This window comes from Lycorma delicatula, chromosome 11, assembly GCF_047948215.1.
Source record: "Lycorma delicatula isolate Av1 chromosome 11, ASM4794821v1, whole genome shotgun sequence".
Lineage (NCBI taxonomy): Eukaryota > Metazoa > Arthropoda > Insecta > Hemiptera > Fulgoridae > Lycorma > Lycorma delicatula.
Genome location: NC_134465.1, coordinates 81,577,802 through 81,721,980, shown reverse-complemented (window position 1 = coordinate 81,721,980; position 144,179 = coordinate 81,577,802). Strand labels below are relative to the sequence as shown.

At 31.7% G+C, this 144,179-nt stretch overlaps 1 long non-coding RNA gene across 1 annotated transcript; it reads left to right on the top strand.

Annotated features, from left to right (window-relative positions):
- Positions 1-47,903: 47,903 nt before the first annotated feature.
- On the top strand, positions 47,904-135,146 carry LOC142332218 (uncharacterized). The gene is made up of 3 exons (XR_012758223.1): positions 47,904-48,027; positions 57,954-58,172; positions 134,952-135,146. It is a non-coding gene; the product is annotated as an uncharacterized LOC142332218 (long non-coding RNA).
- Positions 135,147-144,179: the final 9,033 nt, after the last annotated feature.

The window sequence follows — 144,179 nt, the reverse complement described above, 5'->3', positions numbered from 1 at the left end:
TCATTCATAAATACAGTTGTAGTGTATAATTATTTAAGAATCAGGTAATGCACCACTTGTGTCCTGATGTGTATAAATGTACAAATTTTTTTTCTCTAGAGCAAACTTCAAAAATTAAAAAAATTTTTAAGTTTCAATACAGTCATCTTACAATTTTGTACATTTAGATAGACTATCAATGTTTTAATACTCTCAGTATAATATGATTTACTCTTGAAAAATCATTATTTCAAATTATCAGGCAAAAAATTTTTTTCTTTATACTTATGAAGAGCCAAGAAAATTAACCATTATTTTTAGTGATGGCATTCTTTTAAAATTAAAAATATTTTACAGCAAACTACAGTTCAGTTTTTTTTATTATTATAAATTACAATCTACCACAAATTTAAAATTGTTTTTAATTTAACTATTTTTCTAAAAATGACAGAGGAACTATTACATGTAAATAAAATAAATCCTCAAATTCCTAATACAAATCTAATAGTATGAGTTGTAGCTGGTGCCTGATGATTCCAGTTGAAATCACAAAAATGTTTTTTGTTTGTAATAAGTATATATCGTTAAACTTATTCAAGTAATGGCCAAAATAAATTATTGTAACAAGAAAAAATTGTTTCATGCTATATATGATATTTCAATACTGGCAAAACATACCTACAACAGACAGAAATTAACCTTTAGACACAGATGTTCTAGGCTAGAAAAATTTTAAAGCTAGTGAATGTTATTTCACTAGTGGAGGGAATGACAGAGTATCCAACAAATTATCATTACTAACAGAGATATTAATTCAAAAAGCAATAATTCCAATTTGAATCATTGGGCTGAATAAGTATGTTCAATTTTAAGTAACTTTTTATTTTAAATAATTATGTATTCATTTTTAATTTGAAAATCGTTGGGATGGTAAACACACAATGGGCCAAACAGTGTATTAATTTCATCTAGAAATGAAATTAAAATTAGTTTAAAATAAACTGGTATTATTTAATATTGAGTAATTTATATGCAAATTATGAAAGTTAATTTATTAAAAAGTATTTGTTGTATAAATGAATACTATATCATTTAGTAACTTAGTAAAATTTGTAAATTATTTAAAATATTGTGCATATTCTTATAATATAATTTATTAATGTTGCCTGCACATAGAAAACATTTTTGTATTTTAGTAATTCCTGATAAATATGCCATTTCAATTTTTGTTTACCTTTCTTATCTGTTCAGATTTGACAAATAATTTCAAAAATCGATTATATAAAACTTACAAGATGTCTTTAACCTTGAATTAGGTTATAGGTTATAGTTTATTTTAAAATTTTCTACTGGACTTTATTGCTATTGTAGAAAAGTTACAATCCTTCTTAACAGATCCATGAAATAAACTGCACTTTTAATCTTACTGTGATTATTTACGAATTGGCCATGTGTTAAGAATTTAGTTGATAGAATTGTAGATAAAGTGTAGTGTGTTTCTCACAAACGTTGGTAATATATTGTAACAATTGTACCACTGCTTAGTGGTTGTTAACATTTGATTCATGAATTTCCTGCCATAAGTAGTGGTTTTTATATGAAAAAAGGTTTTTTTTTAACATTTTAGGAGGTCCTGAGATCTTTATAAGAAATAAAATAACACAATATACTGAATAAAACATGAGGGGCTCTTTCTTCAGTAGTCACTTTTAAGTTTTTTCCCAATTTACTCTTGGGATCAAGATAATGAATTTGTTTATATCAGTTGTCAGGTAATGGGCATACTAATTACAGTTAGGTGCTCTTTATGATCAACTTATAATAAATACTTGCCAATTGTAAAATCTAAAGCTCTTAATTTGGCTTTTGATGACAAAATAGTAACATAAGTTTATTTAACATGACATTGGTTTTCAGAATGCTACTACCTGAGATGTTCATTCAACTAGTTACAAAGGCCATTTGGAAAGTTCTCGACCCGACAAAGAAAACACAAGATTTTTCAGAATTGTTTAAAATTTCAATATAGTCATCTTGCAATTCTATACATTTAGATTGACTATCTATGTTTTAATACTCTCAGTATAATATGATTTCTTCAACACTGCAAACTAAGACAAAAATAACTGAGAAGAGAAAATAATCACTGGGAAAGCACTTGCAGCAACAACCCAACACCTGTGTGTGCATTATTACAGTGAAAGAGCATTTTCTTTTTGCCCAGATCTGGACTTAGCCTGAATAGGACAATTTAATTGGTCCAGAACTGAAGTGAAATACTCCCTGGTGATGGACCTGCCTTTTCCAGCACCATGAGATCCAAAAAGAAAACATGTAGTCATGATTTTTCCTGCAGATGGAACAGTTTTGCTTTCTTTGGTGCACTAACACCTGCTCCCATCCAGTGTTTGGTCTCTGGCATTTGATGGTGAGTCCATCTTTCATCTACTGTTATAAAAAAATTTTTGATTTCATTGGTTATAGCAGTTTTTGGGCACCCCAAGCATTAATTATGTTGAACGGATTTATGACCATGTTTAAATTCAGCAGCCCACTTTTTACTGTAAAAAAAGCAGAAGAATCCTTTAAAGTACTATCACAATTTTTGTATGTCTGTTGGGATTCAACTTTTCAAAAGAAAGTACTTTATAACAGCTCAAACTTCAATTTATCCATTTTTCAGAAAATTCAATACTTTGAATTACTCAATTGCCACAAACAAGTAACTAAATGTACAAGTCTGAAACTTCACAAGAAGCCTTAATCATTCAATACTGATATATGATACATATTGTATGAATGCATGCAAAGTATGTTTTTTAAGTAAGTACCATTTCGATATAAAACTGCTGCAGCACAGCTGTTGCTGTTTCAAGCATGTGCCTTGAGTAACTACATCTGTTGGCTTGCTATACATGCCATTATGTGATTGTTAGTATTTATTTACTGTTTACTGTTTGTTTAAAATGTGTATACTATACACAATGCCACTGATTGTAAAATGCTTGTTGATTTTTTGCCTTCGGGTAAAATGATAAATAATGATAATACATATTGCGAGACCTGGATAAACCGAAATATATGGGAATCGTGGTGCTTCATGACAATACTCAGCCACATGTGGCTTATGTCATCCAAGATCTCACTGCATCATTTGACTGGCAACAAACTAATCACCCATATATAGTCCTGACCTGGTGCCCAGTGACTATCACTAGTTCCTGCATTTAAAGCAGCACCTCAGCAGTCAATGACACGACGATGATTAGTGTCAAAACAGCCGTTCAGCAGTAGTTATCTTCTCAGGTGGTAGATTACTATAAAGCTGGAAAGCAGAAATTGATCACTCAACACAAGTGCCTTAATGTAGGCAGAAATTATGTAGAATTGTAGATACTTCAGGTGAATATGAATATTTTCAAAAAAAATTTGCTTGTTATTTTTTTTATCAAAACTGTACTTACTGAAAATACATGCCTCATGTGTATACAGGTGATATTTAAGTATGGAAACAGCTTTATACTGCATGTCTGAGAGGTATTTGAAGGCAGAAAGAAATTGAAATTGGGTTCTACCTAGTTAAAAAAACCATTATGGTGGGTTTTTAATTTTTATCAGCCTAATTGAATCGAACTTAATTTTTTTTTAAAATATGACATAAGACATGATTTTCATTAAACATTTTAAAAGAAAAACTGGTAAAACCCATTTTTCTTTTAATGCCTTTATTATTGAGTTATAAGCATTCAAAGTTGCATTGATGGAAAAATCATGTAATCAAAAAAACCAAGTAAAATGCATTGCATGAACAATTTTATTGCATTTTACATTCATAATGCATACAGTAACGAACTTTAAACATTGCTGCAACATTGATAATAATAAACAATAACTAATAATTAAAAACAGTTAAATATTTAAAGTAAATAATATCAGTTGATATAACCATTATATATATATATATAAAACAATATATGTTGTACATAAATAAATAATAATGTATGTATATAAAATTCAAATTATTTGCCAATATAGTAGACTTGATGGAAGATATTCTTATCTTATTGAATCATTCTTGTTTATGCATTTCAGAGGTACTTCCACTGTTAGCAGTTCGTTCAATATAATAAAGATATTAATTTAAAAAAATCCTGTGTAATGTAAAATAAGAACTTATCTACAACTTTTGGTCTAATGTGTCATGACAGGATTAATGTAACACACCTGTGATGTTTAGTTGATCACACCACTTTCATAATTATTATCAGAAATCAATAAAATAAAATCCATACCATAAGTAAAGAATTTTCCTCCTATTCTTAATATTTTGGAATATCTTTATTATCTTTTTAATAATAAAAATGTACAAAAATGAATTTCAAAAATATAAATGGAGAGAAATAATAAAAAAAATGAATTTTAAATTGTTTCACTTCCTGAAATCTCACTAGCACTTATTTTATAAGGGCATGAAGTTTGTGGTAATTCGGGTGAAAAAATGACATGTAAAGCTCTGTTGTCAGTTTCACCTTGAATTACTAAATTGAACCATGCAAGTCCTAATGCTGGTACTAATATTGATCTACAATTGTTGTCTTGTTGGATGAGAGAACTAACCTGTGAAATAAACAATTTTTATTATCAATTTATTTTAAAAAGGAGATCCACTGAAGAGCATGATGAAATGAAATAAGACTAAAATTATAAAATATTCTATAACTTGCTTCCAAAATACTGGAAATTATCTTTTAAAGCCTTTTCAAATCTAATTAGAAACATCTTCACTGAAATTACTACTGGTATAGTAAATAGTATCTAGTTTAAAGGGATTAGAAAGCACATCTGAATGTAACTGAATAATGTATTTGATCTATCTTAAGTTCACTTTATTTCAGTTTATTTCAGATCTTGTGGCTTTGTAAATTTCATATTGCTATAGTATAAGGGCCATTCAATTATTAGAAATAAATGGCAACAGCAGAAAAACTGTAACAGAATTAATTGCAATTTGATATAAACAGATATTTTCTATGTCAGTGGGGCCAACTTTGATGTAAAAGTTGGCCACGCTGATGTAGAAAATACTGGCTGTTAGAAAAGGATATTTATTATTATAACCTCTTTTGCTTTCTTGAAAATGTCTGCTTCATTTGAAGCTGAAACAAACAGAAATTCACTTATAGATAATAAAAAGAGTATTAACTGTTAAACATTTTTAATAAGAGGATTGAACAGTTTAAATCTTGTAGACAGATATAACCGATTTCATCATAGTGGAAGTTTTACTGATGTTTTACAAAAATTCTAATAATGATCTTATTCGCAAGGACAAACTCATAAAAATTTGGGAAATTGTTGAAATTTTTAATGTAATTATCACCACTATCCACTTCATTATCCATAATAAGCTGAATTTACCCCAAACTATGTTCAAGGTGGATTTTAGGACAGTTGACTCAAAATCATAGCGATATCTGAATTCACATTTATGTCTTAAATGTCTTTAGAGCAAGGTAATTCTTTCTTAAATCCCACAATAATTTATCTTGAAACTTAGATTCATCATTTTGCATCAGAGTTTGTCTGCCAGGAAAAAATTCAAAACCAACATATCACCCAGTTAAATTATGCTAATGGTGCTTTGGGAGTATGAAGAGGTCCAATTTATTGTGATTATTTGGCAGAAAAGTGAGAACTACTGTGACACTATAAAGTAAAGTGAATCTGCAACATGGAGAAAATGTCTTGGTTCTCTCTCAAAAGGCATAATTACGCCCATTCCCAAACCACTGAACAGACATGGGAAGCTCAAAAGTTGGATGGGGAGGTGTTGCCACATCTTTACAGTTCCATGATATAAGAACAGTTTATACACCAAGGTGAACAATTCTTTACAACTGGAATAAGAAAGTTCACATAAAGATGGGACAAGTGTCTAAGTGTAGTCAGATATGCTGAAAAGAAATATTAGTTTCATTGTCATTGACAAATAATAGCTTTTCTAGTCATTTGTCTCTTTAATTATTGAATGATCCATATATATTGAGATCTATCTTAGTTTCTATGTGTTATTTGTAAAATTTGCATGTTGTTTATTGCCTGTACTTGTGATTACACAGACTATTGTGTACAGGCATCTAGAGTAAAAACTTGTATAAAATTACCTTTGCGATCCAGGTGATTTTCATAAAATAAAACTACATGCCTGGTCGAAGGAAAATACATTATTTATGATGATTGAATTCCTACAGCGTCATAAAAATATTTCCTTTTAATCAAAATGCATTTATTTATTTCTTTAGAAGCTTACTGAACTTTATAATCAATCTTGACTCTTTCTTGTTGGGGATATAAATCAAACTCGTTGGGTTGAAGGGAGTAAAATACGATTTGATTGCAATATTATCAAAATTTTTCATTGTTCAATATTGCTAATCAATTTCTTAAATTCAGTGGTAAGTAGCCCTGTAAAGGCGTAGAATTATTTGACAGCTTTACTGCACTTGCAGGTGGTTGTACTACTTTTAAGCTCATTTAGATTTTTCTTCCGTCATTATTTTTTACTTATTTAACCAAGTAGTGATAAACATATATTTTTCCTGTGTAAATAATTAAGATGTTGGTGATGTATAATTATAATTCTATTATGTAATCTATTTTCAATTTTAAATCTGATACAACAGAGTATTTTTCAAGTCTTTATTTTATTTGTTAACTAGTCTTATAATTCAGGTTTAAATATGACCTAATATACACAAGAAACCAAGCAGGTTTTCTTACTTAATAAAACTGAAAATATTACGATTATTATACTTGAAGTATAGCCATTTAGCATAAAAGTCACCTGATCTGACTAATATTCACAATAGCAACAATCAACATTATTGGCTTTTACAACTGCTTGTATATTCATCACTGTTATAACTTACAGTGATAAATATTTCCTTCACTTTATTTGTAAAAAAAAGTGAAGGAAAAGGAAATTTTAGTAATTTATGTCCTCAGTATAAACATTGTACTTTTAATCATGCCTCATTCTACATGTGTGAAATCTCCTGCTGTCTTCTTAATCTATGCTATTGGTCATGAAAAATCCACACTAAAAACTAAATGTGAAAAGCTGTTTAAGCAATTTAATTTATACCTTTAATCAAATTAAAAGATGAGTTACTATTATTAAGTTAAGTAGCAGAAAATCTGTTTCCTTTTAGTATTTTAGAAAAAGTAAAAGGAATCTTTTCATAAATATCCAGCTAAAACTTTAGAGAAAATTAAATTTCTATCAATATCATTCATTTAACTGCAAATGCCAACTGTCAGGAAGCTAAGATCTACAGAACCATGGATTTCTTGAAATTCTATGACTGGTCAGGTAGCAAAGTATTTATCTTGGAGATGATTAAAATTATGAATTATACATCATAATCTATCCAGGTTTAGCCTACAGATCGGACATGTTACTGAAGTATTCCCATTAACTAAATCATTTCTTTTTATTCTCAAATGATTTAGATTTCTACATTCTTATTCCAAATCGGTCAAAAAAATTGATAAACTGACAAGCTTGAGAACTATTAGTAAAAAATCTAATATTTATCTGACAAGTTAAACACATTGCAGCCCAATTGTACAGTTTATTCTTAATGATTTAAGGAGCAGAATATGCAATGTGGTTTCATGAAAATTGATTAGAAGTAAAAGAGGAATGAGTAAATTGTTTGATATTTATAACAGAATAATTAAAATAACGTTTGAAAAAAGTATGTAGAAATGCATATAAATTCACGTGAAGCACTGACATATTATATATTGAGCTCAGTTATGGTGACTGAGAAGAATGCTAATAGTGAATTATAAACAGATTAAGAAATTACAATATTCTAAGGAAATTATTTTATAATGTTACTACAGAAATTTTATATGTTTTGATCATCTGGTCATTAAAAGCTGTTAGTAGCTTTAAATATACATATTTTTAGCAATCTTACCTGGTTAACACATAATACAGATACATGGAATTGATTTGCCAATGAATGGAGCTGCAGACCGACAGTACGAAGATCTTTTGCCCTTGTAGCATATCATGTTGATCATAATCAGCACGAAATACAGCTGTAATTGAATCAATTACTACAAGACCAATAGATTGCCGAGTAAGTAAATGTGGCAACTGAGTCATTACACACTGTTTTAAACCATCCTGGTAACAATATTGAAAAAATTGATCTAATAACATTCATTATAAAATGAAAATTCTAGTCTAATTATAGATTTATACTATATATATATATGTATCTATTTATAAAATTGTAATACAGCTAAATTGTGTTTTAAAGAATTTATAATACTTTAAGCAGATATATATATTTTATGGGTAGCATACTCTCTGAGAATACATTTCTCAGAAGATTAAGAGATATAAAAGTTAAATACATAAAAATTTTATGTAATGTTTGGACAACATCTTACAATGAAGACAAGGAGTTCTACTCCTCTTTTGACTACTATATTTTTATATTACTTAATCATTCCACAAGCAATTAAATAAAACTTTCAGTTTTTTTTTTACTTCTAACAAGAGTTCAGTAACTTTGACTGCAACTATTGGGATGTAAAGTTAAATCTTTTGTGATACTGTGATTTACTGTTAGGGAATACAGTTTAGGAAACATTTTAGTGTAAGAACTTATTACAGAATATAAAAATAATGTTATCTATGTATTACTAATGGATTTGAAACATAAATATACTAACAACGTCTGCAATGTGTTCTATGAAAACATTATCACCCAATTTTGTTTTATCTTCATGTGTACTTAATGGAAATGTAGTAAACAACTGTTGTAGTCTTGGAGAAGGAAATTTGTCTTCGGTACATATATAAACAGCACCTATAATAATCAAAACAATTACATTTTTTTGACACCATCATAAACAACAGCCAAATAAAAATATGTTCTATTAATGAGAACTGGTCAGTTATATATATATAGTATTTAAAAACTACATATAAAGCATGACTGATCTTACCTTCAATCTAATAAGGCCTTTTCAAATCCTTTAGATTCATCATCAGTTATTAAAAATACCAACATTAGTATTGAAATACTTTGTCAACCATGTCAAGATTGATTAAAATTATTAGTCTGATGTTAAAATTCTAATTTTTATATTTATAAATATATTTCTTCAAATGTTCCAATTTGTTTTTAACATTACGAATTTCTAATATTTTAAGATTATTTACTAACTCTAATTTTATGTCAATTTGAAATCAAGTGATCTGCCATATTTGAAAAATTTTGTTTTTATTTTTAAATGGTCTTACATGTTCTGAAAATCTTGCTTTAAATGATCTATCAGTTTTACCTATATAATTTTTGAGCAGATAATTTGTTAAATTGGTAGGCCTGTATAATAGAATTTTAACTTCTGACTAATAATTTTAATTAATCATGACATATTGACAAAGTATCTCAATGCTAATGTTAATTATAGTATTTCTAATAACTGATGATGAATCTAAAGGATTAGTAAAGGCTTTATATGTGTATATCTGGTGATTTGTAAATGCTAATTCAACTCACAGGATAACATGTTTAAAAAATTAATATATATATATATATATTTATTACTATTTTACTGAAATTAATCTTTTTAAGATACATATTGTTAAATAACATTTAAATTTGATTAAATACACCACCTAGTAATGAGCATACTTTCATGAAGAATTAAGGTAAGATGCATCTCATCTTAATATTCTGTACTAGGTGGTTTTTTAATAGAATTTCAGTATATATAGTGTAGTTAAATTTTTATATAAAAATATTTCATATGAATATATTAATGGAATATTTATAATTTTAAAAGTTAATAATTTATAGTGAAGTAAAGCTGAGTATGAAACAGCAAACGGAGGGAGTTAGTCTAGAATATACATCGACAATCGACAAAGTAACGACTCAATACAATGCTAAACTCATACCGTTCAAAATGTGTTATACGTAACACCAAATTCAGACCTACATCCCATCACCTACAATAAACATCATACCTGAAGACCGCCCTTGGCAAGACAATGCCACACCTCACAGCTGCTTGCTGTGAGGTGTGGCATACCATACCCTCGGTAGCGCAGTCACCCCCGCCCACCAACGACAGTGGCACTACCACCCAACTTTAACAACTATTGCTCTAAATTAACTGTGTGACATTTGAAGAGTGCTATTGGCAAGAGAGTACCACATCTCAGGACTGCAACCATACCCTCAGTAGTGTAGTCACCCCCCCCCCCTCATACTGACAGTGGCTTCACCACTCAACTTCAATAATCACTGCTTTTGAATTAACCAAGGCTCGTTGCCAAAATGCCTACCTCCGGCCAATCAAATGTCTCAGCCGTAACCCTAGCCACTCAGGATCCTACTCCCTTCAAACAACTTCAGCTGATTTATGTAATAGAAGGAAACCAACCTCTATTGACCATTCTCCACGAACCTTCCAATTAACTCGGAGATCCAGAAAGAAATTCACTCTCAAGTTCTCTAACTACTATGGTAAGCTCAGCCTCATAACGAGGACAGATATAGAGGACATGGTTCTTCGTATCATCAACCCTGCAATCCGGGCATAGACCTTCGAGTTGTCCCACCTGGCCTGCCAAGATGTAACCCTGGTCTTCAATTTCCTGCATATGTTCCAAAGTAAGGAGACCATCCTGTTTGGAAATATAACATTCCTTACATTCTACGGCAAGAATATCTATCAGCTTAATGCCAACAATAACACAGACTGCCTCCCATGACACAGTCATGTAACCACTGACAACAGCCAACAGAAGGAGATGCAGGTCTCTCAAAAGAATGTTCCTATAACACCTAAAGTGTATAACATAATAGTCTCACTTACACCCTTGAAGAGGATACGCATGGTACAGAAATTCAACCCCCAATCGGGATAGATAACTCTGTGAATTCCAAAATGGCAGCAACGCCCTTCTTGGCAATATATTGAAGGTGTTCCTTGAATTGAAGTTCTCATCAAGGATTACACTCAAGTGTTTCTGAGCGGAACATACCTAATGGGAAGGCTGGCTACTGAAACCCATGTTCAGCGTGAATTGGCCAGCCGACCCTTCAACATCATCGTGGTCTTTTCTGGACCAAAACTCTTCTTATGCTAGAGACTCCACAACCTCAGAATCTCACATGTACGAGCAGCTTGGAGTTTTATCGTGTTCCACGAGTCCCCCCTCAACCAGCAATAGCCCATCATCTGCATAAGCAATAATGTGGCAACCTCAACTGTAACATAGAATCAAACTCAATTATCCAAAGAAGGGGACTCAATACACTGCCCTGCAGGCACCCTTTAGATAGGGTCTTCCCTACTTCCGAGCTGCTATCATGGAGGGAGACAGTTCGATGACTAATATAACTTGAGATAATCTTTTATTTCATTCTACATACAACTACGTTTCTGCATTTGAAACGGCAGAGGGACACCATAAGTTATTAAATGCCCTGGATATAACCAGTAAAACACCTAACACATACCTACATACACTGGAAGAAGCAATATTCATTACCTTCAATATGGTGTCTTCTGTGCTCTTGCTGGGCCGGAAGCTATATTGGCTGTCCATCAATAAGTGCTCAGTAGTTAACCTACTAATAATAAGGAGATACAAAACTTTCCCAAAAACCTTTCCAATTACACGCAAGAGCATCAAAGGCTGATAAGAACTAAAAGAAGGGTCCTTGTTACCTTTAAAAAACAATATCAATTCTCCATGCTTACAACATGCTGGGAAATATCCAGTAGAAAGCATCCTATTAAAAACCCTAGTCACGGAACTGAGAATCATGGGCAATGAGTGAACAAGGAGTTCTACTGTGATACAATCATATCTAGGAGGTTTATGTTGTGCCATACTACAGACCACCTGATGAACCTCCGCCTTGGTAATCTCAAGAGACTGTACCTCAGTATGGAACTCAGCGATTCCTTGCTGAACATGTTGGTGATATAAAATTTGACCAGCCTCAGTGTCATCAGGAAGTAATTCATTTAACAAAGTGGAGAACATGATCTTTGTCCATCACAACACCATCCTAAGCTGAAAGGACTTCCTTCCTATGATTATGTCCAAGGACTCTGTACACAACATCACAGGGGTCCTTATTTGCTTGCTTCTGAACAAATGAGCCCCAGGAATTAAGCTTAGAGAACCTAATATAATGATAGTACCTGGCTCTCTCTCTGCGATAATTTGCTAGTAGAGCCATGCACCAACCAGGATCGCCTTCATATTGTACAGCTCTCCTGAGTTGACACACAGACCACTTCATCACAGTCAAACCGAGTCCACCAGCCTGCTACATGTTCCCGGCCACAGCCCTGGGGAATGGAACTATCAGCAGCTGCTACCACCACAGAAGTAAAATTTTCTGCCAGGTCATCCAATGGGAGCTTGTCCAGGCTTTGAGAAAAGACTTCAAGCCCGGACTCAATAAAATTAGAAAATCTAAGCCAATCTGCCCTAAGCCAAATTTAGTTATTCTTACAAAGACCAGTAAGAGGATGTCCACAGCAATTATATTTTGATAAAGAGCAAATATGAATTATTTTTTATTCTTTACCTAAACAAATCTCATTTTTATCTGCAAACACACCATCATCACTTTTAATACAAAATACTAATCTTTAGCTTAATATCATTAAGCTAAATCTTACTAACTGAATGATTTTTAGTACAATTACTTCCAGTTATTTTTGTAATTTCTTTCATTTAACTCATTTTATTATACTTTCATTTTATTAAAGTCATTTGTTTATTCATCTTTTCATGTTATTCACAAGTTTCTTTGTGATTTACTTCCACTACAACAGGTTCATTAAGAGCCAATATACATCAGGTTACTATAGTTTATTATATAATTTCACTTCTTATTTCAATTTTATTTATTAATCTAATCAAGATTATTTTTTCTTTATTATGAAGAGAATTAAATAATTTATACCTACCCCGCTTTTATAACATAATGAGTACAACAAAATCTGTCAGGTGAAGAAGAATGAGAATAATTCAGAAACCTGATAAAAAAGTTATGGGGTTTTTCTTACAGTTAATGTATCAGTTATGGTTAAAAAAAAAAACTTGACAGGGATTCTAAGAATAAAATGAAAACTAATTTTTTTCCAAATGCAAGACTAGTTCTTTAATGTTGTGTTTCAAAAACAATTATTCTTGTTAATTACAAAGTATAATAGAACAGAATCATTATATCTTAAATGCATGATTTGCCCATTGAAAAAGAATCATCAAATTATATTTTACATAATATGACGCTGTGATATGATAGTACTATCATGGCAAAATTTGCTGAAAATATGCATGGAAAAAGTTGTCACTTTAATATTAAATCTCTGTTTTGCTGAAAAGAGAGTAAAAGAATGCAGAAGGATTGTATCCTTTTCAGCAATTTTTTCTTTAAAGTTTAGTAGATTAAATGAGAATATAACAAAAACGGGTCAGTTGGTTTGAGGAGTGGCTACCTACACCTTTCAAAAAACATGATTTTTATTTGAAGAATGGTTTAAGATATAAAGAACACTGGTAAGCCCGACTAAATGCTTTACTGGAGAGTGAGTGAAAGAAATGACACTGGATTGTGCATGTTAGTTTGTCCAATCGTTATAGACCTTTTTTATAATATTATATTAAATTAGGGTTGGGCAACATGTTTGCATAAATAATGTGATTGGGACATTATTTATTTTCTGCAGGCGTGAAAGAGAATACAGAGAAATAAGACTTAGGTGGTTTGGCCAAAGCAGATAACATTTTTTGAAGTATTTTTTTAATCGACTAAATTGGTAGTCCTAATTTGGTTTTGATACAAGCTTTGAGGAAAAGCATTATTGGTTATTGAATTTAATTATTAACAAATTACTTAAGGATCATGCATGGATATATATCATTACTTAAGAGTATATATATACACTACATATTTGTGATGCATGATCCATACTTATGTATGTGTACTTCATATTTTGTATCTACATGTGTGTAGATATGGTATTATAAAGAAGAATAATGCTATAGCTTGGTACAGTATTATATTCAATGTAGTTGCTATATAAGAATTAAAACAATATGACCACGAAATGTAGAATCAGTAAGACACTTAGAATACTTTCTAAATGTACATCCAGTAGATTCACAGACCTAGCCTGTGATTAAGTACAAACATTTACAAAGTATAAACTAAATCTACAAAGTAATATCATAAACAGATATAAATAAATTAAAAAAACACACACAACATTAATGAAGCTGTTTTAATAAGAACTAAATATTAAAATATAAAAGGCCACTTTTTCTTAAAAAGTAAAGTATACCGATTGGATCTTATTTATATTCATTTTATGATGATTTTAATAAGGTAACAAATTAGAAACTTGGATTTTAATAAGCAGATAATGTTTCTTATAAATATAGTTGTTAAATAAGCAACAAAAAACATGCAAATTTGGCATAGAAATAAATATAGTAAAATTATTAAATCATCATAAAATATTCAATTAAGGAGAAAATTATCATAGTAATGACAACCTGATGAAAACCATTATTTCCCAGGGCATTACACTCTAACAAAGATACATATACTAATTATTCAATTTAATATGACTATTTTTGAACAGGGAGACACCATAATAGTTAAACTTATATGACAAATTAAATAATGTATGCCAATAGAGTATGAGTGAATGAATGGATATTTATTTGTGTAGAGAATTTATTCTCATCGCCAACCTAAGGTAAATAAATACTGCACTTTTAATAGCAATAAATAAAACTTAAAATAAAGCTTACAATAACCTACTATTAAATTTACTATGGCTTGTAAATTTATTTACAAGGAATACGGCAATACGGTCAATTGCTTCACACTGCATTCAAGTCGATCATACAACAAAGCAGTTCAAGAGCAAGTAGATCTTGTAACATCACTAGATATCAGTTAGATTGACTGTCACCACTTGTAGTTCCTAGTTCCTATTTAAAGAAATAATTCTCTATGATTCCAAAAGCTTGCCAGAGATCACCAGATGGTTACACATGGGTTGTTCAGAGGATGTATACGAAGCTGTTAGGATTTTTATCAGACCGATAATGAAAAATTTGTTTGTTCACTCTGCCCGATAAATGAAAATGCACTTCATCACCCATCAGCAGCGCCATTTCACTGGTAAGCAAGTTAATCAATTTTGCACAATATGTCACCCAATTTTCTCATTTTTATCATACTCAATTAGATTTTGCACCATTATCATTTTATAAGGATGAAATTTCAAATCCTAATGTAAAACAGTTTTATCAATGCAGTGGGATAAACGAAGGGATACAGCATGCATTGATCCCTGAGGGCTCCACTTCATTAGCTGGCTGATTCTGACATCGTTTGGAGGAGTTCTAATGGAACGAACAGGAGCTGGTGGTTTGTTTTTCATAGCAGAAACAGTAATTGAGAGTTTTTTTTACCCATGACTTTATCATATTGCAGCTAGGAACAGCACCATAACATGGAATATTGAAATGCTAATGGAATAATCATTTAGTAATCACTATAGTCACTAATTTTAAAATATGTTTCCACTATAAACAAACAGTATTCAGCAATCTACTGCTCTATTGTTACTGAAATGACATGGTATGCAAGGTCACAGCCATTCTGATTACCGATTACTGATTCAGTTCGTTAACCATTATCAGGCTCCCATGATTCACCCATCTATATGTCATGCTTTAAAAATGAAATTCGTGAAAAATGTTCAATGATTTATGATCTTGAGATCAATTTACAATTTGGAGATTCACAATGGCAACACTCAGATTTAAAGGGGGAAAAATCAACCTAAGCAAAACAAATAATCCACGGGATGCTTCATGGTTTAAATTAAAAGTATGAAAATTTTACCAACAGTGGACCAGTTTTTAGAATGTAAAATATAAAATTTGCCAATAATGTAAGATAAAAAAGTTTTATTTAAAACAACACTTAGCTATACGATAGTTTACTAAGCAATTTAACTGAATGATTGTTTTATAAATATATTTACTTTAATGTATTTTAGCTTGCAAGTAAGAATGTAGTTTTTTTTTGTCTTCAGTTATTTGACTGGTTTGATGCAGCTCTCCAAGATTCCCTATCTAGTGCTAGTCGTTTCATTTCAGTACATCTACATCCTACATCCCTAACAATTTGTTTTACATATTCCAAACGTGGCCTGCCTACACAATTTTTCCCTTCTACCTGTCCTTCCAATATTAAAGCGACTATTCCAGGTTGCCTTAGTATGTGGCCTATAAGTCTGTCTCTTCTTTTAACTATATTTTTCCAAATGCTTCTTTCTTCATCTATTTGCCGCAATACCTCTTCATTTGTCACTCTATCCACCCATCTGATTTTTAACATTCTCCTATAGCACCGCATTTCAAAAGCTTCTAATCTTTTCTTCTCAGATACTCCGATTGTCCAAGTTTCACTTCCATATAAACCGACACTCCAAACATACACTTTCAAAAATCTTTTCCTGACATTTAGTAGTATTACATATAAAATATTTTTTTTTTAACCACCAGAAGTGATATATAAGCTATGCTATAAAATTCATTTGAATAATATGTTAGGTAATTTTAAAACCTTTTTACACATGTAACTAGGCTTTCTTTAAGATTTTTTTACTTTAGCCTCCATGAACACCACCATTAGGTATTTCTTCAGAGAATGAGGTGAAATGGCAATTTTGTAGCGTGTAGCATGTGAAAGTGCCATGCCTGACCGGGATGAAAGGCTGAGATCCTACCACTCACGCCACACAGGCTGGCTTACTTTAAGAAATAGTAAGCATCTAACTGTACAGAGAAAAATGATCAATCACTTGGGATATTATGATAAACTAATTTTGCTATAATTTTTCATCATTGGCCTACAGCCCAAATTTGATTGTATCAGAGATGCATTGTATAAACATAGAGAGAATGGCTTTTTCAGATACGCCAAAGATAATCTTAGTAACTAGAACAGATAATTGTAGTTATTGTTGAAAAGTAAATTAACTAATTTTGAAAAAGATTTACATAAATTCCTCCTTCGATTATTAAATACCAAATATTTTGAATACTTTTATTTAGAAAATTACTAATGAACATATACTAAATTTGTTAAATTGCATTTTTATACATAGAAAAATATCTATTTCATAAAAATAATCTATAATTACTTTTAAAAAATTAAAAAGTAATTTTAATATTGTTCCACCACTTTCCTAAAAAGCTGGAACCAGTCTATCAGTCTTCAAATAACGACTTGTATATATTAACCCAATCTCTGACAAATGTCCCATAGTGTGTTACAAAACCGGCAGCATCCCAAGGCGAGATGGTTTGTTTTCTCATTTATTTAATACCTTGAATGCCTAGTAGAGTACAGCAGTTACTTTATATCGATAGGTTACATTTCATTTTAGATATTTTTCACACATACGATAGATTTATCTAAGAAATTTCCCTTTTATAACCCTATTCTTTGTAACCTTGTAAGTTTGGTTATGTCCGCCATATGTCATTGTTATTGTCTACTTCGTGCATGTTTGTGTTTGGTTATTCTACTTTTCAGTGACATTTATTGTATGTTTTACTGAATTATAATTTATTTTATAAGTTTTAAGAATGGGATTTTTAAATGATGATGAGATATTGACAATAAAACATATGATAAAAGAACAGATGCATTGAAACAGACCGTGATAAATAGGGAACGAAGGATAAATTAGGCCAAACATAAATATAGTTATGTAAATATGCTAATTATGTTTTTTTTCCTTCAAGTTTCTATATTAACGCATGTGGATATAAGGTGTTTTGTATAGCCTGGAAATTATAATATAATTATAAGTTATTTAAACTTTTTTATGGATTATAAAAATGAATTTTTTCTGTAGTTATAAAAAAAAGGAAATTTGAGTGTGACTTTACTACTGATTTTGTTGCAAAAGCTAAGTAAATTGGTTTTTATGTTTAATTACAGCCTATATTTTTGTAATTGAAATGACATAAAATGAGTTAAAACTGACGGTTCATTAAAAATAATTTTATTACTGTTTCAATAGGTTATTTTTTGCTTAAAAACTGCTTGCCAGTCAAAAGTAGTACATTACCAGTGATAGGGTTAAGCTAATCTATAAATCTATAAAAAAAAACATATATATTTAAAATGAATAAACATATATAAATAAACATATATATCAAATAAATGCTAATAATGAATAAACTGTTGATTTGTTTCCATTACCTTTTTTGTGCTAAATATGCAGCGCGTGATAAATTATTATTTACATATAATAAATATGATAGAGCAGTCCATGCCTGGAGACCATGTTCCTCATGAGTCCAAGAAACAGGTATCAGTCTTACCATTTCTGAAATTTGCTAATAAAGCAGCTAATATATCGATACCTCTTTGATTACTAGGATCAACTGCATGAACCTGTCAATAAATAATTACATAGAATCACACAAATTATTGAATTTATATCATTACACATTGAATGAAATTAACATTTAAGTTACTCGGTTTAATTTTCATTTAAGTTACTTGGATTAATATCTTTCTTCTCCATTAATTCTACCCTACTGAAGGGCATTTGTATGTGTGTCTGTCCCCCTCAGCTGAGAACATGCTTACTTGATCGAACATACTGCCCGTAAAGAAATCGTCCATTTTTTTCTTAAATGTTTATAAACAATATATAAGAACAGTAACAATAATTATAAAATAAATTTTACTACTATAATTCATTCATTCAATTTCGTAGCAGATCTTAAAACACAACTATTTTTGATAAAAATAAATCGATACTGAAAATACTTAAAAATAATTTTAAAATACTAAATTTTAAAATATTTAAAATACTAAATATAGTATTTTAAAATACTAAAATAATTTTAACAATAATTATAAAATAAATTTTACTACTATAATTCATTCATTCAATTTCGTAGCAGATCTTAAAACACAACTATTTTTGATAAAAATAAATCGATACTGAAAATACTGTTTATCCACTTAGGATCATATATACGCTTTTTTTTTGGCCTTGTAGTTATAATTAAACAAACATATAGGCAAAACACATGGGTCAAATCAAGTGGTAAACAATAATAAAAATTAGAAGAATTTTGAATTCTATAAATCCTCCTTAGCAATTCATTGATTCTGAAGCTAACTTCTCTTTTGTTATTGTGTCAAGGAAGTTAGTTTTGTATTACAATAATTTATTTCATAAACTGAATATAATATATAAATAATACATTGATTAATTTATATTTAAGCTTCCAGCTTAAAAGGAGTAATATAATATAGTGAGGAGTAAGTATAATAGCTATAAAAAGGAGTAATTAATTAGTTTCTTTATATTATCTATCCCAGTTTTTCTTTTAAGCGAGACATATATAAACGACCTGATGTAAAAGATGCACCATTAGCAATATTTTGTACTCTGAGAGTACAATATTCACTGTAGTCAGTTCCGTAATGAACAGAATGAAAGTGTCATTTGTATGGCTTAATACTTACTGCCTGCATTTTAATAGACCTGGCATGCTTTTAAGCAATCACACATTTGGTTCAGAAAAATCATTGGGAAACAACTACACTCCTCACTTTCCCTAGTTATACTTGAAGATGGCTACATCAATTTCAAGAATAACTTAAAATTCAAGTCAAGTCACCTACAACCATTATGGATATATCACTTAACGTAACAGACATACAAATAACTTACATGATAAATCCCCTGCAACAATGTGATATATCCAACAATATCAATGTGATATCCAACAGATCACACATAACATATAATGTAAGTAGCACAATTCACCTGGCAACAAGTCTCAAAACTCTTGCTGCAATACGATGTAATTGACTCTAAAGTAACAAAAAATTAGTAGTTTTTAATTATCACTTACTTTTCCCCACAGAAACCATAAATCTTGGTAAGTAGAACGTAAGTTCACTACGTTATTTTTATCTGTAATATTACAGATAAGTAGAATAACCAAACACAAACATGCACGAAGTAGACAATAACAATGACATATGGCGGACATAACCAAACTTACAAGGTTACAAAGAATAGGGTTATAAAAGGGAAATTTGTTAGATAAATCTATCGTATGTGTGAAAAATATCTAAAATGAAATGTAACCTATCGATATAACGTAACTGCTGTACTCTACTAGGCATTCAAGGTATTAAATAAATGAGAAAACAAACCATCTTGCCTTGGGATGCTGCCGGTTTTGTAACACACTATGGGACATTTGTCAGAGATTGGGTTAATATATACAAGTCGTTAATTGAAGACTGATAGACTGGTTCCAGCTTTTTAGGAAAGTGGTGGAACAATATTAAAATTACTTTTTAATTTTTTTAAAGTAATTATAGATTATTTTTATGAAATAGATATTTTTCAATGTATAAAAATGCAATTTAACAAATTTAGTATATGTTCATTAGTAATTTTCTAAATAAAAGTATTCAAAATATTTGGTATTTAATAATGGAAGGAGGAATTTATGTAAATCTTTTTCAAAATTAGTTAATTTACTTTTCAACAATAACTACAATTATCTGTTCTAGTTACTAAGATTCTCTTTGGCATATCTGAAAAAGCCATTCTCTCTATGTTTATACAATGCATCTCTGATACAATCAAATTTGGGCTGTAGGCCAATGATGAAAAATTATAGCAAAATTAGTTTATCATAATATCCCAAGTGATTGATCATTTTTCTCTGTACAGTTAGATGCTTGCTATTTCTTAAAGTAAGCCAGCCTGTGTGGCGTGAGTGGTAGGATCTCAGCCTTTCATCCCGGTTAGGCATGGCACTTTCACATGCTACACGCTACAAAATTGCCATTTCACCTCATTCTCTGAAGAAATACCTAATGGTGGTGTTCATGGAGGCTAAATCTTAAAGAAAGCCTAGTTACATCTGTAAAAAGGTTTTAAAATTACCTAACATATTATTCAAATGAATTTTATAGCATAGCTTATATATCACTTCTGGTGGTTAAAAAAAAAATATTTTATATGTAATAGTACTAAATGTCAGTAAAAGATTTTTGAAAGTGTATGTTTGGAGTGTCGGTTTATATGGAAGTGAAACTTGGACAATCGGAGTATCTGAGAAGAAAAGATTAGAAGCTTTCGAAATGCGGTGCTATAGGAGAATGTTAAAAATCAGATGGGTGGATAGAGTGACAAATGAAGAGGTATTGCGGCAAATAACTGAAGAAAGAAGCATTTGGAAAAATATAGTTAAAAGAAGAGACAGACTTATAGGCCACATACCAAGGCAACCTGGAATAGTCGCTTTAATATTGGAAGGACAGGTAGAAGGGAAAAATTGTGTAGGCAGGCCACGTTTGGAATATGTAAAACAAATTGTTAGGGATGTAGGATGTAGATGTACTGAAATGAAACGACTAGCACTAGATAGGGAATCTTGGAGAGCTGCATCAAACCAGTCAAATAACTGAAGAAAAAAAAAACTACATTCTTACTTGCAAGCTAAAATACATTAAAGTAAATATATTTATAAAACAATCATTCAATTAAATTGCTTAGTAAACTATCGTATAGCTAAGTGTTGTTTTAAATAAAACTTTTTTATCTTACATTATTGGCAAATTTTATATTTTGCATTCTAAAAACTGGTCCACTGTTGGTAAAATTTTCATACTTTTAATTTAAACCATGAAGCATCTCGTGGATTATTTGTTTTGCTTAGGTTGATTTTTTCCCCTTTAAATCTGAGTGTTGCCATTGTGAATCTCCAAATTGTAAATTGATCTCAAGATCATAAATCATTGAACATTTTTCACGAATTTCATTTTTAATGCATGACATATAGATGGGTGAATCATGGGAGCCTGATAATGGTTAACGAACTGAATCAGTAACCCTGGTGTGTAAGTGGTAATCAGAATGGCTGTGACCTTGCATACCATGTCATTTCAGTAACAATAGAGCAGTAGATTGCTGAATACTGTTTGTTTATAGTGGAAACATATTTTAAAATTAGTGACTAAAGTGATTACTAAAGTGATTATTCCATTAGCATTTCAATATTCCATGTTATGGTGCTGTTCCTAGCTGCAATATGATAAAGTCATGGGTAAAAAAAACTCTGAATTACTGTTTCTGCTATGAAAAACAAACCACCAGCTCCTGTTCGTTCCATTAGAACTCCTCCAAATGATGTCAGAATCAGCCAGCTAATGAAGTGGAGCCCTCAGGGATCAATGCATGCTGTATCCCTTCGTTTATCCCACTGCATTGATAAAACTGTTTTACACTAGGATTTGAAATTTCATCCTTATAAAATGATAATGGTGCAAAATCTAATTGAGTATGATAAAAATGAGAAAATTGGGTGACATATTGTGCAAAATTTATTAACTTGCTTACCAGTGAAATGGCGCTGCTGATGGGTGATGAAGTGCATTTTCATTTATCGGGCAGAGTGAACAAACAAATTTTTCATTATCGGTCTGATAAAAATCCTAACAGCTTCGTATACATCCTCTGAACAGCCCATGTGTAACCATCTGGTGATCTCTGGCAAGCTTTTGGAATCATAGAGAATTATTTCTTTAAAGAGGAACTAGGAACTACAAGTGGTGACAGTCAATCTAACTGATATCTAGTGATGTTGAAAGATCTACTTGCTCTTGAACTGCCTTGTTGTATGATCGACTTGAATGCAGTGTGAAGCAATTGACTGTATTGCCAGAGCATCCACGATGATGATTTGTGAGATGTTGGTCATGTGATTTCCAGAAGAGGAGATGTATTGCTAACATTTTCTAAAGGCCTGCCATCAGTATGCGACTATTTTCTCTGGGATACCTGAAGTCTAAAGTGTTTCATTAGCAGATCTAATAGGATTAATGAACTCAATACCTCCATACAAGAATAAATAGGAGCGATCTCAGAAAAAAGGATGAAAGCAGCAATGCAAAATCTGTGGGACAAACTAAAACAGTATGTAGAACATGGTGGAGGACATCTGTGTGGTATTTAAAAAATTAAGTTATGCAAATAATCAATAAATGACACGAATGGTACGAATATTTCTCTTGACTCGCTCTGTATAAAATTATGAAATGACCTAAGTAAAATAAACGCATTTACAACAGTTTAAAAAAGCCAGCAGTGAATTCCATAACTTTCCTAGTCGGTCAAGTTATGTAATCCATTTTTCAATTCAATCATTTTAAGCTCAGTTTGCATCTTTATGATAAATGATTTGATGAATGATAAATAATTACTTTTTATTGAAAAACAATAACCAAAATTGTGAATTCATTTTTTTCACATCTTTACATAGAAATATTTATTTATAATTCTATAATACATAGGTAATAAGAAAATACAAAAAGCGTGATTATTTCTATATTTGTGGAGGAATTAATGAAAAACAACTACATCAACCGCTTAAAACAAGTGAATTTAATTGTAAAGCGCAAATCTTTTTTATTTGAATAGTCAAAAATGTCTATAACATAACAAAATAACCATTTCTTTTTTTTTTAAATGGTATAAACATTTTTTTTCTTTTCCTTGATTTCACTACAAAGCTTGAAGCTTGTGCATGAGAATTGGAAATGTAATTTTTGTAGTATAAGAAACATGCCATGGATGAGATTGAAACCCAGGACCTTCGGGTAAAAAGCAGAGATATGCCACCACTCTGCCACGGGGATAGACATTTACTTAGTTAAACCCCTTAAAAAGCCTTGGCGTCCTGTACTACATTGTTATCTACAAAAATGATCAATGTTATGGAGTGAAGTGTAATAAGCATTATTTACATCTTCAGTTATCTCTAGGCAACAAGTTCACTGAACATGGTTTAATGTTTCGCTTTCCATCTTAATGAATTTGATTTCAAGAGACGTTCAAGGCATTGCAGAACTACAGGATTGTAAGAGTGCAGTTTACCATCTTATTTACTATATATTAAGTTATATGGTTTGACTGGCAGAAGCTATTAAATTTGAAAATTAGAAATTAAAGGATCAGAACCCTATTTACCGTTGTTAAAAAAAAATAAATAAATAAAATAACATACATTGTAAAAAAATGTCTTTTAACACATAATCATAAAAAATTTTAAAAAGTGATAATAAGTAAGGATTTCAGCTTCTCTACTCTTTATTAAATCAGAAATACAAATATAATTGAACACTGTTCCTTTTATTTTTTATTTTTTTTTTGTCTTCAGTCATTTGACTGGTCTGATGCAGCTCTCCAAGATTCCCTATCTAGTGCTAGTCTTTTCATTTCAGTATACCCTCTACATCCTACATCCCTAACAATTTGTTTTACATATTCCAAACGTGGCCTGCCTACACAATTTTCCCCTTCTACCTGTCCTTCCAATATTAAAGCGACTATTCCAGGATGCCTTAGTATGTGGCCTATAAGTCTGTCTCTTCTTTTAACTATATTTTTCCAAATGCTTCTTTCTTCATCTATTTGCCGCAATACCTCTTCATTTGTCACTTTATCCACCCGTCTGATTTTTAACATTCTCCTATAGCACCGCATTTGAAAAGCTTCTAATCTTTTCTTCTCAGGTGCTTCAATCGTAAAAGTTTCACTTCCATATAAAGCGACCCTCCAAACATACACTTTCAAAAATCTTTTCCTTACATTTAATATAATTTTTGATGTAAACCAATTATATTTCTTACTGAAGGTTCGTTTAGCTTGTGCTATCCAGCAATTTATATCGCTCCTGCTTCGTCCATCTTTAGTAATTCTACTTCTCAAATAACAAAATTCTACTACCTCCATAATCTTTTCTCCTCCTATTTTCACATTCAGTGGTCCATCTTTGTTATTTCTCGTACATTTCATTACTTTTGTTTTGTTCTTGTTTATTATCATGCGATAGTTCTTGCGTAGGACTTCATCTATGCCGTTCATTGTTTCTTCTAAATCCTTTTTACTCTCGGCTAGAATTACTATATCATCAGCAAATCGTAGCATCTTTATCTTTTCACCCCTTGTACTGTTACTCCGAATCTAAATTGTTCTTTAACATCATTAACTGCTAGTTCCATGTAAAGATTAAAAAGTAACGGAGATAGGGAACATCCTTGTCGGACTCCCTTTCTTCTTACGGCTTCTTTCTTATGTTCTTCAATTGTTACTGTTGCTGTTTGGTTCCTGTACATGTTACAATTGTTCTTCCTTCTACTATTAATCTAAGTCCTAAAATTGCTTCCCTTGTCCCTATACTTTTCCTGAAACCAAATTGGTCTTCTCCTAACACTTCTTCCACTCTCCTCTCAATTCTTCTGTATAAAATTCTAGTTAAGATTTTTGATGCATGACTAGTTAAACTAATTGTTCTGTATTCTTCACATTTATCTGTCCCTGCTTTCTTTGGTATTATTACTATAACACTTTTTTTGAAGTCTGACGGAAATTCTCCTTTTTCATAAACATTACACACCAGTTTGTATAATCTATCAATCGCTTCCTCAACTGCACTGCACAGTAATTCTACAGGTATTCCGTCTATTCCAGGAGCCTTTCTGCCATTTAAATCTTTTAATGCTCTCTTAAATTCAGATCTCAGTATTGTTTCTCCCATTTCATCCTCCTCAACTTCCACTTCTTCCTCTATAACACCATTTTCTAATTCATTTCCTCCGTATAACTCTTCAATATATTCCACCCATCTATCGACTTTACCTTTCGTATTATATATTGGTGTACCATCTTTGTTTAACACATTATTAGATTTTAATTTATGTACCCCAAAATTTTCCTTAACTTTCCTGTATGCTCCGTCTATTTTACCAATGTTCATTTCTCTTTCCACTTCTGAACACTTTTCATTAATCCACTCTTCTTTCGCCAGTTTGCACTTCCTGTTTATAGCATTTCTTAATTGCCGATAGTTCCTTTTACTTTTTTCATAACTAGCATTTGTATATTTTCTACGTTCATCCATCAGCTGCAATATATCGCCTGAAACCCAAGGTTTTCTACCGGTTCTCTTTATTCCGCCTAAGTTTGCTTCTGCTGATTTAAGAATTTCCTTTTTAACATTCTCCCATTCTTCTTCTACATTTTCTACCTTATCTTTTTTACTCAGACCTCTTGCGATGTCCTCCTCAAAAATCTTCTTTACCTCCTCTTCCTCAAGCTTCTCTAAATTCCACCGATTCATCTGACACCTTTTCTTCAGGTTTTTAAACCCCAATCTACAATTCATTATCACCAAATTATGGTCGCTATCAATGTCTGCTCCAGGGTAAGTTTTGCAGTCAACGAGTTGATTTCTAAATCTTTGCTTAACCATGATATAATCTATCTGATGCCTTGCAGTAACGCCTGGCTTTTTCCAAGTGTATATTCTTCTATTATGATTTTTAAATCGGGTGTTGGCAATTACCAAATTATACTTCGTGCAAAACTCTATAAGTCGGTCCCCTCTTTCATTCCTTTTGCCCAGCCCGTATTCACCCACTATATTTCCTTCCTTGCCTTTTCCAATGCTTGCATTCCAATCTCCAACTATTATTAAATTTTCATCTACTTTTACGTGTTTAATTGCTTCATCAATCTCTTCGTATACACACTCTACCTCCTCATCATCATCATGGGCGCTTGTAGGCATATAGACGTTAACAATCGTTGTACGATTCTATCGCTATGCGTCTTGAAATACTCCACTCTCCTCCCTATCTTCTTGTTCATTACGAAACCTACTCCTGCCTGCCCATTATTTGACCATGAGTTAATTACTCACTGTTCCTTTTTATTAATATTTAACCTGTTAATCCAAAATGGAGGTAGTGAAAAATACTGTTTTTATTTATTTATTTATTTTTTTTAATTATTAGATTATTTTTGATATTTTAGCCACAAAATTTTTATTATGAATTATATACTTAGTACCTGTTGTATTTTTAAAATACACATATATCTGAATTGAGATTTTTACATTTGTTGTTTTATATCAACTGGAAAACTAATAAAAAAAAATATATATATATTTAATTATAAATACCTCAACAAACTGAAAATATCCCTTATAACCTGATCCGTTCATGTATACATAAAATTATCAGAAATAGCACCCTAAAAATGAACAATATTGGAAATAAGAATAAAAGTTTTAGAAATGTTTTACAAAGATAACATAAGTAGCGTAAAAGTGCAGTTCTGCTCCACGCTATTAGCATTTTATTTCAAGTTTATGCTATTTAAATTTTAATAATAATAAATAAGAAAGAAAGAAATAGAGAAAAAAGTATAATAAATGTAGTAGAACGGAAATAATAAAAACTGAATTAAGATGTAATATACAAAACAAAATTTGGCATTGTGATTAGCTATGAATTTATTTTTGTGATTATCTATGTATTTATTATATAATAAATACAGCAACATTAGAAAGAAATAATTAAAAATATTTGCACATGTTTTGTAAAGTAATAAGAGTTAAAAAAAAAAAGACAAACATAAAAATTATTTAAAATAAAAACAATAATAAATCTCATACTTTCAAAATATATCGGAATTCTTTTGAACAATCTTTTTGTAAAATTAGTTTGTAAAGAAATCTTTTGAAGGAAAGATTTTTCAGATAGTTTGGCAAATTATTAAAGATTACAACGGAAGCATTATAAGCTTCTCTTTTTTGTAAATCCATCTGGTTTAGTAAAGATGGATATTGTTATTTTTTTACGAATAAGCAATTATTTTTATTAGCAAAGATTGCATATTCATAAATATAAACACAAGGATAAGTTAACAAATTTAATTTTCTAAATATAAAATCCACGATTCATTTTGTATCCGAGTTTTACTAAAGCTTTTAGCGTTATCATATTTCTTCACCACCGATCGATGGAATTTTGATTTAACCGTAAAAGAAAGCTTTATACTGTTCGGTCTTCTATTTTTTTTTATAACTATAACGCCTGTAAATCATTTGATCTAAATAAAAAAATGACAGCGACTTTCTTAAACTGTAACGATGTGCGTTATAAAAGATTACTTGCGGCCAATTACGTATCGTAACTCTCGGTGTATTGGGGTTTGATTCTGTATTCGGCAAACGAGTAGGGAACTAGAAAATCACGTGTTACTCTTCTGGAAACCGCGGTATTAAATATTATTTTAGAGAATACTTAAGTTTTTCTTCAAGTAAAATTTTTTAAATCGTGTCACCTTCTACCGTTTGATTATAGAACATAACAGACTAAACTTTCTTGGATTTTAAGATACCCTGGCAAAAATGCCCAAAATATTATTGAAACTTTTCAAGCGAGTCTTTTAAAAAGTAACATTTTATTAATAAATAAAGATTTGACGGCACAAAAACACCGAACGGTTGTTCTCGAGAAAAAATAAAAACCAGAAAGCCATCACGGTAAAATTAGCCTAATTTGATAGTCGACGGTACACAAGGGACTATTTTCATTAGCAACATGCCCGATTTCCTTAAACTATTACCATCGATGTACCCCCGTTATGAGTCGGTCGGATAGGTATCGATCGGTTTACAAATTTTAACCTCTCGCAGCAGGTAGAATTTGAACTGGCAACTCTCATATTACAAAACTAATTATAAATAAACCTTCATTCCGATCGGAGCACAATAATTCGTTATATATATCGTCTACAAAATGTAACTCCCGGTAACGAAAGGATTCCAACGCGGGGTCATACATCTAAATCGGTTCGGTCGTTGAGCCGCAACAGTGGAACATACATTCATACAAACATACACCCTAAATACATTACACTCTTTCTTGTGTATTATAATAATCGAGAACGAGATAAACCTGAAATTTAAAAAGCGTATAATGCAGTTTGTTAAATATAACAAAATCTTGATGCGTTAAATTTAGAAGGGGAAGGGGATAAAGAAATGAGAATCGTGTCTTTCCGATAATAATTAGCAATAATGTAGTTGAAATAACGAAATCCACGAATTGTTTCTGGGATAGTAGATGTTTAGCAGAAAATGTACTTATTTCGCCAAACGGTTTTGTAAAAGTACACAGAAGGTAAACTTTTACTTGGAAGACGAGAATTTAGAAGGTTTGTATGACAATACAATGTAAATATTTAAGGGTTTTACCACGAGCGAAATAAATTAAAAACGCATAAACATCTTTAAAGTAAATAAAAATTAATGCTAAAATAAATAACTTGAATAAATAAAACGGTTAATAATTGCATTTATCGACACAAAAAGAAGCAAAAGGTAAATTCATTTAAGATAGAACATTTTTCAATTATTTGTTTGTAAACTCGTAAATAATGTTACACAAGGTCTTCACGTGACTGCTGATAACACCGCACTAATATTTTACAGTAATCACAATTACAAACCGATACCGATTGAAACGTTGTCTCCTGTCTGTTTTCAAATCTACATTCAAGCCGCTAATAATTTACATGATGTATGTTGTCCATATAATATGTCGACTATACAACTTCAAACTTTATCACGATTACAACCCCTCGGCATTTAAACGTCTGCTTGTTCATTGTGAATTAAATCCGTTTGGAAGTAAAGTAATCGCATCTTAACTTTGAAAGCCACAAAAAAATTTGGAAAAATATCAATACTGTTTATTAAACTAGTTTAAATTTTATTACGCTGTCATTTTAAATTACTCCTCACAACTCCAAATCGCTAAGAATTTTTACATTATTCGCTTTCATATTTATCTATATTATCGATTGAAAATTACATATACAACTTTATTCAACATATTTATCCTTGACGCAGGTAGCGAAAGAAACCTTGAGCGCTAATTTTTTTTTTTTTTGCTTTGTGTTTCTGAAACATAGTTTGCCGATTTTAAAAATAATACTTGAAGCAAATCCGTTGGAAATTGGGCAAAATATGATGAGAAACTCGTGTCATAAATCACAGATTAGTAATATATCTTAGTATAAATGAAAGAAGATTCAGAAAACTACGTTTTATAAATATTCCCGCCACCCAAAAGGCTATTCATATTCACAAAAAAAAACATGCGTTACATGTTTACCGATATCGTTTGTCGGAAAATATATTTATAGACATCAAGTAAAAGTGACGTATTTATGACTTTTTTGTTGTGTGCAGCATATGTTTTTCGGTATGTTGCTAGTAAGAGCTATTTAATAAATCCCTAACCCTCATAGTAATTATAATGCACAAGTCACACACACACACACACACACACACACACACACACACACACACACACACACACACACACACACACACACACACACACACACATATATATATATATATATATATATATATATATACACACACACACACACACACACACACACACACACACACACACACACACAAGCAGATTTCTGAGAGAAAAATGGTCATATTCGTTCTAGTCTAAATAAAACATTTTACATCGTTCAAATTGTGTGTAATAAAACCGATTCCTTTGTGAATATAAAACAGAATAACCGACAAAGATATATAAAATGATTTTGTAACAGCGTTTTAAAACTGACACCGTACATATCCAGTTTAATGGCTGCATGATCAGAAAAGGTTAAAAACAATAATTATCTAAATAAAAATACAAGATTTTTGTATCGTGATATATAATCTAAAATACATAAAAATACTAAAACATAAAAAATAAAACATAAGTACTTATTTACCGGTTTGCAACCGGCATCCATAATCTGCATTTAAAAAATATAGTACAACAATAATAGTTTAGTTATAATATTAGGAGAGCGGATATTTATTTAAAGGACTAAAAAACAAATACCATAAAATTTTTAACATTTACTTTCTGTTATTAATCTGTCGTACAAGTATTAAAAAACTTTTTTGATAAGGTATATATCTGTGCAAATGTTCTTGACGTGGAAAGAACTAATATACTTAATTAATTTTAATATAAAACATATTTTTACAGCGATTGTAAATCGTCCGGTAATTAATGCTCGCATTGACAAATAGCTAAATCAATATATAAAATGAAAAAATATATATATTTTAGAGAAAAAAAATAAAGAAATGATTACGTAGTTTTTTTTAAATAATTCAAATGGGAGTGGAAATATCTTTGAAGGAAAATTTTAGATAGAAATGGTATAAATAATATTTATTACAAAGAATATGACCTGTACATAGTAAAGTACATTAGCAAAGATATAAAACAGCTGCAAACTAGTGTAATACAAAAAAACCGTTAAAAAAAGAAGTGAAACCGAACTGATCTAAGACAAAGCATTCGACATAAATGCAATAATAAATCATCTCTTATTTGTAGTTAAAATGACAACTGTCCAAAAAAATTATCTTTTAAAAAAAAGAAGGATTGAAATTCCGTATCTCTTGTGTAATACGTTTTAATATATATGTATGTATGTATGTAAGTATATATATATATATACATATATATATATATATACATACATATATATCTGTGTAGAGAGAAAGGAACAGTGATTGAGCGAGTAGAAACGATTTATTATGAGTTACTAACAAATCTGTTCACTTCTTTAACCCTCTTGGTTTTTTGTATATGTGATCTAATTGTGCGCCATTATGTCTCAATACATACACACGTACGCGTAGAAGCAAAGCAAAAAATGTTAAGACTGTAGAGCTAAAGGAAAGACCTATTTTAATACTAGATTATCTATACGAATATTGTGTTATAAATGTTCTAGATTAAATATTTACAAATTTTTTGTATTTCCAAGCGTACGACGTCGAAGGGACACGATGGTTTTTAAAATATTAAAAGCGGGTAATTTTTATTAATTTACTATTATTATTTGTAATTAATAATTTTTATTACATTTGATGGAGGAAATAGAAACGGATAAAAACGCGTACTGCCGGGTTCATTGTGTACTCGATCGTTTGTCATTTTATTCAAACTAAAAAGCTTAATAAATTTTTTAATAGGTAAAGATGTTAAATTTTTTTTATTTTGTAAAATAAAAATTTAGATTTTCCAAATTTAATTAATGTAAGTTTACCCGTTTCTGAGAAATAATTTTTTTTGTTGAAAATCACAAAGTAGCGTCCAGAAGGAAAACAAAATAATTAACCTCGGTTCTACATATATTGACATCTTTTCGTTTGTTCCCGATAACCAGTCATTACGAAATTTTATCTGTAGTTTTGTTATGAAACCTGGAAGGTTACCAACCGCAGTTTAAATAATCAATCTCACTACTATGTAAATCATAAAACAAATAGCTTATAAATAAAAATCGATAACTTCCTTTAACAAAATTTAATGCGTTGTTTATATTAATATCGACTTCTTCAGACAGTAATTATGTGATTTACTAAATTTAATTCGTTATCTATAAAATATCAATTTGTATTAGCATCATAATATACGTAAAAGTAAATTAATTTGATAATAAAATTATAGGAAATGACGACCGTTACAAATTTACGACTGTAGCACTCTTTATATCTTTAGTTTCTGAACTAAGAATTTACATAAGGGTAAGCCATAATCGTCATCTGCTTAGATTCGACATTCAATTTGGTATTAATATTTTCGTAACGCCAAAGTCACAGATAGAAAGAAGAATTTCTAGGGGTGTTACGATTTATGATCGCAAACAACGTGAATCTACGCAAGAACGTTCTCAAAGACTTGAAGAACAACGCATACGCTTGGCTCAAAATCAAATTCAAACTTTGAGAAATACGATAAGTTTCAAATCGGTTTTTGATTACTAAGCTGAAGTTGACTACCTAAATTTTGAAGATATTCAAACAGACAAGTAAAAACGGAACGCTTAAACTCTTTGACTTTGCTACGCGGGGAGCAAAATAATTCTCGAATAACTTCAACTTCGTTGTGATTTCATCAAATATTTGAATTTGGGAATTTGAATCTTATCTAAACGTTTTACTTTATCAGGAAATTGTGAATAACGATAAATCTTGAGATCAACAACCCACACATAATTACTAAAAAACTATTCCTAATTTTTGAAGTTCAAATAAAATTTAAATACGATGAATTTTTTAAGGAAACAGTATTACTTATAAAATATTCTGACGACGTAGAGACTTCCGTGAAAGAACTAACGTCGAAGAAAAAAAAAGTAAATTTTAGTGCTTTTAACTCAGGAGTCGAGAAATACGATTAAAAAAAAAAATACGTGATGGTGTCATTTTTACTAGTAGAGCAGTACTTTCTTTCTGTTGTAGATTTAACGATAAGTAAAATAAAAGTGCTGCAACTACTTACAAAGCCCGACCGATTAAATCTACTTCACATGTAAAGCTACTGAAATAATATTAGATTTCAGATATATATTTGAGTCAAGCCAATATTTTCCTTTAATATATATCTCAGTTCGGTTAAAAATATTGCCAATTTTAAAGTTATTTTTGCTGTTGATTAGCAGAAACGGAATTCAGTAACTTTTCTAGGTAATTAAATTAAGAGTTTACTTTGTTTTTCTTTATAGAAAAGATCCTAAAATTAAAAGAAGAATTTTACTATTCTATTTAAAAATTAATAAGATGACATGGGAAATTTGTTACAAGGAAAAACCTAGCTTATAATTACCAAACTCTTTTTTCTTATCAAAATGAAATTTTATAATAGTCATTTACTCTTAATCTCTAAGTAAAAACAGTTTTACAAATGCAATTTTATGAAAAAATTAAATTCATACGCGGGAAAGCATACATAAAATTTTCAAAACGCAAAGAATCAGATTATAAAACATAGGTTAAATATATCGCCAGCCTCCTTGGTGCGAGTGGTAGCGTCTCGGCCTTCCACCCGGAGGTCCTGGGTTCGAATCCCGGTCAGGCATGGCATATTTCACACACGCTACAAAGCATTCATGTCATCCTCTGCGAATAAAAAATGGTTAACTGAGGTCCCGGAAGTTAAGAAATTATAGTTTACTAGATGAAAATTCTAATTTTTTCCTAGATTGTCTGCTGAGTTTTCCTAAAATGCAGAAAATAAAAGGTATGTTTTCTTTCAGAATAATTTTAAATCCATTTTTTATGGTTTATTTCAAAAGTTGTCTCAAATTAAACAAATGAAAAATTGACCCCGCAGATCAGTGGATTTATAAGTCTTCTACTTAATTTATAGATCGTAGTTTTTTATCTTTAACTTTTCAAACTGTTATAACAGATAGTGAACCGCCAACAGAAACAAAATGATCTCGTCTCTTGTATCGGTATACTTTTTTATGTTTTGTGTTTATTTATAATATTACATAATTCTATGTGTATTGTATGTGTAGGTGTCTATGACAGCAAGTCTTAAGATTTTGTTTAGTAGTTTACGACTGTTTTTGTTATATTTTTTATGCGGTGAGAAAATATTGAAGGGGCGTAAATAAATTTTCTTTTAGATAGACCAAAATATTGTAATTTTAACTACATCTTATGTTACCTTAAGTCACGGTTGAAACTACTCAATTTTGAACATTTTTACTACCGATTCGTTAAATCTTGAATATTATTTTTATTATTACCTCTTATTTCAGAAAATAAACAAGTAGCATTGACCTGAGCCGTGCGATAGTTTGTAGTTATCGTTACAAAAATTACTTAACGAGATATTATTTCACTTTGATATTTCTCAGTCATATAAACGCCTATTAAAATCATCCACACTCTGATATTTCGGTAAGAATAAATTTCAATCTAATTGTAGCGCTGAAACTATCAATTTTGTTTTTATATAAATAACCTTTTCGCTATCTTCTAATTAAGACAAACTGGAAAAACCGAATTAGTGCGAAACATACGATATCATTCTAACTTCATAGCAGAGTTAATTCTCGAATTTTCATCATTGTGTACCGCTAAAATTAAAAAAATATATATTAATATGTTGTTTTGACCAAATTTTATTTAAGGATTCTATTACATTTCATTTCATTTCTTTTTAACGGTTTTTACACAAAAGTTAGTTAGCTAACGGTCGGCGGTGACAATTTACTTGATTTTTCACACGACGTATTAACGTCTCCTCTGTTTTTCGTCGAACTTTCTACGGGATGACATCGTCGTTGTAGATATAACGTAAACATTACTAGGAATTAAGGTAAAATTAACGTATAAAAACACCAGCACGTGGTTGTTAGCAGTTTGCAATGTTTATTCTAAATTAAAAATACCGTACTAATTCTGAAACTTATTTAAAAATGTATTCTTTAAAATAACTAGGCTCGGTTATTTTATGTAACGATGTAATTTTCTTGCGATTTAATTCTATTTGCCGCTTACAAAATAATATATTCTTGGATGAAGCCGTGCTTTCCCGGCGACATATTTGTTTTAATTAAATTTTTGTAACGCGTCATTTAACGTATTACATGTTCAATCTTATTCAATCTACCTACATGTTGTACATTTTTTCATTTATTTTTCATAAAATTCTGACTGCATAAAATGTGCGATTTGAATGAAATTTGCTATCGACTAGTGGCACGATGTAAGATTATAAAATAGCGTACAATTTATCGCTATTAATAATCGGTTAAATTTGACAGATAATTTGAACGTTTTGTAGCTTAAAAGAAAAGCCTAGGCAGCACTGATAACACATCAGTGCTGCCTATGACCAGGTACAACACGTACCGGGTCATAAAATTGTTAGTCGGACTGGCTTTGTTTGGCCTAATTTTTCTCAACGCAAGTGTACCCTATCGGGTAATGATTAACGCATTATCCTGGGAAAAAGCGTGCAAAAATTGAATTATAATATAAGAAATTTTATTATAATTTGTCCACCCGTAATTTTATAGCAGGTCAGGTTTCATTAATTCCAGGCATCAATACGTGCAGTGTTAATTGTCTGAGCGGTATTTATTTTGCCGATATTACATTACCGTTATCGTTACATAAGAAATTTGGTATTTCTTCGTTTCTTCACCTCGTAAAAGTTTGCAAGTTTTTCAGCCGGAAGAAACTGAGAATATCACGAAATATTGACTAACCAGGTCGGAGAAATATCCCTATTTATATATTTCAACCCCCCGTTTTGGGGAGGAGAAACAAAAAGTACTAGAAATTTATACGTTTAACAGCGAAGAAGAAATTTTTGGAACAAATGTTTCCTTCACTTGTTAAATATAATGTTTTACACCGATCGTATTTACTCGTAAATAATGTTTTGAAATATTTTTTTATGAGCGGAATAGAAACAACGGAGATATAAATGTACATAGGCAAAATTTAAGAACAACCGATAACTTCTTGTTGTAATCGACAACGGAATCTTAGAGAAGGTTTTGCTGTTACCTAGCCCCAAATTATTTAATTAATTAACAAATTTTATTAAAAAAAAAAAAATCAAAAGATTCTTAAGTAAATTAAAGATGTTACTTGTAAAGGAGTTATTTAAAGATGCACGAACGGGGAGAAAATGTTTTTGAAGTAATTCAGTAAATAATATTTATTGGTGATTAAGTGGTTTTTTCTGATGAATAAAACGGTTACAGCGGTTATTATTGATGTATATCAATAGATTTTTATTTACTTACGATGAATTTTTTGTCGGCCTAATTTAATTTTTATTAATCGACACAAAGATTAGACGCGTAATAACTTCTTGCCGGTATCCCTTTTGAATAATAACTTAAAATTATATTACGCTGGAAAGAATCTTTGTTAAATTTATGAATAATAATTAAATTTTTCTCCCTTTGTAAAGCTGTAAGGACAAAAGAAATCGCGGAAGAAATTAATAGACGTTGAATAGTTTTATACAAACTACTTTGTATTTTTTGTTGTATCATCCGAATACATATTTAAATCAAATATATACTGAAAAAGGATATATAATTTTATAACCGAGAAGAGATCTTTACAGTCACCACGGTTTTATTGCATTTGATTATTTTCAATTGCGATTACAGTAAATACAGAATATTTTAGATTTTTAAATAGTTTTATAATCTATACAGTATTTCTTGTGACAATGAACACATTTAAAACATACGAGGCAAAAGAAGCATCATTCAGAATCACTTTTTCTGATAGTAATGATGTTCACTACATCCGCGATCGTAGTGAGAACGGAGAGAATATGCGATTAGGAGAGCTGAATATCACCTGCGTTTTAGTTCAACGCAGATATACAGCACTGTATTCAGCTTAACGAAGGAATCGTTCATTCCTGACGTTTCCTAGATAAACCCGGTATGTTTTGTTTGTTGTTCTTGAGAATGGATTTAAATTTATCGGTTGCGGCTTGTGAACGGTATGAGGCTCTTTTAATACTTTCCATTATGACAAATATAAAGGCGGCTTTCGATGTTACAATCGGGTAGGAAAAACCGACAGAATGAGGAGGAAGAAAAATTAAGTACGTTAAATTTGTATCGCAAGATAAATTCACTTTCTTTGAAAACCGCAATGTAACAAAAAAAACTATTTCTCGTTTGACGGCTTATCGATGCTTACCTCCTAGACGTAATCCGCTACTTAATGACTTCTCCCACCACGCAGTTATTTGAGGGAAGTATGTTCGGTTATAATTTGTGAACGGTCGCAAACGATCGGAAGAATTAGTAAAGCGGTGGAGATTTACGAAGCGAAAGTAGGGAAAAGGAAGTACAATTGAGGTCGTATTATTAAAGGAAGCCGGGTGTTCGGTGGAATAAAGCGTGACGCCAAAAAAAGTTTTTTAGTTCCTGTCCAGATTCGAGGCCGCGAGACTTTGTCGCCTACAATAAAGATATGCATTTTGCCAGGTACAACCGACATAAGGGACTGCTGACAGACGTACAACTGTCTTCAGTTTGAAGGTTTTAATCGTGCGACTGTTAATCGGTTATAATTTCGTCGATACAGACGCGCGCACGCGACACATTGAACGGTTCTGGCGTGAAATTAAGGGGAAAATACCTAGATTTGGAAACACGAAACACCACCTGATCGGACAGTTGGCGGAGTTTATGTTTAAGCGGTAGTATTCGGTCTAAAAAGAACGCGTACATCATACGCTTCGCGCTATAGGTATGTTTACAGCGGCGAATCATCGGATATAGAATCTGTTACCGATTTTGACGACTTTTAACATAAGTAACCTATACGTTATATATAATACCTATAATATATATTCTTGCGCGCCCAGTTAAGGATTAAAAGAAATTCGATTATATGTATAATGTCCCGCCAGATATAGGTATTGCAAATGGAACAACTATTCAAGGCAGATGAGATGAATCTACGACGGGTGAATGCTGCTGGATCATAAAAAGAGAAGACTACACCGAACACAAAAAAATAAGAAAAAAGAAATTAAGATAAGCGTAAACATCTGGAAATAAAGGTATTAATTGTAATTATTATTTTTTTTATTCTATTATTTAAGAAAATTCTCAATATTTTAAAGGGTCATAACTAAACATCGGTTTTTCTGAATGAAAAACCGGTTTCATTTTAAGATTCAGCATAACAATACCTTCTCATTCATATACTTTTATCTCGGTTCCAAATTATTGTTTTTTTTTTTTTGTCGACCTGTACTATTAATAGATAATATTATTTCTATAGTATATCAGATTATAACTATAATCTGTCTTAATCATTATTATTATTATTATACGATTATAAACAGTATAAAACATTTATAGTACGAAAGACAACAATCAGAACTGTTTTCTCTGAATGTAATGATTTTTAATATTCGGGTAACATTTGCGGGGAATAGAGTGATAGCGATGAACCGTACTGGTCAGTAGGGTTCATTAACAGCTGTAATTCAGTGTATCGAATCGATAACCGATGTTATAAGTATCTTCTTCCGAGTACAGGAGATAATAGGAAACCGCTTCGTTTCTCAACTTTCTCAGTAAATCCGATGACACGAATGATTTCTATCTTCGATAACGGTAATGGAACTGAAAAATGCTGGCGGTCTTTCTCGGATCCAAGCGGCTACAGCCTCCTTCAACTGTTCGTCGGTGGTGAAATGATTACCTCTGAGATCCCTCTTGAGATGAGGGAAGAAGTGAAAATCTCACCGAGACAAATCCGGCGAGTATGGCGGATGCGGAACGGGCTCAAACTTCAGCTTGCGGAGAGCCATCAGAGCCGTCGTGCACAGATTTTACGGTAACCCAGTCGCTCGATAATATGACCTACTCGTTCTTTAGATACGCTTAACTGAATAGCGATGCGTTGCCGGGCGATTCGCCGGTCGCTTTGAAGCAAATCGTTCACCCGCTTTCGATGTTTCTCGTCGGTCACAGAAATCGGTGGTCCGCTGCAAGTTACGTCCTCAAATTTCGATTTTGCCAGCTTTCCATTCGCGAAATTACAACGCCCACCTATTCCCATTACTCCTGTCGACAGTTTCGCTACCGTAAATCTCTTTTAAACGATGAAAAATATTCGTCGGATTCACACGTTCTGTTGTTAAAAATTCCATCGATACGCGCTGTTTTAAACAGAGGTTATTGATGTTCGCCGTACTCGATCCGTTTTAACTGCTACTGAAAACAAACGGTTAAAGGATTTCAACGCATTATCGCAAGTTTGTAAGGGAGATTTTAGCTATCGTGTGCCGCCTGGCAATACTTGATAATACCTTTTGTCTCCGTGTAACACACCGGTGTGAAAAATTTATCGACCGAGCCTCGTAAATAAGAAACAGGATAAAAATTTAATTTTTCATTTATCGTAGTATATTCGTAGAATTTAATTATTTTTCCTTTGTTCTCTGTCATACCAAAAAGACGCGTCCTGGTAAAATTAAAATCTGATAAACACATTCTTTCCTTTTATTAAAAAAAAAGTTTTTAAAATTTGATCGCTCCAATATCGTCCCCGAGGTATTTTTTTTTCTACTTGCAATATATCTACGCTTAGGAAGACATTAAAAAATCGTTAAAATATGCGATAAATAAAAAGATACGTTTTTTTTGTTATCGGGAAGGGAAGAATATAGGAACAAATTTCTTTAAGATAAGCACGTACCGCATATACTGATTTAGGCGGGATTACGTTTGCAAATTTTGAGAAAATTTCCCTCAAAGAAACAATCATTTTCATCCTCTGGAGATGCCCAAACCTTTACCGACAAATTGCCTTTTGTGTTTCTATTCTAAATATCATCAAAATCGGTATATCCGGTTCAAAATTATTAAGCTTAAAACACGCCGACACACGTAGGGGAATATAGATACGTGTGAAAAATACACACGTACGTATAAACATTACCCCTTGCCTCTTTTATTTTTTGGGGACCCTAGGTCATGACGCATCGAGAAATAAAAAAAAAACCATACCCCATTTTTTTGACATCACCATCGCGTGAATTAAATTTCCACTTACCGACGATTTAAAAAGTGTAAATCCTAGTACTTTTGGAGCTGCTACTCCACCTTCAGAGATTTTCTAAAAGATGTTAAAATTTAAACTCAAATCTATAATCGTTTTTAATTAAACGCTTATGTTCATAGTAGTCGCAAACATCTTACAAACATGAAGTTACTGTCTTAATGACGTACGAATTAATTTTATTCTTGTCGACCGACTATTATGAACATAACGGTTTAATTTAAAAACGATTATCGATTTGAATCTAAATTAACATCTTTTAGAAAATCCCTGAAGATGGAGTAACAGCTCCGAAAGTACTAGGATTTACACTTTTTAAATTGTCGGTAAGTGGAAATTTAATTTAAACAATGCTATTAATACAGACGGTACCAAACGCTATCGAAATCTGTAAAATAATTTATATACAGAGTGATTCAGGAGGATAGGGCGATACTTTGACAGCTCATTCTAGAGGCTAAAAATAAGAAAAAAGTACATATAAATATAGGTCCGAAAACGCTTCGTTAGCGAGTTGTACAGGATGAAAGATTTCACCCGAGTTTCAATTCCTGCGGGTAAATTAAGGCTTTCTGAAATTCTGGGAAGGTCAATTAAGGGGGCAAATTCAATTGCTTCTTACGGTTTTTGAGCTGGGAAATCGAAAAAAAAATAGGTCCCAGAACTGTATCTCTCTTAGTTTCTAATATATCCCGTGTAAAACGCCAAAAATAGGGTCAAAAAACATATTTTTCTACGTTTGACGTACAATAACGTTGTTAAATTGGCGATAAATCGTACGTTTTTTAAACGTAAATTGTAGAGAATTTAATTATAAGAAGATCGATGTAAATAATGTCAAAAAAAAACAAATAAAATTTTAAACATATCGACTCTATGAACAACAAAACCGACGAAAACTTAAAAGAAAATTTTACAAAAAAAAGAAAAAATGAAATTCAACTTTACCAACGATTCGTCCGCTTTCTCTTTTCTAGTACTTTCAGCCATTCGACCATCCTCAGGAAAAGTTTTTCTTCAATTTGAGATCATGTAGAATGTAAATTTATAAAATGTTAATATCACAACCGGACATCATAGTATAAAGTTAGTCATGTTAAGACGTCATCTGCATAAAAACTGCGACTTTCTTGCGCAACAGACATAACTGACTTTATACTATGACCACCCGTTGTGATTATAACATTTTATAAATTTACATTCTACATGATCTCAAATTGAAATTCCTGAGGATGGTCGAACGACCGAAAGTGCTAAAAACAGAGAGCTCGGACAAATTGCTGGTAAGGGTAATTTCATTTTATTTAAATATAAATAATATTATTTTAAAAAATTGATATAACAATTGTTTTTTGCAGAATATTTTGAATTAATTTTAAACGACTATTACACGTTTGCCACTCTATAAGTCAAAAATAAACGAAAAGCTTTTTGTTTTTATTTTACCTAAATACCTACTGTCGTATAAATTACGAATAGGTACCGGTAACGTATACCGGTCACGGGTTATAAGATATTTTATTACACGGTATCTATTGTATATGATAAGTGGTATTTTAGATATAAATAATGATTTTGATAAGATTTTTTGTTCGATTACTCTGTGTTTATCGTTACTTTTGCTTTCGGCTCAAGTATTTTACTTTTGAGATCAGACTTGATGCGTATTAATAGAAATTATTTATCGCGTCTACATTTTTAGATTAAAACGTATGTACCACTGTACTGTATCTGTTCAAGCGAATTTAAATAAATAAATACATTTTTCACAGGCTTTAAAAAAACGTGTTGCGGACACGAGTTTCTATGAATATTTTAGATCATGTCCTTCAATTCTTTCCGTTTCTACATGACACCCCTAACACTCACTCGCTCAGTCCCTTTATTAATTGGCCGGTCATTTTATTAATGCGTTGCGATTAATAACAAAAATTTAGAAATTCGAAAATTATAAAAGGTGCTGAACAAATGTTGAAATATTTAGTAAATTTGAATAAATAGATGAAAAATAATATTAAAGTCGAGAGCAAAAAATAGATTTCAATAAAGATCCCTACTATCGAAATTATCGCGTCGATTCAACTTAAAATCTACGCGACTGCAGTTAAATTTAGTCAAAATTTAAATAAAAATTGTAATTTTTTAATATTTTAAAGAGCAATTCTGATAAAATATTTTAATTTTGAATATTTCCTTACGCAACAGTTAATTTCTTGAGATCATGTAGAATCAATTAAACACACTTTCAAAGTAGCTAAGTTTTTGTATTTATACAAAATATTCGTAAAACGCAAGATAAATTAACTACAAATAACTGGAAAGTAATGCATTTTTCATCGAAATAACACAATATGTTTTGCTGCATGTATTTTTTATTTAATAAATAAGTTTTACAACAAAAAGAGGAATGTCTAACGCTTTAATCGATCAGAATCGCACCGTGAAATAATTTCAATGATTTCTCGAGAAAATGAGGTTATGAATACAATAAAGCAATCGGATGTCTTTAACTAACTCAATTTCCAAAGTGTTAACGAATATTGAATACTAATAGGTTTTGTTCAGAGATAAATTTAACATTTTGTTTTTAAATCGGCAAATCTTTAAGTTTCGTAACCGCCTATTTTTTTTTGTCTCTTAAAAAAATAAACCTCCAATATGAATCATGAGACCTTGCCGTTGGTGAGGGGGCTTGAGTGCTCAGGGATACAGAGTAGCTGGACCGAAGGTGCAACCATATCGGAGAGGTATCTGTTGAGAGCCAGACTAAGGAATGATTCCTGAAAGAGGGCAGCAGCGCTTTCAGTAGTTGTTAGGGGCGGGAGTCACAATGACTTAAACGGCCGTATCAACATCACTCAGTCCTCTGAGTACTGCGCAGCTGAAAGCAATGGAAAACTACAGCTGCTTTTTTTCCAAGAAAATGTGGCTCTCTGCATTTTCACATAGCAATAATGGAGGCGCCTTCCTTGGTATAATATTCCGGAGGTAAAATAGTCCCCCGTTCGGATCTCCGGGTGGGGACTACTAAGGAAGGGGTCACCAGAAAATTAAAAAATAACATTCTACGAGTCGGAGCGTGGAATGTTAGAAGCTTGAAAAAGGTTGGTAGGCTAGAAAATTTAAAAAGGGAAATGGGTAGGACAAATGTGGATATAGTAGGAATTAGTGAGGTTCGGTGGGAAGAGGAAGGCGACTTTTGGTCAGGTGATTTTAGAGTAATTAACTCAGCGTCAAATAATGGGCAGGCAGGAGTAGGTTTTGTGATGAACAATAAGATAGGGAGGAGAGTGGAGTATTTCAAAACGCATAGCGATAGAATCATTGTAATAAGGATAAAATCAAAACCTAAACCGACAACGATTGTTAACGTCTATATGCCTACAAGCACCCATGATGATGATGACGTAGAATGTGTATACGAAGAGATTGATGAAGCAATTAAACACGTAAAAGGAGATGAAAATTTAATAATAGTTGGAGATTGGAATGCAAGCATTGGAAAAGGCAAGGAAGGAAATATAGTGGGTGAATACGGGCTGGGCAGAAGGAATGAAAGAGGGGACCGACTTATAGAGTTTTGCACGAAGTATAATTTAGTAATTGCCAACACCCGATTTAAAAATCATAATAGCAGAATATACACTTGGAAAAAGCCAGGCGATACTGCAAGGTATCAGATAGATTATATCATGGTTAAGCAAAGATTTAGAAATCAACTCGTTGACTGCAAAACTTACCCTGGAGCAGACATTGATAGCGACCATAATTTGGTGATAAAAATAACTTTTTTTTGATATATTTAAAAATGTATTTTTTAAATGTAATTAATAATTTTTTCACAAAAAAAACAAAAGGATTGATTTCAAACAGACATTCGATTTGGTTTGATTTAATTCTTATTTTCAATTAGAATCGCATTATCTAAGTGAATTTCAATGGTTTTCCGAGAAAAAGAAATTACGATTGTAAAAAAGTAATCGGGTTTATTTAACTATGTTACTTTCCAACCTGTTAACTACCATCTGTGATCGGAATTAATTAACTTTTAATTATTTTATAGTCTAGGAACTCTTTATAACCGTATTTAAAAATATATATAGTATCATATCATTAGTAAATATCCTCGATGAATCGGGAGCTAAATTAGACGGTTCTGAAACTTCTTTAATATTTATTTCAAAAATAAAACGTTAAATTTTTCAACGAACAAAACTTATTTATATTTCATTTATTCTGTAGTAAAAAGATTACGTACATATGACAATCTGCCATCGTTTAAAACACACACACACACACAAGATTTTATTAACCTCCCCTAAGAGACTATTGAGTGCGATATTAAACTCGAAAATCGTCTTTTTTCCTTTCCTTATTTATACAAAATAAACAAACTACGTATCACTGTATTTAATAAATCATTGTCTACTCAAATATTCCATTTTAACTAATACGATTGTTAAATTTTAAAATAAAATTTAATTACATGTCGCTTAAATAACTTTCAATATAATTTGTGGATTAAATTGTTTCATTCATTGACAGCCAAAAATTAGTTAAAAACGACGAAATGTATTTTAAAAGTACTAAATAAAATAAAATTAGGTTTTTCATGTATAATAAAGTGAATTAATAAATAAATCTACGGGTGTATATACGCGCTTACACATTCATTCGATTTGGGTATTGTAGACGGTCCGAACCGTGAAATATGGAGGTCGGCTAGATGTTATAACTTTGAAATTTAGAAATAATACTAATCATTCATTACCTCCTTGCATACCGTTCGTTTCTATAATCTGCATCATAAAAGATGCGGTTCTGTTATTTTTATTTTTGAGAAGATGACTATTATAAATTTCCTAGATCCTAACCGACTATCGAATCTGGAACTTTTAGTCTAGCAGGTAAAATGACCTCTCTAACAGCATGGAGGTCATGCATGTTACATCTAAAAAAGATTAATACTATTTTTTTTTTTTTTAATTCCTAATTTGATATTTAAAAAATATAGTAACACTTAATAACAAAATTGTATGTGCGCGCGCGTAGGGTCCGTATTTACATGTACTATATATTGAGCTTGATTACGTATATTAACCGATTATTATATGTATTTAAATAATATACTGAATACGCTGATTACAAATAATCATATAAACGAAATTTGATACTGTTTTAAAAACGCCACTACAGATCGCAAAGAAAGGAATATTATTTACTTAATATTAAAAATAACGGTAAATAAATATTATTTACTGTATGATATGACAACATTAATCATATTAACGTTGTCAAATTATATTAGATTAATGAGTTATCAGAAAGAAAATATTACTGTCAGTTTTGTTAATTTCACTACATAGCTTTATACATTGGAAGCAGCTAATAATATAAAGCGGTATAATTTTTCATCGATGTAACACATATTTTGACACTGTTGCCAAGTTGTTTTGACGATTGTGGCGCGAACGAGGGAATACACTTTAGCAGTTACGTTATCCATTCTCTATATAAAATCACAACTACACAAAGTTACGACAATTTTAATTTTTTCCCACTATATCGTTGTTTCAGAACGATATCACGTTGTCACGTGATAATAAAACGTTGTCACGTTTTTATTTTATACTGTTAGATATTTTTTTTTTACTATTATTTCCTTATTAATCTGCATTAATTAGTTTTAATGTTCAAGTTAATAGTTTTTATATTAAAATACTTTTAAACTATTATCGATATAATATATTTAAAAATGTATTTTTTAAATGTATAATTAATAATTTTTTCACAAAAAAAAACAAAAGGATTTGTAACTGACAGTTCGATTTGGTTCGCTTTAATTAAAAAAAATCTTAACTAGAATTCTACACAGAAGAATTGAGAGGAGAGTGGAAAGAAGTGTTAGGAGAAGACCGATTTGGTTTCAAGAAAAGTATAGGGACAAGGGAAGCGATTTTAGGGCTCAGATTAATAGTAGAAGGAAGATTTAAAAAAAACAAATCGACATACTTGGCATTCGATAACGTAGACTGGAATAAAATGTTCAGCATTTTAAAAAAAATAGGGTTCAAATACAGAGATAGAAGAACAATTGCTAACATGTACAGGAACCAAACAGCAACAATAACAATTGAAGAACATAAGAAAGAAGCCCTAATAAGAAAGGGAGTCCGACAAGGATGTTCCCTATCCCCGTTTCTTTTTATTGGAACTAGCAGTTAATGATGTTAAAGAACAATTTAGATTCGGAGTAACAGTACAAGGTGAAAAGATAAAGATGCTACGATACAGGGAAAAATCGGAAAAGTAATACAATCAAAATAGGGAAGAAGGGGAAAACGGGAAAGGGGAAATAGGAAGAGGGAGAGAGATAATGGAAAGAAAAACAAGGAAAAGGAAAATGGAACGTGGTATAATTAAAATTGGGAAGGGAAAAGTTAAAGTGAGAAAGGATATATATAATATATATATATATATATATATATATATATATATATATATATATATATTTATACTGAAATCTAGCGTAGTGAAGAAATTGCCGCGTCTGCTAGTTAAAATTAATAAATTATTTAAAATAGATAAAGAATATTTGTTTTAATAATGCGTGAGATGAAGAAAAAAAACTGTTCTTTGCTGGCGTTCGTTGTTTTGTAAACATTCCTCACTCCACCGACTACAGACAGAGTCTAGTTGACACAGTCTAGACCTTGACAGAGTCTAGTGCTTTTATAAATCTCTTACGAAATAGCAGGATTGAATGTTATCTTATAAAACAATTAAATAAAGTCAAACATTTTTGGATTAAATTGTTTTATTCATTGAGAGCCAAGTATTAATTAAAACGACGAAATATATTTTTAAATATCTAAATAAAATAAAATTAGGATTTACATGTATAATAAAGTGAATTAATAAATATATCTACGGGTGTATGTACGCGCTACAAACTTAATATTTTTTTTTTTAATTCCTGATTTGATATTTAAAAAATATAGTAACACTTAATAACAAAATTGTATGTGCGCGCGCGTGCGGGTCCGTATTTACATGTACTATATCTTGAGCTTGATTTCGTATATAAAATAATTATTATATGTAATTAAATAATAAGTAAAAATCTCGTTATAACCCCTTTGTGTACGGTTGGCTGTTGTAGTAATACAATGTATGTCCATTTACAGTTTAAGGGAAAATTTATTCTCTTTAATAATTTATCTAATTATAAATCGGTCAAGATCGATAGTAAATTTGAAAAACAATTAAATATTAGACGACGTGAAAGAAACAGTTTGCGAACCGAATTTTAGATGTAATAATTTTTCAAAATTATAAATTTTGTCGTTTAAAATAGTCTATCGATGACGTCATTCCGGAGTGGGGAGACGATGAGAAGCATTATGTGTGTTGTAACTAAAGAAATTCATCGAGATGTTTTGTCTTGTAGTTAGTTTTTGGCGGGAATTATCGGTAGAGAGATGACTGAATACGCAGTACAATTAGTGCCTAGAGTGACCGCTGTTACCTAAGCTAATCTACGTCATCCAATTTACACCTTTTTACTGAGATATTTCTTATTACTGATTAAGGTGAGTTGTATTTATTTTTTTTAATATTATTACAATTTTTGAAACAATAATTGGCAGTGGTTTTATTCTGTGTATATATTATTCAAATTATTTATTAGATTAAAAATGTTAGAAACCAATTCACTCTCGTCTATTTTTACAAAATAAATTAATAAATTTAATAATAATAAATAAATAAATTTGTTGCATTTATCTCTTAATAATTTATAGTTCTAAATAGCGATTAAACAATATCGAAAAACTAAACACAAGTTATATGTTAGGTTATTTGGCCATTAGTTAACAACGGAGTAAAATACATTCTATATCGTATTTAACTAAACTGATATAAGGAATGGGTATTTCGTGAGTGTTATATTAGATATATTAAGTTTGAGCACGCATATATTTTTGCTTTAATAAATTTGTAAAAATATCTATAGAAATTTATCGGCGTAGTTTTTATTTAACATATATATTTAATAATATAAGTAAGAAAGGAAAAAAACATCGGTCGTGGGTTTGTAGAAGGCAACCAATATTTTATAATATGAATTCGACACCCGGTAAGGACTCGGTATAATCATATATCTTAATAATTATGCCTACATAATATTTTAAGCAGAAATTATTCGTAAACAGTACAACAACATATATACGACAAATAGTTCATTACAAATTTTTATATTTAACATTTCCCGTGGTTTAATTTACATTTTTTTAAGATAAATTGAAAAAACATCACAAAATTGTTGAAAATGTTTAGTCGATCGTTCTTTTAGAGGAAAACTATTTTTAAAAAAGATTAACGACCTTCCTTAGATCTATCGGTTGGTAAATTAACCGACTTATACCGATAATCCTGGGATCGAATCTCGGCATCGTTCGGCATTCCTTATCGGTTATACTTCATCTAATTCATTACGTACAATAATAAACGACGCGAAATAAAGAAATTACAAAAAACTATGTGAGAGTGATTGACGGGGGGGAGGGAGAGAGAGAGAGAGAGAGAGAAAACGGAGAGAGTGTGTGAAGGGGGGAGAGAGAGAGAGAATAAAAACATAAAAATATATTTTTATTATCTAGTAAAATTTGTTATAGCAAAGGTTTTCATATAACAGATTTTGAGTGAGAAAAAAAATTATATTTATATAGAAAAGTATATTTCAATATTTATATACAATTAAAATTAAAAATTGTGCGCGCGTGTGTGAGTATACAAATAAATAAATAATGTAATATATTATATTATTTATAAGAGAGAATAATATTTACTGAAACTGAAAATTACCTAAAAATTATTTAAGAATCGTTCGCTTCGGTTATGTACAGAGACTCAATAGGGAGCTTTTGTATTCTAACATTTAATGACCGACAGACGCTGTTGCCATTTAACCTGACTTTTTCTTCTCCCTTGCCCTGTTACCCGCCAAATTTGGCATCGTCCGCTGCATTGCGTTTGACTTATTTACTTACATAGAATAAATCGGTTCCAACTAACCGGTAAGAAGATAGAAAAAAAAAAACAATTTTTAATTTTTACGGTAAAATTTTTTTATTTATTTTTTTAAATTTATTAACGAATCAATATATTATAATTTTACTTTTTATTTTATATTTTATTTATATATATATATATATAAAAAAAATTCCTAAAATATTTGAAATCGATGTTATATTCTCCATTTGACAATACAGTTTTGTTCTATTAATGAACTTATGATATTTTTCGTTTTAATTACTAGTGTTAAAAACTAAAAAAATCATACTTAATAACTTTTTTGTTTATTTTATTTTTTTTTATGTTGTTATAATACAGTTAGTAAAATAATGACTGATTTTATACATCCGACCTCACATATTTTATTTATCCGTAAAATTTACATAAATTATTGCTTGTTTCAAGTACTTGAATTATTAGAGATATTTTCTTGCAAAAAATTGGGAAAATAATTTTGATTCTAATTAAATATAATCTGAAATAAATGTTTATTAAAACGTCGATTATTCGGACCTCGATATCTCAAACATTTTGCGACTTAAAAGCGATGACAAATCTAAGAGAAAAATAGTTTTTTAAATACCGAAAAAAATATCGTTTGTTGAACCAAGATTCAAATTTAAGCAAGTGTGTATTTATAACAAAGGTATTCGTTATGTAATGCGCTAGCATTTCACTTTATTACTTTTACCAGAACTTTCCATTGACGCTACTACTCTTTCCGTCGTGCGAGTTTCCTCAGCTTCATTCAGGAAATATTATTATTCCGTTTTATATTTTCGCTAGGTAAAGATTCACATTTTTCATCATCTTTTAGTCATCTACTAGTTATTAAATCGTAACAAATAAAGCTAATTAACCAACCCGTTAAATTAAATAGTAATCGATTCCTCGACTGTTCCATTTTTTCTGAATTTACATCCTCGGGCAGTTCCTTCGAAAAAATAAAGATTATAGGAAAGTAATTAGGAAGTCGTAAAATTTTTATGCATTTTACTAAAAATGTATTAAAGTTTCAAAATTAATGATCGTCTCCACAATTTTATGGGGCCTTGTGCGTATAATTTTTTTGGCATCTTATAAAATTATGTTTTATACGCTTTTTATTATTCTTATTATTTTGAATTTAAATACAAATTGTACTTAAATTGTATTATTTTTTTACTGTTATACTTATTCGAGATATGATTAGGCGTAAATGTGCGGTAAGGTTGAAAATTGGGCAGTGCCCGTGTGAAGTTAGGTACGGTAATTAATTGTACTAACTGCATCTTAAGTGAAAAATAATATTGCTGTCTCTTTTTCCCCATACCGAGCGTGGGAACGCACGCGCAGGTTAGGAGTATTTCAGACCGTTTTTATTGAAGAGAAATGCGGTTGTGTAAGCCTCGACATTTGTTATCTTACTCGATCTCTTAGAAGAGGTCGGGTTAAATATAAACGGTTTGAATATTTAATATTTCCTTTTTTAAATATGAATGGAGCCGACCGGATTGAGATTCAGGCGACTTCGATTGTTATTTAGTATTTTTGTTTTAATTTACAGGCTCATTGCTCAAACTTAAAATTGTTTTTTTTTTTTTTTTTTTTTTTTTTTTTTAATGACAGCGAGGTAGATAAATAATTTGTACGTAAAAAATTAACGGAATCCGCATCCAGAATCTTTCGGATCTAAGTCGGTTATGTGATACATTTAGTCTGATAAATTAAAATGAATTGTCTTTTTTTCGCCGACCAGAACGGTAGTAGTAAAAAAATATGTCCTGTTGCCGTTGTAACGCGTATTATGTGTTGACTGTTTGTTAAGCATATCAATTGACCTGACAGTTCTGATGCGGTAAATTTTCTATAAAAAATACTGTTCCCGTACATTTTTTGGGTCAATAAAATCAAAAGAATGGATCCGTGATGTACAGAAAATATTTTGTTAATTTTTAAGTCTGTCGCGTAATTAAAGAATTGAGGGCGCGCGCGCGCACACACACACAATATTTTTATTTAACTCTTCCTCGTATATATTGTTAAAACAGTGAGGGTGACGTTTCACCTGAATTCCGTTCTTTTTGTACAATAAATAATTCTGTTTTCGATTTCCGGTTAGGCTTGGCATATCTTAAATTATTATCAAAATTCATAACGTGAAAAAATAAAAAAACATAATACAAAAAAAAAATGCGTGAATAGTAAGGGACATTTGCCGGTCTCCGTGGCGCGAGAGGTAGCGTCTCGGCCTTTTATCCGGAGGTCCCGGGTTCGAATTCCGGTCAGCGTGGCATTTTCACGCGCTACAAAATTGCCGTTTCATCTCATCCTGTGATGCAATACATAACAGTTGGCCCTGAGGAAAAGAAAAAAATTGTAGATACCTTTGTATGTTGTCAATACGAGTGAAATAAATTAATAAAAAAAAGAACAGATTATAAATATTAGTTTAATTTAGTGTGACCTTAGATATAATCGAGTTAATTACAAGTTTTACATATTCATTTTTTTACCCTTTAATGTACTATTTCATTTTAAAAATAAGTTTGTAACATTTTATCGTATAAAAAACACGTCGATATAGTTGGTAGCATGTTGGCTTTCTAAATCTACCGGTCTAGGGTTTGATTCTGGGCAAAAATTTGCTTTTGTTTAATATGTCAATGTCATCTACCGTAGGTATTACAAGGTCGAATTGTAAATAAAACTGGAAAAATTTTATCTGTTATTATGTAATATTAGAATCTTTTTTTTTTAATTCTAAAAAAAAAAATTATAAATATTACGGGAGATTAATTATTATTTTAAATAAAATGTAGTAAATATAAAATAATCGACAAATCTTGATTTAATTTAATTATATCGAACGTCTATATAAGAAATAGAGATTATTAATATATTGCTGGACAGCAACACACACACATATACACCATATACTCAAGTTTACAGTTGTATTTGAATTGTATCGCGTGATCATTACTGTCCGACGGTAGCCAATCAGAACGAAGGAAGCCACCTGTGTTTTGTTCATTCCCCCCCCCTTACCCGTCTCACCATCGACGCATTGTCACAGTGATAGTTGTCAGTTGTCTTTACTTGTTACGTCATCCCAAAAAAATTAAATAAAAAAAGAATTACCTCTAATATTCGTCTTAGCTAAAGTCCTCTGTCGGCGTATAAACTAAACAATTTTATAAATTATCTTATTATTTTATCATTGATCATTGACTATTTTTTTTTTTTGTTACTATAAGAAATTTATTTTATTACATTTATTTATCATTGCAAGATTTCGCACGCACACACACGCGGCGCGCAAATGAAATCTGTTATTCCATAATTACAATTTTTCCTTTTTAATTTTTATTAAAATACCAGCAGACCCGGCAATGCTTCGCTATTGCTATATATCTATATATATATATATATATATATATATATATATATATATATATATAGAGAGAGAGAGAGAGAGAGAGAGAGAGAGTTTAAATGAACACAATTGAAAATTTCATAAAAAATTAAAAATCTGAACTTCACAAATTTTACCTTTCACTTATTCTCCTTCCCCTTTTCCCTTTCCAACTTCTCCCTTTCGCTCTTCTCCCTCATCGCTCACCCAGTTTCCTTTTTAGCCTTTCCCATTTTCCCCTGTTCTCTTTCCACCTTTTCCCCGTTTTTCATTTTCCCCTTTTCCCGCGCGTAAATCGGTCCATTAGTTTTTTGGTCTTTAGCGGACACACATACGAACAAGCCATTTATATATATATATATATATATAGAATAAAAAAGTTTATTTGTATATTTGTTTGTTTGTTTCGTAAATATGTCGACACCGAACCCACCCGCTAGGTGGGGTCAAAACACAACATAACAAACAAAAAACATAAGAAACAATCAATTTTACCCCTTATATAACGCCTTAAAAATTTCAGTATGACTTATTTCACAGGGGAACTGAAATCCGAGCGAAATCTTCGCTAGCCGTAACTTTACAAACAAGCGTTTTCGGACATACGTTTGTAGGTGAACTTTTTCCTTTATTTCAAGATCTAGAATCGGTTCCCAAATTATTTCCCTTTCCTCCTAAATCACCCTGTATTTACGATAAATAAAATAGAACTGATAGTTACCGTTTATTTAATGTTCCATTTCGGACAAACCTCAAATCATGCGACTTTTTATTAATACAAAAGTGCACGTTAAAACAATCGCACGCGCGCAAATAGAAATTTGATATCGCATATCACTAAATATTTAAAATTAAATAAGTAAAACGAATGAAAAATGCAACAACGGGAAAATAACTTCTCCCCCTGTTACACTGAAAGTCGTGGGTTGAATTCCCGCCTAGTTATGGTAAATGTATAACAAAACAATCAAAACGTAATTATAGCTGAACCGACTTAAAAGTGAAAAATAAAATTAATTATTACTCTATTTCCGTAGCTGAGCGGTAGCGTCTCGGCCTTTCGTTCAGAGTACCGAGTTCTAATCCCGGCCAGATACAACAATAACAATTTCCGAAAAAACTTATAAGATGATCATTAGAGAGAATTTATCTTAAAAAATAAAAAAAAACGTAAAAAGTGATCCATTTTGTTAATAAATAAATAATTCAAAATGCATAAAAAAATAGTTTCTTAATACACGTTTTAATTTTAGTTCATTTTTACTTCCTTGTACGAAGTAAGAAAGTATTGTGATCGCGAAAAATTTCGATATTCAGATTTCAACTGAAATATCCATTTTTACCAGCCGTGAATCCAATTTGACTACTTTCGGCGTGACGTCTGTACGTACGTATGTATGTACTTAAGTATTTGGCATAAGTCAAAAAAGATTAGCCGTAGGACGTTAAAATTTTGTGTTTAGGACTGTTATAACATCTCGTTGTGCACCTCCCCTTTTGATTGCAATCCACTGTACCAAAAGTGTCCAAAAAAGACCAAAATCTAGTTTCTAACTGCAGTAATAAGCCCACATTGAAAGGATTTCAACGATATATCGTAAATGGTATTTATTTTCATTTGTTCCAGTTATAGCCAAATAAAATTTTAATTAATGAAATATTTGAAAGGGGAAAGCATATCCGTTCAAATCCCCTTTTTCATCTACATTTTTTTATTCTTTTTTTAATTTAAATATATTGATTTATTAATAATTATTAACCTTTTAATATAAAAAAAATACGATGAATAATAATTCAATAACAAACAAAAAAAAAGAAAAAATGTCTACAATTATTAATCAGATAAAATTTTACGTATTTACATTTAAAAAAAGTGTAAGTGTAATTTAATAGGCGTACAAAAAATCATGTGTTGTCAACATCAGATTCTATGTAATTAAAAATTAATAATATTTTTACATTAATCATAAATTAATTTTTTTTTTTTTTTTAATCATTTAATGGTATTAAATTGTAAATTTATTACAATTTTTATACTCATTCATTAAAACAAGATTAATTTTATCTTGTGGTTTATGTTCAGCCCAAATAAAAAAATTGGTTATTAATGTTTAAAGAGCATTATTATTTAAAATTTCCTTTTAATTTCATGGAACAAGGATTATCTTTTTTTCACTGTGAGTATAAGTGCGTGTTTGTGTGTATGTAATATATATATATGAAATAAGAGAAATACATTTATCTGACAAATATTCGCTCCAGTGAATTTTATACGTGTTTATTCTCTCAAAGAATCGGACTTATAAAACATATAACAGTATGAACGCATCAGGAACGAATGGTAACATAACACACGCGCACACACACACACACACACACACACACACATATATATATATAAAACCAAACAAACTGTTTGGTTTACTTGTGTTTCCCGTCACGATCTTCAGTAGTTTTTAATGGGCGTTCATTATGAATGACTTACATCATGTTTTTATATGTGTGTGTGTATGTGTATATATATTATATATATATATATAACAAGTATTATTGAAATCTGATACCGACTGACTGAAATGTGCTGGGGCTCCATCGTGGTGAAACCACATATTTCCTCTTAATTGGAGTTTAAAAAAAAATATGATAATTTTCTCCATTTAAACGATTTGTTAGAATGAAAGAAATTTAAATCCAAAGTATATGCACATTAGAATATTTTACACGTGATTAAAAATCTGTTAAGAGAATTTGTAAACAAATTATTTTGAATACTGTGTACTTACAAGTATATAATTTGTGTAAACTTCTTTTTTAAATTACTGTATAAAAACTCATATTGGATAGCACACAGATCTGATTAACTCACCACAAATCAGTTGTTTACTAGCTGATTCTCAAAGTCAAAGGTTATGAGATTCAAAGCCTAGTAAAAGTTAGCTACTTTTATATGAAATTGAGTACTAGACAGTATATGCCAGAATACTTGACGGTTGAAATTCAATTAACCACAGGTCTCGGGAATTGTCAGCCTAAGTCACCTCATTTACATGCCATTCATATCATTGGGTCATGGAGGGTTGCTTATTATTTACTCGTTGAATATATTGTAATGTACACTTTAAGAGAAAAGAGTAAATTATACATTAGAATATATTTAAGAATTGCATTATAATAGGAAATGTACGTTACATAGACTATATTTATACTTAAGGTGTAAGTTAAGAAAATATTAAAAGCTTAGTACAAGATTTTTTTTAAAATGAGCAGTTACACTAAAATATTTTACAAATATTACAAATATAACTAAGATAAAATGTGGATGATAGTATAGAAAAAGTTATTTTATGTATTAATATTTAGTTGTAAGAAACATTTCATCTAGTATTACTAATTGTAATCAACATGTGGATAAATAAAGGTTATTTATATATAAAACACACACACACACAAATATATATATATAAAAACTAGGTAATTTGCTGCATTGAACTTTTGTCAAAACCCAATTGATTTTGTACTTACCTTACATACAAGTTTGGTTTTAATTATTAGTTTTAATCACAAATTAATAGTAATACTACTCTTAAACATATTCCTGAATACCTGAATAATATTTCACATTATAATAAATATAATAATACCAATTTATAATGTTTCAAACGAAAGCAAGATTTAATAAAACGTACAGTAATGTTTTGACAGACCAACAAGCGTTTAGGAAGGTTAAATTCTTCAAACCGGCGTTCGTTAATTTCCGCGTACATTCGTTCAAGCCCGAAGCTGTCTACATACATCTGTTTTTACATCATGTGTTTAACTCTGGGTCGGTTACTCGAGATATATTTACCGACTGACTACCTTTTTATAAAATAACATTATAAAACGGATTTTTTTAAGATTTATGCATTACTATCACAGATAAAATTTCTTTCTTTTTTATTTTTATTTATTTAAATTACTTATTTTTTTATTTCATGAATTAATTTACTACGACGATTTATAGAGAAGCTTATGTATAGGAATATGGAAATGGAATTTAGTAGCGTATAAAAAATGCCATGCCTGACGGGAATTCGAACCCGGGATCTCCGGATAAAAAACCGAGATGCTACCACTCCACCACGGAAATCGACGGGTAAATATATATTTTTAAATTATATAAATAATTAAAATATTATTATTATTATTATTACTTCGTTTAATTAACTTAGAGAGGAACGTACTTCAGTATGATGTAAATGCACTTCAAGGTACCTTAAATAAAATTTCACGTAAACCCACATAATACATACACAAAAGATTTTATTAACCCTCCCCTTTGAGATTAATGAGTGCGATGTAACACTCGAAAACCGTCTTTATTCCGTTGGTTCACAAACGATAACTTAACTACCTATCATTGTATTTACTAAATTAGTGTCTACTCAAATATTCCTTATTTACAGATGTTTGTTACGTAAGTAAACTAGAAAATCCAAAAATAATACGATTTTAAATTATAATTTTCAATTAATATTAAATAATCAGATGTTTCACGAACATCTATTACATATACACGTATGTAATACCTATTAAATTAAATTTACACATTTTAAAAAGTATGTAGAATTTTATTTCGCTAATAATTTTTTCATTTTTTTTTTATTATCATTGAATTATTATGTATTGTAATTTTGTTTTAGAATCACTGGTTAATAATTATTAAATCAGTATATTTAAATTTTAAAAAAATAGTTGAAAAAAAATAAAAAAGGAGATGAAGTCCGATTCAAACCGAGGTGTCTTCCCTTTAAAGATCAAAATATTTTATATTTTTACGTCACGCCGAAACTAGTCAAAATGGATTCAGGGATGGTCAAAATGTATATTTTCATTTAAATCTGGAAACCGAAACGTATCGCAATCACAATTAAAATAAGAAAAAATAATTTAATATTAGACAACGTAAAATGTAAAAAAAAAATTGATTGTGAATGAAACTAAATTGATGGTCTGTAAACTAAATTTTAGATGGAATAATTTTTCATTATATTTTTTTTTGTTTAAAAGTAGGGTAGTTGGAAGATGTTATCGGTGAAGATCGTTGCCGTACTCAGATGAAGCAGAGAAAAGTGAATATAGAGAAAAAATTGATGAAATCCGACAACACTGTTGCCGGGAAGTCATGGTATATTACGCAATGCTTCCAGGGAAGTGTTGCTAACCTAATCCATTCGTAACCATCCAATTTACATATTTTTATCGAGATATTTATTATAACTGATTAAGGTGAGTTTATATATATTTTTAATATAATTACAATTTTTGAAACGATAATTTGTATCCTTTGTTTGTATTATTCAAATAAAATATGACTAAATTAAACGATCTTTTTAACAGAAATTCTTTCGTAAAAAGGTTAGAATTATTGAAAAGACACGTACTGTAAATGAACAGCTAAGTTAAATAAAATTTCAGACACCGAAGATTTTATTAAGTGCGATATTACACCCACATAAACACGATAAAAAAACTACATGTCATTGTAATTACTAAATTAGTGTCTACTCAAATATTCCATTTTTTAAATATTTATTAGATTAAAAATGTTAGAAATCAGTTTACACTCGTTTATTTTTACAAAATAAATTATCGACTCCTAAATAGCTTACCGTTTATTACACGAAGATTAATTTTTACTTGAAAATATTCGGAACGAGCGTTAAAATATTTTAAATTCTATTCGTAACATTTAAAAAATATTTACCGATAATCTTTTAATTGAATTTTCCTTTTAAAGTGTATTATAAGGCATAAAAAAATCGGTTTAGTAGGTCGACTGGATCAAACAACCTGCTAACATGTCGAAGGTTCTGGTTTGATTCCAGGCACGAATTTAGCGATTTTTATCAGCCGTGATTCATCTAGTTAATTATGTGTTTAAGAAGGAATAAAAATCTGAGGTTAAAAAAAAAAATCTTGAGATTATCCAGGATAAACTAATTGTGTCTTCAAATAACTTACATAATGGTGTAAATTAAATGTAAATCCAACAATTAATATGTAGACTGAAATTTTTCGTTACGATTTTTTAAATGAATCTAAGAGAAAAAATAAATCACATTAGTAGTCGGGTTCTATAACAATCGTCTGATGTACTAAAGGTCCTGTGTTCGATTCTGAACTTGGGTTCGGTATTTTTATGCGATTACAATTTCATTTCATTCATTACATACAATAATAAACGACGCGAAATAAAAAAATTACAAAAAACTATGTTTCTTTGGCTGATCAAAGGAGCACTGAAATCAAAAAAAAATGTAATTAACAATTTAACGATGTACTTGTATTTTCGAAATAAAATTCTATACGCGTAATTTTTTATTACTAAAAACGACGTAGCGCTTTTCTTTTTAGTTCATCCGCTTTTCTAGAACTACCCTGGCAAAAGAGCTTGAAAACCTTTTGAAGATTCTTGGAACGCCGTCTAGCTGCCTACCCGTGTGATTGGAATGCGATAAGCAAGTGTTGCATTTCTGGCTTAAGAAAAATCCCCAATAATCGGTTATTTTTATTAATCCTTAAGCTTAATGTCAGTAGCCATCCCCCAGTTTATGAAAAAGGTACGAAAATCTTTGTACGGAATTGTGCGCTTCACAGTTCCAGCGGCGTTGTGTTTAGCTGTTGTGCGCATGCGCACATAGGAAACTGCCAGGAAGAGAAAGCACTGTCGCTTCCGCAGAGCCCACCCTGGCGTGCCGGCGGAAAATAGTTTTCTTTTACGCCACGTGTTTACGGAAACTTCCTTTTTCGTTCGCTTCTCTAATTCGATCATCTGCGGAAGGAATACGAAAGTGTTTATTTGTTTTTTCAGTAGCGATCAGAAGACTGTTGAAAGGAAGGACTCTTTGATCGCCAAATCAGAAGGGCTAAAGAGAAGGTAATTAGTAAAAACTAATAACGTATTTGTTTCTGCGTACATAGAAATTGAAATTAACCGCCGTTGGAGTATAGTGTTTTTAAGCGGACATTTTATCGCCTAATATTACTAAAAAATATTATCTGTTGTCATTTTATTATTTATTCGATTAAACCGAATAGGCCTTTTAAGCGTAATGTGCTTAGAAACGGTGTGCCGTATTCTTGAATCTAATAAAGTGTAGAATTAGATTATTATCCTGCTTTTTGCTATCGATTCATTCTTGTTTTCGGTTCTTTTATTTTACAGAAAACTTTAACCGCGGCCTTGAAAAGGCTAAGAAAATCAACCTCGTTAAATTTAGCTACGAACCGCTACCGTTCATGTCTGTTTCTAACCAAACGACACGATTTCAGCGATGAAGAATTCCAGAAACCGGGTATCTCTCGATCGGATGGACCGATTTGGATGAAATCGGCACGATGATTTTTTGTACGTGACGGCGATTAATTTGTCACGATAGGTGTAGCAGGCAAGGAGATATGGACCTTAAGGGTCCTTTATCTCAAAATTTTATTCAAAGGGCAGAAATGTTTCCCAGCGAACATATTTTCCGGTATTATTCAATCCCCTATAAAGGGATAAAAATATCCTTTTTTCGGTTTCTCGCACGGTTGGCGAAAGGACCTGTTGGTCTGCCTAAATTATATTTGAACTTTATTTCGACGAAATAGACTTTTCCGTTATCGGTCTAGAAATGTTAATCGCTGAAATTACTTAATTTTTCATATTTACTTATAATTCTAACGTTACATATTTGTTAAACTGTTTACGCCGTATCAAAACAGTACATACTGAGAATATTATTAAGCGACGTCAGGAACTGGGCGGAGCGAAAGCACGGTAACACAGGCTACGAATTTACCCGGCTCCTGTCTGGACATAGATATTTTCGGGAGTCGTCGCTCCTCGATCGCCCCCTGGGGACGCCTTCCGGTCATACGGATTCGGATAGTAGAGTGCCTGTGTGATCATGCAGGGACTGTACATATCATATGGCTTAGATCCGGACCCTGCACGATAGGGGGGCAGGTTTTTTTAGCAGGGGAGAACCCCGCACTGCCATTAGTGCTGGCCTGACGGCGGCTGGCAGAGCTTTTTCCTCCCCCTGCGGAAAGAGAAAAAAAATGAATATTATTAAAAATACTGGTATCAACATTTTATTTTTATTAAATTTCAACTCTACCCGTATTCTATTTTCCCATTTTTGACAGCTGTTTTTAAACGCTGTACAGAGAAGTGAATACAGTATAAAAAATTAATGAAACTTATAGTAAAATCCAATATAAGTTACGTAAATTAGCAAGCGATTTAATAAATAAACCTCGAAAATGAGAAAACTATTTCACAAGAACACAATATTTTTTTACATTTGTTAAATATAAAAAGCATACAAATGCTGCATAATAAATATGTACAACTTTATCCCGGTTTCAAAATCGCCACAATAAACACTTAAATTACTTATATACGCTATTACTATCTCGTATCAGACATATATATATATATATATATATATATATATATAGGTTATCCACGTTAAAAATGTACATTTATTCCTACTGTGGAATTTTTAATCCCCATAATAATACTAGAAAGGCAACAATATTTTTAAGAAATTATATGCATAACTTTTAAAATACGAGTAATACATAATTTCTTATTTTTTACCGTATTTTACGATAATTTATTCAGTTAACGTAGTTTCTTAAAATTTTTGGAACTCTGCTTCAGATCGTGCTTAAAACATAACGTTTCGTTACTTATTCCGTTATATTCAATAAACGGATGTAGAAATTTTAAACATTTTAAAAGATTTATTACGTTTTTTAACGGGATTTAATAAACATTCGGTAGAATAAATCCATAATACATCCATAGATCGATTAACTCATTCCAATCAGGAAAAGGAAAGGTGGATATCGTTTTGATAATAACCGTAAATTAAAAGAAGATTTCCATCTTTGAGTTAGTGGCGTTTTTATTTCTGTAAACTACAGGTACATAAAACTGATAGGCGACGGTCGTAAACGTATCAAACAAATATCACACCTTTATAAAACAATGCAAGCAAAACCGACATCAAAATCCGTTCAGCACGCAACACCCGGTCCGTTTACCGAAAACGATTTGGATGGATTTCAATTAAACAACAGATTTTTCTTTGAAATTACGAACGGTAACGTATTCCTTATAAAATTATGATCATTTCCGTCTTCATTTTCTCAATTTATCCACCATCCTGTCATATTAGTAACGTTTTCATCGGTTTATTATCGTCTGCGAGTAAAGAGTAATTTTATTTGCAATTATTTCTAAATTCGGAAAAAAAAATTAGGTTTGAATTACGGACAAAATTAATATGATAGCTGCCGTAATTACAATGAAGTTAAAGTTAAAATAGAAAGTAATTGTAATGTTTACAAGCCGTAATTTTAACGATAAATATTGTTCGAGCTGGTTGTAAGTAATAGTTTAGATGAAAAATGAGATATTATTTGTAAATTACCCGTCAAGATTGCGATTATTATTTTAAGATAGGTAAATCGGATTCATATTTTAAGTTTTTTTGTTATTTTTGCGTAACAAAATAAATTTTATATCCATTGAAATGTTATTTTTTGAAAAATGCTTAGTAAATTTTTGGAAGGCGTAATTTGTTTTTATCTATTTCAAGAAAAATTGCCCGTAATAACGAATAAATTTGAGCGGTGCAAAAAAGTAGATTTCTTTGCTTGCGAATTCCGAGTTTTTATAAAATGTTTATAGCGCCTTAGAAATTAAAGAAATCTGCATATCAAACGGAAATATTTATAAAACAATCGAACTTTATGTTTCAACCTTTTTTTTTTACCTTCCTTAACCCCTTTTGAAAAATCGAAGTCGGTTGTTATTTATTCACGTGAAAATTACACACATCAGAGAACCAATAGATTTACCGCTGAAAGAAAAATCTGAAAAATTATAAATACGGATTCTATTATTTATTATAAAAAAATGTTACGCGCTTTTTAACTGTGTTAACATTTTCCGTTGAAAATAATTTTTTTTTAAAATAATAATAAACGTTCTTCTGGTAGCGAGTGATCTTTATTTAAATATTCTACATTACATTACACAATTAACGATTACTAAAATTACAAGCGATAACAAAATTCTAATAGATATTTCACTAGTAATAATTTTTTTTTTCTTTTTAACAGGTGACAAATTAATTTTATCTAAATCTAATGTTTTTAAACTTATATAAAATTCTGTGCGTCGAGACTAATCAAAACTTAGTTCATTATATAATTTTGGATGCCCGCGACTTTTATCGCATACTGTGGGTTATTTATTTATATAATTTTACCGTTATTAGGATCGATAAGATATATTCCTTAAAGTGTTTTAGTTATTTTTTACTTATAATTTACAACATTTATTTTTACGTAAAAGGAAGTATTGTAATCGCGAATAATTTCGGTTTTCAGATTTCAACGGAAATATCCATTTTCATTTGTTTTTGCGTGACGTCTGTACATATGTAAGTGCGTACGTAATTACCTCGCGTAGCTCAAAAACGATTAGCCGTAGAATGTTGGAATTTTGGATTTAAAACTGTTGTAAAACATCTAGTTGTGCACCTCCCCTTTTGATTACAATCGGATGAACCAAAAGCGTCCAAAAAAAGCCAAAATTTAAAAAAATTAGATTTTGAACTTTTTCTTAACTGCAGTAATAAGCTCTGATCGAGAGGTTTTCTACGATATATCGTAAGCGGTACTTGTTTTCATCGGTTCCAGAGTTATAGCCCCCAATAAAATTTTAATTAATGAAAGAAAGCGACCCCACGCACTCGTGGATAAGATTACCCTTTGCGGGCCCAGTTAAGGGTTACATTAAAAAGTTGATTATATATTTAATAATGTGTACATCACGCGAATTTATTTTATTTGTTTTTCCGATTTACATTTAAATTACGGGTTCGTTTATTAACTTCATGTAGTTTTTAACTCTTAAGTAATTAACCGTTTAAAACAATATCTTTTTCACGTGTAAAGAAGGATATATTTTAGGTAAGAGGGCCGTATTAAAACCACGTGTTTTCGCGTCCCTCAGTTTTCGGTTTTTTATTAAATATTTATTAATTAAATATTTACTCGATTAGTATTAGGGCATAGAGTATATTTCTGTGAACATTTTCAAGTGATTTGATCAATTTTTGGACGATTCTGTGATTTATTGTAGAATTTTACGGTTTTTAATTTTAATATTAATTTTTAATAGCCATTTAAATGTTTATAATACATGACGTATAGCTACTTCGATGACGCCATCTTTCTCGTTAAGTGTGTGTGTGTGTGTGTGCTGCCAGGCCAGCTGCGCTTCCCTACTCTGTTGCTATTGGTGCAGAGGGGACACGTGATGCGCCATGCTGCTCTGCGCATCTCAGTCACTGCTATGTAGTTAGTGCAAGAATTATATAAAAATAAAAAACCTAGACTTTAACGTAATATCTGTTAGAATTACTACTATTCCAGGAATACGCTTGCATATGCTCAATACTAACTCCTCCTTCACCCAAAAATACCCGGGAGCTGCTGATTACAATACAATACATAAATACGAGCCTTATAAAAATTTAATTCGCTAACGTCTAAAAATCTGGATTCCTGCAACTCTTTCTTGCGTAAAGTAGTGGGTTATTTCTATATAAAATTTTCCTATTATTGGGGTCGATGAGATACGTTCCTATTCCTTAAAGTTTTTTCGTTATCGTTTCCTAATGTTCTGAGAGGATCTGATCGGGTAGCGGTTACGAAAGATAAAAGAAAAAAATAATAAGTCGCATAAACGCTATTTAAAGTTTGTTAAATTTATAATTATATACCAGAATCGCAAGAAGAGTTTACGCGTCAACTATAATAAAGGAAAACAATACGGTAAATAACATTTACGCTACAAGAACAGAAGACTAAACAGAAAATATTACACTCTGCAACGAATACACATTACATTCGCAAATACAAAAATAATAAAATCTAATTTTACCTTTTTTTTATTATATTCCGGCAATCCAGAAACAGCCGCGAACCGTAAGTAAGAATTAAATAAAATATTTATATAACGTAAATCTTGTAAAGAGCTTAGCGCGATGATTTATCGATAACAAAAGATTTACACTCCACAACCGATGTTTATGTACTCGCCTCACGAACAGAAATGTTCGATAGATTGGTAACATCGTCTTCCCCACCAATTATTACTATTAATAATAGTCTTGCGTGTGTAATTCGTTGGTAAGTTCACATTTGTTGACAAATTCTAGCCGGTATTGCGAAATCGACAAAACTGCTGGCGACGTTGCTGTCTGCGACCTTGACCACATACCTAATAATTTTTATTTTTTCCTTTTGCGGCTCACTTGACAAAAAATACTGCATCTCTGTTATATCCGTTTAATTAAATTTTCATTAACATCTAAAGAAACATATTTACAATTCTTATTTGTATCGCTAGATTAAATAATAAAATCTTCACAATTTATTTCTCGATCGATATTATTTCAAATGAACATAAATATTTCCATTACTTTTTGTTAGCACTAGACTAGATAGGGAATCTTGGAGAGCTGCATCAAACCCGTCAAATGACTGAAGACAAAAAAAACTTGTTTTTCCTTATTCTAATTTTTGTCGATACTATTCCAGTCGCATAAAATATCAGTTACATATTATTCATACAGTCGATTATCCTACTCTCTTAGCCCTCCTTTTTCTAAATAAGATACATCCCATATATCGTTTATTTTTTGAATTTTTAGAACTCAAAATCGTATTTTGAAATTTTAAAAATTAACTGAGATTACTAATTTTCCCTACTCCATACCCTGATGTTAGAATATTCCTGATCTGTGCTTTTCCCCTTATCGACCTAGTATCTATTAACTCTCTCTCCTGATCGAGCGATTTTTCATCCGCGTGTTTGTTACCGATGTACTGAAGCTTCATTTCTTCAAAATTTTCTGTTAGTTTTCGTTGCGGTACATCATTATGGCCGATAATGATATTTTTCTGTCGATTATCGTTTCACCTTGGACGATCTTAACTTTGCCGTTCTTCATTTTTCTATTAATTTTATTTCAAAATATCTATATACAGTACATCGCCCGTAAATTTTTAAGTATAATATAACGAATTATATGAAATCAAAGAGCGATTAAACGATCGCCAACAAAAAACAAATAAACGAAATGACGATCAGCTCCGACTTGGCAAGAATATTGTGCGACAATATCAGAAGAGTAATGAACTAAAAGATACAAATTTTTGCACCTTATTAAAGATCGGGCATGCATGTCTCAGTGTATATGTTGTTGTTCTTATGAGGGTCTATTTTTCAGTCAGTCTGTAATTAACTTTAATTAATGTAAATAAAATTAAACAGAAATTAAAGTAGAAAATCCAAAAATAATACGATTATAAATTATAATTTTCAATTAATATTAAATAATCAGACACTTCACCAAATCTATTAGATATACACGTTTTTAAAATTCCATAAAATTTTATTTCACTAATAACTTCTGATTTTTTTTTCCATATATATATATATATATATATATATATATTATTGAATTGTAATTTATTGTATTTATTATTGTAATTTTTTTTTTTTTTTAAATAATGGGTTAATATATTAAAGCAATATATTTAACCTAAAAAAAATGAAAGTTAAAAAATAAATAAAAAATTAAAATAAAAAAAACGTATGAAGTTTGATTGGAATCGATGAGCCTTTCCTTTAAGATCCAAACATTTCATAAATTAAAATATTATTTTAATTTCGATCGCAATCGAAAAGTGTGGTCCACAATTAATGTTACAACAGCCCTAATCTAAAATTTCAACATCCTCCGGCTAATCGTAGGATTCGTTATAAATACCGAACATTTTCGGGTAACCCATCTTTTTCTTTCTTTTTCCTGTTTAGCCTCCGGGAATTACCGTCCAGGTATTACTTCAGAGAGATATGTATCTGTAAATGAGGTATTTGTACAGTCTCAATTCGACCGTTCCTGAGATGCGTGGTTAATTGAAATTCAACCTCAAAAGAACACCGGTATCCACGATCTAGTATTCAAATCCGTATAAAAGTAACTGATTTTACTAGGACTTGAACGCTGGAACTCTCGACTTCCAAATCGGCTGATTTAGGAAGACGCGTTCACCACTAGACCGATTCGGTGGGTTAGTAAACATCACTGCGTTGTGATGTTAGTGTCCATGTCTGGTTCTTCGAACGTAAAAATTATAATTAATCTTAACGTCAAGCCTATCTAGGAAATATATTTAATGTAAATATAGTCTTATGAAAGCAAACAATACGAGGTGTATTTTCTCCTCCTTTTAGGTAATTAGTTATAAAGGAGGTAATCTCCTAACTCAAAATTTGTGTTAAGATTAACCTTCTCGGCCGTCCCTCTACCGAAGATTTATGACTTATTGTTAAATCGTCATAGCTATTACGATAATAAAGGAATTACTTAAAACCGATTACGGTCACACATTACTGACATCAGATATTCTTTATTTCTCTGTTATAACATCCATAGAAATGTTGTCCCTACTCCAAATTATAGAACGTAGGAAACCCCCTTAGTTCTTTTGCTTTTCTTAACCGCCTATTAATAATCTGCCTCAAAATGTTATCGTTAATTTTAACCCTCTTCGCAGAATTTTCTGTAAAAAAAATAATGTGACGAGTAAGAAAAATCACCTAAATGTATCGATTAAAATTTATTTCATTCCTTTTTCATCAAAATGAAAGGCTTTCAAGAAACAAATGTATCCTGTGTGCTCTTTATTTTGCGCTCGTAAGTAACAAACATCTTTACCGTTGTACGATCAATTCTAATTTATCCTTGTATTTTTATTTAACATCACACTATTCGGTAGTCACTTATTCTAAAGAGAAAAAAAAACAAAATTACCTGTATTTTATCGAATCGGGCTATAGAACAGTTTACTTGTTCTTTGGAGTACAAGAAAGGAGTTAATTATTTTTCTGCTGTTGTTCTTAATAAGATCTAGTTAAATCTTTTTCCCCGTTAATTTAATTAAAATATTCTCTTTTACAGAAAAAAATAATATTCCGTTTTCAATGATTTTTTAATTCGTTTTTTTCATCGCTGTGTAATATGCGCTCAATGCCTTTTAGCTGTTTATTTTTTTGAATTTTATTTAATCTACCGATCATCGATGCAGATATTTAATATTTCTAAGAACTAATATAGACTCACCGCATCCGATTTTATTTTATATGTCGCTCTAATTAAAGTTTTACCTCTATTTTCTTTGATTTATCCGGTATTATAAGAGTTATTTTTTTATCGATGTATTTCCATCCTTAACCTTTCTTGATATTAATTGTATAATGCATTATCAGTGCAAAATATTTGTAGATTTAATACAGGTCTGTTGTCCTGTCACCGTCTGAAATAATTTTACCGTCTAGACGAAAACAACTTTATACTTAATTACATCGGGATAGGAACAGAACTTCTTAGGCGCACTCTTTGATTTTACATAATCGGTGTTATGCTAAATATATGCTGTAATTTTTTTCTCAAAAACAACCGCTTTAATGTAATTTAGTTAATTAGCGAATTCTTCGTTAAATACTAGCTAAAATAAAAAATGATAACTAATTGCAAACTTCAAGTTAATTTCTAGCGATTTCAATTTATAAATTTCTTCTGTATGAAATGAAGCGCGTCAAAACAGAGGTACTGGAATTTCTGATGAAAGATGCTATATTTCATCGGAAATTAAATACTATAGATTAAATAATATAGATTATCTATGTAGATTATTTGTAAATTCATTTCTACATTAAATAAATCGTGACCGATTATTTTTTCGATTATATTTCATTAAACTAAAAAACCCGTCCCCTATATCTCCCAAATTTTGAAAAATTTGTTACTATGTCGATAAGAAGATTATTCCGCTATTTGTTTTGTACTTATTATTCTGGTGAATTTACTACGTCGATACTACTCTCGATTCTACTTTCAAGATTTTATTATTTTTTTAGTCGATAAATTAATTAGCTATATAAGCGTGAAAATAAACGATTGAAATTTTATACGAAAAAAAAAATCGATCCTGACCGGAATTTGAATTCAGTACTTTCCAAACGAAAAGCTGAGATATTCATTAAATCTTTCTGTTACGGAAGTCAAGTTTGAGACGCATTTTGTTATCTTATTTCATCAGACAGCAGATCTAAAGATTTCAGATTCGTTGTTAATTTGTCTTTTTCTTCAATTTCACATTTGAAATCTCCTAAGCCTCTTTTTTTTTCTTAGTCTCGGTGTTTCATCCGTACTTACGCATACTCCAAACATAACTTTACATAAGATGCTTCTATAACTCTAATATCTTCTTACGTAAGTACAGTTTCTGTTAAATAATATGCGTGTTTCTAAAAGATCATCCGATTTTGAAATTTCATAACTATTTAGCTTTTAGTCCGTTTTGATCGAGCAAAGTACCGTTACAAAAAGCGGGAACTCTCGAATTTCACGAGGTTGCCGCCGGGTAGCTCCAGAACTTCGTTCGCTTCAACGTTAGAAAAAATGGCGACTTCACGACAGAAATCACGCTTGTTCTCGCACAGCGTGAGTTCGTATTTACTGTTCGGTGTGATTTCCATAGCGAGTACGGCGCTGAACGTCCTTCCGCTAAGAGAATTAGGCTCGTATAGACGATTTAAAGACACGGGTTGTCTACGTAAGGGAAATCAAGCCGACTACCCCGTGTGTCAGACCAAGATATGGAACGAATCCGTCTGACTTTCTCAAGCAGCCCCCGAAAATAAACTCGCCGTGCAGGTAGAAAAGTAAACGTTCTCAGAACGTCTATCCGGTTTGTTTTGTGTGTCGTTTGCTTACGAAACCGTACAGGATTCGGTTAGCGCAATCTCTTTATGAAGGTGACACCAAAAACACCGAATTTTGTGAATTCGTCCTTAATAAGGCGGAGGAAGAAGATGACTATTTTGTAACGCGCTTAGTGTTTAATGACGATGCTACTTTTCATTTAAGCGGGAAGGTGAACCGCTACGATCGATATTAGAATGACGGGGTACGGAGAGATGCCGCGTGAATTTGGACAGCATGAGAGAGACTCTTCCAAAGTTATATTTTTTGTGCGGTTTCGGGGGAAAAGGTATACGGTCAATATTTTTTTCTTAGAGAACACTTTTGTGGGAACAACGTGTCTCGATACGCTTGAAAACCGACTTTTCCCTCTACTAGAGGTCGATTCGGATAAGTTATAACGGAAGGGGGAACATGTAGCGTGGTAAGTGCCACAACACGAAAAGTCTGAGTCTGAGGACTGCAGGTAAAGGCTTTGGCCTACGAACTCTAGAGGCGGTGAGATACCGGAATAGCTGATGGTAAGTGGTTCAAACAAAAAATAAAAATACCGTGCACCGTCGTCCCAATATTCAATATTTTTCAAAATACATACGATTTAAATCGGATGATTCTTTTTCGGACACACTTTAGCCGTATATTTCCTTAACTATTGCTATTCTAATTTTATTATTTTATTTCACGATTTTAATTTTTTTTACAATTTTATTAAAGTATCGTTCAATTCTTTTCTCTTTTATGGATATATTCAATCGCTTTTAATTAATTTTTTTTACGAAGATTCATTTTTCGCTCGATGTTTTCTAATTTTGAAATCATCTGTTTAATATCCTGCGTTTCATTTACAAAAAAAAACCTTGTCGTGTAAAAAGGTTACGCATTTTATTTCCTCTTTCTACGCTGATATGTTGATCGATCCCTTTATACTCTTACAGATAATTTTTGATATATATATTTATATATTATATTAGAGAAAAATTAATACGTACAATTTAAGAAAAAAATTGATAAAAACGCAGATATTATTTGATGGAAACGAACAATTTAAGATACAAATTACATCTTTTTCTATTTAACCGATTTATAAGGTATTTTTATAGTTAAATCTCCTTATAAGATACAAGTAAAGTTGGTTGAACGTATAAACAAATGAATGAAAGTTTTATTTCCAGATGAGAGGAAACAAGAACGTTTACCGTGGTTGCTAGGCATAAATTGTGCATATTACTGTCGTGGATTCTCGGGCTAGTATAAAATATGTCAAAATATTATTTATTATTAAATAAGAGAAAACGATTTTTTATTTTATTAACATATTGAAACGTGTGAATTTCTGTATTAGTACAGCCAATTTGTCATCAAAACAGGCTGTATTTGAAAATCCTTATCTACCGATTGATCTTTTGTCCGTGCGTTAGGGGTGATGAGGGAAGCTTAACTCCAGATTTTTAACATCCCCTCCCGTAGATTTTTGAAAAACTCGAAATACGCAAAAGGTTTGGAAATGCGTTTTTCTCTGAATCTATGCGTTTTAGAGAAAAGTTTTTCAAAACAAAAAATGTAGAGGATATTCTCCTCTACAATTAATGGCTTTGAAGCTATGGCGTATAATTTGAAATTGAAATACTAGGTGGCGCTGAAGTTGTAAAAAAAACGTTGTAAACGAGTAGACCGGTTTCGAACACGTGCCCGATTCACGACATTTTCACACTTTCACAAGCTACAGCTCCAAAACGGTAAGTCGTACAAGAAAATTGTATAAATAAAAGTCGTGTGTTTTTTTGAGATTAACAACTTTACCAAATGCAATACAGACGAAAAACAATTTTTTCCGGTGAAAAACCCGAAAAAACACGTTTTTTGATTACAAAGGAATTGCAGTGTGTATGTATTTTTCTAAACGGTTCATTATTTATCTTATTTATTTCGTTTAAAATAAATATGTGGTAATAATAGTCATATAATAAGATTGGGAATAGTAAACATCGAGAAAAAAATTAATAAATCTATCAAATGAGATTATTGTATTGTCGAATTTGTTTAACTTCGTATGACGCTGTAATTATTTGTGTGATTTATATGCTCTAAAGCGTAAATAATGTCCGTCAAATATAAATATAATGTGTGTGTGTGTGTGTGTGTGTGTGTCTGTTGCGCGCGCGGAATTGGTAAAGATAAGTGTAATATAAAGAAAACGTAATTAGATTAAAAATATTTTTTCAGTCCATTCATAAACCTTTAGGAATTTTGTTTTTATCGCAATTTAAAGCTTTCCTTCTAGCTTTATTTTTTCCATTTTTTTAGTTTTTACACACATACATACATAGATACTAGCCCCCCCGGCTAGCCAGTACCTGGACCCTCGGGGTCCAGTCGAACCTCGGAGTCAATTCAGGAGCTCCTCGGGGGCCTATCTCAGCGGCGCAGAGCTGACGTCGCTCGCCATTTCCGTCTATCCAGAAGGTTCCGCCACCCTCATCTTTGCTCAGTTGTTTATCCTCAAGGTTGTGAGAATAATAGTCATAAGTAACAATATAAATATTCAGGCTTTACAGAAACACGAAAAAGAAACTGAATTACAGAATCCAGAATAATTGTAACTTTTTTTCTGTTTAGCCTCCGGAATTAACGTAAGGTATTACTTCAGAGGATGACTGAGACTGATATGTATGAACGTAAATGAAGTGTAGTCTTATATCTCGGGAGGAAATACCCCGTTTGAAGTTTGGAAATCGGAAGAGCGGGAATTTACATCGACATTTCCGAATCGCCGTGATCTGTTAGGTAGAGAGTCTACCTGATGCGTGCAAATGTTAGCCTTCGACTTACTAACAAACGCCCCGTTACAATTTTGAATTCGGACGATTGTTTTCAGAGATATTATAAGAGAACATCATTGTACCTCCTAAAACAACGCCCCAGGGAATCCTGTTTGTTACCGGTTAATAGTAATGATCGGTCTATCTTCCCACAAGATGCTCGCATACCTTACCGCTCTAGCCTTACACCCAGCGCCTGCGGGTAAGACCGTTATTGTTTAACAGAAATCTTTTAAATTTATTTAATATTATTTTATTTAACGTAAATTTAATCCTATTATTTTTGTAGTATTTTTCATTCGATCGATTCGAATCGTTTTAGGCCGGTTTCCAAATCGGCTTTCAGTACACCCTAAATTAGTAGTCTCGTCCAAAAATATTTTTGACGTATAAGCAAATGTTAATATTTATTTTTTTATTCACGTTTGAGCAGTTATTTAAGCGGTATTGCAGGACCGCTTACGAAACTAGCTGTAAAACACATTAAATAGTCTTTGCATATAACGATAACTTGTTTAGATGTATTAAACGATATTTTATATAATTAATTTTAATCGAAAACTCGACGTTCGGTTTAATTTTTTCATAACGGGAGCTACTTGATCGCTTTTCTTCTTCGATGTCACCACTTCCCTTTTTTATTAAGTCGAAATAATTTTAAAGTAAGATTTGTTATCCCCTACTAAGTAGCCTCTATATAAGATCGCTGCTCGCTTAGTTTTTGGTTTATACTATCTGTATCATCGATAGTTACGGCTGAAACGTAGAAAAAGCAACTGAAGTCGCTTTCTCTGAAGATATTGATGTTTACTACGCGGTCAGTCTGCGGCGAACAAAATGAAGATGTCGCTTATACAGTACGAACGTCTCGTTGCATTTTAGCGGGCTTTACATATGGATGTGCTACAGGGTATTTTTTTTCTATTCGATAAAGCAACCGGAAACTACTTCACACCTTATTATCTTGATAATGATTGTTTCAGCGATGATTTTTATTTCACGTAAAATCGCGTATACATTTCTGATAATATTTATTATTTTATACTTTATATTTACTTAAAGCAGACGTCAAATATTTACAATCGATGCGATGTTTGATGAAAATTTATTTAGTTTGAAAAAAGAGAAAGACGATTTTAATTATTGAAATCTATCTAGTAAAGAAGGATAAATATAAGTAGAGCAACGTACATGGAATTTGTTAAGTAGATATTTGGAAATATCCCTTGGAAGAAGACTGAAAAACTTGTAAAGAATATAAAGTTAAAATATAGAGAATTTAAAATTATTTATAATCTGAACAAAACTCTGGTAGCTTGGGTTTAAAATAAAAGACCGAAAAGAAAATCTGCAAAACAGTTAAGAAGCGAGACGAGAATGCAGTGTCCATCTCCAGTACTTTTATAAAAAAAATAATAAAACACTCATTATATATATATATATATATATATATTATTTGGACAGTAAAATTTCAACCGGTGAAAGGATGTAAGGTGGCGTGGGCACAAACATTGACAATAAGAAAGCAAGTAAGCCAAAAATATCGTTTTTAAATTGCGTTAGAAAATGAATTGAAAATTAACCGGTTCGACTAAATGCGAAAGAAAGCGATATAAAATAAATCGAAGATGAAAGAAGCCGATAGTAATTTTTGAGCAAAAACGGTCGACTTTCCGTTTAAGGTTCCCAGAATCGGTAATTTATATTGTAAGTAAATATCGAAGGTAAAAACCTTAGACGATCGCACGACCAGAATACATGAAGCAAATACCAAACCGATGATATTCACGGCAGGACCCTGGGACGTCCCTGATTCAAATCCTGATTAAATACAGTATATTTCACATGCTATAGAGTTTTCCGTTTTTTATTCAGATTTACAAACAAGCTTTCTAGTTAATAAGTTGTCTTTATTATCGACCTAGGAAAAAACCGGCAAGATTACAAAATTCGAAGTCGATAGTTCCAGCGTTCAAGTCATAGTAAAGCCAGTTATTTTTATACGGATTTGAACAGTAGATCGTAGATACCGGTGTTCTTTGGCGGTCGGGTTTCAATTAACCGCACATCTCAGGAACAGTCGAACTGAGAATGTACAAGACTACACTTCATTCACACTCATACATATCACCCTCTGAAGTATTATCTAAACGGTAGTTACCGGAGGCTAAACAGGAAAAAGAAAGAAAGAGATAAGGCGGCATCAAACGTAAAAAGGTTTACGGTTAAAGACGTAAAAGAATCGGTATTAAACGCGTTAAAAAAATATTACCGTTTGAGGCTGGAAAAAGTATATTAATCGTGCCGAAAAACTCCACGAGCAGCACTTGACGAATATGTCGTTACTGAGTGACGTACAACCTTTTATACCGAATGTAGATGAAAGTGACAGCCATAGTTCTCTCGTGATAGTAAAGGATTTTAATCGTAATTAATTTTACGTAAGAGTTTTAATGTCATATGACAATGAAATTTCTGTTGTTTTAAAGTAAATATTTTTATGACGAAATGTTTATTTCTGTTCATATTAGAGGTGTGAACGATTTTTTTTTCTCGTTTTATAGGTTAAGTGATTTTTTTTTAATCTCCTATTCCAAAAACCTAATATTCTTTTGAGCTTTGTAGGCCTACAAAAGTACAAAATAAAAATATTAAATTGTACAACAAAATACAAAAATAAATAGCTTTAATGAAACCTGAGTAAAAGCAAAATACGAAAAAAAACAATTAAATTATAAACCGTACGGTAAGAGTCTCGCAGATACCATTTCTTCCGCCTAAAAAAACAAAAATTTCTGAAATATAAATAAAATTGTTTTTAACAAAAGGATACCGATATTGATTGTATAATTTCTCTAAATGTGATATGTATTATTCGTTGTTTAATAAATAAAATCGGGCCGGTAAGAGTTTTCTAACAAATTGTTCTATTTTTTGCTTATTATATAGAACGCTTAAACATTGTTTGTTATCTATTGTGTATATCTGTCGTCTATTACAAATATTTAACTTTTTTTAAAACAAAATTCTAAATTAATAACAGATTTTGATAATAGAAATGTAGCGTCTTACCTTTTTTTATATCGGTATCGTTTTGTTAAAAACAGTTTTATTTATATTACAGAAATTTTTCTTTTTTTAACGGAATAAATGGTATCTGCGAGACTCTTACCGTACGGTTTACAATAAAATTGTAATTTTTTTGGGATATCACTGCGTTTTGTTAAGATTATTCTTTTATTATTTTTACGAATTACTATTATTATCCAACGGGTTCATTATTAAAATTGATCGCCTTTCTAGAACAATATACATTTATTGATTTTCTCGGCCAATTTTTTTGTTGACACTTCATACCGTATTTTTCCTTTTTTAATAAAATTTGTATAATCTCTCGTAAACTTATACTTTTTTTTTAAAGAAGCGATTGGAATTATAAAAAATTGTTTCACCTTCAGTACTTTCATTAAAGTAACAGCATTTACTATTAAAACAAGCTGTAGTATATTTTCTTTTAAATTTTATTTTTTCCAGTACATTGTCAAGTTTTTGTACGCTATCTAGTACTATCAAGTACTGCTATATAACGGCGCGATTGTAAAGTCACCTTAAAAAATGAAAAAAATGACATATCGAGTCCCGCGGCGGTTGTCAAATGAAAAAATAAATTGTCTGACAAAATTCGAGGTACATTTTGAAAGTATTCTCTGTTATAAATCTAATCGAACTGAAATATAATGTTTTCGTGCTTATTTTTTAATTTTTCCCCCCGTTTTTACTTCGCTTTTAGGTCAGGTCACGTTTAGAACCGTAAACGTAGTTCGTCGACTTCGTCGTCTGCGGACTCTTACCGGCGTGGAAGTCGAGAGTTCCAGCGTTCAAGTCTTGGTAAAGGCGGTTACTTATATACGGATTTGAATACTAGATCGTGGATACCGGTGTTCTTTGACGGTTGGGTTTCAATTAACCACACATCTCAGGAACGGTCGAACTGAGATTGTACAAGACTACATTTCATTTACACTCATACATATATATCATCCTCATTCATCCTCTGAAGAATTATCTAAACGGTAGTTACCGGAGGCTAAACAGGAAAAAAGAAAAAAAGAAATTCATAATTTAAGTGCCTGTAAAAGTTACTGAATTACCTTTCTGCAAATCAACAGCAAAAATAACTTTAAAATTAACGATACGGTTAACTGAACTGAGATATATATATTAAAGAAAAATATCGGCTCGACTCAAATATTCAAATATATATCTGAAATGTAATATTATTTTAGTAGCTAGCCACCATCCCGTACTTTTTTCTCGTATTTCTTGACTCCGAAGTTAAAAGTATTCAAATTTCCTTTTTTTCTTCGATGTTAGTATTTTCACGGACGTATCTGCTTCGTCAGAATATTTTATAAGTATTACTGTTTCTTTAAAAGCTTCATCATGTTCAAATTTTATTTGTATGCGTAGAGAACTTGAAAAATTTGGAATAGTTTCTTAGTAATTATGTGTGGGCTGTTGATCTCATGATTTATCGCCGTTCAAATTTCCTGATAAAGTAAAATGTTAGGTAAGATTCAGATTCCCGAATTCAAATTTTTAATGCGTTCTGAACGACGCTGAAGTGATTCAAGAACTCAAAAACCGATTTAAACTTAATATATTTCTCAAAGCTTGCATTTGATTTTGAGCCGAGCGTACGCGTTGCATTTCATGTCTTTGAGAACGTTCTTGCGTAGATTTTACGTTGCCTGCGATTTTAAATTTTAGTAGCCCTACAAGTTTTTTTCTATTTGTGACGTAGGCGTTATTGAAAGTCGAATCTATGCCGATTACGGGTATGGCTTACCCTGATATAAATTTTTAGTTCGGGAACTAAAAATATTCAGTCTTACTCTGTACAGTCGTAAATTTGTAAACGGTCACAGTCGTCATTTCCTATAATTTTATTTTAAATTAATTTATTTTTACCTATATTATGATATCGATATAAAATAATATTTTATAGACGATGAATTAAATTTAGTAAAAAACATAATTGTTTTCTGACGAAGTCGATATTAACATAGACAACGACATTTTTATTTATAAGCATTTTTATTTTACGATTTACATAGTAGTGAGATAGATGAGATTTTAACTGCGGTTAACTTTCCAGGTGTCATAAGAAAGTTAAGGTAAAATTTTTTTATTCCGGTTCAGTAATTTTGCGGTTATCGGGAACTAACGAAAAAAATGTCGTCAATATAATAGAATTGTGGTTATTTTTTTTTCTTTTATTTATATTTTTCAACAGTAAAGAATTTTAATTTTTTGCTATTATTTAAAAATTTCCTTGATATTTTACTTCAAAGTAGGTAATTATTTTTTTCCTAATGTGTCGGAATATATATATATATATATATATTTATTTATATTATTTCATTTTCAACAATTCTGTAAATGATTCTAAAAACGGTTTATTTGTTATATCGTTTTTTTTTTTTTTTTATAATTTTTGTCTTCAAATTATATTTTATAAACATTACGTTTAATTTAAATATATATTAGAATTAAGATTCATTATTAATTATTTTATCCGATCCTTTTATTTTTAATTTTAAGATCGATTGACGAATTAGTTAAATGTATTTTATTTGAAAAATATATTCACGTCGGTATAAATTGAACGTAAAATATTCAATGGAATATAAAAATTCATATTTCATTGTTGTGCAAAGGTTAGTTCATTTTTTACCAGCGACTGAAATATCAAACATACAGCTCTCTATAATTTTAATATATTTATAATTAGAACATACGTACAGAGTGTTGCGGGACGTATTCGCCGAACTCCAGAAACTGATTCAGGACACCAAAAGGTGCAAAAACGTTCAAACCGACTAAGTCTTGCTTTGCTTTGTTTTCCTTCTGGACGCAATTTTGTGATTTTCAACAAAAAAAAATCACTTCTCAGGAACGGGTAAACCTACAATAATTAAATTTGGAAAATTTAATTTTTTATTATACAAAATAAAAAATTTTGAAAACGTCAACTTCTAAGATTTCAAAATGGGGCCATCTTAATTTTTTATTCTTCCATATCTTTGTAATTAATTGTTTGATAAAATTTTTACTTATTACAAAATTGATTAAGCATTTTATGCTGAACAAAATGACACTTTACTTGTAAAACTGCGTTGACACAAACAATCGAGTTATTGCGGACAATTAACCCGGCAGTACGTTTTTGACCCGTAATGCAAGCTGATTTGTCTGTTTCTGTTTCCTCCAATAAATGTAATGAAAATTATTAATAATAGTAAATTAATAAAAATTATCAGATTTGCTCTCGTGTCCCTTCTACGTTCTACGCTTGGAAATGCAAAATATTTAATCAAGGACACAAAATTATATTCGTATAGAAAATGTAATATTAAAATTATGATAGTTCTTTCCTTTAACTTCAGTCTAAACATCTTATTTGCTTTGCCTATATGTGTGTATGTATTGAGATCGCATAGACAAAAAAACCAAAAGAATAAAATACGACAGATTTGTTAGTTGTTCATAATAATTACTTTACATTGCACAGCTGCGCACTCACTATCATTCTCTCTCTTTCTACACGCACTCGTGTGTCATACAACATTAGATAGAAACTTTTAACCTTGACTTTTTTTAATATTACACTGGACAGCAGTCATTGTTTTGTCTACTATAAAAAGAGATAGATACATTGCTTTTATTTCTCTCTTCCGGTTACAGTTTTTTTTTTTTATAGTTGCTTCATATCTTTGCTAATGTACATAAACCGGCCATATTTCTTCCTAATAACTTTGTTAAATCGGTAACAAACCATATATATATATATATATATATACATGTGTGTGTGGGCACGCGCGTGTGCAGATTATCCTAACTCAACAACCACTGACGTGATCTGAACAATTCTTTTACCAATATTTTAATTAAAATTTGAGAGAATGATTTTAATTAGAAACTTATCCAGGTATCAATGTTTTCCTCCGTGCTTTTACGATTACCATCTTTTAATTGTATTCTTTATACGATTAAAAGTGTCGAAAGCCTCATTACCTTATGTTTGATTTTAACGGTTCTGAAAATTCAAAATAAGTTAAATATAGATTATTTGTAAGCGCCTGCAAATATTTTCAGTCTGTCTGTTTTATAAAAGATAAAATACGATTTATCAGTATCTTTTGTATTTTGAAATGTTTTACTATGTTTTTTAAAAATGACGTGTAATCTTACCCTTTCCATTTAAACTTTTTAGTGTCCCGACCACGGGGGTTTGAGTATGGTGGCCTCATATAAAAAAATAGATTGTTATGAATTGTAGCATTTATAAAAATTTCATTTTTCCATATGCAATGGCCGAATAGTTATTACTGTATGCGTTTATACACTGCCTTACTCCATTATGTTATTTTATTATTTATTACATTATTTATTTTACTAATAATTTTTTATATTCTTTTTTTATTATTTTTGAATTATTATTTATCGTAAACATTTTTTTACAATTAGGGATTAATAATTATTAATAAATCGATATATTTAAATTTAAAAAAAAAGTTAAAAAAACCAGATGAAGTCTGATTCGAACCGATGTGCCTTCCTCTTGTAATATCCAAGTATATCGTTAATTAAAATTTTATTTGGCTATAACTCTGGAACCGATGAAAATAAGTACCGCTGAAAATGATAATAACTACATTTATAGTTGAAAAGCTCTCGATGAGGGCTTATTACTACAGTTAAAAAAAGATCCAAAATCCATTTTTTTTGGATTATTGGCTTTTTTTGACGCTTTTGTTTCAACAGTCCTAAATCAAAAATTTCAACATCCTGTGACTAATCGTTTTTGAGTTATGCGAGATAAGTACATATGTACGTGCAGATGTCGTGCCGAAACTAATCAAAATGGATTCAGGGATGGTCAAAATGGATATTTCTGTTGAAATCTGAAAACCGAAATTTTTCACGATAACAGTACTTACTTTGGGATCTGCTTTTTTCTTTTTTTTTGTTTAGCCTCTGGAACCACCAGAGTCAGGTATTACTTCCGAGAACGAATGAGGACGATATGTATGAATGTAAATGAAATGTCGTGTTGTACAGTCTCAGGTCGACCGTTCCTGAGACGTATAGTTAATTGAAACCCGACCGCCAAAGAACACCGGTATCCACGATCTAGTATTCAAATCCGTGTAAAATAAGTGTCTTTACTAGGATTTGAACCTGAGAACTCTCGATTTCGAAATCAGCTGATTTGCGATGACGAGTTCACCGCTAGACCGACCCGGTGGGTTATGCCAGGCTTACTAGAAAAAGAGAAGCGATACATTATTTTCCAAGTCAAATGTACTATTCTCCATCAGAATATCGATCCTATTCCGTTACAGGTTGATAATTTTAATCTGTTTATCAAAGAAACTCGGGAACTTGCGTTCAGAAAAGTAAATCTGACCGGTACCTTTTGTACGTCAAGTATTTTACACGTGTCGCTGACATAAGAAAGACCGAGACAGATGCAATATATTAATAAATTAATGAAATTCTTTTTGTCGCTGTGAAAAATACATTATGTATATTCGATAGGGAAATCGTAATAAGTGTTGCGGTTTTGTCTTTTTCCTAATTATGTCGTCGGTAGGTGTTGAATCGGATGAATTATGAGAATTTTACAGCGTTAAATTATTTTGAAACAATGCTATACGGTCGTGATATAATAATAAATAAAACCGATTATCAGAAAAACTTGAAAAGTAGTTTATAAAAAGTCGCGTTACATTATACGCCTTTTGAATAACTTGTAGATGTGCTATAACAATCTGATATGTTTAACAAATCCGATCTACTACACGATAAATATTAAGTAATATTTTCACGGTTTCAATGATATTTTATTTTATCGCAATATTTTCATAATTATTAATCTATTACAAAATAACATTAATAAAATTATTCCGGTTGGGATCACGTCAAGTTATTTTATTTTCTTTGGGAGAAAATGAAAACCGTTTTTTATTTGTAGTGCGAGTTACTTCAAGAATTTTTGCCGTAACTTTGTCATCGTAAAATGGATTTGAATAAATAAGATGTCATTTTCTTCGCAATACCCTTAACTTTCTTTGTTACAACATTTAAATAAAACAGCCGTCACAAAGATATTAACGATAAAAATAATTACAAGACCACCATTTTGCGATGGATTGAGAGATTACGTTTTTATTTTTGTAAATTTAAACCTCTAAGAACCTCTATTAGAAAACCTCTATTAGAAAACGGTTTTATAGAGGAAGAAGAGGAAGTTGAGGAGGATGAAATGGGAGAAACAATACTGAGATCTGAATTTAAGAGAGCATTAAAAGATTTAAATGGCAGAAAGGCTCCTGGAATAGACGGAATACCTGTAGAATTACTGTGCAGTGCAGGTGAGGAAGCGATTGATAGATTATACAAACTGGTGTGTAATATTTATGAAAAAGGGGAATTTCCGTCAGACTTCAAAAAAAGTGTTATAGTCATGATACCAAAGAAAGCAGGGGCATATAAGCATGATAAGCAAGAAAGCAGGACAAGAGAAGCAATTTTAGGCCTCAGATTAATAGTAGAAGGAAGATTAAAGAAAAACGAACCAACATACTTGGCGTTTATAGACCTAGAAAAGGCATTCGATAACGTAGACTGGAATAAAATGTTCAGCATTTTAAAAAAATTAGGGTTCAAATACAGAGATAGAAGAACAATTGCTAACATGTACAGGAACCAAACAGCAACAGTAGCAATTGAAGAACATAAGAAAGAAGCCATAATAAGAAAGGGAGTCCGACAAGGATGTTCCCTATCTCCGTTACTTTTTAATCTTTACATGAAACTAGCAGTTAATGATGTTAAAGAACAATTTAGATTCGGAGTAACAGTACAAGGTGAAAAGATAAAGATGCTACGATTTGCTGATGATATAGTAATTCTAGCCGAGAGTAAAAAGGATTTAGAAGAAACAATGAACGGCATAGATGAAGTCCTACGCAAGAACTATCGCGTGAAAATAAACAAGAACAAAACAAAAGTAATGAAATGTAGTAGAAATAACAAAGATGGACCGCTGAATGTGAAAATAGGAGGAGAAAAGATTATGGAGGTAGAAGAATTTTGTTATTTGGGAAGTAGAATTACTAAAGATGGACGAAGCAGGAGCGATATAAAATGCTGAATAGCACAAGCTAAACGAGCCTTCAGTACGAAATATAAGTTGTTTACATCAAAAATTAATTTAAATGTCAGGAAAAGATTTTTGAAAGTGTATGTTTGGAGTGTCGCTTTATATGGAAGTGAAACTTGGACGATCGGAGTATCTGAGAAGAAAAGGTTAGAAGCTTTTGAAATGCGGTGCTATAGGAGAATGTTAAAAATCAGATGGGTGGATAAAGTGACAAATGAGGAGGTATTGCGGCAAATAGATGAAGAAAGAAGCATTTGGAAAAATATAGTTAAAAGAAGAGACAGACTTATATGCCACATCCTGGAATAGTCGCTTTAATATTGGAAGGAAAGGTAGAAGGGAAAAATTGTATAGGCAGGCCACGTTTGGAATATGTAAAACAAATTGTTAGGGATGTAGGATGTAGAGGGTATACTGAAATGAAACGACTAGCACTAGATAGGGAATCTTGGAGAGCTGCCCTCTAAGTACCCCAGCAGTACAAAAAACATCGTCGCGATATGACTACCCGTACCTGAAAAAAATGTTAAGTTAAAAATACAAAAAGGATAGCCTGTAAACTAAACGTGTTTTGACATGTGCAAGTATAAAGTTTCTTTCTTCATTTCATTTATTTTCGTTTTTTTATTAACGCTCTGTATACTACCTGCATTTAGTACTGAATAAGACAAGTACGAAAACTAAGATTCATAGGCACGCTCGCATATATGCGAAAAATAAATTAAACTTCTAGCGTTCAGGAACTACATTCTTCGCGCGTACTATAAAGTTTAAACTTCTGGGGATATTTTTAAATTGGAAAACGGAATTTAGTACATTATACATTTAAAGTAACGATTTCACGGGGAGACAGCGTTAAAGAGATGAGTACCGGTTTGAACTATTTAATTAATACTTTGACAGAATCGTATAGCGTATACAAAAACTGTTCTATCCTATATTCTCTGAATTTTAAGTAATATCGGTAAAAGTAAAAAAGAAAATTTGATTTAAATAAAAATAATTAATAAAAAATTGCTTCGTAAACAACCGGTCGAGTAAATTAAATAAAATTAAAAAAAATTAGAAAATTAATTTTTACAGTTGTTAAGAGTTTTTAACGTTTGTAATTTATTTTAATTTTATTGTAAAATATTACTGTATAATAACCAAAGAAGTAGTAATTAATAATCGCGGCAAAGTATATTTAATCGGCGTAAATGTATAATCACGCCGATTAAAGTTGTAAAACGTTTTCTGTACATTTTGTGTCTGACGAGTCAGAAATTACGGTATACTTGTCGCATAACATCTGATGATACATTTAAAGCCCACTTTGCTTCGTTGACCGAAATTTTAGTACTGTAACAATATTTTTGTAGCAATCGATCTATAAAAAGAGAGAAAATGAAACTAAATTTTGTAGTAATTATACGATAAAACTAAAATAAATTACGAATGTTAAAAACCTTTAATAAGAAAACTTATTACCTGTAATATATAAGTTTTAAACCGGTCTTACGTACTTTTTTCTTACCTTTCTTTCTTTTTCCTGTTTAGCCTCCGGTAACTACCGTTTAGATAATTCTTCAGAGGATGAATGAGGATGATATGTACGAGTGTAAAGGAAGTGTAAGTCTTGTACATTCTCAGTTCGACTATTCCTGAGATGTGTGGTTAATTTTGAAACCCGACCGCCAAAGAACACCGGTATCCACGATCTAGTATTCAAATCCGTGTAAAAATAACCGGCTTTACTAGGACTTGAACGCTGGAACTCTCGACTTCCAAATCAGCTGATTTGGGAAGACGCGTTCACCACTAGACCGACCCGGTGGGTACTTTTTTCTTACCTGTAATAAGAAATAATCTTAAAATAAGTTATAAACGTTAAAAATCGATTTAATTATTCGGTTTTCCATTAAACAATTTTTTTATTTAGATTAATATTTTAGAAATTTTTTAATACGATTATTCATAGTTAATTTCTTTTTATTAGTATTTTTATAACAGCCGTATAATCATTTTAATATGCTGTAATAAAAGTGTATTCTTACAAGAAAGCTGAGAGGGATTAAATAACAGCCGATTAAACAAGATTGTAAGATGTATATGATATTTATTGATGTGAATATCAATTGTTACATTTCATTGTACCTCTTTGTTTTTGTTTTGGAAATAATGGACTACGTTATTTTAACAGATTCACTTTTTTCTCCCCAGCTCCCTCGTAATTTCCCTGATATATATATATATATATATATATATATATATATATATATGCGATATGATGTTTTTTATTCCGATAAAAATGTCGCGAGAAAGTTTGCAACAAGTTTGTACTTTGCCAAATGCCGAGTTTATACTTTGGCATAAAATGTAAATTATTTTATTTATTAAATACTTTTTCTCTTTTTTACATTTTAATTTTCTCGTAACGGTACCGCGTAAAAAAGTACAAAAATTAAAGTTATATTTATAATGTAATTTAATTATTATTATAAAAAATATCTTATAAGATGTATTCCTAAGCTGAAAATCGTGAAAAATGTTTTAAGTGCGGTGAGACGCGACGAATTTCACCGGTTACGTCAGTTATGCTAGATTTTATCATCATCGTAATGTACGTCAAATATCCAAAGAAAAATTTTGAAAAAAAAATCTAATTTTTTATATTTTTTTTTAGGAAGGGGATAAACTCACCCCTTGATATAAAGTCTTTAAAAAAAATCGGGTGGAGCTGAGTCGGGGCGTACGGCTGTTGGTTTAATGTGAAACATTACAGACCTTGGATGAAGTTCCTCCGAGCTACAGACCGATCGATAGGAGAGCCACCGTCGTATCTTTTGAATAAAACTGAAAGACTCCGATGGAAAATTTTAGTCCCTTCGTTTGGCCGACTCTACAGATAAATTAGTCGGTCTGTATGTCAGCGAGTCGCTTTTAGTGTATCGGATCGAAACAAAAACGAGGAGACATCGATAGCGTACTAAATTGAATTTTAACATGAAACAGACGCTAAATGTTACACGATATTTATTTCGATTAATATTCGACGACAATTTTGTTCAACATCGGTGTGTGATATGAGAAGTAAGAAGCATAACGTGTAATAAGCAGCGGTAGAGGTGCTCGCGCCGTCGGCGTCGTTCACTGAGCGCGCCGTGTCGGCTTTGCGACGTTCCCGAAACTGTTTCGCTTTCTCAGTACCGGACACTGCGGTACCTGCGCGCGGTACCTTTCCGACGATATGCGTAATTTATATTTCCGACTGGCTTTTGCGCGGGCTGAGGCTGACATATTGAATTTTTGTACTTTTTTACACGTTAATATTGTCCAAAATACACTTATTATTACATAAATCGATCTATCTCGAAAAACTCTAAACGCAGACACACGAATCTCCGCGCTATAACATCTAAATCGTCAGCTACACCGAATGGAATTGGGCGAGAGCGCCAGTTTTGGTCGATCTGTGCTGTTCTCCCTTCCCGCCAACCCGCTCGCCAGTGACGCAAACTCAAATTCCTATCGGCGAGCTGACCGTGTAAGTTATAAAATGACACCGCACGAGACTAATAGTCAGGGAGTTCTTAAGGCTGGACGATGCAGACTTTTTCGTTACGCTACAAATTTCTGTTCTGGTACCCGTATGTTTCGGTGTGATTTTAAAGATGTTTCGCGTCAAAAACGCCAAAATATTGTATAAATATATAAAAAATATCAAAATCGATCCGACTGTTAACGCCAAAACTCTGTTTCAGTCACACGACTCTGTGAAAACCTTTTTCTGAATATCTAAAACGAATTTTTAAATAAAAATATACGCGAGTAAATACAAAATAAAAAATTATTACGGTAATATATATAATTTTTCTTTTTTGAGATGACGGGCACCGACTGCTTTGATCATTTTGTCCTATGAAAACGGAATATTGTAGAGTATGAAAAATACTGTTCCCGACCGGGATTCGATTCAAACCTGGGACTTCCGAGTGAAAGCTTGTAACCGTACCGCACCGCTACGGAGATCGGCAAAAGATATTTAGAATATAAAATAATTTTTTTTATTCTAAATACGTCAGTTGTAAAAAATACAACGATAAAGATTTATTCAAAATAAACGATCGGAAATTTATTAAATTAACTATTTTACGTTTTAACCGCTAATTAATTTTTTCTTAAAAGAGGTCTAAGTTTATCCCAGCAGTTATTCCGTTCAGTTGTAAAGAACCCGAGTCGGCATACAAGTCAGGTCGACGGTGTAATTAATGCGTAAAAATTATTGCGGTAATTAAACATTAAAATATCCTCGTTAACAAATTATGCGATTACATCGTTAAAATTTTTAATATGTAATAAAGTAAATAATTCTATAAAATAGCAAACAAAAGCGTATTATCAACTAAACGTAACTATATATAATTAATGCCCTTATGAAGTAACAACGTTATTCACTATACGCGTGTCTGCATTAGAACGTTCTTAAAAGGTAGTCGGTTGTTAACTGTATTTCGTTCTTTCAAATCCCGCTATGAACGCTGTTGTTTTCGTGATTACTCGGCAATTTTCGGGTCGGTAGACGTCTAGTACTGCGTACGTTTTAATTTCAACTCTCGGTGATTGTAGTCGGTTATTATTAATGTGTTTCTGTTTTGATACGAACAGACGCGTTATGAATCAATTATATTGTAAGTATATATTTATTTTATATTTGTTAAATAAAATTTATTTATTTATCGATAATAGATAGATTAAATACGCTTTATTTGTAATCGTACATTTCTGTTTAATTCGTCGTATGAGTTTTCTTATATTCTATATTAAACTATAAAGAATAGGGGGCAATTTAGTAGACGTTTAGCCATATTAAATTACATGAAAAACTTTAAAATAATTACGTATCTTTCTTTGTCTTATTTATTTAATTTCTTAACTTTTGAAATTTTTATTTTAAAAATCATCTTCGAGTAGAATATTTATTTCGATATAACGTTAATAACACCCGTTCAAAAATTACAAATGCCGTCTTCTGTTTTGAAGAAACTTTTAAAATAACACTTATACATGTAGATTTAACATTTATCATCAGCAAAGATTTTTATTACGTTATATCAAAACGATGTCTAGTCATTTTAAAGTAAAAATGATTCTATAAAACGGCGGTTATTTGTATAATATAAATTCACATATTAACAACACGCCTTCAACGATTGTTTTATTTGTTAGGCACCTAAGCAGCGGAGGCTCGCGTATAGGCACTGTGGAACTGCAGAACTCCCTATTTCCATTTGTCATTATCATTAATTCTTAATATAACGAGTCCTTTTTTTCTTTAATTTTTTCTTTATACTTTTACAATATATAATCCTTAAGCTTAATGTCAGTACTCATCCCCCCGTTTATAAAAAAAAAAAAAATACAAATTCCCAAAACGTCAAAACCATTATAAAAATACAAAAAAGGCTTACTTGTTAAAAAAAAGAGTAGCGAAGCGGTTTCCTCAATACCTTCTTTTCAGAATTACACGTACCATTATATCATCGTACCTAGCTAATTTAAATCGAATATGACACTTCCCCTGTGAAATAATTTATATTTTACCCGTACTAAATTACGAAATTTTTTACCAGCGTATTATGTAAATTTTGAGAGCCATAATTCGAGTGAAAGGCCTTTTCGACGCATAATTACAATTTTAACGAGTAACTTACGTCAAAAATAAGGTATATTCTAAATTTCATCAAAATCGGAGGCGAATCCATAATTCTTTATAATTTATCGATTTATTTAAAATAAAAAATAATAATTATTGTAATTTTATAATTATATTTTGTCGTAATCTCAACTATTAACGTAAAATAATTATAAATATTTTATTACACATAATCGATTATATAATATTATAATATACATTTATATATATGTAATGTAAAGAGAGAAAATCAAAATAATTAAATTAATCGAATGGAACAGGACTTAAATAAAAATAATTTTAAAAGTTACTATAAACTGTTTTATAATCGGTTACAAAAATACGAAGCTCCAATATTAACGCTTAAGGATAAATCTGGTAAAATTGCACATAACAATAAAGAAAACGCGTAAATCCTTGTAGAAGCTTTTAATAAGCTTTTGAACTGCGAAGAACCGAAAGATTTACTAGAAATAAGTGTTAAAACAGAAATTAAAACGCCAGAATCAAACAGAAAACCGCCGACTTATAAAGAAGAAGAAAATGCACTTAAAGAAGTTAAAAATAATAAAGCGAGCGGAGAAGAGCAAACAGTGGCAGAAATTTGGAAAAATGCATATGTGTGGGTCTGTGGGCGTGCGCATGCGTACTTGTTCTGTTTAGTTTGTAAGAGGTGCTTCAATATAAAATAATCCCTCAATATAGTAACGTGCATTAATTTATTAAATATTGAGGATTAAAATTAACGTCATGTACTTTATGTTTTGGTACGGTTGGTGTTTTATTTTTGCATATTCAAACACACGAATGAATAAATACAGCTGTTATTATTTATAGATTACATAAGTTAATTATAGAATAAAAAATTCACTAAAGAATTTTTACTACATATATTAACTCCTTTATTTTTAATTTTTTAATTTTGAATTATTATATAATGTCGAATTTATAATCATTATTACCAAATTATAACTTTTAATATGATTGAAAATAATTTTAATTAGAAACAAAAAATTTAACTGTATTTGATGTTTTTCGTATCGATTTTTCATTTAATTACGTGAATTCTAGGTGCGATAATCAAACGATTGCAGGTGACGTGATATGTGACATAAATCAGCCCTGAAAATTATTTACCTATTAAGAAGATATCGTAATACATTTTAATTTTCAGAGAAAATTAAGTTTAATGATTTATCATAGGGTATACCTGCCCGATTTACTTAACAGCGTGTCTCAAAAACAATCACCCGATTTAAAGTATTTATGTATTTTGAAAAATATTGAATATAAACGCTTATTAATTTTGTATTAATTATTTATTCAACAAGTTTTTTTTTACATACCAAGTCATAGATGCTAAATATGCCTGCCTCCCTTGGGATACACGTCATACGTCCACAGGGTAATCGAATTCGTCCCGATAAGCAAGCGTTTCTTTATTCGCTGGTGCCGCGGCTGCTGCTATGCGGTTCCGTAATTAGATCGCTGCAGCTGGAAGGGGAGACACATAGACGGAATCTTTTGCAAAAGCCCACAAGTAAAAATCGCACACGGTGAGGTCTGACGATCTTGGAAGCTGAATCGTTAATATCCATACGGCCGATTCGTAGTTGAGGAATACTATTATTCAAAAATTGTCGAACGTATAGACACCGGTGAGATGTTTCTCCATCCTGCTGAAAAATGAAATCTTCCGAATCGTTCTCTGAAAAGCCAGTTTTCAAGCAAATCGAGATACATTGTTCCCGTAACAGTGTTCTCTAAGAAAAAAAGGGACCTTATACCTTTTCCCGAGAAATTGTACAAAAAAATTAAGTTTGGGAGAGTCTCTCATGTTGTATAAATTCATGCGACTTCTCGGAACCCCAAACCTAACAAAATTAAATTCTACAAAATTGTCTTCTGATGTCATCCTGTTAAGCAGAAAACTCCACACGTCGTTGTTTGTCATACTCATAAAGAGCTTGCAGTAACCGAATCCTGTACGGTTTCATAAGCGAATGTCGACGCAAAACACGTCAGATAAACATTATGGAAATGTTTAGTTCTCTATCGGCACGGCGAGTTGATTTTCAGGAGCTACGTGGAAACTCTGACGGATGCATTCCACATCTTCGTGTGACACACGGGATCGACCGTTTGACCCCGTGTGACACACGATGACGATATAGTTTTTTAGATCGATAGGTCAAAAACTATAGTTTCACGTATAATAAACCTTTGGTTTATTAAAAGAACCAAGATTTTCGATTAGAAAAAATAGCACAGTCGATTACGAATGTAATCGATTCTTTGCACCGCATTCTGCTGGACTGCGTATGTTATGCGACGTTGCGTCGTCAGTGTAATATACCCAGAAACATCTTGTGCATCGACAGCGGGATTTTGGAACGAGTTTTTCTCTTTTTGCGTAGTACTGGGTTACTGCAAAGGATTTAATATGCTCATATATGTTTTTCTGTAAGGAGAGTTTTTTTTTTTTTTTTTAATTTTAACCTTTATTTTCAATTTGGTTTTTGGTTCTATATATTTAATTTTACTATCCGGGGAGAGGATTTTTGCACAACCCATCGGAGTTAGGTAAGTTTTATATACTTTCTTTAATCTATTATTTTAACTTTTATATTTTATCAACTTTGTCTGTAGTATTGGTTTTGAGTTTTATTTTGCCTTCTTGGCTTGTTTTAGTAAATTTTTATTATACGATTAATATTATTATGTTTACACCTTGTATAGTTTATTATTTCGGAGTTATTTTACCCTTTTACTAATATCTACCGGGCGATGATAACGCCCAGGCGTTTTTCGCTCACAAACAAAAAAAAAAAAAAAATTCTTTGGAAAGGTTCAGATGAAATTGAAATTACGATTCTTGTCTTCTCTGTTTTACATTTTTTTTTTTTTTTGTTTAACCGTCGGATCTACCGTTAGGTATTGCTTCAGAGGATGAAATGAATGATTTGTAGCGTGTGTGAAAATGCCATGCCTGACCGGGATTCAAATCCGGGACCTCCGGATGAAAGGTCGAGACCACTCTGTTTTACATTAAAGACAGATAATTAAACGTATTTATTTTTGCGTCTCGTTTTATTCAAGATTATACTTCTCTTCTCGAATTCTGGCTTACATGTTGGTAAATAGAAATAAACGAAACAAAATCAAAGCGCGTCATGTTCACCCTTCGTAAAGAACACTGTCCTGTTTTTATCATCGATGTTCCGATTCCGAGATCTCAAGACCGTAAATATTTGGGTTTTCAACTTGATCGACGACTTACTAAAGCTTAGCGTATCGCATCTAAACGGAAACGGTTGGATCTGAAGTTTAAATACATGATCTGGCTGATAACACGTAGATCTCTGCTTTCAACAGAAAGTAAAGTATCGATTTATAAATCCGTTTGGACTTACGGGCTTGAATTGTGGGGTACGGCATGCGATTCCGGTATTGACGAACTTGAACGCTACCGGACAAAAACGCTGCCGAAAATGCTCAACATATCCTTGTACATTTTTTATGTTAGTCAAATTACCGTAGAAACCAAAATCAAATTTATTTAACATTAAAAACGATTTGTAACAATTATATTCTTTAATCAAAACATTTTATTTTATGACAACGGATTTCACATTTTAAATTTATTTTTGTTTTTTACTGGAATTGTAATTCCAGTATTGATATACTTGAACGCTACCAGACAAAAACGCTGCGGAAAATTCTCAATATACACTGGTACATAAACAATAGTTCTTAAGTTGCAAACCGTTCGGCAGGAAATCTCTCATATCAGCGTACGGTATCAAAATCGTTTAGATCGTCACCCGAATTATTTGGCGGTCAGTTTATTAGATAACACGATCGGTGTGATTTTTCAAGATTACTGAGGAACAATATTCTTGGTTTGCCTTATTTCAATTAGGTGATTTTATGGTCTGGCCCTACGGAGTGCTCTTCTATTTCGTTATTAAGTCACAAGCCGCTGGGTCTGTGGCTACTTAATGTTAGTTCAAATAGATATTTTTACTTATTGTTCAATTATCTTGCTGAACAAATTGTTAAGTTGCTGTGTCGTTACAATAAAAAAAATAAATTTGTTCAAAATTTATGATTTAAATAAATAATTATTTATATTTAATTTATATGTTATTTTATAAGTCGCACAACGATTAATAATATTTATTCTTGATCGATTTTTTCTGACAAACTTTAATTGACTTTGGAGAATGTTTAAATTTTATGATGAAATGTACGTTAAAATTTATAGTTGAATATTTTAATTTTTAATATTAAGACTTTTAAAACACGAATTAAAAGTATTAAATTAAAACAGCATTTATAAGTATTTAATAAAATTTCAATAATGAAACGATATGAGTCATTACGAATCAGTAATTGTATAAATAAACAGTATACGTGAAGAAGCAGTAACATTAAGTTAAGAAAAAAAATACGTAACGTCTAAACCTTCTTGAAAACAACTTGTTATGTGGCTATCGTACAGTTGTACCCAGAATGCGTTGTTATTGTTGAATAGCTCTGCAGTCTGTAATAGCTGTAATAGCAGTCTGTAATATGCGGTCAGTCGCGTCGGTTAATACGCGGTATTGTTTGGTTAGTATATTTGTTAGTTCATAATTTAAAATAACGTATGAAACGATAAATATTAAAAATATATTAGTGCAGCCGTTTCATAAAACACGGTAAAGATTATTTTAAAATTATTATTAGTTGTTTTGACTTTTTCTTTTTTATTATTTCAGTTTTAATTCATTTGGTTTTTAAATAATAATTTATCGATAATATCGAATAGAAGTTTAACTAACTCGTTCCGTATTGTAATGATAAAATAACTGAGGTAAAATTATTTAACGCTTTAATCATATTAAACAGTGAAATTTTATTTCATATCCGAAACACCTTTCTTAAACCTAATTTAAAGTGACTTCCAAAAAAAAATTTTCTTTTATCGTTTGTTTAAATTATTTAATTTTATATCCATGTTGTTTTTTTTTTTTACAAAAGCAGATCCCACCGATTAACTTGCTTTTATACAAACTTTACAAAAAAAAAAATTAATTAGAAAATAAAGATGACGTGATATTATAATTTCTTTTATGCCGTATTCCACAAGGACTAAAATAGAGTTAAAAAATCTCTCTTTCTCTCTTCTCTCTGTGTCTGTGTGTTTTTTATATATTGTTTTTTACAAATAACCTTTATTTGTCCAGATGCTCCATTACAATGATACCACACGAATTGCTTCCACAACTAAATATTACTACATAATGTAACTTATTCTATTATAAATTTGTTTGTTTTTTTTTACACTATAATTCCTTTGTTTCACTTTTTGTCTTTTATTAAGTCACAAGCCGCCGGGTCTGTGGCTACTTAATGTTCGTTCAAATAGATATTTTTACTTATTGTTCAATTATCTTGCTGAACAAATTGTTAAGTTGCTGTGTCGTTCTAATAATAATAATAATAAAAATTAATTTGTTCAAAACTTATGATTTAAATAAATAATTATTTATATTTAATTTTTATGTTATTTTATAAGTCGCACTTATAAAATATTTATTTATACTTTTACGAGTAAATTTAAGAAATATTTTAGTTTTCATGTTAATGAATTCTGTATAGAGCTTTTAATATATATATATTTTTTTTAAACTACTACTTTAAATATAAATATACATATAATTATACTATATTATACATATAAATATAAATATAGTAATATGTATCCTATATATTCCTTTTTTTTTGTCTTCATTCATTTGACTGGTTTGATGCAGCTGTTCAAGATTCCCTATCTAGTGCTAGTCGTTTCATTTCAGTATACCCTCTACATCCAACATCCCTAAAAATTTGTTTTACATATTCCAAACGTGGCCTGCCTACACAATTTTTCCCTTCTACCTGTCCTTCCAAAATTAAAGCGACTATTCCAGGATGCCTTAGTATGTGGCCTATAAGTCTGTCTCTTCTTTTAACTATATTTTTCCAAATGATTCTTTCTTCATCTATTTGCCGCATTACCTCTTCATTTGTCACTTTATCCACCCGTCTGATTTTTAACATTCTCCTATAGCACCGCATTTGAAAAGCTTCTAATCTTTTCTTCTCAGATACTCCGATCGTCCAAGTTTCACTTCCATATAAAGTGACACTCCAAACATACACTTTCAAAAATCTTTTCCTGACATTTAATATAATTTTTGATGTAAACAAATTATATTTCTTACTGAAGGTTCGTTTAGCTTGTGCTATTCAGCAATTTATATCGCTCCTGCTTCGTCCATCTTTAGTAATTCTACTTCTCAAATAAAAAAATTCTACTACCTCCATAATCTTTTCTCCTCCTATTTTCACATTCAGTGGTCCATCTATGTTATTTTTCGTACATTTCATTACTTTTGTTTTGTTCTTGTTTATTATCATGCGATAGTTCTTGCTTAGGACTTCATCTATGCCGTTCATTGTTTCTTCTAAATCCTTTTTACTCTCGGCTAGAATTACTATATCATCAGCAAATCGTAGCATCTTTATCTTTTCACCTTGTACAGTTACTCCGAATCTAAATTGTTCTTTAACATCATTAACCGCTAGTTCCATGTAAAGATTAAAAAGTAACGGAGATAGGGAACATCTTTGTCGGACTCCCTTTCTTATTACGGCTTCTTTCTTATGTTCTTCAATCGTTACTGTTGCTGTTTGGTTCCTGTACATGTTAGCAATTGTTCTTCTATCTCTGTATTTGAACCGTAATTTTTTTAAAATGCTGAATTTTTTATTCCAGTCTACGTTATCGAATGCCTTTTCTAGGTCTATAAACGCCAAGTATGTCGGTTTGTTTTTCTTTAATCTTCCTTCTACTATTAATCTGAAGCCTAAAATTGCTTACCTTGTCCCTATACTTTTCCTGAAACCAAATTGCTCTTCTCCTAACACTTCTTCCACTCTCCTCTCAATTCTTCTGTATAGAATTCTAGTTAAGATTTTTGATGCACGACTAGTTAAACTAATTGTTCTATATTCTTCACATTTATCTGCCCCTGCTTTCTTTGGTATCATGACTATAACACTTTTTTTGAAATATATTCTTATTATAATGCAATTCTTAAATGATTTCTTTCTAATAATTTCAAATATAATTTTTTACATCAATTTAAAACAAGTTTGTACACATTCTATACTTGTTATAATACTTAGTGTGAAATATACTGTACTTACAATAAATCAGTAGTCAGGTTAATTTGTTTACAAATTCTCATTATAAATGTTTAATCAAATTTTCAATATTTGGTACTTTTTCGTTTTATGCCACCCAAAAATTCTTGCCCAAATCAACTCAAAAACACGCAAAAATAATTATTATATTGAAAAAAAAAAAAAACAATTTTAGGCAAAAAAGGTAAAAATACCTTTTTTTATCAAACAATTTTTTTTTAGTTTTTTATACTAAATCAAAGAAATATAATAATTATTTTTTTGTATATTCCTTCGAGCAGTAGTAAAAAAACATAATATTAGTATCAAATGATAATTGCGTATCTTATAACCAATGTATTATTGCGTAAACCAAGTTCTGATCGACAAGTTCATTTTTTGCATAGCCACCTATCACGTCCGTTTAAATTCAATGTCATTAGATGTACTCGTTTGATATAACCATTTACATTTATTTATTTTATAAATATAATTTAACCAAACTTAACCTACGCTCGCTTCGCTCGCTAACCTTGACTAATTAACACAGTAATGTTAGAGTATTTACATAATAAATTCAATAATTATTTAAATAATTAAAACATTACTGTTAATTAGTCGAAGTGAGCGAGCGTAGGTTAACTTTTGTTAATTTATATCTATAATTAAAAGCAATAACGCTTATAAAATTTTGAGTTGATATCGGCAAGAATTTTTGGGTAGCATAAAACAAAAAAGTACCCGATATTTTAACACGCGTGCGTGTGTGTGTGTACGATAAATAAAGTAATCCGCTCTTGATATTTTACAATTATTATGAAATAAAGTGAATTTATAACATTTTAAACTCGGCAGTAAAAACGCAGGTGTACAAAAAAAAAAATATTATAGTTTTAAAACTATTTAATATCTCTTAACTTTGACTTTCGGTTATGAATAACCGATAAAACGAAGGAGTAACTCTTACACTTTTTCCTACAATATTCAATGCGAACAACTTCCGTTACGCGGCACTCGACCGACTTATAGGGCAGTTCGTCATACTTTAACCGACATATCTGGACTAATGGAAGCCACAACCGTTTCATTCCTGCGCCTCAAATCAGGTAGGTCAGTACCTACCTACCGGTACAGGTAGGTCAGATTTAGGAGTAAATACCGATTAAGACTACGGTTAATTTTTTTTTTTAATAATCTTTAAATCGCATCGATTATTCTGCTCGTGGTAATAAATGACATTACCGTGAAGTAGAACTCACCCGATTTAACTTCGGTGATCTATGTGAATCGGTTTATTAAACGTGATTCTGGTTAAGTGAGTAACTTTACATTTTTAAACTTCCAGATTTCCTCAAGATTTTCCGATTAAAATCTAAACCTTCAGGTTGTAAAAGTCCGTTTTCATGTTATCCAGAATTCAAAACTCTGGTATCCTTTCGCATAAGTAATTCGCCTTTTTAATTAACGATAAGAAAAACGGTACTTACGTATTAACGACACCGCAGCTACAGCTTTATTTAAAATTAATTTTAAGAAATGGTTATTTATATTATAAATATAATTTAACCAAACTTAACCTACGCTCGCTTCGCTTACCAACCTTGACTAATTAACAGGAGTGTTTTGATTATTTAAATAATAAATAATTGCAATAATTACTGAATTTATTAAATAAATACTCAAAAACTTACGGTGTTAATTAGTCAAGGTTAGCGAGCGAATCGAGCGTAGGTTAAGTTTGGTTAAATTATATTTATAAACTAAATATATTAAAATTAATAAAGAGACTGTTTTGAAACTATGTTAAACTCTATATCGGCCCATTTTCCACCGAAATCCGATCGACTTCTTTGTTTTTAATTAAAGCTGAAGCTGCGGTGGCGCTAATACGTAAGTACCAGAAAAACTTCACGATAATTGTAAATTATATGTTAATATTTTAAATAACATCGATATGGAATATAGAGTTTATTTATTTTAGGGTGTTTCGAGCTAAGCATTTTCAGTGAGCTCAAGGACAAAGTTCAATAACCGAAGAAAGCATTTATTTGTTAACAAACGCTCTCTTACGGTTCTAGACACAATCGGAGTAAATTTTATTGCCGTCTACAGTTTACTATTTATAACTAAACTAAACACCATTATATTGAAAGTATATATGTTTTTTTATTTCAGTCACCTTGTACAATCTTAAACATCGATAAAAGTTTGTTTAATCTGATAGAAATTGTAATTTCGTATATGGTGATTTTTAATTATTATTGAACTGTAAGTTTAAAAATTACTATAATGTTTTTGTTAATCCTGCAGTGAATCTTTTCTGGATTTTATTGCACTTAGTTTTTTGTTTTTTTTAAATGAAACTATCGTTTTAAGTATTACAATTAGTAAAATTGAAATTAAATAATTAATATAATTAATTAAATCAAAACGAAATAATTATACCGTTTTATACATCAAGATTTAGAAGATCGTTTACATATATTTTGAAGAAAATAAGTGACAGTACAGTTCCCTGTGGTAAATCGTAATATAATTTAACTACATGTTAACGGAATCGGAATTTATTTTTAAGATATGCGACCTTAATATCCTTATACCATAATATGCTAGTTCGGTGATTGCCAAACTGTGCGCCGCGACGCTCCGAGGAGCCACGGCCTTTTAAAAGGGGCGCCGCGAAATATTGTAAAAGCTTCATAATTAATTGAATCGAGACATTTAAAATTATTAATTTAATGTTAATAAGGTAAAAAAATAATGAAAATTCAAAAGTTTTATTTATTTTTATCCCTTACTTACGAGTAGTCGTACTTTTAGTTAGGGGTAGGGCATCGTGGAAAAATGTTAATCGAAAAAGGGTGCCGCGACTCCGAAAAGTTTGGGAACCACTGTCCTAGTTTATTCAGTAATTTTGAGTGAAATATAGTATATTTATTAGATCCAGATTATAATCAAAATCATATATAAAAATTATGGAGAATAGAGTACCGGCTTACAGTAGATGTTATCGTTTATCATAAAGAACGGTTTATATCCTGGATTATAATATTTTCCTGTAGCGTGCGTTTCAACCGGTCGACGCAAAATCAAACCGTCTCGGAAGAAGTTCTTCAATATCCAAAGTAATAATTAACGAAATGGGTGTCTGCAACCTGAGCAAAACCTTGAACATTACTCCGAGTAGTTGGTTTTTTTTTATTGTGGTTTCTCTTAGGTTCGATTGTTTTTTCCTCGCTACCCATCACAGTTTTTTTTTTACTCAATCCCTTCTTTCTCATTATCGATTCTACGTTTGTTTTGAACCGATTAGATTCTTTATAATGAAATGAGTACATCGAAATCTGAAAGTCTAACGGATTCTTGAAATCTGTTCGGGAGGTTTTACAATGATTCCGTTTCTTGTGGAATGGAATGGAATGCAAAGTTGGCAGGAGTTTATTACTCCCTACTCCATCGCAGAACCTGGACAGAGTCCCTTGCTGCTGGATCATTCTAATCGGGCTTGTTTTTTAAAAGGGTTAATTTTAAATAGCGGGTCTAATTTTTTCCAAGTTTTGTTTATTATTATTTAGTGTTTTAAGGACGGATTTAATTGCATTCCAATCCGTTGTTAAACCAGCGTTATCGAACCCATTTCACGGGCCGACCGCGGAAGGCTAGGCTTATAAAGTCTGTCCTCCCGACGTAATTCCCCTTCAGACCGTCCACTGAAGTCCTTTCGGTGCTAACTCTTAATAGGCTAGCAGGAATACGCCATAACGGGGCACTAGCTATAAGGAGGGAGCAATGCGTCCCCTTTTCCGGAGGAGTCGCGATTGCTGGGTTATTTTGTCTTACTGTAAGTTTTTTAAAAAGGAGAGGTTGTGTAGAAGCTCTTCATCCGCTTCTGGTATGGCTGCCCTTCAGGACGCATCTCTGCTGGGCTCTGTTCCGGACTCCAGTCCGTGATGTTGAGACGAGTGGCTGGTCTTCCTTCTTCTTCATCTTCATCTTCTCCCTCTTCCGTTTCTTGTCTGCTTACTCTACAGCAAATTTAAACGCTAAAGTCCCCGTCAAATAAATCCGGATCCCGTAACCACGTTGTTTTTTTTGGAATTTTCATTTCATATCTACGAAACTCTATAATTAAAAAAGATTATCGTTAGGTTTCAGGGGTTTTTCTGAAATAGAATAAGTACTTTTTAAAAATCTAAGAAAAATGTCGGTTAAATCTTTAGAAAACCTAGATTTACGCTCTTTTCCGGATACATGAAATTTTTTACCTCTGTAACTTCAACAAAATAAATATGTTGCTCTTTCCTTGTTTACCTCCGGAACCACCGTAAGGTATTACTTCAGAGGATGATCGAGGATCATATATATGAATGTAAATGAAGTGTAATCTTGTACAGTCTCAGGTCGATCGTTCCTGAGATGTGTAGTTAATTGAAACCCAACCGCCGAACAATACGCGTATCCACAGTCTAATATTTAAACCGTATAAAAGTAACTGCCTTTACTAAAATTTGAACCTCAGAACTCTCTTCTTGGAAATCAAGTGATTTGCGAGGAGTAATTCACAAGTAGAGTAATCCGGTGGGTAACAAAATAAACATGTTAAATTTAAAAAAAAAAGTATGTTAAGATGTAGATTTTTATCTGTATCCACATGGGATTTTCCGTCATTTTGTTAATTATTTCGGTAATACTGGGATTTTTTAAAACAGAGATATTTTCATCTCGAGTAAATATCAAAATGATTTTTTAAACGGTATTGTTAGTTTTGCAATAAAATTAAAAAAAAAAAATTGGTTTGTGTCAAATTAGAACCAAATGATCAAATTATTGAGGAAAAGTATTAAAAAAAAAATCTAGTTTAAAATTACACGAAGATAAAAGAATTAGTAGAATTATAGCAGTTTAGGGGTATTAATTCGTTAACTTTCTTTCTTTTTCCTGTTTGTCTCTGGGAATTACCGTTCAGGTATTAATTCAGAGGATGAATGAGAATAATATGTATGAGTGTAAATGAAGTGTAATCTTGTACAGTCTCAGTTCGACCGTTCCTAAGATGTGTGGTTAATTGAAACCCGACCACCAAGGGACAACGCTACCCACGATCTAGTGTTCAAATCCATATAAAAGTAGTTGCCTTTACTAGGAGTTGAATGCTAGAACTCTCGGCTTCCAAATCAACTGATTTGGGAAGAGGGGTTCACCACTAGACCGACCCGGTGGGTTCTTCTTTCGTTACCTAGACACAGTGTAGCTGACGAAACGTCGGCTCAAATTCAGATTGCATTAAATTAATTGACGTTGACCAATATCTGTTGTACTGACTACTGATGTAACCGCTTAAGTGAAAATATGCTGTATTACTAACATAACACATTACCCAGTATACCCATCCCGTTAGATGTTTGTGCGATAAAATAATCGCACTGTATAATGCATATATAATATATAAATAAAATCATTAGTTTCATTAATACATGAAATTAATGCGTGTTAATTTATCTCTGTCGACTGTAATTTGAAAACTTTTGAATTTATTTCTACTATTTCTGTAATAAAGTCATATTTTATAAATCAAAAACCGTAATATTTTACAGGTAGTTTTAATAATTTATTTCCGTAGTTTCATTAAAATGAAAGATAATACCGAGACGATAAAAAAATATACTTAAAATAAATTTTTATGTTATATACTTTATCGCTGCAATATTTGTAAATAATTTTTTATAGAATTCATAAAATTTAAATAAGGATATTTCGAACAAACATTTAATAAAAAATTTAACATTACTATTTCCTTATACGAAGTAAAGGAAGTATTGTGATCGCGAAAAATTTCGGTTTTCAGATTTCGACGATAATATCAGTTTTGACCATCTCTGAAACCATTTTGACTAGTTTCAGCGTGACGTCTGTACGTACATATATGTATCCCGCATAACTAAAAAACGATTAGCCGTAGGATGTTGAAATTTCTGAAGTGAAAACTTCTTTAGGCGCGTTGTGTCAGACTTTTTTGTACATACGATTTACAGGGGAACGTGGAAAAAAAATCGGTGATTCGTAATCAAAATCTGTAACGTAATTAAAGACGCTAAGCGCATATATATGAAAGAGAAAAAGGCATAGCGTGAGAATATATATACGTATATATGAGTGTATAGTACAGAGTGATTTTTTGGTCCTGTTACCCGATTTTAAATGTAATTTAAGAAAGGGAAATTTAGGTGGAATAAAAAATGTATTTGTAACTTACAAAAGAGATTTAATAAAAAGCTATTACTTACATAATTGTTAAAGAATATGCTCAAAATGCCCACCGTTTGCGGTTATACACGCACGGACTCTTTTCAGCATATTCGGAAATATTCGTGATTAAGTTTGTAATATTGACTTTAAGTTCATCGATAGTGTGAGGATTGTTTTTGAAGGGCTCGGACTTAATATAGCCCACAAAAAGTAGCCAGATGTGAAGTCTGGAGACCTTGGAGGCCATAAACCCTTGCTTATTATTCGATCATCAAAGAACTCTTGCAGAAAACCCACGGTTTCTCGGACGTGTGGCATGTAGCGCCGTCTTGCTGAAACCAGCAATACCGTTCTTGAGGTTCCAGGAGGGACAAAAATTGGCGCACAATATTCCTGTATACTTCACCGTTTACTGTCTGTTCGAAGAATACGGGCCCGACTATACGATGACGAGATATCGCACACCACACACCAATTTTTTCAGGACGCAAAAGATTTGTCTTGTAAAGCGTTAGGATTTTCAACCGCCCAAATTTGACAGTTTTGACTGTTCGCATAACCGTCGAGGTGGATCCAAGCTTCATCGCTAAAGAATACTGCGTTTAAAAATTCGACTCCGTTATCGTTTACAAGAGACCTAAACCGACGGCAATATTGCAATCGCTTAAAATCTGGAGGCTGAAAATCTTGGACTAATCGTACGCGATACGGATACAATTTCAATTTTTTAGCGGCTTTCTGAACACTCAAATATGACAAACCGACTTGCGTGGAAAGTTTTCGTAAACTTTTCCGTGGATAATTGAGCGATCTTGTTTTCACTTTCTCTAAAACGTCATCTGTCAAGCGAGTCGGTCGACCGTTACGTTTTCTGTCGCAATTACTACCTGTCTCTCGAAATCGGTTTGCTAGCCTAGAAATTGACATTTTTTCTGGCGGAGGAACACCGACAAATTTAATTTGAAATGATTCTTTTACACTCGCGTACGATTTCGTAACAAAATATCGTTCGAGAATGAAAACTCGTTGTTCTGTGGTAAAAGACATTCTGTTCGTAACACGATCGGAAACGGTACAAAAGTTTACACAGCTCAAGGAGAATCAACTCACACTGCCGTATCTATATCGGTACCAACTTCGTGTGGCAAAACAAAGTTTCCCTTTCTTAGAAAAAAATTTCCAGCCATTAACAATTGGGTAACAGGACTAAAAGATCACTCTGTATAATACAGTCTGTACTATCTTCTAACTAAACAGTCTAAACTCTCCACCCAAACTGACTGTTGTAGAAATGTTTGGTAGTATAAACTATATTATAAATTAACAAATTGCGTTCAGCTTGAACTGATCACAGCTTACTGTATTATTTTCGTAGTTTTCGTTTTATTTTTTTTTTATTTTAAAAATACAAATTATCGTAATGTTTTTGTAAGGTTATTATTTTTTTGTTTAGGAAATTTACATTTATTTTTGTTAGCTATAATAATTATTATTTGAAAATTGAAATGCATGTTCAGCTTTGTATATATATATATTTTTAAATAACCCGTTTTTGGAGTTGTCTTTATTTATTATAAATATGAAATACAGAATGATTCAGGGAAACGGGAAATTTTGAAATTTGTGTTTGTATGCCCGGGAAAGTGTCAGCACCGAATAACTTATGTATAAGCCGGCTTAAACTATCTTGCTATTTACGTATCATGGATACTTGTAGCGGTGTGCGATGTGATTATTCCATCAAAGCTTTTTGTAAAAATAATGGTTTGAAGGCACTCCTAGAGAATTTTGACGACAGTTTAATTTACGACACCGCTATCTTGTACCTTCAGTACGTGCAATTAACACATATGGATAAGCGATTTTGAGGAAATCGATTTAAAAACCCTCCACTCAGACATTAATGAAACTGTGTGAGTTCCTGTCGTAAGAAGTTCACCGTAAAGTCGCACGGTTAAATCTTTTGAAGAATACTGACGTAGGACTTAATTTACCATCCGTACAGATCTCGGATCATTCTGGAACTGAAACCAGATGATCACGTAATGCCCCATCGTTTTTATAACCTAACGGCTTTGTTAATTAAAAAAGATCCCTTTCGGCACGCCGGAAGGCGGAGGTAGATTTCACAGGTGCTAAGTAAGGGATAAAAAAGATTTTAACCTAAGGTTAAGAAAAACTTCAGTTTAGTCAATACGACAACGGTTGCATGAGAAAAACGTTTCACGTGTTTAGCGTACGACAAGCCTCATCTTTTACAATACCGGTAACATTTTGGTCATTCCTTGCCGTAAGGGTTTATTTTTCCTGTTTTCCAAAAAGTTAAATATTTGTGTCGTCAATTTACTTTTTCCCATTCTATAAAGATGAATGTATAATTTTAATCTTTTTTTCCTCAAAAGATGATCAATTCTCTCCTAGTTTTTGCAAAGATTTTCCCCTTTTTCCTCTAGAATTTAAATTAGTAGAATTTGAAAATCGTGAAAGTAATACAGAGTTACTAATATCTTACGAAAAAAGAGTATCGATTTCCAAGTCAAATATATTCTGGATTTCTTTCTCTAGAATCGGACCTTGAATTTTTCGTAGTATCTTTGCTTTCCACTTTTCCAATTTTTTTGTTGGTTGTAAAGAAATTCAAGCATTCGTGTGCATATGAAGGGTATGCGGGTAAAATTACTGTCTTATATAGCCTAATTCTAATACTTGATATATTTTTTTTATTATAAATTTGTGCCGTTACACGATTTGATTTTTACATTTTTTGTAATCTTGTTTACACGCTTTCTATTTCCAGAAAATTAAGAGCGATTACTTCACTACGATGTAAAACAAATTGTTAGGGATGTAGGATGTAGAGGGTATACTGAAATGAAACGACTAGCACTAGATAGGGAATCTCGGAGAGCTGCATCAAACCAGTCAAATGACTGAACACAAAAAAAAAACTTCACTACGGTATTTAAATTTAGACGTTTTAATATTTTTATTAGAAGATAATTTAATTATACCGATTGAGCTTTTGTTGTTGGAAATCCACTCCATTTTTTCATGTGATATTAGTTATCCTATTTTACTTTCACATTTTTATAATTCTAATAGTTTATTTTTTCATTCTTTTGAGTTGTTTTCAAAGATTACTAAATCGTCCTCAAAAGCGAAATGATCGGTCGACAGGAATTTATTTTTAGTACCAAATTTTACAGAATCGTAGATGTTTAACTGTTTGAGCTTCTTAATTCTTAATCCATTCTCTTATAACCTTTTCCAAAGTACAATTAAACAATATTTAAACAATATCGGGGAGAGACCATTTCCCTAACGTACACCAGTTGTAATTTCAAAAGGATCAGAAACCGCTCCTAGAAATTTTATTTGAAAAAAGGTTCTTCTAAACGTTTCTTTACGGTTTTTTTGATCGAATTTAAATTCTTAGAGAATTTTGAAAAGCGATTCTCTGTGAATTAAATCGTAAACTTTTTTTAAAGTCGACAAAAATTGCTCGTAAATTTTTTATTTCAAATTAATTTCCCTGCAGATTTGTTTTAAGACTGAAAATTTGTTCGGGACAACTTCTTCCTGATCGAAAACAGTTCTGATATTCTACTAATTAATTTTCACGGATCGCATTAATTCCGCTTAATAGAACTTTGCTTAGAATTTTGAACGGTATTGAAAGAAGAGAAATCCCTGTGTAGTTATTCACATCTGCCTTATCGCCGTTTTTATGAAGCCGATGTCTCAGAGCATTTTTCCAGGCGTCTGGTATTTTCTCAGTAACCCAGATTTCTTCAAATATTGTTTCTGGTTTTCCACATAAAGTATCTGTTATTATTTTTAATAAAAAATAAACGCGTTAAACTTTCATATAAATATTCTTAAATCTTGATATTCCATACTAAGTAACTTATCTATAAACCGGAAGTCGCATTAAGATTTACTTTACAAATCGTAAGTAACATGTAATTATCTAAACGTGATGGTAAAAATTGTAAATTCAAAATTAATTTTTGGTTACATTTATTTGCCTATGCAATATTATCATATACCTTTACATTAAGAATACTTTTAGGGAGAGATAGACGGTTTGAACAGTACCTAAAGTTACGTAAAAAATATATATATTTTAGGAAAAGTTAAAAGGTAGAAGAAGGATACTTTTTTCTGTATTAAGAGAACATTGGCAACGATGTTATACGTAACCTCTTTTAAAACTATATGTGCACAAAGTCACGGTTCATTTTACTGCCTCGTTTACTGCAAAGATAATTTATAATGGAAGCTCAGTTATCTTTCTACACACACACACACACACACACACATATATATATATATATGTGTGTGTGTGTGTGTGTGTAATTTAAATTTGGAACCTTTATATATATATATATATATATATATATATATAAAGGTTCCAAATAACACACACACATATATATATGTGTGTGTGTGTGTGTGTGTTAAGAAAAACATATTTTTTTTTAAATTAAAGATTATGTTTTTAATATTATTCCGTTTCTAGTTTGAGCCAGCTAGTGCCACGCCCTAGTTTCTATTAGCGCTGGGCCTGCGATTCAGTTTTTTTACACATTCATTAGAGTGAAGAATCCCGTCTGGCGCGGAATACGGTTGTTTTCATTTCATTTCATACAGTCCATCCTAGCTCTAATGACTTTACATGCGTTTGTGGTCTTCCGGGCGAGGATTTGGTATTAACAAATATTTAATAAAAATTAAATTATGAAATAAAGTTGAAAAATTGTAATTTTCTAAGTCATATTTTATTATATATATATTTATTATTATTTTTTTTTATACTGTTTCATTTATAAAAAAGCATTTCTAGAAAGCACGCTTGCTATAAATGCACGCAAAGTCCTTTACAAGATATACATAAATCAACAAGTATTGAATAGAGACAAAAAAAGGATAAACGGTCAACACAACAGTTAAATTAAAAAAAATGTATATATGAAAAAAATCAGAAGTTATTAGTGAAATAACATTTTTTTGTACTTTAAAAATTTAGATTTTGAACATGGGACCGCTTAGGATCTAAAACGCACATAAATTTTCACTATAGCAACGCTTTCCTCGATCGAATAAGCCGTTTTAACAGTTTACCACTGAAGATAATAGACGAGAGCGGTAACATACCCGCCAATAGTGACGCTAACAGTAGCGGTGTTAAAGTTAACACGAACGACTGTATTTCGATCCGGATCGATTCGTTTTTTATGTTGCTCATCCGACATTTAAAATGAAAGATTTCTTTTGCTACTTTTTCATCGACGTAGTCTGTAAAAACTCAAGTTTGCTTGCTTTGCCGAGTTCCATTTTTCCAGTTCCGTTTTATATCGTAGGTTTTCTCCTGCTTCAAAATTTGTCGTTCGGTCTTTTGTAATCTTTCTAACATTTTTAAACGGTAGAAAGACCGAGTTTAAGAATAAATAACAGCCATTAATATGTAAATACGCAATAACGTATTTGTAATAAAACGCTGTCGATGAAGATGCCGAGAAAGTTATACAACGTCGATTCGGATTTTTTTAATTTGAAAATAAACTGAATTATTGGTTCGTAATTTTTTATCTTCAAATTTACGTTTACCTAGTAACATCTTTAAGATTCAGGCACATATTTTACTATCGTATTAGTAAAAACTGCGCAAAAATTTATAATGCGATGAACACACGTATATTTGGGATTTGTCTGTGTGATATTTTTCCCCCGGCCGGGTAATATAAAACGTTTTATATTACTCGATATATTGTCTTTTTTTATATTTATTTTTTTTTCATTTTCTTGGATTAGCCGAGAGAGATTTATATATATATATATATATATATATATATATATTTATATATATATTTGTGTGTGTGTATTTAACAGATAAGAAATGGTGACGTTACGTTGAATGTAATTTGAAGTAATATCCCTCTAATCAAAGACAATCCGATGGAAAATTACGGTTGAGTCACCATATGGCTGGTAAAGTCACCTTATTTTTTACAACATAAATAAAAACAACCCCTTGTGTACATTTGGAAATGTAAGAAACTTTATTAAATTTTTAAAACAAACAAAAAAATACGTAAAACATTTTTGTATAAAATTATTTTCCCGTGAGTATATTACAATATACTCGTAATAAAAAATATTTCTTTACAATATTACAGCACTGAAGTAAAAAAAAGGCTTTTTTAAGCATTCTATTTTTTTTTTTGTTTTATATAAATGTATGAGAAATAGTTAAAAATATTACTATGAAGAGAAACCCCAGTGTTGCTGATTTCGCATTAGGACTGGGCTTATCAATCCAAGTTGTTTATTATTATTGTTCTGCGCTGTGTACGAATGTCGTCATCAGCGGTCGCCAGTCTGCTGTCTGAGTGCGTTGGGTGTGGTATTCTCTGTCGTGTGTTGTGAACATTGCTTTTTGTTATACAATGAATTATTATTTATTGTAAACATCTTTTTCCTAATAATCTTTTGTTAATAATTATTAATAAAAGAATATATCTGAATTAAAAAAGAAAAGTTAAAAAAGGAACGAAGTCAAATTCGAACCGATGTGTATAACCCTTGTAATTTCAAAATATTTCATTAACTAAAATGAAATATTTTGCTAAAAAATATCATAAGTACCACTTATGACATATCCTTGAAAAGCTCCCGAAGAGCAGTTATTACTGCAGTTAAGAAAAAGTCCAAAATCCAAATTGCTTGCGTTTTGCGCTTTTTTGGGTCAAGTCGATTGCAATCAAAAGGATTGGAGCACAACTGCATGTTACAACAGTCCTAAATCGAAAATTTTAACACGCTAAGGCTAATCGTTTTTAAGTTACACGAGGTATGTTTGTACTTACATACGTACATACATTCGTACTCAAAATGGTTTCACGGTTGACCAAAATGGATATTTCCGTTGAAATCTGAAAACCGCATTTTTCGCGATTACAATACGTCCTTTACTTCATACAAGGAAGTAATAAAAAAGCCGGCGAATAGTCGGCATCGCTAGAAAATTTTGCAGTGCAATCATTTTAAGCTCTATTTGTACCTCAGGGAACGGTAAACGTAATCAAATAATATTTATAGTCGGAGGGATTATCGATTTTTAACAGATTATTAAACTATTATCATCGGTAGATATAATGAAATTAATACAAAATAAATATATACAAATTCAAAAACATAATAAAATAAAAATTACAAACAAATGAGCAACGTATATGAATACGTATATGAAACGCATAATAATTATTATTATTATATAATGAATATTATTACTGCATTTTTTCTTTGCGACTTACAAGTATATATTCTGGTTTTGAACAAATAGAATACAGATAGACAGTGTGAAGTCGAAGGAAAAGCTTTACTTGCACATACGTTAGAAGTCGTAACTGTAATAATCGTAAGCATACTACAAAAATGAAATGACCGTTCTTAAATAATAAGCATCCCGTGCCAGGCTTAATAAAGATAACGAATGAAGCGAATTCCCTATGTCTTCTTCATTTAACCAAATACACTGTTATATATTAGCATGTCGTCTTTGAATCGACCCACCGGATCGGTGTAGCGGTGAACTCGTCACGGCAAATCAGCTCTGATATCTAAGTAAAAAATTCTAAGTTTCAAATCACAGTAAAGGTTACTTTTATATAGTTTTAAATACTATATAGATCGTGGATTCTAGTTTCCTTTGGCGGTTGGGTTTCAATTAATCACATATCTCAGGAACGGTCGACCTCTCTCTCTTTTACTGTTTAGCCTTCGGAACCACCGTAAGGTATTACTTCAGAGGATGAATGAGGATGATACATATGAATGTAAATGAAGTGTAGTCTTGTACAGTCTCAGTTCGACCGTTCCCGAGATGTGCGGTTAATTTAAATCCGACCACCAAATATTCCTTGGACCTTCCTAATGATTTCGTGGGATCATCCGAAAAAGGTAATTTTACAACGAATTTGCCGTCTGACTGGCGTTTTACGTTTGATATATAGTGTTGCTCGCATGCTTGTTCGGCAAGGGATTTGTCATCGTTATTTGAAATCTCTTCGGTTTTCCAGAATGAAGAAAGAAGATCGTGCAAATTCTCATCTCAAGTATTACAAGTCGTGGTAAGAGCCAGAGACGTTTTCTGTAATGCGTGGTTGGACGCGATCTTGCCACTCGCGATCAAGCCAAAAACTGAATTTTGTAATGTAGGTAAATCCTTTCCTAGTTTAAATCGGCCGTCTCTCAGAATATCGAAAAACATGCTTGCACCCAGAAGTACGTCGATTCGTTTAGATTGAAAGAACCCGTCATCGGCTAACTGAATGTCATCAGTTACGTTTAAGTTTAAGTTGAAGGAGGAAGTCGGCAAATCGTTAACAATTTTCCTTAAAACCGACAGAGATATATCTTCCTCGTAATCGTTTAATCTCGATTTAATTGTAGCGTTTACAAAGGCATTTGTTGACGTTCCCGTATTTCCGATTCCGGCGACTGATGCCAGGGTTTTACATTGTTTGAGACCTAAACCTGATACTAGTGATCGACTAATAAAATTTGATCGACTACCGCTGTCTAAAAGTGCGCGACAAGGGTAAGCAACGCCCTGAGAGTCCTTAATAAGGATAATGGCGGTAGCTAGAATAACTTCATCACCGCTATTGGAAAAGGCGGATACAGACTGTTGCGGAGTGGAAGACTCTTTAACATCAGTCTTAGGTAACTCATTTGTTGAAGCTTGAGAACGTTAAGAATACTGTGATGACGCTTATCGCAAAGTTTGCAACAACGGGGACTTACATCGTAGAGTCTCGATTTATACGTAGCTTGAGTTCGCGAACCTTTAACTATCTTTGAGACGACTTAAGATTAGTGAGCTGTTTACAGGTAAAAAATGTACGATTGTCATTACAGATTGCACATTTAGATTTGGAAATTTTGATATTGCTAACACGACATGAAATATTATTTACATTTCGATTAATATGCGGTTTAGACTGGAAATTTTTATAGGACGGGCCTTTGGTGTTTATCGTTCGATTTTCTTCCCGGACTTCTTGGATCGTTGTTTGTTTGTATAAGAATCGCATTAAATTTTCAAAAGAATACGGTTTGGATTCGCAGTCAGAAGACTTATCTTCGTCATCATTATAGCTTAGTATATTCTTAGCGTGATACGCCTCCCAGCGATCTCTAGTTTCGGGGTCTAATTTATTTGTAATTAAAAATACTAAAAGCATACTCCTCCATTGATGGATAGTCGGTTCAACTAAGTTTTTTAAGGCAGTCAAATGGTTATTAATAGTATTGTATACGTTTTTTAGCGCGGTAGATTGAGGTTTGTCAAGTCGTTTGAAAGTTAATATCCCTTGAATATGAACTTTTATTATTAATCTAGTATTTTTAAATCGCTGCTTAAGAAGTGTCCACGCTGATTCATAATTACCGGCAGAAACCTTTATTTCCTTAATAGTGTTTAAAGCTTCGGCTTTTAAGCAAGAGCGTAGATAATAAAATTTTTGAATATCTGTTAAATTGGAGGAATTATGAATCGTAGACTCGAAAACGTCGTGAAAGTCAATCCGGTCTTCATATTTTCCAGAAAATGAAGGCAAGGAAATTTCAGGGAATTTAATGTTAGCCGTGTTCGATTGTTCAGTAGTAGAAGGAGATGGGTTGGGGAAGACAGGGTGAGGATTGATTTGCAAGGATGTTGTTAATCTTAGATTCGATTTCATAGTAATTATCTTCGAAAGATGCCAAATCGTTTTCTTCAATTTCGTATTCAGCGTCCGTGCAGATCGTCCTAATTTAAAGTAGTCAAATAATTAATCAATAATTTGATAAAATTCAGACACATAAGCAAATTAACTTTAAATAGTGGAATATAAAATAATAAATAATATTCGTTATCGTTATAAAGAAAAAAATACAAGAACTCAAATTTCATAGATTAAACAACAATAATTAACGCGTGATAGAAATACGCTGACACTATTAAAAATGACGCAACAGTCAGACAAGCTGGCGCCGAGAGAAAATGTTATCGAAAACAAACCCAAACAACTTATTTTAAAAATACACATACGATAAGCTCTACGATAGTGCAAAATAAATTTACTATAGCCTGTAATAACAAGATTCGATCATAACCTTGAATTTAAATACTAACAAAATCAAAACATAAGAATGAAATCGAACTGAACATTTACTGAAAATATGTTTAACTAGTTGTAAATATCGTTATATAAAAAGTTTATTTTTATTAATGTTCGATCCACAAGGTAATGTGTAACTGTTTATTAACAATACTAAAAGCTAAAGTATAAAGGATACGTTGTGGAAAGATGATAACCGAATCCCAACGAGGAAACTGTTGTTGACGCTAAAAGACACAGACGAATCAGGAAGACACTCGTGTAAAATGTTGAAACGACGATCTCATGCGTGCGTATTAAAAGTCGATACAGATGGTTTCAGCTGATCTCATATGCATAATTGCTAGTTTAAATTGGTAGATCGTTAAAGTTTACGGTGTTAAAATGTTTAATAAAATAATGTACAATACTCACAGTCATAAGTTTGTCACAAAATATTTGTAAATCCATAATATAAGGTTTCGCTGCATACGATGAAGCTTTCGTTTAGTAATCGCTATTTCACTCGATTTGTTTAACGCTTAAAATATTGTTTAATTAATTCACTTATCAGGATTAATTAAGTTTAAAAGACCTCTTTTTACAATAGTCACGTTTAATTGTCACTGATAATCAAACTGAACGTTTAAAAGTATCACGTCGGGGTCACCAAAAAATGTTAGTAAATTGGCAATATGGAATAAGATCCGCAGTTTACGTTCGTTATTAATATAACAAAAAGCTTGAGATAACGTAAAACGTTTAATTACAGTTTAAAATACTTATGTTAAGTTTAATTACAATCCGTTTAGGTTACGTTTAAAATACATTTGTTTAAGTATAAGTACTAATACAAGTTTACAGTTTATTTTCTTAATTACATAACATTCAAAACGTTAACACCATCACGAGTGACGAACTGAAAGCTGCAGCGAAATTGCGGATCTAAGCAAGATTGCCAGAATTCTTCGCTGCAGAATGAGAAAACCGGTTCACCGTTGCGTGAAATATTTTCTGAAATCGGTGACTCAATGTATAGACTTACTTATGCCGCAGTCATATATTTATATTTTTTAAACGCAGAACGTTTCGTTAAACCGATTATTGTTTTACATTTATTTGTCATAATAATGAAATCGTGCGACAATAATGAATTTATGGAAAGTGTTACAGTATCTTCAAATATTGCTTGCCTGTATTTTGAATCGTTCCGATATACATAAATACTGATAATATTACAAAATAATGCATTTTTTTTTGTCTTCAGTCATTTGACTGGTTTGATGCAGCTCTCCAAAATTCCGTATCTAGAACTAGTTGTTTCATTTCGGTATACCCCCTACATCCGAAATCCCTAACAATTTGTTTTACATACTCCAAACGTTGCCTGCCTGCACAATTTTTTCCTTCTACTTGTCCCTCCAATATTATGGCGACTATTCCAGGACGCCTTAATATGTGGCCTATAAGTCTGTCTCTTATTTTAGCTATATTTTTCCAAATGCTTCTTTCTTCTTCGATTTGCCGCAACACCTCTTCATTTGTCACTTTATCCACTCACCTGATTTTTAACATTCTCCTATAGTACCGCATTTCATAAGCTTCTAATATTTTCTTCTCAGATACTCCGATCGTCCAAGTTTCACTTCCATATAAAGCGACACTCCAAACAGTTACTTTCAAAAGTCCTTTCCTGACTTTTAATGTAAACAAATTATATTTCTGACTGAAGGCTCGTTTCGCCTGTGCTACTCGGCATTTTATGTCGCTCCTGCTTCGTCCATCTTTAGTAATTCTACTTCCCAAATAACAAAATTCTTCTACCTCCGTAATCTTTTCTCCTCCTATTTTCACATTCAGTTCTCCATCTTCGTTATTTCTACATTTCATTACTTTCGTTTTGTTCTTGTTTATTTTCACGCGATAGTTCATGCGTAGGACTTCATCCGTGCCGTTCATTGTTTCTTCTAAATCCTTTTTCTCTCGGTTAGAATTACTATATCATCGGCAAATAGTAGCATCTTTATCTTTTCACCTTGTACTGTTACTCCGGATTAAATTGTTCTTTAACATCATTAACTGTTAGTTCTATGTAAAGATTAAAAAGTAACGGAGATAGGGAACATCCTTGTCGAACTCCCTTTCTTATTACGACTTCTTTCTTATGTTCTTCGATTATTACTGTTGCTGTTTGGTTCCTGTAAATGTTAGCAATTGTTCTTCTATCTCTGTATTTGAACCGTAATTTTTTTAAAACGCTGAACATTTTACTCCAGTCTACGTTATCGAATGCCTTTCCTAGGTCTATAAATGCCAAGTATGTCTGTTTTTTTTTCTTTAATCTTCCTTCTACTATTAATCTGAGGCCTAAAATATCTTCCTTTGTCCCTATACTTTTCGTGAAACCAAATCGGTCTTATGCTAACACTTCTTCCACTCTCCTCTCAATTCTTCTGTACAGAATTCTAGTTAAGATTTTTGATGCGTGACTAGTTAAACTAATTGTTCGGTATTCTTCACATTTATCTGCTCCTGATTTCTTTGGTATCATGACTATAACCCTTTTTTTGAAGGCTGACGGAACTTCCGTCAAAATAATGAAATAATTGCCGATATTAACAGAATTTTTCCCCTTAAAGGTGTTTTTTCATTTATCAATAATCTGTTACCCATTGCTAATACTGTAGTAAAAATGTCAGCCGCTGTATTACATTTACTCATATTTGAATATTAAAAAAACTTACTTTGCCTGAAAACGATAAAAAAAAGACAACGATTTATATATTAAATTTATATCAGTAAACGTTTTAATAATATTCTAAATGTATAATAAAATCGGATAATATTAATGAGGTTTCATATAAAATTCTTTATACGAATATAAAAAACAATATTCGGGGAATTTAATTTTTAAATAAATTATATCGGGTATTCCATTTTTTGTTTAAATTAGAGATATTTAGTTTTTAAATAAAAACTGTTTATTTAAAGAGTTACTTAAAAGTTACTTTACAAATATTTGTGAGTAGATATGATGATATACGCCATCGTTCTTATTCCCTTTAATTGTAACTAAACTATACAATTGCATTCTCAATGTATTAAGATTCTCAAAACGTAGTCACCTACGACACTTACAAATCTTTCTTTGTTTGAGAACGGAGAGATTTACAAAACAGATAATTATAAAAAAGAAGAATAAATGATTTTTGACCGTATAATTTCAAGTTTCAGAAAATTGTTGGCCGATTAATACATAATTCATAAAGGTTATGACTGAAAGAGCCATTAGGTCTTACATATATTTCAGAGATATATTTATTATTTATTTATTTTATATATGTATATATATCTGAGCGTCGTTAATTAACGGTAATAATTTTGGAAACGTAAATAGGAAAATGTACGTTTAAAGTTGAAAATTAAATTTGTGGGTTACGTACTCGCAGGATGATTGAACGAAAGACGTTTTAAAGATTTGAAAGCGATTAATAACGTGACAAATAGATTTTATTTGCGGGTGGTGTAAGAAATTGTATTAGATTTTGAAGTAAAATATTAGATATTTAATTTTTAAGTAAAAATTATCGTATTTAATTTGGGATATTGAATTTTTAAATAAAATATGAAAACGTTTTATTTTATCGTTAAAATTATAATAAGTATTAGTAGGTGCGAATCTATTATCTTTGTTATTTAATCGATAGAATTATTTATATATTACGATTAAGCCGCGGAATCCTGACGATTTTTAAAGAAAAATAATGTTTGCGTTCTGCCTCCCTTCATTTATTCCAAAGTAGCGTAAAAAGAATTCGGCACAACGACTTGAACTCTCTTTTTTTTGTCTTCAGTCATTTGACTGGTTTGATGCAGCTCTTCAAGATTCCCTATCTAGTGCTAGTCGTTTCATTTCAGTATACCCTCTACATCCTACATCCCTAACAATTTGTTTTACATATTCCAAACGTGGCCTGCCTACACAATTTTTCCGTTCTACCTGTCCTTCCAATATTAAAGCGACTATTCCAGGATGCCTTAGTATGTGGCCTATAAGTCTATCTCTTCTTTTAACTATATTTTTCCAAACGCTTCTTTCTTCATCTATTTCCCGCAATACCTCTTCATTTGTCACTTTATCCACCCGTCTGATTTTTAACATTCTCCTATAGCACCACATTTCAAAAGCTGCTAATCTTTTCTTCTCAGATACTCCGATTGTCCAAGTTTCACTTCCATATAAAGCGACACTCTAAACATACACTTTCAAAAATCTTTTCCTGACACTTAAATTAATTTTTGATGTAAACAAATTATATTTCTCACTGAAGGCTCGTTTAGCTTGTGCTATTCGGCATTTTATATCGCTCCTGCTTCGTCCATCTTTAGTAATTCTACTTCCCAAATAACAAAATTCTTCTACCTCCGTAATCTTTTCTCCTCCTATTTTCACATTCAGTTGTCCATCTTCGTTATTTCTGCTACATTTCATTACTTTCGTTTTGTTCTTGTTTATTTTCACGCGATAGTTCTTGCATAGGACTTCATCTATGCCGTTCATTGTTTCTTTTAAATCCTTTTTACTCTCGGCTAGAATTACTATATCATCGGCAAATCGTAGCATCTTTATCTTTTCACCTTGTACTGTTACTCCGAATCTAAATTGTTCTTTAACATCATTAATGCTAGTTCCATGTAAAGATTAAAAGGTAACGGAGATAGGGAACATCCTTGTCGGGCTCCCTTTCTTCTTGAACTCTCATCTGTATAAAACTACAGAGGTCCAACGAACATGACAATAATCGGATGATATTTTGTGAAGATTATCAGCTGATCGGTGACGAAGGGAATTTTTAATTACCAAACAAAATGTTTGTTACCGGTCCGATTCGAATCGCCTAGTAACTTCATCCCGTAAACGCAAGTTTTTGAATCATCTGCCCTTTTTTTTATTTGCCCTTGAACTACATCGCTGTATATTCGAATCAAAGGCGGTATTGTTCCAAGCGGACGGAGCCGGATTTCCAAGTGCCCGAATTATCAGAGCATCCATCGGCTACCGATGAAAACCCTCGAATCGAGAGGTTCTTTCCGGTCGCTCCATAGGAGGAGGCCCTGTTTGTACGCGAGTATTATCTCTGAGATTATCTCAAGCCTGATCCCGTATCGGCGATATTATATGAATGTTAACGGACTAAAGGCCTCCACACAAGAAGAATTCGCATCGTACTAGATATCAAGGGGCAAAGAGCGATGTAAAATCTGCGGGAGAGATTGCTATCAACAGATAAAAAATGGTGAAAGACATTTAATGAAGTACCCCCTTATATGCCCCCATCATATTTGCCGTATTTAAATAAATAGGTTATTATTATACATTTATTTTCGTTTTAAGTCGAATGTTATTCGTTAATTATACAGATTTTTATTAATTATTAAATTATTATTTATTAATTATACAAATTCTATTTCGAGTAGATAATAGTAATAATAATAATAATAATTAAAAACGAGATAAGATTTTACTTTTGACGATTTAAAATTTTTAAATGTAATTGCGTTAACGCATTAATATTATTTAACGTAATTGCAATTAAATTAATATATAAAAAAAAAATCGTCAATGAACTGAAAACGTCTTAAAATTTTGTGGAACATAAAGTACAGCATCGGGAAAGTTTTTTCAGTTCTTTGACGATTTTTTTTGTATATTAATTTGATTACAATTACTAATACTACAATAATTAATGCAGTAACTGGCGAAAAAGTAAAAAAGAAAAAAATAGGCTTATAATTTATAATCGTATAAATTTGAAATAGCCAAAATATAAAAATGAAATACAATACTAATATAACGGTATCATCTGAATACTACAAGATTGTAACTTTGAATCTGAAAATAACAAAAAAGAAAAAAATGTATTTTCTATTGATTTGAATAATGCCAAACACCATCAAAAAATATCTTCGCTTATAGTTACGTAAGAAAATAAAACATGTTCTTCCTGCCCTTTCGACCGATTACAGACACATTAAATATTTCCGTTCCATTTACGATAATGTTGCAAATTTCTACTCGAACCGGTCTGAAGATATCGATAAAAATCTAAAAAATAAACAGGGTATTATAAAACGATTCCAGAAGGATGTATGTACATTCTGTTGGATTTTTCTATCTTAAAATTTTATTTTTCGATTAGTTTCTTTTGAAATATGAGCGTCTATAAAATTATCCGTACGTGAAAATTTTGACCCGATGAGCTTACTTATATAATTTAGCAGCGATTCCCAAACTGTGCGCCGCGGCCTCTTCACAGGGGCGCCGCGAAGTATTGTAAAAGCTTAATAATTAATTGAACAAATACATTTATTATTATTAATTTAATGTTAATAAAGTAAAAAAAATAATGATTAATTTGAATATCAGGAAATACTTTTTCGATCGGTTCTTCTTTCAAAGTTACTAAATTACAAAAAAATTATCAGGAAATGATATTCGTCTAGACGTCTCATCGACTGGCAGCTGTCCGTTTCCAATGTCCAGTAAGTGTCGTGAGAATACCTCAGCTGATGTTCAGATAATACTTCAGAGGATGAATGAGGATTATATGTATATTTTTATTTATTTATTATAATAAATAAATCCTTTTCCAAATATCGGCTGATATTTGGAAAAGGAAACAAATCAGCTGGAAATACTTAATTAAGAAATCTGATGTGGACACCACATGACTTCCTTGTACGCCTATTAAATTACATATATCCTTTTTTTTTTTAATTGAAAAGTACATCAAATTTTATTTTATTCGTAATTTTTTTTTGGAGTCTGATTCGAACCTAGGTGCCTTCCCCTTGTAAGATCCAAATATTTCATTAATTAATATTTTATTTGGCTATAACATTGGAACCGATCAAAAATAAGTATTTTTGACTTTTTCTTAATCGCAGTAAGCCGTCGTTGAGAGCTTTTTGACGATATATAATAAGCGGTACTTATTTTTATCGGTTCCAGAGTTATAACTCAATAAAATGTTAATTAATGAAATATTTGGATCTTACAAGAGGAAGGCATATCGGTTCGAATCAGACGTCATCTCCTTTTTTTTCAATTTAAATATATTGATTTATTAATAATTATTAACCTCTGATTGTAAAAAAAAATAACAATAAATAATAAGTCAATAATAAAATTAAAAAAAAATTAATGATAAAATTTTATGTACTTTTAAAAACGTAAAAATGTAAATATGTAATTTATTAGGAAATCCCAGTTGGAAATTCCCTATTCCCTTGGCGGGAGTTTGTAATTCCGCAGGGGCGTCAACTTGGGTAATATTTTCGTTTTAAATATTATTTATAATAATTAATTCAAAGTTTGTTACCGCTGATGAGCAGCTGCTGGTTTGAATTAAAAAAATAAATGATTTTAAAGTGAAAAAAAAAAAAAAAGAGTCACCAAGTATCGAACTAATGTTCCGGTGAGATAGGGTTGACTGACGACTTAGACCATTCGGCTACAGCAACTACACAATGTACTTGGTGAAAAATGTTGTATATAAGTTGCGCGGGAGAAAAATGAAATTTATTAGTATAATTCGACAATCTTAACACTGTGTGTGTGTGTGTGTGTGTGTGTGTGTGTGTCAATTAAATTTGTTTTCTTTAATTATCATCCGTCATAGTCCGGTAAAGCGTTACTATACACCGCCCTCACAAATTCCTTCAGTACCTTTTAATCAGAATAGGAAATTCGATAAAAAATTAAGCCGATGATAACAGAGATTCGCTCTTCAGTATCTTAGATTACACTTAACTCGTTGCCGGTTTTGCAATTTCACATAAAATAATGCTGTTTTTATTTATTTATTATTTTTACATATTTATTTTATTACGACTGATGATGTCCTAGTATATATATATATAATAAACTGTAATTTTTGATGCAAAACATATGTTATTATGTATACTTTCTTTTTCGTGTTTTAGCCTCCGGTAATTACCGTTCAGATAATACTTCAGAGGATGAATGAGGATTATATGTATATTTTTATTTATTTATTATCATAAGATACTGTAGATTACGTATAGGGAATTATGATAATTTAATTTAAATATTATTTAATCTTATTACATTAACAGAAAAGGGTGGTAATTATAGAAAAGCCGTTTCAATGGAACAGCTGGAGATTACAAGGAGAGGCGTTGTTAGCGGCTGCGGTTGCTAAGCGGTCTGCAGCGAGGTGCGCAGAGCAGCAATGCGCATCACGTTATCCCCTCCACGCCAATAATAACAGAGTAAAAATGTGCGTCTAGCCCGGCAACATACCATCAACCTCACACCAACGCATACACTCCCGATTACTTAGTTTACAGTAAGCATATTTACAATAGAAATACGCGCGCACACAAACACAGAGAGAGAGAGAGAGAGAGAGTGAATATGACAACAGAGTACATATGTACACTATATATATATATATATAGTGTACATACACATTAACACATACACATACACGCGCACGCATAGACACAGATAGAGAGAGAGAGCGAGAAAGTGTGAGAGAGAGACATTGACAATTGATTATTTAAAGTACACACACAACACAACACAACACACACATACACACACACACACACACACACACACACACACACACACACACACACACACACACACACACACACACACACACCACATACACACACTTGCTCTCTCTCTCTCTGAGAGAGCGAGAGACAGGGACAGAGCGAGGCATTCTGTCTTGCCGGCTGAGAATTCTTTTTTAGTTCATCATTCCTGACCCTATCTTGGGCGAATCTCGTTTTTAGTCGTGAACGGTTTCTCTCCGTCATAATGCATATGTCGGGTATACGGAAACGCTGTAAGTTTGCATTTCGCCTGAGACAACGTGAAATCGGATTTCGTACTTTAATTTCCGAAAAACCGGCTGACCGATCGCTTTCAACAGTCTACCGTATTTTCAACTCGATCCTACTATCGGTTTCGGTTCAGTTAACGGCACTGTTCTATACCGATAACGGTTAGAGATAATCTATTTATAGTTGAAAAATCGGATTTCCGAGTCGACTTTACCTACTGGGTAGCTTCCTTTTCTTACTCTGACGCTCGGTTCGTTCGTTTACGATTTTTTTTATAAATCAGCCCTTAAGGCCGTTTTTCAAAACTTAACTGCCCGAACCCTCGTCGCGCGACAAAAACGTGCCTGCCGTCAAAAAATTCAGCAGAAAATCTAGTATTTTTTGGGTTTTTTTCGACTTTTTAACTGTGACGACAACGATTTTGGAAAAATCGCTTCGACGCGGTAAGGGCGTTTTCTAGGCTAAGGGAGCTTTTTTGCCGATTATTCACCGCCAATAACTCGGCAACCGTTAGGCCTATCGACACGTGAAAAAATCTGCCGTTCCGATTCGACTCGGCTTCCGATCGGTAACAAAATTATCCCCCCCACAATCGGGCCCCTGCCCGAATACGGTCGGAAACGCGTATCTAGACAACCGCTCGTCCGATCGCGATCAAACAAAAAACCAAAAATTTTCTTTTTGCAAGCCCAAAAACATTTGTCCGTAACATTATTGCGTAAACCTTAGGGTTCGTCCGAAAAAAAGGTTATACATTTTCAAAAAAATTAAAAAACCCATTTACTCGCGATCGGACAAACCGATTCGGACCAAACTCGATACAGACAAGCGAGCCCCGATAGGGAAGGGATAACAGCACTCGTATTCCCGATACGGGCTAAGTCCAATTTCCGATCTCTACTTTCACCACACCGAGTCTGCGGTCGATCGCGCAAACGAAAATTTCGCCAGACTCCGGATATACGCGTTTAAAGGCGATCTAAGCTTTTTTAGCCGATGTGATTTTTTTCATAGGTTTTGACCCTCCGTTCAAGAGATGTGGCCTAAAAACGAAAAAAATTGCGATTTTCCGCCCCCTCGCCAAATATTTCATTAATTAAAATTTTATTTGGCTATAACTCTGGAACCGATCAAAAATAAGTATTTTTCACTTTTTCTTAATCGAAGTAAGCCTTCGTCGAGAGCTTTTCAACGATGTATCATAAGCGGTACTTATTTTTATCGGTTCCAGAATTATAGCTTAATAAAATTTTAATTAATGAAATATTTGGATCTTACAAGAGGAAGGCATATCGGTTCGAATCAGACTTCATCTCCTTTTATTTTCAATTTAAATATATTGATTTTTTAATAATTATTAACCTCTGATTGTAAAAAAAATAACAATAAATAATAAGTCAATAATAAAATTTAAAAAAAGTTAATAATGAAATAAAATTTTATGTACTTTTAAAAATCTATATATGCAATTTAATAGGAAATCCCAGTGGGAAATTCCCTATATATATATATATATAAGCCTATAATAATTATAACAGTTGTGTTAAACGTTACATTTTTTTTACGGCAAACTTTCTTTTTTTAAAAGTTAATTAAGTCATATATTTCTGTAGGCGACTAAAAATAACTCCTTTTGATTTCAATTGAATCATCTCTTTATAAAAGCTTTAAATTTTTTATATACCTATAAAAATTATATAATAAAAATAATTATTTATCCGAAAAAAAATTAATTATTATTAAATTCAATAGTTATTAAATCAGCTGACTTGGGAAGACGCATTCACCACTAGACCAACCCTATGGGTATCGCAAGAAAAAACTATTCTATTTTTGGGAATTGTATTTCGTTTATATATTATCCGACCAAAATAGTACAAGTTTCATTTAATTATGTCACCTAATATAAAAATATTTCATGTAGAAATTGTAATTTGTTGAAACTACAAATTCAAATTCTACATGAAGTATTCAATAATTATAAAACAGCTGACGATGGACAGTACTTCAAATAAAAAATTAACGAAAAGGTTTTGGTGTTAGAGTTTTGTGAAATTCATCTGCAGGTCAAGTATTAAAAACTTGGGCCATTAATTACGATTTTGAGGAGTAGTGAAAGACAAATTAAATTTTTTTCATTATCGTAAGAACCGATTGTTATAAATAAAAATATAGAATTTATTATTCTTAAGTCGTTTAATATAGTAACTATTTTTTTCGGTTATTGTCTTACTAAGAGGTGATTACACTATATAAACCTTCATTTGTATTCCTACGGTAACAAATAAGCGATGAACGCAGTTAATATATTTTTCTATTTCTTTAAGATTACATCCTGCGCTTTTATGTAGATATATACATATATATAAAAAGAGAAATTAAAGCTTTATTACAACTCTCACTTAAACTTAACATGTTTGCACATGTCACTAGTATTATTTAATGTACTATATTTATTTTACGAATTCATTTATGGCATTTATTTTTTTTTTTTTTACTAATATAAAGATGAACATCAAACTGATGGAGTAATGTTAAAACAAAGTAATTCGTATTTTATTTGCTTGACGTGCGGTTATACAACTACAAAGAACAGTTAATTAGTTACTTGTTACAAAAGTTAGGTAGGTATCATGTGTTGTCTATGAACAAAACGTAACATTAGACTGAACAACGACGGGGTGGGGAATGACTGAAAGCGCGCTGTCTACCGGATTCTTATTATACTGTTGAATTAAACAATGAGACGTGCGTGTAGTGTTACGTGTTTCTGATTTAATTTTTGTAATGTTTAATATGTAATAGAGTTTAATGTATTTTCTCGTTTTACGTGTGTTGTTGTTGATGTCGAAAATTGTTTAGTTTCGTTTATTTTTTAAAAATTTAATATATAAAATATTAAGTTTTATAAACGTTGGAAATAATGTAATTTTCTATAGACACAAATTGTAAGGCTGAATGTAATCAATTACTACTTGGCATTAACTCAACAGTTTAACTCTTCAGGTAATGTATGTTAATTTAACTCATTTCACTAATCAAAATTAAATTGAATAAAAAAATTTTTTAAAATAATCAGTTAAGAATAAAACAAAAAAAAAAAAAAAACTGTAAATTTTAAGATTAATTTGGTTGTATTTATGGTAACTTGGTACTTTGTACGGTTGAATAAGTCTAATATTTTACTACTTAACAAATCAGTTAAAATTTTGGTATTATTTAAAACTTTACTATTCAGATGCTAATTTGTAAGCTTTATCCGATTGCCGTTAAGTATAGCAACTTAATTGTTTCTGTAACTTCTATTATACTGTACATATATGCAAATATTTTGATTCATTATTAACGTAGTAATATATTATAATATTTTACGCCTAAAAGTTTTTACGTAAATTTCTTCCACAAGTCTTACTATTTCGTTCTTTCTTTCGTTTAATTTTATCTTGTAGATAATTGTGTGAACAAACGCACATTCAACCGCAATACCACTTGTGTATTCATATGTACAAGTCGGTACATATACAGGTTAACACGTGTATATCGCTGAGTTAGCTGGATGTAATGGAGAATCGTTGGCAGGAAGACAGGTCCGGCTATTCGGCTAGACCAAGTTACAATAATTTTATAGTATTCTGCAACATTACTTCCATTAATTTTAGTCGTGTCTCATGCCTGTTCCTCACTCACTCGATCTTTCTGTTTCGCACACGTTACATCATTCTCTTCTCTCTCATCATCCCGACTTCTATAGGAAAATTTCATACTCCGTCCTTTCTTAACTTGCGATACCTTCATTTAAAATCATAATATCAGTTTAACGCCGTATCTAACATTTACGTGACCTAAATGTTAAACCCCGTAGTAAATTTAGTAGTTTAATATAATGAGATAACTTAAAATTTCGTTTAACTTATACGATGTAATATTACTTCTCTTTCGGGACATACAGAGGATGTAAAACGTTATGTATATAAATAATAAAAACGTACATTTTTTATTTTTATTTTTTACTTTGTTGAAAATGCCTGCTTATAATCGAAAAATTCATTTTTTGAATAGCAGTTTAATATGATTTTGAACTGAACCTAAAAAAATTACGAAAGATACTAAAAGCTGCATCGGCAGCCTCTATCTTATTTTAGGATTATTTTACTACGCTTCAGACGAGATATTCGCAGAACATATAGAGATATCTAAATAGTTCAATTTTTGCCGGCCTCCGTATCGCGAGAGGTAGTCCTCGGCCTTTCATCCGGAGGTCCCGGGTTCGAATCTCGGTCAGACATGGCATTTTCACACGCTACAAATTATTCATCTCATCTTCTGAAGCAATACCTAGCGGTGGTCCCAGAGGTGAAAGAAAAAAAATGCAATGTATGTACGATAGGTTTCTGAAGTCCATTAAAAGATGTGTATAAAATGGACATAATTGAAATAACTTAGATTAATTCTCTTGAACTGTGCTATGTTAATTATATCTAAAAAAATTTAAATTTATAATAAAATGTAATATCTAGTTCGGTATATTTGCAAATATATTTTCATTAAAATTAACTAAAAGATTGAGCCATATTAATCTTTTTTTCACGTAATTTAATAGAACAATATTTAAATAGCGAGATGGTTCTGGGTTCGAATCCCGGTCAGCTACGGTAACTTTTCATACGCTATCGATTTTCACCGGGCTAATGACCGTAGCTGTTTATACTCGTTCTTTCTTAAAAAGAAAAAGTATATATATTTAAATATTTGTCGTTGTTTTTCGGAAGCTTACATAAACCTCGAAGTTTCAGTGATTTTAAAAACAACTCGTTTCTAATAATAAAAATAAAAATACTTTTTAAAACCCTAATCAAAATAAATTTGAGAAAATTATCAATATTTGTAATTGAATCTGCAATTCTAAACAAGTTTTCAAGATGGCTAGTCAGGATCAAAATTTGCTGTTTGTAAATTAAGCCAATTTTTAAGTATTTTTCTTAAATAATTAATGAACAGTAGATGTGTTGTTACGCATCAAATACGATTAACAAATTTAAAACTGTCCACATTCGTTGTGATCGGTGTAAATAAACAGATTTAAAACACTGCACTTTAAATAACTTACTCAGTGTTCCATATATTGTTTGCTATTGAATTGAAGGATTATTATTTAGCGATATCAAACTTAACAAGTAAATTAGAATAAAGTAAAACTGTACAATACAAGTACAAGTACCGGGCAAGTATTATTGTTATTAAATTTTTATTCTTTATTCATTATATATTGTTGGTTTTAGTTATTTCCAAAGAATTTCCATTTACGCCTGGTTTTATTGATTTCACATACCTATTATACGCCGTTCTCTCCTTGTATTGTATTTGCATGGGACTTGAGGTTCGATCTGTTTAAACTGGATGCATATAATCTGAAATTTTTTAATTAAAAAATATATATATATATATATAATCCTGAATACATTTTTTTTAGTTTAAAATTTTATTGAACGTAAAATATTATTATTAGTAACAAAATGTAAATAATTTAAAGCTAGGATAAATAAAATCTAACTGAAATAGATTTTTGTATTGAGCATTTTTAAAATTGCCTAAAATTGGTACCAATATTAATTAAAAAAAAAAAAAAAAAAAAACTATAATAATTAGTATACTACTTAATAATGCAAAGATTTGTACTTTAACATGGGCACCCCACTCTTTGGGCCATTCATCACGCGTATGAAAAAATTGACAAAAACATCAAATTTTTAACTTGAAGCTATGACTTTCACATAATCTTACATATCATCATCAAAGCTTGTTGTCAAATCCATTCTGAGATATCGTCCTAAAATTATTTTTTACCTTTTAGCACGTTTAATTGAAGAGTAATGTGTTTAATTTTTTTTTTAAATTTCTATATTTTAGTTCATTTAAAATAACACTGTTTTTAAAAAATTTTTTTTTTACATATTTTTTAATTTCTATTTCTTAGTCTTCATAAGTTTATACTTTACAGCTGCACTAGCGCACAGGTTTGAGCGATTATATGAAATTTGAATTTTTTTTCTCGGCGGTAGAAAAAATACGTTCATTCAATCTAATCGATTGAAACGACAATATCATGTTACGAATTATTCATGTTTAATGGATAAATTAAACACGAAATTCTTTCACTTAGAAAATATGCATGTAAACGAGGTTGCGTAAGTTCGAGAGGCATTTTTTTTTCAGTTAGCAACTTAGGGGCGTCTTAGAGACTTGTAAATATTGTTAAAATATGTCATTATCAGGAGCAAACCTGTATGAAAAATTACAAAGCGAATGGTTAAGCGGAAGGGCTTCAAAATTCGATCGGAAGGTTCCGTACCGTGAATTTCACGTATAGTCGAAGAGCGAGTTAATATAAGAGCGGTAAAAAATAACAGTAGAATAATTCATATTTTCACAGAAAACTAGTTACACTCAAATTTTTGTGTCGTACCTAATATACATGTAAACATGTCTGTGTGTTTGTACCGATATTTGTTGTGAATTATATGATTTGAAACGATCTAAATGGTTCTGTAAGTACGTATTTTTTACCATCTAAACTGCTTAATTTTAAATTTATTTGGATAACTTCATAATTTTTTAAGTAGTAACTTAAATCGAGATAATCACAAGTTTTAAACGTTTATTATTCGTGCAGTGATATTTTAAAACGCCGAGTAAATTACTTTCTCTAAGAAAAAAGTCAATGATTACACGACTGTCATAATTAATATTTACGATACGATCTTAAGCTTTTCTTTTTTGCATTGTTACTTTAAAAAAAAGCTATCCGTTCTGAAAATATAATACAAAATTAATTATTTCTATCTTCATAAGTAACAGGCAAGCGAGACGGTTTTTGTAGTCGACTCAAATATATTTATTCGGATAAAACTAAAGTTTTATTTTTCAGTAAGATAAAAACCCGTAACGTAAAACCGTAATGTAAAAGTCCATTTCCTCGACTTTCTTATTAGGGATTATGGACGAAAATTATTATCATTCGAAAAAGTTGAAAATACATAAATACATTCACGTACATCCTGACCCTCGTAGAGGAAGATCCCGGACGCCATAACACCCCTTACGTTCCTAGTCCTGATGGGCTTTACCGGAGATCGTCTTATAGACCCTCTGACTTTGATTACGTATCACAGTATTAGTTTGGCCTCTGTCGGGATACCATCGATGCGAATTCCTGGGCAGACATTTCCAGTGTTTTAATTCAACTTTACTATCCCTTTCGTTACTGGCTTTTCCAAATTTTTGCTCATCTACTCTTATTTGTAACTCTCAACTAATTAAATAACCGTTTCGCGGAAGCGTGATCCACGCGCCTAACTGAGTTATGGGAAATTTTGATTATATAACAGGAAAATGGTTATTTTGTGACCGAAGGTAACAAAATAACCGTTTCCCATAACTCAGGTTCAAACTAGACATCGTTATCTAATATATAAGATTTCATTCGAGTTTACTAGAAACATCTAAATTTTTATTCTTATACTTCTTTAATAAATGATTATTGCAACAACGACAGTTTTGTTCAACATATATCCAAATCCATCTCAGTCTGTCAAAGACAATTATGAAATCTTAACAAGAAACAAACACTAACTTACTCTGTTCTGATTCGTTTTTGGGAACGAGGAAACCTTCACCCTCCCGCAGTTTAGCTCCATCACCGAATTTCTAACTTATTCTACTTCTGTATTGAAGACGAATAACTAAACTAACGGTGGCTCGATGCCAAAACGCCTACCTTGGTGAAGTAAACGCCCAAACCGGCCCCTAGCCATCCGGGTTTCACTCTGTCTATTAGAGCAACAAACTCCTTTAGCCATCCTCTGCGAGGCCAGAAACCTAAGGAAGCGAGCAACTTTATTCTACACCCTTTGGGGTTTTCATTTGACAAATCTAAATTATAATTAATTCTCGGAAGTTCTCTTAACTATTCTAGTTCAGATTCGTATTTGGACAGACATAGAGAAAACGATTACTTATTTAGAACATTTTAACTTTCTTTTTCCCGTTTAGCATCCGGTAATTACCGTTTAGATAATACTTCGGAGGATGAATGAGGATGTTGCTTATGAGTTTCAATGAAGTGCATTCTTTTACAGTCTCAATTCGGCTATTTCCGAGATGTGTGGTTAATTGAAAAAACCCAACCGCCAAAGAACACCGATATCCACGATCTAGTATTTAAATCCGTATAAAAGTAACTGACTTTACTAAGACTTGAACGCTGGAACTCTTGACTTCCAAATAAGCTGATTTGGGAAGACTCGTTCACCACTAGACCGATCCGGTGGGTTACTAACTTAGAACAAAATGAGGTAAACTGTTTTTGTTATACAAATCGGTTACAGTTTTGAGATTATTTAAAATTTAATTTCTGTTAGACATCTAGTCATAGATATCAGTGTGACTTATTTGTGAAAAAGGATAGGGCTATATATGAAAACTTTACAAAAACTCTTCTGTTGTTACGCATCTGGTGACTGACGATTGGCTGCTAGATGGGAGAATGTTTAGGTCAAGTGATGGTTTAAATTTCGTACATGGAGTCGATGCATCGCATGATGTTACTGTTGGCGACTGTGAGGTACGTTTTGCGATTCATTATCTGTGACCTAGCAGAAGTTGTTTAATTACATAATCTGTCGCAATCACAATGCGGTGATGCATATAAAGCACAACAGATGCAAGAGATAAAATTGCTTTCGCTTTCATTAAGAATATTGATTTACATACGCGACCGGTCCCAGTGTTGAACAGAGCGAAGGTGTCGCTTGTACAGGTGAAAGATTTCCTGCGCTTTAGTGGGGTGGCCTACTCTGGGTAGAAGACAACGGGTAATCGCTTCAGCCCTCGCTTTCCTTATTATGCCCGGCGTGAAATGCTTTTTTCTTGAGAACGGCAATGCCGTTTTGCGGGACTTGTATCTCGTATCTTGTCGCATTCGATCCTTTGTTTACGGCAAATGAGCAAATGACATATATAAATGTCTATAATTATTTTATTGACTTTTTTTCATACTACAATTTCTTCCTAAGCAAGTAGAAATAAAAAAAATTATCGTATCGGCTGCGGTTCCTCTATCGCGTTTTAAAATAAATATCTAAACTTCAATCGGGTTTAATGTAATTCTTAATTACAAAAAATTGTTCGGCTCTTCTTATGCGATGTTAGGACAAACGGATAAAAACCGGCAAGTTTTACTTTAGTAAAAATCTAAAGCTATCGTGAAAAGGCCTTTCTCCTCAATGTATAGACAAATATAGCATGTTAACGATTTCTGGTAATAAAAAAACAAAAAAAAAAAAACGGGGTCTAAATATTTTGTTATTTGGATCGCTATATCTTACAAACATATCTGTACTAGACTTTCGTCTAGTCGCTTCCACTCTCGGGTACTTGTTGCACCGCAACACCGACTTTTGTAGAAATGAATTTTGAAATCCACCACCCGTCCATTTCTGAGCACCTTGTTAGTTCATTATACCGATTAACAGACAAATCTTTATCTTAATAAAGAGAAGGTATTCAAGCATGTCCGGACAATAAAAATCTCCAACTCGAACCGACAACTAAAGTCTTTAAGTGGCCTACAGGGTAAGATTATGCATTTTCATTCAGACGAATAACAGCCATCGAGAGCAGCCTGCACCGTTTGATTTGTTTAGCATCCTTCAATTCATAATAAGATTCTGATATCGCTGCAGTCTCCCAAGGTCCATCAATTCTGTTATTAGATTCTTTTGTTCCCAAAATGTTGCGACAATCGTTTTTCAGTTCAATAATATCATCTGAATCTGTACGGCTCACTTCTCTCTGATTTTCTGGCGTCATGTTTCTCATAATATTAGTATGAACATGAGATTATCATCTACCGATTTTAGTTTCACTGTTCGCTTGCTCACAAAAAATGAATTATAAAACACAGAATTACAAGTTGGAAACGACGATATCATCGTGTCTTTCATCGATTGCTTCTTTACCAGCGCTAAACAGAATGAAGAAGCGTTTGAACAAGTTATTACATTATAAATTCCTGATCTGTGACTTCTGTGTTATACAAGTCGTGCAAGATATATAAGTGATAACATATAAAGTTGATTTCTTTACGTTTATTATGACACGATATAACCGTTCGATGCGATGAACAGAGTAAAAAGACTAATTTCAGGGCTGAATATCAGCTATAGTTTAGTCGGCTTCGTGCTGGTATGCAATAATTTTTGAGGGAAAGGCATCAGAAAAAAAATTAAAATAATATAAAATTAAATAATATCATAAAGCTTTACTTAGATAAGTTTTAAAAAAATCCTTATCCAAAGAATAGTAAAATTTTTTCGATATTTTACTTAATAAGACAGTTACAGCGATATTTTGTTTTTTCGAAAGGCCCTCCCCCATTTCCAGTCCCATGATCCGATTTTGGCCGTTAACGAACTAGACCGAGATTTTCTGACGGGTTAGTTTTAAGGAACAATTTGAAAAATTACGGCAGTTATCGTGTTCCCAAGAAATTAAAATATATATATATATATATTAAAAGAAGAGACAGACTTGTAGGCCACATACTAAGGCATCCTGGAATAGTCGCTTTAATATTGGAAGGACAGGTAGAAGGACAAAATTGTGTAGGCAGGCCACGTTTGGAATATGTAAAACAAATTGTGAGGGATGTAGGATGTAGAGGGTATACTGAAATGAAACGACTAGCACTAGATAGGGAATCTTGGAGAGCTGCATCAAACCAGTCAAATGACTGAAGACAAAAAAAAAATTATAAACTTTTGAGTTGACGCTGGTTTTGGGGTCTGAAGCTGTGAAACGCCAAGATATGTCGAAATTTTCCTGAAGTCAAATCATTGTACCCATTACAATACGTAGCTATCTTTTGAAATCTACTTAAAACATTAGATTGCAGAAAAATATACTGAAATAAACCGTTTTGTAATTCGTGGGGTTGATAATTCATTCGCTTCGAAAAATAGATAGTTTTAAACGATGTGTTTCGCGACACATCGTTTAATTTCGCTCTGCTATTCAGGAACGGTGTGAGGATGAGTTTTGTAAGCGGCATCCTTAAGATATCCCCCCACAAGAAAAAGTCAGGAAAGGATAAATCAGGAGACCGAGGGGGCCACAATCCCTTCGAAATCAATTGTCCACGAAAACACCCATACAAGAAAGTCGGCTATATGAGCCGTAGCATTTTCCTATTAAAACCACGTGTAATCTATCCGGTCTGGAGGTATAGTGTTTACAAATTGTTGCACCGTCTGTATGTAGCGCTCATAGTTCACAGTACCGGAAAGAATGTATGAAGTTTCGACTGCTGATATTGCACGCGAAACTCCCATTTTTTGTCCGCGGAGAGGAGACTAGTGCACCGATGTGGATTTCCGTACGCGAGATGCGTGAATTCTGTGCGTTCATGGTAGTTCCGTATTGCTGGAACCGTGCCTCGTCGGATCGAAACCGATCGTCCAATTCATCCCCGTCCGAGTTATGACGTGAACCGCTGACAGAAAGCTACACCTTTACCAGTGTCTTCAGGTAACGACTCGTGAACGACAGCAATTCTGCGTGAACGCATCTTTAAACGCTTGCTCGATGCCGTGCGGGCGTTACCAAAAAAGATCAAAACGGTTAGATAGACGTAGCACAGATTTCTTGGCACTAACAGAATATAAAGCTTGCACGTCGATCGACTTTTCTGATGCTACCGTTTTCGGTCGAGCGCTTTTGGCTGCGTCTATCGCATTCCCTGTCTCTTGATTCTGCCGCTTGATGGAGAACTACTTTTCTGTGAAGGCGTTCTGGGTCTGGGCGTAACTGGCACATCTAATGTATCGGGAGGCGACGAATATATTCTGCTGCATTTTGTAACCCGTTTTATCTGATTAAACTTGCAGCTAAAGAAGAAAACATTCTTCCGTGAGATTGTGTCGCTCTTTGAACCGTCTGTATTTTAAATAAATCGGCGCTAAGATTTTTTAAATCGTTTGATAATTTATTAAAAACGGCAAAGTAAACACGTATTAAGTATTTTATAAAACTTTACGCTTGACAATTATTAAATATGTACTATACTTATGTATATTGAATTTTAAAGTATAGTAAACCTCTTTACGGTTTCCCTAAAAAGTTAAAACAAATTTTCAAAATGCATAAATAGGCTGTTAGAAAATTGTTTGGCGACGAAAAATATGAATCGTGTAGAATGATATTTAGAAAATGAAATATTTTTAGTTATCCTTGAGTTTATATTTATGAATGTGCATTCTTTTCCAAAAATAGTCCCTTTTTAAAAAAATAACAATATCCATGCTATCAAATCTGATAATAGAACTCTCTTTTTCTGTTTAGCTTCTGGAACTACTGTAAGGTATTACTTCAGAGGATGATATGTATGAATGTAAATGAAGTGTAGTCTTGTACAGTCTCACATCAACTATTCCTGAGATGTGTGTTTAAATGAAACCCAACCATCAAAGAACACGGTATCCACAATCTAGTATTCAAATCCGTATAAAAGTAACTGCCTTTACTAGGGTTTGAATCTTAGAACTCTTGACTTCGAAATCAAATGATTCACTATGATAAGTTCACCACTAGACCCCGACCGGTTAATGCCGATAAAGAACTTCTTTCTTTTTCTGTTTAGCTTCCAGAACCACCGTAAAATATTACTTCAGAGGATGAATGAGGATGACGTGTATAAATGTAAATGAACTAAACTCTTTAAAGTCTCTGGTCAGCCGCTCCTGAGATCGGTGTTAATTGAAACCCAACCACCAAAGAACGACGGTATCCATGATCTTGTAATCAGATCTATAGCCGATATTAGAACCGGTTTCATGTAACTCAGCGCAATACTTTGGCTTACGGCAAAGGGCCTTATGCTTCTGTTGCGATTTTAAATAGATTACCAAATCGTTTAAAAACTTCTCCCGACAATTTATTTTAAATAGAATTAAAAGATTTTGTTTTACTAACACATAATATTATTTCTGAAAATGAAATTCTAAATAATAATTGAAAATGTTTAAAAAACTCTGAATTTTCTGCACCTTATTCAGCTTATTATTAATATGTACGTAAATATGGAGTAAAATAATTTTCGTTATGCCTTCTAAATTGTTAGTTATTTTTTATACTTTGTATCTCCATTAAAATACCATAACATTATTTCATGGTTTTATTTTTTGCATTTAGGCCGACTACAAACCACACAAATGTCATTTCTTCCGCTTTCTTTTTCATTTCCTTCAACATTCTTTTGTTCTTTATATATGTTTGGCATTTATTTTTTTTGACCGTTTCACTTTCGTATGTCTTTTCCTTCATCGCACATTTTTAACTCAATTTTACGTATTTTTTGTCAGATTAGCTTTCTATCTTTCGTTTCCTGTTCACGGATCCCTAAGTTCTGTAATTCTTTTTTCATCGTTGTAGGTCCCAAAGTCGCTCTTTTGTTCACAGATTTTAATGAAAATCTGTTTATTTAGTCGCTGTTCGTCCATTCTGTACACACGACCCAGGAATTTCAATCTCCACTTTCTTATTAATAAACTTAAAATATAAATACATGTAAACGGTTATTTTGTGACGCTAATCTGGATGGTTTTACCTTGGCTTTCTACGATTCATCCGGCAAAGGCTGACACAGTTCCTTTTCTTTTTACACGGAATAGTATACGAGTACCGTTTATGAAATCATCTATTATAATGTGTTTTTATGAATCGATCAGGATAAAAATTTTATTTATTTATGCTTCAGTTCAACAGAGGATTATTCCGTCTTTTTAACAAAATTTCTACAAAAAAACCTCCTTAATATTGCATAATTACAATGCGCGTGTTAAATCTTATAATTCACAATATATTACAAACAAACTGAATTATAATCTTTTTTTTTCAGATATGTTTTTTAAAGAATGTAATTTAACTCATCTTAACGATTGCTTTATTACAATGTAATAATTCAGATGAGGATATTGCAGTCTGGTATGGAATTGATATATTTACACATCGAGGGGGACCACCGAGGTCCGAGGGGGACCTCGGACATTTCTTTAGAAATTATATTAGAAATGTTATGATGCCTGTATATCAACATCCACTAGCTATTATTAGGTCAGTAATATATTTGTTTTTTATATTATTTACTACGTTTTTTCTTAATTTTTACGTAAATATTAGAATTTCCTGTTTAATTATATTATATTTTCTGTAAAAGACCCTGAAAAAAATATTTTAATTTTTTTATACTGTTAACAGCCTATGATTATCTTTGTCATTATTTAGTACTTCTCTTCGTTATGATACTTTTCTATCATTTTTCTTAAATTGTTCTCATATATATATATATATATATATCTTGGTCTATAATTTTGTATCCTATTTGAAAGCTTTAATATATAATAATCAGAAACATCTTACAAACATGATGTTACTATCATATTGACGCACGAATTAATTTTATTCTTTACGACCGACTATAATAAACATAATAATTTTGATTATGGATTATTTGAATTTAAATTAACATACCTGAAGATGGAGTTACAGCTCCGAAATTACTAGGATTTACACTTTTTAAATTGTTGGTTAGTAGAAATTAATTTATACAAAAATAATTTTCATTACAAAAATACTGTAGCCAACGTGATATAATGTGTTGATTTCCGGGACATTTCGACTGCAGGGAAGTCCTGGATTTTATAAATTTGATTTGTTTATAAAGTCAAAGCCAAATTTTGTGTTGTTAATCTATAAAAATGGTGAAATTAGAAGGTCAGATCAGAATGTCAAAGTAACGTATTATTTGCTGTTAATAGATCGGTCGAGTGGCCGAAAACAAAATAAAACAAACTTAAGAAAAATAATAATGAAACCGATTTCAAAAGAAGCACACTAGAGATAAAAATTGCTTTCTTAAATCTTTCAATTTTAACGTATTAGAAAAGTTTTAATTATTTTATTTTAACGTTTTTATAATTTTATTTTTATTTAAAATAAAAATATATCTACAAAAATTTGTCAGAAAAAATCAAAAGAAGCCAAGAAACTGCTACCTTCTGAGTTTGACATATGGTTCTGGTATGTAGAAATCTATATTATTTTTCTGTTGTACTAATTTTCTTGAATTTTGTTTGAAAATATATTCGACAGAAAATGACAACAAAATGTACGTTAGCATGTTATTATATTATAACATTCCAGTATTAAGTAATGTTAACGATAAATCTTATGTACAAACCCAAAATTTTGTCTGTTTTAAGAAAAGAATTTCATCGATTATTATACGAGGGTTATTTTTTTTTCAAGGTCGATCGGTCACGAAATTAAAACCACGGTGAAAATAAAAAAAAATTTATTTGTAACAAGTACTTACATAGTTACGCTATTTTTCTACATAGTTGCAACTCCGATTTAGACATTTGTCGTAGCGCGGTACAAACTTTCCTATACACTCGTCATAGAACGGAGCCGCCTGTGAACGTTTTCAGCCGTGTTTCTACGCCGGTCTGCAGCTCGATGTCTGTGCCAAAATTTTGTCCTCCTAGCCGGCGTTTCGTGTGAGCAAAGAGGTGAAAATCGGACGGAGCCAAGTCCGGGCTGTACGGTGGGTGATCAAACACTTCCCGACGAAAACGCTGCAGGAGCTTCTTTGTTACAGCCGCAGTGTGCGGCCGAGCATTGTCGTGGAGAAAGACAACGCCAGATGACTACATTCCTCTCCGCTTATTCTGAATCGCCCTTCGTAGACGTTGAAGAGTCACGCAGTATGAGGCTGCAGTGATGGTCGTGCCGCGTTCCATGAATTCCACCAAGAGAATTCCATTCCGGTCCCAAAACACAGTAGCCGTACGCTTTCTGTTGGAGAAGGTTCGCTTGAACTTCTTTGATTTACCGGGAGAATGAGAATGCATCCGCTGTTTGGATTGTTCTATTGTTTCTTCAGTTTCGAAATGGACCCGTGTCTCGTCCATTGTGACAATTTTGTTCAAAAAAACATCTTCATTGTGGTAACGCTGGAGAAACGTTAGGGAGGCGTCCGTTCTCATTGTTTTGTGATGGTCGGACAGCGACCATCTCAAGAACCCATCTCGCACCCAGTTTACGGTACTGAAGTCTCTCACTCGCAACGGTGTAGAGAGCTGACCTTGAAATTTCAGGAAGCGAATCGGTCAATACAGAAATTGTGAACCGACGATTTTCTCGAATCGCCTCATCCACTCGCTCAACGAGATCATCGGTTGACACTAGCTTCCTTCCCAGACCGCCTGCATCATGAACATCTGTACGTCCTGTTTTAATGTTACTGCACATTGTCGCACTTTGCTGTCGCTCATTAAAGTTACTTATTCGTCGATGAATTTAAGCCGCATTACACCCCTCAGCCTGAAGAAATCGAATTAACGCACGCACCTCACACTCGGCGGGAGATGTTATTGTTGTAGACATGTTTACGCGCTAGCTGCGTGTTCAGAACAAAACGAAGTGACGCGGCGTGATTGAAGGCCTTACTAGAAACGCTGCGTAACACATATGCGCAAAGGTTCATCCGATTTTTGCGAGGGTTTTTATTTCGCGACCGATCGGACCTTGAAAAAAAATAACCGTCGTAGATGTAATATGCCAAAGTTTGGTCAAATTCGGTGGAGTAGTTCTGGAAATACGAAGTGATTTAGGGTGTGAGACTTTTTTTTTTGGTTTGTTTTACTTCCGGGTCCGCAGTTAAGCGATTCAATCCGCAGAGATGAGATGAATGTTTTGTATCGTGTGTGAAAAATGCCATGCCTGACCGGGATTCGAACCCAGGACCTCCGAGTTAAAGGCCGAGTTGCTACCACTCGCGCCACGGAGGCCGGCAAGGGTGTGAGACCTAACACCGAACACACACACACGTACATACCAACAACCGGAAAATTTCCATCCGGATTTTTGTTTTTTTCCGGTGAAAACCGCATACCCCAAAACTGGACCGATTACTATACTTTCCCTTCTGTAGTTATAGCTCTGTTATAAGCGCAAGGCGGGAAAGTAATAGTGAATATTTATATTTTCAGAAAGTGGAATAATTAAAACCTTTCGTATCAGTTTAAACGCATTAAATAATCCGAAATGTTTTTCTCTTGCCAAAAACTGATGCACCGATCATATAAACAGATTTAAAGAAATCTCTATTATAAATACTTCTTTTATTTATTTCTTGTAACGGATATTTCTTGTAAAAATGTTTATAATTTTGTTATTTGCTGTTCAATTGCGCAAGAGATAAAACATATTCGTTATCAGAAGACAATTTCACTACGACTGAAAGCTTGTAAATTCTTTTACCCACCTACTCGACGTACACCACCATGACCACGTTACTTCCACACTGGGCCCACATCACCTCTTGGACGCCAAACCTAATTGTTCCAAATACGATTTAATTTTTAATGTAGAGCGTTTTTCTAAATATGTTTGTCTATTATTCAAGATTATAGAGAGCGAAGTAAGATTATAATAAATAATTGTATAATAAAATCTTAACTAGAATTTTATACAGAAGAATTGAGAGGAGAGTGGAAGAAGTGTTAGGAGAAGACCAATTTGGTTTCAGGAAAAGTATAGGGACAAGGGAAGCAATTTTAGGCCTCAGATTAATAGTAGAAGGGAGATTAAAGAAAAACAAACCAACATACTTGGCGTTTATAGACCTAGAAAAGGCTTTCGATAACGTAGACTGGAATAAAATGTTCAGCATTTTAAAAAAATTAGGGTTCAAATACAGAGATAGAAGAACAATTGCTAACATGTACAGGAGCCAAATAGCAACAGTAACAATTGAAGAACATAAGAAAAAAGCCGTAATAAGAAAGGGAGTCCGACAAGGATGTTCCCTATCTCCGTTACTTTTTAATCTTTACATGGAACTAGCGGTTAATGATGTTAAAGAACAATTTAGATTCGGAGTAACAGTACAAGGTGAAAAGATAAAGATGCTACGATTTGCTGATGATATAGTAATTCTAGCCGAGAGTAAAAAGGATTTAGAAGAAACAATGAACGGCATAGATGAAGTCCTACGCAGGAACTATCGCGTGAAAATAAACAAGAACAAAACAAAAGTAATGAAATGTAGTAGAAATAACAAAGATGGACCGCTGAATGTGAAAATAGGAGGAGAAAAGATTATGGAGGTAGAAGAATTTTGTTATTTGGGAAGTAAAATTACTAAAGATGGACGAAGCAGGAGAGATATAAAATGCCGAATAGCACAAGCTAAACGAGCCTTCAGTAAGAAATATAATTTGTTTACATCAAAAATTAATTTAAATGTCAGGAAAAGATTTTTGAAAGTGTATGTTTGGAGTGTCGCTTTATATGGAAGTGAAACTTGGACGATCGGAGTATCTGAGAAGAAAAGATTAGAAGCTTTTGAAATGTGATGCTACAGGAGAATGTTAAAAATCAGACGGGTGGATAAAGTGACAAATGAAGAGGTATTGCGGCAAATAGATGAAGAAAGAAGCTTTTGGAAAAATATAGTTAAAAGAAGAGACAGACTTATAGGCCACATACTAAGGCATCCTGGAATAGTCGCTTTAATATTGGAAGGACAGGTAGAAGGGAAAAATTGTGTAGGCAGGCCACGTTTGGAGTATATAAAACAAATTGTTGGGGATGTAGGATGTAGAGGGTATACTGAAATGAAACGACTAGCACTAGATAGGGAATCTTGGAGAGCTGCATCAAACCAGTCAAATGACTGAAGACAAAAAAAAAAAAAATAATTGTATAGAATATAAGGAATAACGGTCTTCACCGCTAGCCTTAACTGTTATTTCATCGAGTAAAACCATCGTTCCATGTTACGATATAACTTTATTAATAATAATTAAAGGTTACTTAACGATCACATTCTTTGTTTTTGCTACAGCTTGTAGCGAAAAGCAGGACTCCTTATTTCATTTTCCCTTTTACAGTGGACTTATTAACAAATAGAAGATAACGAAACGATTTTATAATCTTTAGATATAAACCTGAAGTATAATTTGAATAACAGTGCTTGCGTAGCTACTTTATTGAACGTTTAATAAAGTTAACTCTAGCAGCTGCTTATCAGATGTTTACGTTTCATATAATCCCAAATTAAATTAACTTATTTTCTCGTCATGCGTCTCCGTATTTGTCCGGGAAATAATACAGATTTTAATGAAACTTGTAAAGATTACATACATGCTTTCAGCTATATTATTAAAATATTTATAGGGTGTCCAACCACGTATAATATTGTCAGCATGACAAAAAAAAAAAAATTAAATAAATTGAGAAATATTAAAATAAAATTTCTCTCTTCTCTCTCTCTCTATTTATCTATCTATCTGCGTCTGTCTCTCTGTTTCTCTCCTGTGAATGTGTATCTGTTTGTGTAAGCCGCGCATCAGAAAACAGTTTTCTGTTTATCGGTAATATTGTGTGTGTGTATTTTCGGTGTTAGTTCTCGCATATAATATCGGTTAAAAACACATGTATTTATATTTATGTACATACGTAAATAACAGTAAATAATTTTTAACGGGATTTTTAATCGGTACCAACGGAAAGCTTTTATTCGTGATCTATTCACCGAGAATAATCGTAGGAAAACTTTAAAGAAACTTTTTACAACTTTTCAAGAGTAATTTTTTTATTTTTTATTTAACCGCTAAGGGTGAAGTTTGTTAAAATAAAATTTCAGTAAATAAAACAGGAAATGTTTCAAACACGGATTCTACAGATTGATTTTCACGAAAATTTTCATTTCGAACAAATCGCTAAGTAATAGACAAATAAAAAAACAAAAAAAAAACATAGGAATAAAAATTGAACCAGGTAGAATTAAAAAAAAAACAATCTTTATGTGGGTATGAGTATTACGCGTGATTGCGAGACGGTTTTTATTTACGAATGTTTGTTTAGTTAATATAGCTTTGAGTTGCACACCGGTCTAATGACCGATGAAGAATGGTGGATCCTTGGTTTTACTGGAGTTTTTTGTGTTACAGTCAACTTTGTTATCGAAAAATATTTGCATAATTAAATTAACTACTCGTCAATAAAGATGTTTGGTAATACTCGCATTATTTTTCATCTAAATATGCATTAATATCTTTAATAGGAACATTTCTGATATTTCAAAAACGTCTCTTTTTGGTAGAACGTTGTGTTTTTGTAATCCACTAGTTGGCGTCACAGATTTCACACGATAATAATAATATCGATTTTTTTTAATTTAAATGAATGTTTTCTTTCCGGTTGGAAATTAAATAAGTTCTTTAAAGGTCGCTGTTTATTTCAGTTAGTATATGAAGTATAATGTACCGATCGAACTGGAATTATAAAAGTCGAAATAATATAACTGAAATGGGGTGATCGATTGTTATATCTCATTTTTCTATTTGAGAGCCTCACGCCCCTCACGAGAAGTAACTGGCTGTTAGTAATTATAAAGTAGACGGAGGGGGATTTTCATCGCTCCATTTATAGCTTAAATTACAGATAAATTTCATTAGAAATTTTATATTAAATCACGATCGGTGGTCAGTTACACGCGATCAGAATATTATTTTACTATTGCGATTACTAAACTTTAACATGAGACTTCCTTAGGATGTGAAATGTAAATAAAATCAAAAAGTATAACCTTATAAAAATTCCTCTTACTATGTTGCCGCTTAGGTGAATAAATTTTTGTTTAAAATCAGGCTTATTGAGAATCGCTGTTTATCCTTTCAGATATAGGTAAACTTTGAAAAATATTATCCCGCAGCAGTGCAAGTTAATATTGCTAGTCGTACTGCCTTAACTTTATTTAAATCCAGAAATTAAAAAAAAAAATCCCTTTCGGCACGCCGGAAGGCGGAGGTAGATTTCACCGGTGCTAAGTAAAAAGAAAAAAAGATTTCCTTCCACCTTAAAGTTAAGAAAAACTTCAAATTTACTCGATACGACAACGGATGCATGTGAAAAAAAGTTTCACATGTTTAGCATACGACAGCCCTTTTTTTACAATTGCAGCAAGATTTTGGTCTGCCTTGCCGTAAGGGTTGGTCATATCAAAAATTATTTCAGATAAAGTTTTAGGTAATGTTTAGAGGACTAACGACCACTTTAAACCGATTCGACACAGCCTATTAAGGGAGGTATGATTCTTTTTTGTCTTCGAACCCCCATTTTTTCCACCCCCTAGGCCGACGGTTGCTGACATCAAATTTATATAAGTTTTAAGCCCTTATCCAAAGAATAGTAGGATCTTTAAACGAATTCGATATTTTACTTAATAAAAAAGTTATAGCGATGTAACTTTCCCGAAAAAGGTCCTCCCACTTCCACCCGCACGGTCCGATTTTGGCCATTCGACTGAGATTTTGGGACGAGTTATTTTTAATAAACAATTTGAAAGTGATTGCGGCAGTTATCCTGTCCACAAGAAACTGAAATATAACATGTATAAATGTATTTTAAACTTTTGAGCTGACGGTGGTTTTGGAGTCTGCGGGATGTGAAACGCGAAGATATACAGAAATTTTTCGGATGTCGAATCATTGTACCCGTTACAGTAGGTAGTTTTCTATTGAAATCTACCTAAAAAAGAATAAACATATGAAATAACTACTATTTAGTAAACGAAAGCATCGTAAACAAGTAATATATTTTATTGTAATTCATTACTGTACACCGATGATATAATTATTTTTCGAAATTATTAATTAATATTTAATTTTTTCATCCCAATTTCAACAATATACATGTAACATAACTTAAGTTAGGTTTTTAATTATTAGATTTCCGATAATTTACATTTAAGTTCATAGAATCTTTTTTTTTTTATGGACGGGGAAAGAATAACAAAAAAAAAAATACTAATACGTATTACAATAAAATTAAAATTAATTATAAAATCGACAAATAATAAAAGTAATAATTAAAATTGCTAACATGCAGTGACAGCGACTTACAAATTCAAAAAGTAACAATTCAGAAATTATACAAATGAAAAAAAGTAAAAAAAGTAATTAATCAAAGCTAATATTATATTAATGAATGCAATTGAATCAAGAAATGAAAAAAAATTAAAGTAATCAGCTGAAATAATAAAAAAAAAACTCCCGTTCAAGTTCAAAAATAGTAAATAATTAAATTAATTATTTAATTAGAAGAGAGAGTGCTAATTTGTTCCCATTCTCTAAGTGCACTTGTTGCAATTCGAAACAAAAACATTAAGGATGTCTTAATTTCAAACATCCTGTCCATTTTATACGTTTTAAATCAACGAGGACAGCGATGCATATTTGTATGGACTCCAGGGCATGCTGGTGTTACAGGTAATGAGAGCGCAGACGAAGCAGCCAGAAAGGCAACAGTCTGCGATGATTTGGATGCATTTCCTGTAAGAGTGGCAGATGTTAAAAAATTGTCTAATTAACGTAGTAAAAGAACAAGTGGAATACTGAGTGGAGGAGTTTAAATACTAAATTAAACTCGGTGAAAACTTCTCCATATAAATGGAAAAGCGATGTGAAGTTGACTCGCCGAGAACAAGTAGCTGTGACCAGACTTAGAATCGGTCACACGCGATTAACAAATTCATATTTGTTAACCGGCGATGAGAGACCGATGTGCGGTGTTTGCAATAAAACACTTACAATTAAGCATCTAATAGAAGAGCGTACAATATATGAGGACCTCAGAAAGAGGTTCCGTCTAAGAAATGATATTACTGGTGATTTAGCTAATGGAAATGAAAGAAAAATAGTTGCATATTTACACGCCAGTGGACTTCTTAAAAGTCTATAAAAATGGAAATTTTAAGGCCGTGTTAAAGAGTCTCTAAGAGGTAGTTTCATCCATATATGGGAGTCTCGAAGCGTGGCACGTATAGTGACGGGAGGTAGCAGCCATCTTGCCTAGTCCACCCTGGCTTGTCTGCATTCAAGAGCGGTGAGTCGGGGTGCGTCCAATGATGGCATGGGGGACCCTCAAGGGTAGACTGAGGTCGCGAGGCTATGGGTGGGCGCAATGCATGCCTGTAGCCTGTTTATATGGAGAGTCGACTGCCACGGCATCCTGGCGCGAATGATATTCTGTTTAACGGCCCCGAGGGTGCTAAAAT